At 38.8% G+C, this 121,339-nt stretch overlaps 1 protein-coding gene across 11 annotated transcripts; it reads left to right on the top strand.

Annotated features, from left to right (window-relative positions):
• Nucleotides 1-26,516: 26,516 nt before the first annotated feature.
• LOC127692350 (protection of telomeres protein 1-like) lies at nucleotides 26,517-99,809 on the top strand. Of its 11 annotated transcripts, none has more exons than XM_052192606.1 (18): nucleotides 26,517-26,669; nucleotides 28,601-28,688; nucleotides 37,330-37,399; nucleotides 41,692-41,738; nucleotides 44,863-44,977; nucleotides 48,529-48,659; nucleotides 54,544-54,834; nucleotides 58,532-58,687; nucleotides 63,148-63,317; nucleotides 65,889-65,977; nucleotides 67,144-67,206; nucleotides 73,768-73,924; nucleotides 77,666-77,871; nucleotides 78,504-78,639; nucleotides 83,705-83,793; nucleotides 85,473-85,564; nucleotides 97,362-97,467; nucleotides 98,690-99,809. In XM_052192606.1, exons 4-18 carry the CDS (start codon nucleotides 41,730-41,732, stop codon nucleotides 98,800-98,802), a joined length of 1,923 nt encoding a protein of 640 aa, XP_052048566.1. In that variant the 5' UTR covers nucleotides 26,517-26,669; nucleotides 28,601-28,688; nucleotides 37,330-37,399; nucleotides 41,692-41,729; the 3' UTR covers nucleotides 98,803-99,809. The 11 variants fall into 11 exon arrangements, with proteins under 11 accessions (XP_052048566.1, XP_052048568.1, XP_052048565.1 ...); XM_052192605.1 differs by lacking the exon at nucleotides 26,517-26,669 and adding an exon at nucleotides 26,756-26,816; XM_052192604.1 differs by lacking the exon at nucleotides 26,517-26,669 and adding an exon at nucleotides 27,306-27,470.
• Nucleotides 99,810-121,339: the final 21,530 nt, after the last annotated feature.

The following is a 121,339-nucleotide window of genomic DNA, read 5'->3' as shown; positions in this document are numbered from 1 at the left end:
TTTACCTGGACCCAGGCCCTGGGCAGCTTGGTGGGCCATCCGTGTGCCAACCCGGCCAGGAGGTCATTTGCCCTGTAGACTGCCCAGCACTTGCATGGACACGCGCCGCCATCTTGGCTACCGGACGCCAGAGAGATCTAACAGACAAAGCCAGCTAGCAGACATAGCCCGAGGCTAACATTGCTTGGGTCTAAGCCTGGCAGGTTTTTGCCTGCACCTAGGCCCTGGGCAGCTCAGTAGGCCATCTGTGTGCCAACCCGGCCAGGGGGTCATTTGCCCTGCAAACTGTCCAGCACTTGTGGAGGCGCACCTTGCCATTTTGGCTACCTGACAGAACCAGTTAGCAGACATAGCCTGAGGCAAACATCACTTGTGCCTAAGCCTGTCAGGCTTTTACCTGGACTCAGGGCCTAGGCAGCTAGGCAGGACATTTGTGCACTAACCTGGTTGGGGGATCTTTTGCCCTGTAGAGGGATCAGCACTCAGAAAAGGTCCCCGCAGCATCTGCCATCATCACTTCCTGAAGGAGCAAATGAGCAACACCAGGTTTACAGAGACAACTTGGGGCAGGTCACACTAGGACTCCAAGGGCACCCAAGAGGAGGGTAGCACATCAGCAATCTGTGCTAGGGGAAACCCAGTCATCCAGAGGTGCTTAAATAACCCTACAGGCTCACAGGAGGTTCAAACACCAGCCAGTGACAACAAGACCAACTAATGCCAGAGATAACAAGATGGCAAAAGGCAAACATAGGAACATTACTAACAGAAATCTAGGCAATATGGCAGCATCTGAACCCAATTCTCCAACAACAGCAAGGCCTGGATACCCCAACACACCAGAAAAATAAGATTTGGATTTAAAATCACTGGTCATGATGCTGCTAGAGGAACAAAAAAAGGACATAAATAAATCTCTTAAAGAAATACAGGGGAACATGAATAAATTAGAAGCCCTTACAATGGAAACACAAAAATCACTTAAAGAAATTCAGGAGAATATGGGGTCAACAGATAGCAGCCAATGAAGAGGAAACACAAAAATCACTTAATGGAACTCCATGACCCAGTTTTCCTTCATTGTGTCACTTAAATCACAAATTGGCAGTGTTGATGAGAATGTGGACAAAAAGAGATTCTAATTTAGTTTCATAGGGAGGGTAAGTATTGTGTCACTGAAACACAGAGATGGTTCCTCTTTCTCTTCTTCTGCTTCCTCCTTTTAAAGATGAGAATGTATTCCAGAGTCTATAGGGTACTCACTTGGCATTATAGCCAGGCTACATCAACTGTTTGAATTACTTATTACTGCTGATTTATCCCAGTTTTTTATTATTAGCGATGCATGTAAATCTGCAGCTTGTCATGAGGATTTGATTTCACATAAAATAATGAAAAAAAGAAAGGATAGGTTTTGTGATACATTCTTATAAATAAAACCTGACCTTTGGCTTGTTTCACAGGGTGGTTTCTTCTTCTGCTATAATTTTCTGCATGATCAGCATGGATGCAGAATGAAAGGTCATTCTTTAAACTCAAGAAGTCAATATTCCCCAGGGTTATGTAATGAGAGCCCTTCTCAAATAAAAGTGAGAAATTTCTGTATTCAGTTGACAAAGTTTGAAGTAGTGTGGTTAGCTTTAATTGTCATCTTGACACAATTCAAAATCACTATAGTAATAGCCTTTCCTCCTTATTCTATTCAAAATAAATCTCAAACAATATAGTCTGGTTATAGTTTCTCTTCTCATGGAACCTTCAAGATTATACCTACCTCTTCATTTATCCAACACTGATGCTATTTTCTTGAGAAAAGAGTCTTAATGTCTACATTGGGTTTGCCTGTGTGCTGTTGTTTTAATTAAGTTCGTTGATGTGCCAAAATTCAGGTCACTCTGTGAGCTACCATGTCCTAGACATGCTCCACTCCTTTTAAAATTCTTGGCCTCTCTAATCATGATTGTTAAACATATATACATATAGATACATACATGTTTATTTAATTACAACTTAGTAATTTAGACTTGCTTATATGTAAATGCCTTTATGGCTGATATCTTGGACCTGGATAACCTACCAGGAGCTTTGTCTCTAGAGAATATAGACTCATTCTCTCTCGGCAGACACTAATTATATGACATTTTTATCCAGGGGAGAACCTTATTTTTTCCATATATCTTAACATGTTACCTGAAATTGTTACTGTGATGTTTATTTCTAGGCAACCACATTTTTGAGGGTTTGGGTCATATACGGAAGCCACTATGGCTCAGCAAATGTTTCTGTCTTGTGTCTCTTAAATTAACTCTCCCTTTACTCATGTACTTTTCACTCAAACCTACATGACAGTGTGGTGTTACATACATATCAGTGGAGGATACGCACCTGAGGGCTTTCTGAAACTACACACTTCCCCAAAAAAGGTTATTTCATGAATGTTGAAAGGTGCACTAACTCTAAGAATAAGTACTTAGACTAGAGCTAGAAACTATTCTAATTGAGAAAAATGGCAGTAATTGTTTCTCCTTTACAATCCATGGTCTATTTACTAACAGGTACTTGGATAGGTTTACACTAATAAGCATGATTTACTTCCTGTTGAGTGGTATTTAAATCTATATAAATTTCTACTGTTTACTCCAGAGATTTAAGTTCCATTATTGCATCACTGGGGACACGTTGTCATGCTGAGCATTGTGGTGGCTTTAGAACTTGGAAGGACTGTTGATCGCTGTTCCTTCTGCTTGCTTTCTGAGCACCATTGGATACTGTGAGAATCAGTTCTCTTTGGCAATGCTTCTGAGTCAGCTTCAGCTTAATTTTCTCAAAATCCCACGCTGTTGCTCAATACGGGTCAGCTCTAGAGTCTATTTTAGATAGTTCTCACTTTCTTCTAGATATTTGAGTTGGCATTTTCTGGTGATGGTAAAACCCTTGTGGTATTAAATTTTCTATTTGCAGGTATGTGCTGTATCAATGTTGCCAGAGTGTTGGTTTGTGAACTGGGCTATAGTTTTAGTTAGTTTTCAGTCTCTAGGCTATATAGGATTGCCATTAATTCCTCTACGTGCTCAGTGAAGGCTAATACATTTAACCACAAGCTATAATTAATTTTCTGATTAAAACAGAGAAGTTAGTAGTTCATAGCTTAACGAGTTACAGAGGGAATTCAGTGTTCCTAATACTAATGTATAACACCCATATAGAAGAAAAAGCATAACATTTTCTTTCAAATTCATGGAGTGGCAGAGACATGATGTCTGCTCCTGCTGTCATTTTTCCTCCCCCAAACTCTGCTTTATGTTATAATACTTTTTAAAATTCGATATATTCTTTATTTACATTTCAAATGATTTCCCCATTGATGGATTTCCCCCTCCCCAAAAGGCCCATAAGCCCTCTTCCCTCCTCCTGTTCCCCAGTCAACCCCTTTCTGCTTCCCTGTCCTGGCAATCCTCTACACTGCTGCACTGAGCCTTTCCAGGACCAGGGGCCTCTCCTTCCTTCTTCTTGGACATCATTTGATATATGAATTGTGTCTTGGGTATTCTGAGCTTTTAGGCTAATATGGGCTTATCAGTGAGTGCATACCATGTGGGTTGTGGTTTTTTTTGTTGTTTGTTTTTGTTTTTGTGATTGGGTCACCTCACTCAGGATGACATTCTCCAGTTCCACACTTACTTAACTAAGAATTTCGTGAATTCATTGTTTTTAATAGCTGAGTAGTATTCCATAATGTAAATATACCACATTTTTTTTTTAAATCCATTCCTCTGTTGAGGGACATCTTGGTTCTTTCCAGCTTCTGCCTATTATAAATAGGGCTGCTATGAACATAGTGGAGCATGTGTCCTTATTACATGCTGGGGACTCGTCTGGGTATATGCCCAGGAGTGGTATAACAGGGTACTCTGGAAGTATTATGCCCAGTTTTCTGAGGAACTGCCAGACTGATTTCAAGAGTGGTTGTACCAGCTTGCAACCCCATCAGCAGTGGAGGAGTGTTCCTCTTTCTCCACATCCTCACCAGCACCTGTTTTCTCCTGAGTTTTTGATCTTAGCCATTCTGACTGGTGTGAGGTGAAATCTCAGGGTTGTTTTGATTTGCATTTCCCTGATGACTAAGGATGTTGAACATTTTTTTTTAGGTGCTTCTCAGCCATTTGAAATTCCTCAGGTGAAAAATCTTTGTTTAGTTCCGTACACCATTATTTAATGGGGTTATTTGGCTCTCTGGAGTCTAACTTCTTGAGTTGTTTGTATATCTTGGATATTAGCCCTCTGTCAGATGTAGGGTTGGTAAAGATCTTTTCCCAATTGGTTGGTTGTTGTTTTGTCCTCTTGTCAGTGTCTTGTCTTACAGAAACTTTGTAATTTTATGAAGTTCCATTTGTCAATTCTTGATCTTAGAGAATAAGCTATTAGTGTTCTCTTCAGGAAAATTTCCCCTGTGCCCATGTCCTCAAGGGTTTTCCCCAGTTTCTTTTCTATTAGTTTCAGTGTGTCTGGTTTTACATGGAGGTCCTTGATCCACTTGGAGTGTAGTGTAGTACATGGAGATAAAAATGGATCAATTTGTATTCTTCTGCATGCTGACCTCCAATTGATCCAGCACCATGCCAATACCATGCAGTTTTTAACACTATTGCTCTGTAGTATTGCTTGAAGTCAGGAATACTGATTCCCCCAGAATTTCTTTTGTTGTTGAGAGTAGTTTTAGCTAGCCTGGGTTTTTTGTTATTCCAGATGAATTTGAGAATTGCTTTTTCTAACTCTGTGAAGAACTGAGTTGGGATTTTGATGGGGATTGCATTGAATCTGTATATTGCTTTTGGCAAGATGGCCATTTTAACTATATTAATCCTGCCAATCCACGAGCATGGAAGATTTTTCCATTTTCTGAGGTCTTCTTCAATTTCCTTCTTCAGAGACCTGAAGTTCTTGTCGTATAGATCTTTCACTTATTTGGTTAGAGTCACACCAAGATACTTTATATTGTTTGTGGCTATTGTGAAGGGTGTCATTTCCCTAACTTCTTTCTTAGCCTGATTATCCTTTGAGTATAGGAAGGCAACTGATTTGCTTGAGTTGATTTTATAACCAGCCACTTTGCTGAAGTTGTTTATCAGCTGTAGGAGTTCTCTGGTGGAGGTTTTCGGGTCACGTAAGTAGACTATCATGTCATCTGCAAATAGTGATAATTTAACTTCTTCCTTTCCAATTTGTATCCCCTTGACCTCCTTATGTTGTCTAATTGCTCTAGCTAGAACTTCAAGTACTATATTGAAAAGATATGAAGAGAGAGGACAGCCTTGTCTAGCCCCTGATTTTAATGGGATTGCTTCAAGTTTCTCTCCGTTTAGATTGATGTTGGCTATAGGTTTGCTGTATATTGCTTTACCCAGTTTCTTTTCTATTAGTTTCAGTGTGTCTGGTTTTATGTGGAGGTCCCTGATCCACTTGAACTTGAGCTTAGTACAAGGAGATAAGAATGGATTGATTTCCATTCTTCTGCATGCTGACCTCCAGTTGAACCAGCACCATTTGTTGAAAAGGCTATCTTTTTTCCACTGGATGTTTGTAGCTCCTTTGTCAAAGATTAAGTGCCCATGGGTGTGTGGGCTCATTTCTGGGTCTTTAATTCTATTCCATTGATCTAGTAGCCTGTCACTGTACGAATACCACACAGTTTTTTAACACTATTGCTCTGTAGTACTGCTTGAGGTCGGGGATACTGATTCCCCAAGAAGTTCTTTTACTGTTGAGGATAGTTTTAGCTATTCTGTTCTTTTTTGTTATTCCAGATGAATTTGAGAATTGCTCTTTCTACCTCTATGAAGAATTGAATTGGGATTTTGACTGGGATTGCATTGAATCTGTAGATTGCTTTTGGCACGATGGGCATTTTTACTATATTAATCCTACCAATCCATGAGCATGGAAGATTTTTCCATCTTCTGAGGTCTTCTTCAATTTCTTTCTTCAAAGACTTGGAGTTCCTGTTATACAGATCTTTCACTTGTTTGATTAGGTTCACACCAAGATACTTTATATTGTTTGTGCGTTGTCAAGGGTGTTATTTCCCTAATTTCCTTCTCAGCCTGTTTATCCTTTGAGTATGGGAAGGCTACTGATTTGTTTGAGTTAATGCTATATCCAGCCACTTTGCTGAAGTTGTTTATCGGCTGTAGGAGTTCTCTGGTGGAATTTTTTGGGTTGCTTATGTATACCATCATATCATCTGCAAGTAGTGATAATCTGACTTCTTCTTTTCCAATTTGTATCCCTTTGACCTCCTTTTGTTGTCTAATTGCTCTAGCTAGAACATAAAGTACTATATTGACTAAATAAGGAGAGAGAGAGAGAAGCCTTGTTTAGTCCCTGATTTTAGTGAGATTGCTTCAAGATTCTCTCCATTCAATTTGATGTTGCCTACTGATTTGCTGTATATTGCTTGTACTATGTTTAGGTATGGGACTTGAATTCCTGTTCTTTCCAAGATATTTCACATGAAAGGATGCTGAATTTTGTCAAATGCTTTATCAGCATCTAATGAAATGACCATGTGGTTTTTTTTTTTTGAGTTTGTTTATGTAGTGGATTACATTGATGGATTTCTGTAGATTGAACCATCCCTGCATCCTTGGGTTGAAGCCTACTTGATCATGGTGAATGATCATTTTGATGTATTATTTGATTCAGGTGGCAAGAATTTTATTACGTATTTTTGCATCAATATTCATGAGGGAAATTGGTCTGAAGTTCTCTTTCTTTGTTGTATCTTTGTGTGGTTTTTGGTATCGGCGAAATTGTGGCTTCATAGAAGGAGTTGGGTAGTGTTCCTTCTGCTTCTATTTTGTGGAATAGTTTGAGGAGTATTGATGTTAGGTCTTCTTTGAAGGTCTGAGAGAATTCTGTGCTAAAACCATCTGGTCCTGTGCTTTTTTTGGTTGGGAGACTGTAAATGACCACTTCTATTTATTTAGGGGTTATGGGACCATTTATATGGTCTATCTGATCCTGATTAAACTTTGGTGGTTGGTATCTGTCTAGGAAATTGTCCATTTTGTCCAGATTTTCCAGTTGTGTTGAGTATAGGCTTTTGTAGTAGGATATGATAATTTTTCTGTTGTTATTTCTCCTTTTTATTTCTGATTTTGTTAATTTGGATACTGTCTCTGTGCCCTCTGGTTAGTCTGGCTAAAAGGTTTATCTATTTTGTTGATTTTCTCAAAGAACCAGATCCTGGTTTTGTTGATTCTTTGTATAGTTCTTTTTGTTTCAACTTGGTTGATTTCAGCCCTGAGTTTGATAATTTCCTGCCTTCTACTCCTCTTGGGTGTATTAGTTTCTTTCTGTTCTAAAGCTTTCAGATGTGCTGTTAAGCTGCTAGTATATGTTCTCTACAGTTCCTTTTTGTAGACGCTCAGAGATATGAGTTTTCCTCTTAGCACTGCTTTCATTGTGTCCCATAAATTTGGGTATGTTGTGCCTTCATTTTCATTAAATTCTAAAAATGTTTTGATTTCTTTCCTTATTTATTCCTTGACCAAGGTATCATTGAGTAGAGAATTGTTCAGCTTCCATGTGTATGTGGGCTTACTGTTTTTTTTCCATTGAAGACCACCCTTACTCCATAGTGATCTGATAGGAGGCATGGGATTAGTTCAATCGTCTTATATATTGGTCTGTTTTGTGACCAATTATATGGTCAATTTTGGAGAAGGTACCTTGAGGTTGCTAAGAAGAAGGTATATTCTTTTGATTTAGGGTGAAACGTTTTATAGATATCTATTAAATACATTTGGTCCAAAACTTCTCTTAGTTTCACTGTGTCTCTGTTTAGTTTGTGTTTCCCTGATCATTGAGGAGAGTGGGATGTTGAAATCACCCACAATTATTGTTTGGGGTGCGATGTGTGCTTTAAGCTTTAGTAAAGTTTCATTTACAAATGAGGGTGCCCTTGCATTTGGAGCATAGATGTTCAGAATTGAGAATTATTCTTGGTAGATTTTTTTCTTAGATGAGTATGAAGTGTCCTTCCTTATCCTTTTTGATAACTTTTGTTTGAACGTTGCTTTATTAGATATTAGAATGGCTACTCCAGCTTGTTCCTTGTGAGCATTTGCTTAGAAAATTGTTTTTCAGCCCCGTACTCTGAGGTAGTGACTTTCTTTGACACTGAGGTGCATTTCCTATGGTGCAAAATTTTGTGTACTTTTCATGGATCCAGTTTGTTATTCTAAGTCTTTTTATTTAAAAATTGAGTCCGTTGATGTTAAGAAATATTAAGGAATGGTGATTATTACTTTGTGCTATTTTTGGTGTTATTTTTATATTTATGTGGCTATCTTCTTTTGGGGTTGTTGAAAGAAGATTACTTTCTTGTTTTTTCTAGGGTGTAGTTTCTCTCCTTTTGTTGGAGTTTTCCATCTATTATCCTTTTTAGGGCTGAAATTGTGGAAAGATACTATGTAAATGTGCTTTTCCATGGAATATCTTGGCTTCTCCATCTATGGTAATTGAGAATTTTGCTGGGTGTAGTATTGTAGGCTGGCATTTGTGTTCTGTTAGGGTCTCTATGACATCTGCCCAGGATCTTCTAGCTATCATATTCTCTGGTGAGAAGTTTGATATAATTCTGATAGGTCTGCCTTTATATGTTACTTGACATTTTTCCCTTACTTTTTTTTTTTTTTAACATTCTTTCTTTGTTTTGTGCATTTTGTATTTTGGCTATCATGTGACAGTAGGAATACCTTTTCTGGTCCAATATATTTAGAGTTCAGTAGGCTTCATGTGTGTTCATGAAAAATTTAGGCTAGAGAATTTTTCTTCTATAATTTTGTTGGAGATATTTCCTGGCATTTTATGTTAGGAATCTTCACTCTCTTCTATACCTATAATCCTTAGGTTTGTTCTTCTCATTATGTCCTGGATTTCCTGGTTTTGGAGTAGGAGATTTTTGCATTTTGCATTTTCTTTGTTGTGTCATTGTTTTCTATGGCATCTTCTTTCTCTGAGGTTCTCTTTTCTGTCTCTTGTCTTCTGTTGGTGTTGCTGGCTTCTATCACTCCTGTTCTCTTTCCTAGGTTTTCTATTTAAGGTTGTCTCCCTTGGTGATTTCTTTATTGTTTCTATTTCCATGTTTAGATCCTGGATGAGTTTGTTCAATTCCTTCACCTGCTTGGTTGTGTTTCTTTAAGGGATTTAGGTGTTTCCTCTTTAAGGACTTCTACCTGTTTATCTGTGTTCTTCTGTGTTTCTTTAGGGGAATTATTTATGTCTTCTTAAAGTCCTCTATCATCATCATGAGATGTGATTTTAAAACTGAGTCTTGCTTTTCTGGTGTCCTAGGGTATCCATGGCTTACTGTGGTGGGAAAACTAGGTTCAGATCATGTCAAGTAGCCTTGGTTTCTGTAGTTTATGTTTTTGTCCTTGCCTTTTGCCATCTGGTTATCTCTGGTGTTAGCTGGTCTTGCTGTCTCTGACTGTGGCTTTCCCCTCCTACAACCCTGTGAGTCAGTACTCCTGGGTGACCAGTTTTCTCTCTGTGAGGAATTTGGGTATGGAGAGTTGTGGCACAGGGATAGCTCCAGGGTGCAGACAGAAACTGGAAGGATCCTGTCCCCTTTGTTCCTGTGTTCTGATGGATTTGGCCATGTACCCTCTTGTACAAGGAATTGAGAAGTGGTGGTCTTACCTGGGCTCACAGGTGTGTCAGCACTCCTGGTAGAACAACTCTTTCCAGGTGGTATTTGAGTATGGACAGCTGAGATAAAGGGTCAATTCCAGGGGCATTTTTTTCTTAATGTACTTTTAAATAATCAAAGTATTAGGTTTATTTATGGCATTTTTCAAAGGAAAAATTGTCTTTTTTCTGACTTCTTTCCCTCTCTCCCTCCCAACTTTTATAACTTTCCTTACCAATGAGCTTCTTCTCAATGCTCATGCCTATTTTTCTTGCAGTCTATTGTTTTTATATTTATTTTCATAGCTATTATAAATTATACACACCTTATAAATATATACACATACAAATATTAATACATATACACACAAAATATATACCAATGGACTTTAATGGAATTTTTTTTTACAAGAACAGGTATGAATGGAGTATGTATACAAACAAAAAATATATACACATATAATACATAAACATTAAAATTATGTTCTACAAGTGAGACAAAATTCCCTTTCTGTATTTTTCTGTGTCTGACTTACTGCATTGAATACTTTAAAACCTATTCAAATTTTTCTTCTTTGGATCTAAGAAAAGTTTCATTCCGTGCATCAGCCAGATTTTTATTATTCATTCATCTGTATATATGCGTGTGTGTGTGTGTGTATACACACACACACACACACACACACACACAGATGTCAAGTAGCCTTGGTTTCTGTCGCTTATGTTCTTGTCCTTTGCCATCTGGTTATCTCTGGTGTTAGCTGGTCTTGCTGTCTCTGACAAGCTTGTGGCTTTCCCCTCCTACAACCCTGTGAATCAGTACTCCTGGGTGACCAGTTTTCTGGTTTTCTGATAATCAGGAAGCCTAGATCATGAAGATAATAGAGACCTTTATGGAGGATATAAATAACTCACTGAAAGAAATACAGGAAAACACAGGTAAAACAGGTAAAAGCACTTAAAGAGGAAACAAATAAATTCCTTAAAGAAACAGAGGAAAACACAATCAAGTCAGCGAAGGAACTGAATAAAGAGGTCCAAGACCTAAATGTGGAAGTAGAACCAATGAAAAGCATATGGAGTGAGTGGGGCTGATCTGAGCAGGCAGTGCTGACAAGAGTAAGCAAGGCAGAGCAGAGCAAGTGGGCAGACTGGAGTGAGTGGGGCCGGAGTGAGCAGACATCCTGAATTCAAATCCCAGCAACCACATGATGGTTCATAACCATCTATCTGTACAGCTACCGTGTACTCATATACATAAAAAATAAAAATAAATAAAAAATAAATAAATAAAACCCCACAGATGTAGACAAACCAGGAATTGGAAATCCTAGGAAAGAGGTCAATAATTACTGATGTAAGTAAGCATCACCAACAGAATACTTATGATATAAGAGAGAGTCTCAGGTGTAGAAGATACCATCAAAGAGATTGCCACAACTGTCAAAGAAATTTCAAAGCATAAAAACCTAAACCAAAGGATCCAGGAAGTCCAGGACACAAAGGAAAGACCAAATCTAAGAATAATTGGAATAGAAGAGAATAAAGATTCCTAGCTAAAAGGGCCTGAAAATGTCTTCAACAAAATCATAGAAGAAAACTTCCCCAACCTAAAGAATGAGATGTCCATAAGGTTACAGGGAGCCTATAGAACAACAAATAAATGGTACCAGAAAACAAAATCCTCTCTTCACATAATAATCAAAACACTAGACACACAGAACAAAGAAAGAATATTTAAATCTGCAAGGGAAAAGGGCCAAGTAACATACAAAGGTAGACCTATCAGAACTACACCAGACTTCTCAACAGAGACTATGAAAGCCAGCAGAGCCTGGTCAGAGGTCATGCAGAGCTAAGAGAACACCAATGCCAGCCTAGGCTCCTATACCCAGCAAAACTCTCAATCAACATAGATGGAGAAACCAAAATATTCCAGGACAAAACCAAATTCAAACAGTATCTATCCTAAAGAAGATCCTAGAAGGAAAACTCTAACAGAAGGAAGGCACCTACACCAAAGAAAAGACAAGATTTTAAGCATCTCTCAAAAAAGCCAAAAGGAGAGAACCACAAGCACATAAAGCCATCTACAAAAACAAACAAACAAAACAAACAACCCCCCCAAACCATAACATGACCCAATAGTAATCTGTCTTTATTATCACTCAATATTAATAGACTCAACTCACCTACAAAAAGACATAAGCTAAGAGACTGGATATGCAAACAAGATCCAGCATTTGGGTGCATACAAGAAACACTCTCAATAACAAAGACAGACACTATCTCAGAGTAAAAGGACGGAAAAAGTTCTTCCAGTCAAATGGTCCCAGGAAACAGGCAGGAGTTGCCATCCTAATATACAATAAAATAGACTTTCAACTAAAAGTTAAGCATGATGAAGAAGGACACTTCATATTTATCAATGGCAAATCCGCCAAGAGAAAGTCTCAATTCTGAATATCTATGCACCACATGCAAGAGCACCCACACTCATAAAAGAAACTTTACTAATGCTTGACACAGGATTTCTGAGATTGTCAGTGTAGTATGATAAAATTTGTATCCTATAAATAGTCTTATACAGTAAGCGGAAAGGAATTTAAGTTTACATTATATAAGTAATTTAGGCCTTGATATCATGAAGGCTACTTTGGGGACAGTAAAAGCACTGTCTCATCAGTTAAAACTTGTTTGGATTTATTTGCTTTGAACTGTTTTATTTATCAAAATGTGATTATTAGTTTTTTGGTTATATTAAAATTGCTCTGGGAGAGAGGTCAAGCTAAGCATTCAATGAATTCCATTTATTGAACCCAGGACATACTATTTGGGAGAAAGGATCTGTATTTCTGTTAACAGGAAAGGAGAACAGATTCTAGATATCTTCCAGAGTAACATGGATCGATTATGACAGGGAAAGACATCTGGAAGATCTCAAAATTTCAAGAAAATCAACAAGACAGATGAAGATTCATCATGTCATCCTTCACAAGGCATGAATGAAGACTTATTACAAATGGTTAATTAAACAATTAACTCATAAAAAGACATGTTTTAGCTGCTCAGATAAGAAGAAAAGTTTCATTATTAACTGATCTGTACACCCTGCACAATCCATATATCAAATATCTTAATGATATTAAAACGTTGGTTGTAAGATTCATATAATGCAGAATGTACGACTCTGACAAGATTCATCTGCTGGGACACTGAACTGACCTGCTCTTCAGCTCCCTGCTTCCTGATGCTACCCAGAGACTTGCTTCCAGAATAGCTTTAGGATCGCTGGTGATTCCACATAATCTGACCTCATCCAGCCTTTTAGAAGGATCCAGTCAGAGCTTCAGTCAGGTACTGAATCTGTCAAATATACAGAGATGGATAATGTGCTAAAGCTAGCTTTCTTAAGTCTAACCAGCTTTTTGAATTTTCTACCGCATTAGGGAATTTCTCATTGCCCATATTCAGCAGGAAGGAGGTAGGGAGATTCATCAGCCCAGATCTCTGGGTTTGGATGTCTGGTATTGTTTATTTTACAAATTATAGACAGGTAGTCATTTTAAGGGATAATTAAGGAAATGGTCATATTTTGAGCAGGGAGGAAATAGAAGGGATGGTTTACTAAATTTTATTCTTGAACAAAGGATTATGTAGTCATAGTCTAACATTGATAAAATCTTTGTAATTGATGCAAAATTGAAGTTATAATTTCTTAACATTCGTATAGGCATTATATATTGATATAAAATTAAGGTTTCCATTAATACAAATCTGTGCATTGATACAAAATTTGAAATGAACAGTTTTATGCTTAGATAGATAGGTATTGTGCCTACTCAACTTATTTAAGAATAAGCTGGGATTTGACTCAGGCCTTCTAATAGCTGCTTTACACACTGGTAAGGGGCAGAGAGCAAATTCATGGCTATGTTAGAATCAGATTTAATCAATAATAGTGTCTTAGTCTACTCAAATAGAAATGACTAAGAGCAGTTAAGATTTAACAGTTCGAGATACTTTACTCAGATTTTCTTTTCCTTTTTATTTTAACTTTATTTTGGATGTTTTATTTATTTACATTTCAAATGTTATCCCCTTTCCTGGTTTCCCCTCTGGAAACCGCCTATCCGAATCTTCCTCCCCCTATCCCAACCACTACTCACACCTCACCACCCTGGCATTCCCGTACACTGGGGCATCAAGCCTTCACAGGACCAATGGTCTCTCCTCCCATTGATGTCCCACAAGGCCATCCTCTGCTACGTATGCAGCTGGTGCCATGCATCCCTCCATGTGTACTCTTTGGTGGGTGGTTTAGTCCTTGGAAGCTCTGGGGATCTGATTGATTGATATTGTTGCAAACCCCTTCAGCTCCTTCAGTCCTTTCTCTAACTCCTCCATTGGGGACCCTGTGCACAGTCCAATGGCTGGCTGTGAGCATCCACTTCTGCATTTATCAAGCTCTGGCAGAGTCTCTCAAGAGACAGCTATATCAAGCTCCTGTCAACAAGCACTTCTTGGCATCCATAATAGTGTCTGGGTTTGGTGTCTGTATGTGGAATGAATCCCCTGGTGGGGCAGTCTCTGAATAGTCTTTCCCTCAGTCTCTGCTCCACATTTTATCTCTATATTTCCTCCCTTGAATATTTTGTTCCCTCATTCTAAGAAGGACTAAATCATCCATACTTTGGTCCTCCTACTTCTTGAGCTTCATTTGGACTGTGAATTGTATCTTGGGTATTCCAAGCTTTGGGGCTAAGATCCACATATCAGTGAGTGCGTACCATGTGTGTTCTTTGGTGACTGGGTTACCTCACTCAAGATAATATTTTCTAATTCCAACCATTTGCCTGTGATTTTCATGAAGTCATTTTTTAGTAGCAGAGTAGTACTCCATTGGATAAATATACCACATTTTCTGTATCCATTCCTCTGTTGAAGGACATCTGTGTTATTTCCAGCTTCTGGCTATTATAAATAAGGCTGCTATGAACCTAGTGGAGCATTTGACCTTGTTCTATGATGGAGTATCTTTTGGATATATGCCCAGGAGTGGAATATATGGATCCTCGGGTACAACTATGTCCAATTTTTTGAGGAACTGCCATACTGATTTCCAGAGTGGTTGTACCAGTTTGCAATTCCACTAACAATGGAGGAGTGCTCTTCTTTCTTGACATCCTTACTGGCATCTCCTGTTACCTGATTTTTTTTTAATCTTAGTCATCTGACTGGTGTGAGGTGGAATCACAGGGTTGTTTTGATTTGCAATTCCCTGATGACTAAGGATGTTAAACATTTCTTAAGGTGCTTCTCAGCCATTCAGTTTTCCACAGTTGAGAATTTTTTGTTTAGTACCATACCCCATTTTTAAGAGGGTTATTTGGTTCTCTGGAGTTTTACTTCTTGAGTTCTTTGTATATATTACATATTAGCCCTCTATCAGATGTAGGGTTGGTAAAGATCTTTTCCCAATCTGTTGGTTCTCATTTTGTCATATTGACAACGTCCTTTACCTTACAGAAGTTTTGCAATTTTATGAGGTCCCATTTGTCTATTGCTGAACTTAGAGTATAAAACATTGTTTTTCTATTAAGGAAAATTTCCCCTGTGCTCATGTGTTCAAGGCTCTTTCCCACTTTCTCTTCTGTTAGTTTCAGTGTATCTGGTATTGTGTGGAGATCCTTGATGCGCTTGGACTTGAGCTTTGTACAAGGAGATAAGAATGGATCAATTTGCATTCTCCAAATGAAATAGCATCATGAATTGAAAATGCTGTCTTTTTTTCCACTGGATAGTTTTAGCTCCCTTGTCAAAGATCAAGTTACCATAGGCATGTGGGTTCATTTCTGGGTCTTCAATGCTAGTTCGTTGATCAATGTGTCTGTATATACACAAATAGCATGCAGTTTTTATCACTATTGCTCTTAATCCAGCTTGAGGTCAGGGATGGTGATTTCTCCAGAAGTTCTTTTCTTGTTGAGAATAGTTTTCGGTTTCTTGAGTGTTTGGTTGTTCCAAATAAATTTGCAAATTGTTCTTTCTAACTTTATGAAGAACTGAGTGGGGATTTTGATGGGAAATTTGATTGAATCTGTAGATTGCTTCAAGTTTCTCTACATTTAGTTTGATGTTGGCTACTGGTTTGCTGTTCTATTGCTTTTAGTACATTTAGGTATAGGCCTTGAATTCCTGATCTTCCAAAACTTTTTTTCATCAAGAGATGTTGAAGTTTGTTAAAGGCTTTTTCAGCATCTAATGAAATATCCATGTGTTTTTTTTAAACATAGTGGATTATAGTGACAGATTTCCATATATCAAAACATCCCTGCATCCCTATGATGAAGCCTACTTGATCATGATGGATGACAGTTTTGCAAGAATTTTATTGAGTATTTTTGCATCAATATTCATAAGTGAATTTGGTCTGGTTTTTTTTCTTTGTTGGGTCTTTGTGTGGTTTAGGTATGAGCATAATTTTGGCATCATAGAATGAATTGGGTAGTGTTACTTTTGTTTCTATCTTGTGGAATAGTTTGAAGAGTATGGGCCTACAAACATGGATTAGCAGTTTAGAAAATTTACTGATCTTGAAGATGAGCTAATTTCAGTTTGCATCACTAATGGTTGGCTTAAAGTTTCCTGTAACCTCATTTTTAGGAGAACTGATAAACCTCTATCCTCTGTAGACATCTACATTCATATGCATATATGCAGATATAACACACATACAAACAAAAATTTAAATTATAGATAATATACACAATGATAAAATCAATATTAAGCATGAGTCATTAAAATAGTAAACTAAGTTTAATTTATTTTTAATTTTATTTTTAATTTTGTTTTGTGGTGGAGGTTGTAAGGGTGGAGGGCAGATATCAAGTGATGGGAAGATATTTGAGATTGGGGTGCATAATGTGAAATTCACATAGAATCTATAAAATAGTTAAAAATTAAATTAAATAGAAAGAAGAAAATTGGTGAGAAAGACATGTTGGAAAGTTATCTGTGGATAGATCTTGACAAATGATCATGTGTTTGCATTTGGAACAAGTTGTACAGGTTGATTATCTGCTAACAGCTACATTTGGAGGAACCTGGAAAGGAAGAGAAGACACAGCATCCCTTCATTTCTTTAGATCATTATTTAAGTAATAATATCAGAACTATGGATCATGGAAATAAAAATCACTCTATTTCTGTTTGCCTGACATTATGATGGTATGGATAGTATGCTTTCCAGATAAGCTTTTAAAAAGACAAATGCCCGTATAAGTCTACAAAAAAAATCCACTTGGATTAATGTTGAGCCAATAAACAAGTTCAGTTGAAAGTATGAGTCATCCACATCCTTGTCATACCAGCAACAACTTTGCATACTGACAAAGAGTAAACATTCAGAGATTTTGTCTGATTAAATACGTTTCATGGCTTCAGAAGATACGTTATAGGATGAAGTGCTTGTCCTGAAAGAATTAGGACAATATTATAACTTCCCCAGAACCTCTATAAGTAAAGATCTGTTCACCTTTAAATATATTATGCCTGTTAAAAGATGTAGACAGGTAAACACCCCAACCCTTGCACTCCAACTACTGACATATGTAGTGGGAAACAACATTAGTCCTTGCCAGAAAGAGTGTAAGATGAGGATAAACAACATATTGTGTTTTCTGAACTCAGCAAACTCAATACAGAAATATAAGTATAGTCAGTTACATAAAGAATCACTCATACATGCACACATATATACATGTATGCACACTAAACAAAGACACATATAAATAAGTATAAATGAATACATATTTCTGTGTTGTTCAGCACACCATTGGTAAGTCATTTGGATTTTCTGTTCTCAAATGAGCAAGTAACTAGCGAATACAGCAAATGCAGATATGAGTTCCGGAATGTTCACATACCAGACTGTTAGGAATGTACCCAGTGAAATAAATACATGGCGTGTCTTCCTAAAAATTCATGTAAATTATAAAGCTAACAGAACTAAACCAAAGAGCATATTGCTGCACTGAAGACTGCAGCTTTATTAATATTGCATGAAGAGAAAGTATTTCTGTGAGGGATCCTTATGTTTTTGTGCCTATGTAAGGGAGACAGTCAAAAGGCACAATCCTTGAGGCAGATAAACTTCACAGTGTGTGAGATCAGTTAAATGTGTGAACTTAATGTGTACATATCACAGAACTGTTAGTGAAAGTTTAAGCCTTAAAAATTAACTAATGTGTACTCTTTTTATATTATCATTTATAATACACTCAACAACCATGTATTTTGCTTTTTTCATATTAACACAAAATCTCACTGATAAGAAACAGCCTCTTCTCTCATCAAAGAGCCACGGAGAGAGGGAACCTGCTTGATTTCAGTGTCCTCTTCAGTGATTGATTGGCTCCTACTGGGATGGGGCCTCTGCCCAGCTGGTCCTCTTCATTCATCCCGGCTGCATAGCCTGTCTCTTCACATGAGTCAGACATGTAGGGTAGCATCAGAAGGAGATATTCTAGGGTTTGTGTGCTGCCTGACCAGTCCTGCTCAGACTCTGCCCTTGGGAAAGATAGCTACCATCTGCTCTAATCATGTAGATGTAATGCTGCCTGATTTCTCTGTTACAAGAAAATTACTATAGACTCAGAAAAAAATTACGTATATGTTCTGTTCCATTCACCATAAAGGTGGTCTGCTCCATCATGAGGGAAGGATTGCCACAGAGTAGCTAGTCATCACTGGTCCCTAGACCAATAAGGAAGACAATCGTTTGTCAAAGCCTAAATAAGTATTCAGATTTTCACTAAAGTATGTAACAACTTAATTCCATAATTCAGATAACTTTTGAGTTTCCTTTCCTTTTGCAGCCGATATGTAAAAGAGTTTAAAGTGTCCAGATGACCAGCGTGATGGCTTATGTATGCTTGGGCCAGGGAGAGGTGCTATTTGAAGGTGTGGCCTTGTTGGAGTAGGTGTGTCACTGTGTGTACACACTTTATGGAAGTCAGTATTCTGCTAGCAGCCTTCAGATGAACATGTAGAACTCTCAGCTCCTCCTGTACCATACCTGCCTGATGACAATGGACTGAACCTCTGAACCTGTAAGCCAGCCTCAATTAAATGTTTTTCTTATAAGAGTTGCCTATATCTGTTCTGTGTCTGTTCACAACAGTAAAACCCTAAGACAAAAGTTGGTACCAGGGACTGGGGTATTGCTGTGATAGGCTTGATCATGCTTTTGTTTGGAAGAATGTTGGGGACTTCAGATTTAGAAAGCATTGGAGTGCTTTAAATGGGGCTTAATGGAATATCCTTGTAAGATTATGGAAGACTTTGTTTCTGAGAGTGAATTGAGTTGTACAGAACCAGCCCAAGAAGTTTCAGTGGAGAATTTCAATATGTAGACTAGAGACTGATTTTGTGTTATTTTGGTGAAGAATGTGGCTCCTTTTTGCCCTTGTCTAAAGAGTCTGCCTGAGGCTAAGGTGAAGAGACTCAGATTAATTGCATTGACAAAAGAAGTTTCAGAAACACCCCTCAAAGACTTTGTTCTCAGGTTAAGTCTTATGAAGAACATTTTAAACAAGTGTAGCATGCTTAGAAAGGAAAAATATAAAATATGTGGTTTGAGTATTAAAGGAGTACCAGGAAGTGAAATGGAGCTGAATCCTCTGTTCAAGGAGATAACAAATTAAAAGAGTGGGACTTTGGGGCAATATCCTACCCAACTGAGTTTAGATCTAGACATGGTGGTGCACACCTTTAATCCCAGGAGACAAAGCCAAACAGATCTCTGAGTTCAAGGTCAGCCTGGGACAGAGCAAGTTCTAGGTAAAGAAAAGTTTAAATTCAGTCATGGTGTTACACACTTTTAACCCCAGGAGACAGGCATGCAGATCAATGAGTTCAAGGTCAGGATACAGAGCAAGATCAGGACAGTCAGGCTTAGGCAGTGAAGGAGTTAGGAAACAGAAAGTGATAATGCAATAGAACAGGGGCCATGGTCACTCCCCAGCCAGCAGCAGTACACAGCAGCTTCAGCCATGTGGCTCTGGCTTTTAAGTAAAGAGGAGAGGGAGACTCTGACTGATGCTGTTTACCAGGAACTAAGAAATTAGTGGTGATTAAGAGAGACCACATCACTGAGGTGAAATCTTCTGGGAAGTGTTTTCTGAGAGCACAAAGAAGCTGTGTTCAAGAGATAGCCAAGGTTGTACCTCGTGCTGCTGCTGTACTTGGTAATGTGTAAGAGTCACCCAGGTGGTACTGTTTTGGAAGGCTTAAAGGGGTCATGAAGAGCAGCTGAGGCTTGTCCTGGTAGTCAAAACAGGATAGTTTGGGGTATACCCAGGCCCATCCTCTGGCTCAAAGAAGAAGGGAAAGGAGAATGGGGAAGTGTTGTTCAAGGGGGTGACTAGAAGAGGGGCAGTAAGCAGGATGTAAAGTGAATAAGTAAAAAAAAAAATAAAATAAAAATAAAAAGTATTTACAACAACAAAAAAGTATTTGCGACCAAATTCAGGGAACATATTAAGAACATCAAAATCATGACTGAATGGGCTTCATCTTAGAGATGCTAGATATTAATAACAATTCAGAAAGTATAATATATCATGTAAATAAAATTTAAGCAGAAAAAAAATCACATAATAACCTGGATTCCTGTGGGTCTGTGTACTGGAGATGGAGATCTATGGCTGGCTGGTGCGAGGGCTCAGGCAAAGGAGAGAGAGAGTGACCAGGAAGGGGAAACCTCTGCTGCTACAGATGGCTCCCCCTCAGTTACCTGCCATCTCAGCTGCTCCATGTCACCCTGTGCTGAGTCAGGCTGGGCAGGGCTGACGAGAGGTCACCTAGCCAGTGCGGAGTGCAGGGGAGGTTCTGGTGGCATTTCAGGAGAGCAGACCTCTTCCCAAGCTGTGGTGTTACAGCTCTATGACAGAAGCTCTCAGGTGACGGAGTGGTTCTCGCATACTTTATTCCTTCTGGATAGGATTCTTATATACAGTTTTGGGGTGGGTCAGGGTCTGACAACAGGTACTTCTTATTGGCTTGCTCTGAGAGCTTAGAGATACCTTATCTGGATGCAGTAGGGCTTGTTGCTGCTCCTATGTGACTGATGGTCACAAACCTCTCAGCAGAGGGTTGTGGGAGGCTGTAGCTATGTGATAGGAGCCAATGGGATGGGCAAAGGGCATGGCCAAACACCTGCTGTTGCTTGTCCCCTGCAGGTGACAGTCGCCTGCTAGGTCTCTGGAGTTTAAAGCCTGTGCTCAACCAGGGAGCAGGCTGCCTATCACAGCTCACCACCCCACAGATACCTATCAAAAAAAGGCATTTAATAAAACTCAAGATGCCTTCATGATTAAAAACCCAGAGTCATTAGGAATAGATGGAGCATATTTCAAAACAGTAAAGGTGATAGCCAATGAACCTATAGCCAACATTAAGCTAAACAGAAGGAAAGCGCTCAAAAGCAAACCGAGAGCTTTCCATTAAATCCAGAAATTAAATAATGATGCTGTCTCAACATCCCTCACTCTTTTTACAATATTTTTAGCCTTACCATCATTTGGATGTAGATGCATTCAAAGCAAGGGACAGAGTTTAACTCCTATATCAGAGCTCTTATATTGTGTGTTCATCAAATCCTTTCAATTGTTAAATGTGTATGTACTTACCTTATCTAGAAATGCTTGGATTGTGATTGTTTCTAAACGTCAGGATGGCTATTGTTTGCCACTCAGGATAGTACCAAAAGAGTGCCTGCAATTCTTAAACTGAGGATTAGTATTAGTATTATAATCAAAACATTTATGGAATCAACTTCTATGGGATACAGGTCTTCCCAAGTTATAAACATAAAAACTCTGTCCTAATAAATCTCAGTTCTAGTCATAGTTTTAAACAGCATAAATAAAAAGAACATAAGCCACCTCCTCTAATTAATATAACATACAGGAGATGTCACCTTAGTCACTATTTGTTGCTGATACACACAAGTCAAAAATTACCTTCAGTTTTCATCAATGGATTTTATGTTTTATTTCCTACTTTAACTCTGCACTAGTCAGTCAGCTACTTTCCCTAAAACACATTCAAGATACTCAATGGATAAAGAGTAGATCATTGTCAAATATGCTCTGATTATGTGACTCCACAACAATGAATTTAAAGAGAGGAAGTGATTTACGGTAGTATGTGGGGAGAGAATTTAAGTAAATATGTGTATAATGTTTCAAAAATAAACAATGAGTACTATTTAGCGAAGAAATTGGGGATGCTGGAACATAAATCTACAATCTGGTTAGAGGCCATATTGATTTTTGTTTTCGTTTATTGGAAAATACTGAAAAATATCACAAGGAAAGTGATATTTGATGATTATATTTTAAAAGAGTCATTCTGCTTTTAAGTGGATAATTAGATGTAAATGGCTAAGCAGGGATGAAGGAAGTTGTTTCAGGATGTCATTGCTTTGGTGCCGGTGAATGATGAAAGGGTTGTAATGAGCTAATAAATGTCTGGTTCCAAAACAGCACTGCTTCTGAAAGGACGTACTTTATTTGTGGATATGCACAGGCATTTCAAGAAGACACTGACATGTCTTGGTCTGTATCTTCACCAGTACAACCTGCTGTAGTGAACAGCAAAGACACAGTGACTTATACAGCACGTCTCAACTCCTCTTACTTAGGAAGCTGGGGAGTCCAGGTCCAGGCATTGTCATGCTTGGTGTTTGGAGTCTGGCTTGCTTTCTAACGCATACATGGCTTTTTATTTTGTATTTCTGTATGGCAGAGAGGGGGCTCACTCTTTTCTTGTTCTAAGGAGTACACTGTTGCCATGGCATCGGGAAGGCTGTACGCTCACGTCCCGTCATGTCCACTCCGCTATGCCTTTCACTTGCTTCACACTAGAACTTCAATCTGTGACTATGGACAAGCACTCGATCTTCGGTAGTCGAAGTGATTCTATGAAGAAGATTCAGGACTGAGACGGTGAACACTTAAAAAGAGAATTGTTAGGTGTCTGTTAATCAATATTTACAGTTTAGATTGTTATGATTAGAGAGATGGAAAGATATTGTAGATATCTAATTTGAAATATCTAATATGCATCTGAAATAGAAAGGCTGAATTTATGACAAATATAAGTTGAGGATGCAAATATCTAAAATGGAAGATACAAACCTAGTAAGGAAACTAGGGAAGGCAGGTGCCACACCGACCCCAGTAGAATCTGTGTGATAAGTTCCACAGACTGAGGCATTAGACTTCAAAAGAAGGAGGGCTCCTGGAACTGGTTGTGGAACTCTCGGCTGGAGAAAACATATTGAGCCATATTTCTCATGGCAATTTTTCTGTTGTGCTTTCTTTCATTCCTTTTCTTACCGACAGGTTCTTGGTAGCCTAGACAATGATCTTAAGCAAGAATAATGGGTACGAGACCACTCCTTGAGACGGGTCACTAACATGACCTTATCTCCAGGGAAACCAATGCTTTACTTTTCAAATCATTTACAAAATTATGACAGACAAAAATTTTCTCAGCAATAAAATTTCATATGGCTACACGTGTGTCATCAGAAGTGGGTTTTGGTATATGGTAAAGAAAGCCTTAATTAGGAAGAATTAAAAGTTTAAATTTATGCTTTGAAGAGTTATAAAAAATCAGGCACTTGATGTTAAGCAATAATTAACAATAGGGGCTGGAAAGTTAGTTCAGTGGTTAAGAGCAATGACCACAAAGATTAACCTGTTCTTGGGAATAAGCCACTACCCTTGGATGATCGCCCTATTGTACATATTCTTTTAGAATTGTTATATTTTTGATGATGACGTTACCTGTTCTGTTTGTGATTAACTGAACATGGAGTTCAGAGTCGTAATGCTTAGATGATTTTTGTATTTTACTGTGCCAAGTGATTGTTGGTATTCATGATTGTTTCGCTGGATATGGTTTCTAAAAGTTGTGTCATGTTTGGTTTAATGTATAAAATCCCCTGCTTGAGAACTACAAAATACATTCAGATTCAAACTGCCTGTGTTTGTTTGTTACCCCAGAATCCTTACCCACCTGGACTTTGAGAACCCTCATCCCAGAGACCCCTATACCTGGCTGGGGTGGTCTGTGGCAGGCAGGTAAAACATTAGGCGTTGCTAGAGTATAAATGCACAGCATGTATACATCTTTTGAAACAACATTGGGTTTTATTGTATTGTCTCACATGCTATCAACTTCATGTGCAGACTACTAGTAAGTTAAAAGCTTTTATTGATGACAATGGTTCCTAACTTTTCCAATTCTAATTCTGAGACCCTTAAATAGAGTTCCTCATATTGTGGTGACTCCAACCATATACTTATTTTGTTGCTACTTCATAACTGTAATTTTGTTAGCTATGAATCCTGATGTAAATGTCTGATGTGGAGGATATCTGATATGCAACTCCCGTGAGCCATTTATCCCCAAAGGTGTTGAGAACCACTGACCTATGATTTCCATGGAATTTGCCTAAAAATAAAACTACGTTTTGATGCTATCAATAGAAAACTGAAAGCAAACAAAACAAAACAAACAAACAAACCCATATATTATTATATATTACTAGAAATCATGAGGAAAATGAGATGTGGGAGACTTGACTTACGGGCTCAGTACTGACTTCAGGTGGTAGTGGTTTTGTCTTTGTTTTTCATTTTTATCTTGTTTACCACTCAGTCAACCACGGAATTGACTTCATCAAATACTCCCTCTGACTTTGTGATTTCTGCCAGAGGAAATGATGCACATATTTTCTTATGTGGTTCCAGGAAGAATTTCTGTATGCAGACAGAAAATCTTGATATATCTGCTACAGAAAATAATGCCCTGTATCTCTGAACAATTTGAAACACACTTATTCTTAAATCTAACTGCAACAATAGTGGGAGTTTTCTGCTGAAGAACCAAGGGACTGATACAAAGGCTATCTATCTTTGTAAATAAAAAGCAAAAGATTTCTAATATAAAAATAGGGAGGAGTTGATTAACATTCTTATCAGACCACTATGGGTAGTATTAGGAAGTTTAATATGGATGATTGTTTTAGGGTTTCTATTCCTGCACAAACATCATGACCAAGAAGCAAGTCTGGGAGGAAAGGGTTATTCAGGTTACACTTCCCTACTGCTGTTCATCACCAAAGGAGGTCAGGACTGGAACTCAAGCAGGTCAGGAACAGGAGCTGATGCAGAGGCCATGGAGGGATGTTTCTTACTGGCTTGCTTCCCCTGGCTTGCTCAGCCTGCTCTCTTATAGAACCCAAGAGCACCAGCCCAAAGGTGGAACCACCCACAAGGGACCCTCCCCCCCTTGATCACTAATTGAGAAAATGCCTCACAGCTGGATCTCATGGAGACACTTCCCCAGCTGAAGCTCCTTTCTCTGTTGTAACTCCAGCCTGTGTCAACTTGACACACAAAACCAGCCAGTACAATGACACTAGCATAGATGGGTAGACATAAACAACAAACCAAAGAAGTACATTTTGTCTTTAAGTCTCCTTTTAGTCGAATATACTCACTTCAAAATTGGTTCCATTTGCATCATTTTAATGGGAACATAAATAGCAATGTCAATTTATTTGATTTTCTCCACATATTCAATTGTGCCAAATTCTGACTTCATGTTATAGGTGGAATATGCCCCAACCACACTGAATTTCTTTAACTCAATTACATGGAAATCACATCTATTCTTCTCAGTCATGGGCAAGATACCTTTAACTGAGTTTTTTTTTTTCTTTCTATTGATAGAACAATGGAGATCAATTCCATTCTATTATAAATGCATACAATCCCATCATTTTTGTCAATGCACATAGTCTTTGATGAACAAATTATAGGCGAGAAAGGTTAACATTTACTATTAGGCAGTGTCATTACCTCTGCATGTAGTTTAAAAGAATGGACAAAAGACCTTTATTTTCATGAATGGGATTTCATAACTTTTCCCACTTCTTGAAAAGAATGGGTGGGCATAATGAATAGAAGTAGATTCAATTTAAAACAATAGGGGAACTTTTGAGAAAGATACAAAATGTTATTCTGTGTTTAAAAATGCCCTTTAACCTGATACAAATGGTTCCCAAATAACTCCAAATAATCATGATAAACTTTTAAAGCCTACACACTCTTGTTCATCTTTCTATATTCTGAAATTAATCATTACAAAGTTTCTAAACACATGGCAAGTTTTTTAAGTAACTGCGGATCAGGAATCAAGAGGGGAAGGCCCAGGCTGGGAAAAATAGTGGCCACCCTTCCCTCATAAAACAAGGGGAGGTGGTCCCCCTCCTCAGTCTCCTGTATCATTCACGGGGCGGGGCCCATCTTCTCAAGTGTGGGGTAGTTGGTAACTAGCCTACTGCGCCCAAGCACCCCCTTCCCCTAGAGTGTATTGTGGGGGTGGGGAGAATATAGGCAAAATGTGGAGGATGAACATCTGGCGCTGGTAGCAGAAGCAATGGTGGGTGTCTAAGAAAGTGCACTGAACAATAAAAGAATGCAACAGTTCAGAGGTACTTTGTGAACGGAGGAAAAGATGGAACCAGAACCTTGGGGGGGGGGGGGGTGGGGTTGGGCGGGGGCGGCAAGGCTACCTTCTTAGTGCCCTGCTGGAGGAAGGAACAGCCTAGGGTGTAGTGGCGTAAGCATGTTGGTGCCCCGTTCGCCTTAGGGGGAAGGGACAAAGGAACTTCACTCTGGAGATGGGTGGTTACCCCACCTGTCCCGTCCCAGGTGAGAACAGCAAAGTGGGTGGAGCCAACATCACCCTACTTCCTGTTGTCCAACCCAGGGGCTCAGCCAACCCACTGCACCATCTCGGTAGGATGGGGCTGAGAAACCCACCGGTGACACTCGGTGGGGGACGTGCTGGGATCTAAGCATCCCCTGCACTGACCACACTGCTGCTGCTAGGTTAGCCAATGGGGCTTGTCAGAATGAGAAGGGCCTGGGACCCCTTAGGGTCAGGGAATGCTCCCAGGACCCTCTACAGGGAAGCCAGAGCAACAGGGCAGAAGGGACCTGCAAAACAGTGCCCAGAGAGCGACGGCTCTAAAGGAGGTGCGCGGCAGGCCAGGCAGCGACTAAAAGGGAAGTTAGCCTTGTCAGGAGGGGGCGGTTGTGTTGCGGAGGAGAGCACAGGGACCGAGGCAAGTCCTGCTCCCGCAGGTGCCGCAGAGCAGAGCCTGCGGCTGGTGCCGGTGCGGTGTGCAGTGGGCGGGAGGAGCATGGGAGCGGGGCTTCCAGGCCTCGGAGAAAGCTGCTCCTCGGTGGCTAAGGAGCAGGCGGCACTGCGAGAGCTCATTGCCCCTCCTCGGACTCCTGGGCGATGCCCTCCTCTTCCTCCTCCTCCATTTCTTGCCCCTTGGTTTCCTCCCTGGAGCTGGGGTGGCTTTCCGCGTCTTGGCGGCGCCCTCATCCTTGCTTCCCTTTGGTCGGCCCTGAGGTCTCTTCGGAGTTGGCACTTTCCAGGGCTCCTACAGTCGCCTAACCAGCGCCGTCCCAGGACTCAGCGGAGGCTGCTCGCGCGGCTTGCCCGGGCCTCGCTTCTCAGCGGGCTTGTTACGTCACAGTGACGAACTGGGAGGAGGTCGCCTCTGCCCCGCCTCTGCCCCGCCCTTTAGTTTCAGGAAGCAGGAGCAAAACACAAACACCGAGCAAGCCGGAGTGCGCATGCGTGTGTTCCGACCGGTTCCGGAAGTCACGTCTGCGCAGGTTGAAATAGTTGCCAGGATTCCCCGTGTTTGTGTGTGAGTGAAAGCCATGGTTTTGGAGTTCTTGGTGTAATCACCGGTGGTCGGGCCCTGGGTGATATAATGAGGGGTTGTTAACAACCACATTTGGGGTAGTTGCGGACAAAGTGCGCTATGCGTTGGCGGCGGCGATAACCCGCTGTGTTCAGCATCTCTCTCTCTCTCTCTCTCTCTCTCTCTCTCTCTCTCTCTCTCTCTCTCTCTGTGTGTGTGTGTGTGTGTGTGTGTATGTGTGTGTTGCGGGGAGAGAGACTTTAGGCTTCCTGTACTTGTTGCGCGCGTGTCTGTGTGTTGGGGGCCTCAGAGGCTTCAGGTGTGTGTGTGTGTGTGTCTGTGTGTTGGGGGCCTCAGAGGCTTCAGGTACTTGCCCAGGTAATGATTATTGGTTTGGGAACCAAGTCCCCACTCCAGGTATTGAAGTAGCAGTGTTAGTGAGTTGACCCGACGAGTTTCGGAAAAAAAGCTTAAACGTGTTGCACCATTAAAGAGATCCCCGGCTTTTGCCACAGAGTGCCAGTATTAAAGGAACGAGCTACTCTGCCCTGCTACAGATCCCAAAATGAGCTTTTAGAAGTACTTGGATACAAAACTTACGTGAAGAAACGTTTCAGCCCGTTAGAAGTGTACTATAGGTTTATATTTGCAGTGAAGTTATAAAATCATATTCTCAAACCTCCACCCCAAACATTGAAACTAAAGAAAGAAAAAAAGCCAACAACAAATTATACTTTGGGCAAAACGTTGCTTTTTGTGTCTTCAGGAGCAAGTCTCAGCTAGAATTTTCTATTTCTATTGGAATTTTCTTTGGCCATCATTACGGAGCAGAATTGTTATGTCTCGAGTTAATAAAGTTAAATGGGTACCGGAGTTCAGCCACTGAGTAAATTACAGAAATTAGATTTCAGATCTCTACAGCCAGGATGTGATTATAGTAAGTTGCATATCCAGGTAAAAGTTTGTTAACTCAAATGCATTTCCCTCCTAAAAACTGCACATATTTTATGTTTAGTGTCTTTGTGAGAGCTCTTAGGATAGTTTTATTTCCCCCATTGCAACCGAGACTGAATATTTCAATATTATTTGTTTTTCCAGCTTTCACCTAACCAGCATTTATTGTTTTGTGATGCACTGAAATAAGCTTCTGAGGTACAAAGATAAAGATGTAGCCACCGTACTCAAGGTGAGCTCTAATTTTAATTAATAACAAACAGTAGTATTTTGATATGTGAACATAAGTACATTTTTGTTTGTTTGTTTGAGACAGGGTTTCTCTGTGTAGTCCTGGCTGTCCTGGAACTCACTCTGTAGACCAGGCTGGCCTTGAACTCAGGCTGCCTGCCTCCCAAGTGCTGGGATTAAAGGTGTGTGCCACCACCACCCGGCACATTTTTTGTTTCTTATATGTTACATTCTGAGAGATGAACTGGGACTCTCAGGGTAACTATTTTACTTACCTTTCTTTGGGGTGACAGCATTTATATGTTTATGCTGAGGAACTTGGATGTTAAGTAACAATGACAGATATGAGCAGGAGAAAGACATGACTTAGAGTTTAAACCATTCTGCCTCCTGCACAAAGAATATATGATAGATATGATAGAGATATGGTATAGTATGTGTCCTGGAAGAAAACCAATTAGGCAGTGATAACAACACAGGTAGGAGTAGTTGATAACTGATTGGCATTAGTGGTAGAAGGGATGAGGGGGTAGGTTGATAGAAAAAAATAGAGATCTAATGCTCATAGCAACTACAAAACAGCATTTATTGAGTATTTTCTTTATGGCTGGTGGCATTTTATGTGTTGTGTGTGTTAACTCATTTAATTATTACAAAAATGTATGACATAGATGGTTTATGCTTCACCTATGTGCTTGAAAATATTGCATTTCAGAGGGGTTGAATGATTTTTCTGACATCAGATAACTAGTAAGTGGTAGAGGTGACATTTAAATCTAGATAGTTTGTTTTTAGGCTTGAGACAAAATCAAGAGTTAGAAGGCCTTGGAGAACAGTTATACTAGAGGGCCATGCTCAGCAAGATGCGAGGAGTTACACATTTAAGGCATGAGTTCAAGTTGGGACTTGTAGGCGAGATCTTTGGTGTGGGGCCATCTTGACCTGCCCTAACTGTAGACTTGGGCCTTGCTTCTGTGTCCCTTTCTAAGTAGGAGTAGGATGGTGGGTTTTGTTTTGTTTGTTTCTGTTCTTTTCTAGCCACACTGGGTTTTCATCAAATTCTCAGGCTTGTTTCTCCTCTCCTCACACTGTGAGGCCTTTGTTCTGAATGAAAGGTAGAGGAGAAAGGTCCTCACAGGGTTCCTGCCTTTGCTCCAATAACTGCTGCTGCTTTCATCTCGTAATCTTACTGTTTTCAGGTCAGTGAAGAAGAATGTGTTAGCAGATCTTGGGTGCTCAGCGTGTTTATAAAGCCTGTTCTTGGCTCTAATCAATAAAAATCTTCCTTAAAGGAAGGTATATTAGTTACAGACACATTTTGTATTAGATGACAAGACTCTTTATTTTCACTGAAGAACCCCTTTCTTCAGTTCTGTTAGTTTATTACGCTGGACCTCCTCTGGTGGATCAAAGAAAAAATTGAAACTTCGTAGCTTGTCCAGCTGTTTGCTCTCTGATGTCTTGGATCATGTCTAGGATCTGTCTGCCACTGAATAAACTTGTCATGTTTTCTATTTTATCAGTGAACTTGAAGGCTTTCTGTTGACTATTTTAAAGTTTGCAATGTAATTTTGAAGAGTATTAAAGTAGGATCTACTTTTAATCTTTTTTTTTTTCAAAAAGTGGATAGTGATTTTATTGGTATGAGGTTCATATGAGTTTTAATCTGTTTTTTAATAACACATACCCATATGGTTGTTTACAAACAGTCAACGGTGTGTGTCAGAGAGAAAGGTTTTTTTTTTCTGTTTATATTCTTTTTTTAAATTCCATATATTTTTTATTTACATTTCAAATGATTTCCCCTTTTCTAGCCCCCCACTCCCCGAAAGTCCCATAAGCCCCCTTCTCTCCCCGTGTCCTCCCACCCACCCCTTCCCACTTCGCCGTTCTGGTTTTGCCAAATACTCCTTCACTGAGTCTTTCCAGAACAAGGGGCCACTCCTCCTTTCTTCTTGTACCTCATTTGATGTGTGGATTATGTTTTGGGTATTCCAGTTTTCTAGGTTAATATCCACTTATTAGTGAGTGCATACCATGATTCACCTTTTGAGTCTGGGTTACCTCACTTAGTATGATGTTCTCTAGCTCCATCCATTTGCCTAAGAATTTCATAAATTCATTGTTTCTAATGGCTGAATAGTACTCCATTGTGTAGATATACCACATTTTTTGCATCCACTCTTCTGTTGAGGGATACCTGGGTTCTTTCCAGCATCTGGCAATTATAAATAGGGCTGCTATGAACATAGTAGAGCATGTATCCTTATTACATGGTGGGGAATCCTCTGGGTATATGCCCAGGAGTGTTTTAGCAGGATCTTCTGGAAGTGAGGTGCCCAGTTTTTGGAGGAACCGCCAGACTGATTTCCATAGTGGTTGTACCAATTTGCAACCCCACCAGCAGTGGAGGAGTGTTCCTCTTTCTCCACATCCTCTCCAACACCTGCTGTCTCCTGAATTTTTAATCTTAGCCATTCTGACTGGTGTAAGGTGAAATCTCAGGGTTGTTTTGATTTGCATTTCCCTAATGACTAATGAAGTTGAGCATTTTTTAAGATGCTTCTCTGCCATCCGAAGTTCTTCAGGTGAGAATTCTTTGTTTAATCCTTTTTTTAATAAAGTTGTTTGGTTTTCTGGAGTCTAACTTCTTGAGTTCTTTATATATATATTGGATATTAGCCCTCTATCTGATGTAGGATTGGTGAAGGAAGATCTTTTCCCAATTTGTTGGTTGCCGGTTTGTCCTTTTGATGGTGTCCTTTGCCGTACAGAAACTTTGTAATTTTATGAGGTCCCATTTGTCAATTTTTGATCTTAGAGCATACGCTATTGGTGTTCTGTTCAGAAACTTTCTCCCTGTACCGATGTCCTCAAGGGTCTTCCCCAGTTTCTTTTCTATTAGCTTCAGAGTGTCTGGCTTTATGTGGAGGTCCTTGATCCATTTGGATTTGAGCTTAGTACAAGGAGACAAGGATGGATCAATTTGCATTCTTCTGCATGCTGACCTCCAGTTCAACCAGCACCATTTGTTGAAAAGGCTATCTTTTTTCCATTGGATGTTTTCAGCCCCTTTGTCGAGGATCAAGTGGCCATAGGTGTGTGGGCTCATTTCTGGATCTTCAATCCTGTTCCATTGATCTGCCTGCCTGTCACTGTACCAATACCATGCAGTTTTTAACAATATTGCTCTGTAGTATTGCTTGAGGTCAGGGATACTGATTCCTCCAGAATTTCTTTTGTTGCTGAGAATAGTTTTAGCTATCCTGGGTTTTTTGTTATTCCAGATGAATTTGATAATTGCTCTTTCTAACTCTGTGAAGAATTGAGTTGGGATTTTGATGGGTATTGTATTGAATCTGTATATTGCTTTTGGCAAAATGGCCATTTTAACTATATTGATTCTACCGATCCATGAGTATGGGAGGTTTTCCCATTTTTTGAGGTCTTCCATTTCCTTCTTCAGAGTCTTGTCATACAGATCTTTCACATGTTTGGTAAGAGTCACCCCAAGATACTTTATACTGTTTGTGGCTATTGTGAATGGGGTCATTTCCCTAATTTCTTTCTCAGCCTGCTTATCTTTTGAGTATAGGAAGGCCACTGATTTGCTTGAGTTGATTTTATAACCTGCCACTTTGCTGAAGTTGTTTATCAGCTGTAGGAGTTCTCTAGTGGAGTTTTTTGGTTCACTTAGGTAGACTATTATGTCATCTGCAAATAATGATAGTTTGACTTCTTCCTTTCCAATTTGTATCCCTTTGACCTCCTTATGTTGTCAAATTGCCCTAGCTACTACCTCAAGTACAATATTGAAAAGATTAGGAGAAAGGGGGCAGCCCTCTCTAGTCTCTGATTTTAGTGGGATTGCTTCAAGTTTTTCTCCATTTAGTTTGATGCTGGCTACCGGTTTGCTGTATGTTGCTTTTACTATGTTTAGGTATGGGCCTTGAATTCCTGTTCTTTCCAAGACTTTAAGCATGAAAGGATGCTGCATTTTGTCAAATGCTTTTTCAGCATCCAATGAAATGACCATGTGGTTTTTTTCTTTGAGTTAGTTTATGTAGTGGATTGCATTGATGGATTTCCGTATATTGAACCAACCCTGCATTCCTGGTATAAAGCCTACTTGATCATGGTGGATGATCGTTTTGATGTGTTCTTGGATTCGGTTGGCAAGAATTTTATTGAGTATTTTTGCATCAATGTTCATAAGGGAAATTGGCCTGAAGTTCTCTTTCTTTGTTGGATCTTTGTGTGGTTTTGGTATCAGCGTAATTGTGGCTTCGTAGAAGGAATTGGGTAGTGTTCCTTCTGTTTCTATTTTGTGGAATAGTTTGAAGAGTATTGGTGTTAAGTCTTCTTTGAAGGTCTGATAGAATTCTGCACTGAAACTATCTGGTCCTGTGCTTTTTTTTTGGTTGGAAGACTTTCTATGACTCCTTCTATTTCATTAGGCGTTATGGGACTGTTTAGATGAGCTATTTGGTCCTGATTTAATTTTGGTATTTGGTATCTGTCAAGGAAATTGTCCATTTCCTCCAGATTCTCCAGTTGTGTTGAGTATAGGCTCTTGTAGTAGCATCTGATGATTTTTTGGATTTCCTCAGTTTCTGTTGTTATATCCCCCTTTTCATTTCTAAGTTTGTTAATTTGGATACTTTCTCTGTGCCCTTTGGTCAGTCTGGTTTATCTATCTTGTTGATGTTCTCAAAGAACCAGCTCCTGGATTCGTTGATTCTTTGTACGGTTCTCTTTGTTTCCAATTGATTGATTTCAGCCCTGAGTTTGATGATTTCCTGTCTTCTACTCCTCCTGGGTGAATTGGCTTCTTTTTGTTCCTGGACTTTCAGGTGTGTCGTTAAGCTGCTAGTGTATGCTCTCTCCATTTTCTTTTTGGAGGCACTCAGGGCTGAGTTTTCCTCTTAGCACTGCTTTCATTGTGTCCCAAAGATTTGGGGTATGTTGTGCCTTCATTTTCATTAAATTCTAAAAAGTCTCTGATTTCTTTCTTTATTTCTTCTTTGGCCAAGGTGTCATTGAGTAGATTATTGTTCAGCCTCCGTGTGTATGTGGGCTTTCTGTTGTTTTTGTTGCTATTGAAAACCACTCTTACTCCATAGTGATCTGATAAGAGGCATGGGATTAGTTCGATCTTTTTATATTTGTTGAGGTCTGTCTTGTGACCAATTATATGGTCGATTTTGGAGAAGGAACCATGAGGTGCTGAGAAAAAGGTATATTCTTTTGCTTTAGGGTAAAATGTTCTATAAATATCAGTCAAATCCAATTGGTCCAAAGCTTCAATTAGTTTTACTGTGTCCCTGTTTAATTTCTGTTTTCCCGATTGTTCTGTTGAGGAAAGTGGAGTGTTGGAGTCCCCCACAATTATTGTGTTAGGTGCATTGTGTGCTTTGAGCTTTAGTAAAGTTTCTTTTACGAATGAGGGTGCCCTTGCATTTGGCGCATAGATATTCAGAATTGAAAGTTCTTCTTGGTGGATTTTTCCTTTGACCAGCAAGAAGTGTCCTTCTGTGTCTCTTTTGATGACTTTAGGTTGAATGTCAATTTTATCTGATATTAGAATGGCTACTCCTGCTCGTTTCCTGTGACCATTGGCTTGTAAGATTGTCTTCCAGCCTTTTACTCTAAGGTAGTTTTTATCTTTGACACTGAGGTGTGTCTCCTGTATACAGCAAATTGTAGGGTCCTGTTTCTTTATCCAGTCTGTTAGTCTGTGTCTTTTTATTGGGGAATTGAGACCATTGATGTTAAGAGATATTAAGGAATAGTGATTATTACTTCCTGTCATTTTTGATGTTCTTTTTATATTTGAGTGGTTATCTTCTTTTGGGTTTGATGAAGGAAGGTAACTATCTTGCTTTTTCCAGGGTGTAGTTTCCCTCCTTGTATTGGAGTTTTCCTCCTATTATTCTTTGCAGAGCTGGGTTTGTGGAAAGATATTGTGTAAATTTGGTTTTGTCATGGAATATCTTGGTTTCTCCATCTATGGTAAATGAGAGTTTTGCTGGTATAGTAGTCTTGGCTGACATTTGTGTTCTCTTAGAGTCTGCATGAGATCTGCCCAGGATCTTCTAGCTTTCATGGTCTCTGGTGAGAAGTCTGGTGTGATTCTGATAGGTCTTCCTTTATATGTTACTTGGCCTTTCTCTCTTACTGCCTTTAATATTCTTTCTTTGTTTAGTGCATTTGGGATTTTGATTATTATGTGACGGGAGGTATTTCTGCTCAGGTCCAGTCTGTTTGGAGTTCTGTAGGCTTCTTGTATATTCATAGGCATCTCTCTCTTTAAGCTAGGAAAGTTTTCTTCCATAATTTTGTTGAAGACATTTGCTGGCCCTTTCTGTTGTAAATCTTCACTCTCATCTATACCTATAATCCTTAGGTTTGGTCTTCTTATTGTATCCTGGACTTCCTGGATGTTCTGGGATACAAGCTTTTTGCATTTTGCATTTTCTTTGACAGTTGAGTCAATGGTTTCTATGGTATCTTCGGCATCTGAGATTCTTTCTTCCATGTCTTGTATTCTGTTGTTTATATTTGCATCTATGGCCCCTGATTTCTTCTCAAGGTTTTCTATCTCCAAAGTTGTCTCCCTTTGTGATTTCTTAGATATTTCTACATCTGTTTTTAGATCCAGGATGGTTTTGCTCAGTTCCATCATTTGTTTGTTTGTGTTTTCCTGTAATTCTTTAAGAGATTTTTGTGTTTCCTCTTTCATGACTTTGCCTGTTGACTCAAGTTCTCCTGCATTTCTTTAAGTTTTTTTTTTTTTGCCTTTCTTCTTTATTGGCTTCTATCTCTTGGGCCTTATTCTCCTGCATTTCTTTAAGAGATTTTTGTGTTTCCATTATACAGGTTTCTAGCTTATTCATGTTCCCCTGTATTTCTTTAAGAGATTCATTCATGTCCTTTTTGTGTTCTTCTAGCAGCGTCATGAACAGTGATTTTAAATCCAAATCTTGTTTCTCTGGTGTGTTGGCATAACCAGGACTTGCTGATGTTGGAGAGTTTGGTTCAGATGCTGCCATATTGCCTAGATTTCTGTTAGTAGCGTTCCTGCGTTTGCCCTTTGCCATCTTGTTCTCTGGAGCTAGTTGGTCTTGTCTCTGGCTGGTGTTTCAGCGTCCTGAGAGGTTCTAGGGCTATTTCTGCAACACTGGATGGCAGGGTTTCCCCTGTTGCAGATTGCTGAGGTGCTGTCCTCTTCTTGGGCGCTTTTGCAGCCCTAGTGTGTTTTGCCCCAGATTGTGACTGTGAACCAGATGGTGCCCATTTGCTCCTTCAGGGAGTGCTGGGGGTGTATGCTGCGGGGACCTTTTCTGCATGCTGATCACTCTGCTGGCCAGGGGAACTCCCAACTGGGTTGGTGCACACAAGGCTAGCCTTGCTGCTCAGGCCCTGAGTCTAGGCAAAAGCCTGGCAGGCCAAGGTCCGAGCAAAGTTCCCCTCACTCTGGGTCTGTCAGGTGGCCAGGATGGCGCGTGCTCCCTGAGAGTGCTGGGAGAGTCTGCTGGGCTAACAACCTCCTGGCTGGGTCTGCACACAGATGGGCCACCAAGCAGCCCAGGGTCTGGGGGCTGTCCTGAGACCCCTGCTATGTCCGCCTCGGGCTATGCCTGTTAGCTGGTTTGTTTTTGCCTGCTAGGACTTCCCGTAGGCAAAATGGCGGGAAGTGCATGAGCAGGCCCGGGCAAACAACCTCCTGGCTGGGTTTGCACACCGGTGCCTGGGTGCAGGCCAACGCCCGTCCGGCTTAGACTCCCCGCGACGTTGGTCTCAGGTTGTATTTGCGTACCTCAGTCTGTCTGATTCTCTGGCGTCTGAGAACCAATATTGAGGCCTTGTAACTGACTGGCGGGAGGCAGAGTTCTGATGTGGCTTCTGTGTGGTGAAAGGCGCCATAAATCCTCTGCTGCTCGCCGCCCGGCTGGCCAGCGATGGCCAGTGGTCGTGGGCACAGGGTCTGCCTGGACCCAGTCAGCTTGGTTCTACTGCTGATGGCCCTTTCTCTGGACCAGCCAGAGAGAAAGTTTTAATATGAGAGCCAAAAGAAAAGTTGAAAGGTATCGTGAAAAAATACTCTATTATGTTTGTACATTTGACTAGGTAATTATTTTTTGAAGCTGACACTCTGGGGCAGACACTAAATTGTACTTTTTGTTGTGTATTGACTTGACCTCATTGTCCTAGTTTATGAGCTTTTCATTTTTCATTCAGAATTTTTTCTTTCTTAAATTATAATTGGTTCCTAAAACAATCTTTATTTTATTTTGCTTAGAGATTGTATTACATGATGAAAAAAAAGCTTGGGAAATTAGTGAACTTCATTTTTTTCTGTATCTTTAATAAGGCTTAAATTAAGTTATGAATCCTACATATTTTTATTCCTCAGATTTTTCTCAGATGACTTACTATTTGCTAGAACATGGTATATTGAATTTTTAAAAGTATGGTCCAAGTGAAATTTGGGGAAAGGTTCTCTAAAGATTAATAAAGGGACTAGAATAGCCTCATTGCCTGTCACAGCCCATAGTGCAGTATGAGAGTATTAGGAGTTCTGTGCCAGTGCAAGGTTTTAAATACAAATGAGCATCTTTCTATTTTTCTCTCCATTTTAGGGAAAACGCTCAGTTGTTTCTTTAACATCTGGAAGTAAAGCAGCTGTTTAGAAGATTAGACCTTAATAAGGTATGAAGTGTATGTGTGTAACATTTCTGTTTTGCTTTTTACTTGCACTGTAGAAATAGGTAACTTTCTATATGTATATTTCACAGGGACACACACATATATGAGTGATTTTAATAGGTACTACATTTGTGGTAGATAATGCCTGTATAAGGAAAAGCTGCATTTTCATTGTCAAAGCTTTGCTGTAGTGTCTCCCTTGGCCTCCTCTCTTACTTAATAGGTGAGATACATTTTGACAGGATCTCAAAGTTGGCACATGATAATACCCAGAGACCAGGCTCTCAACACAAAGATTTATTTGCAACAGAGGGATCAAGTACAGGGAATAAGAGACACAAGATGGGGTATAGAGGACAAGGGATAAAAGGAAAGGTACAAGGGAGAAGGGGGAAGGGAAATTTGCCCCAAGGGACAAAGGGACTGCCTCTGGATAGGGAGGAGTCAGATATAGCCTCTTTGTAAATGGCAGTTTATAAAAGTAAAAGGGGAAATCTTCTGTTAAGATATGGTTGTCTGTTTTGATTGGACAGGTTAACTGGGGTAGCCAAAGTAGGGCTTTTGATCACTGTCTTCCTACACTTGGTACCTGGAACTCACTAGAGAGCCTCAGGGGGAGGAAGTGGCCAAATCTGGGAATCTGGTGATTTGCTTCAGGAATGTAATTTAACAGTTTAGCAAGGTCCTGGGAATGGGAGAGAAGGGGAAAAGGCAAAACTATTTTCTGACCTTCTTGGCAGTGTCTGAACTTGTGTTTCCCATGCTTTGGCGTGCTAGAGCCCATTTCCTCTCACATCCAGGCTGTCAGAGTAGCTAACCGTGTTTTCTGTTTGTACTTTCATTGACATGACTTAATCATCTCAGTAACTTTGTTAAAAGTTTACCCTCATTATATAACTTTTTACATAGATGTCCTCATGTAGGGAGAATTCTCTATTATTGGTCAAACAATCCTTGTAAACAAGGAAGAAGTACCTTGGACATTTAGATGCTGCTTGTCCATTTCATTTAAAGCTTGTAAATTGCTTTAGATGGTCTGGAGTAGTGGGTGGGAATCTGAATACGAACCACGGCTGTTATAACCAGCAGTGGAATAGACAGTTTCATTAGTACTAGGGAAGCAGTGGTGAACCAGACTTAATGATTTCTTCTTGGAGTTTGCACCATAAAGGAGAGAAGAAATGAAATAAATAAGCCTAAATAATAATGTAAGATACAAATATAGTCTTATTAAAAATAAATTCAGATAATGGACTGTAAAGACATATTCAAAATAAATTTTATAAGGAAATCTAATATATGTGTAATATTCATCAGGAATATTGATTGATAGAAAGTTGAAACTTGTCTCTGTTTGTTTTGGGATTTCTAGTAGTTAGGTTAGGTAAATAACTATTAAACAGATTATAAAGTTCAGGCAGGTTGTGAAAGCAAGTAAATAGAAGGTATAGTTGTGGACTTCAACTGTTTGGTCTTAAAGAAATCATTAATTAAGAAATCAAGAATATACAAACGAGTGTAATGTAGGGCAAGCACTGGTGTTCCTGGCCATCCAGGTTTATTTTGAATTGAATTTTATCAAACAGACAAACCTTGTCTATGAGGAAATAATCAAGTCACCATGAGAGTTTTTACAAACGAAACACAAACATGTAGTTTGTATCTAATCCAGAAAGATATTAAAACTTTTCAAGTTAATGGGATCCCAAGGATAATGAATGTCCTCATAATCCACAGACTAATCTATTTTTCTTTGAATTTTATAAGATGTCATGTCAGACAGTGCACATGTAACTTAGACTGCCACTTTCGCCTGAAAGTCTTCGTCACCAGTAGACACAGTTTAGGTGCAGAGGGGTGAGATGCCCCTTTGTGTGAAAAAATGCTAACCATAGTGAATAGCCAGTTGTGGAAATGGTCAGGGGGCCAGTGTGCAGAAGACTTCTACATGGTACACATTAAAGGCAGCAGGAGATCGAAGCCCAGAAATGTACATATATCTAAGAATTTGATGCTAAAATTAGATGAATAAGGTTGATAACTTAGTTCAACAGATAAAAGACTCAGTGTTTAAGTTCATGGAAGACAAGAATTAAAGATGAACAAAAATTAAAGGAGGATGACTTTATTATAGCTAAAAACAAACATGGAAGGCAGCTCTGTTTCTCCTGGTGTGAAACTAGTTGAGTTCTTACGTAGATGTCTTAGATTAATACCTTGATGTGCTGGATACTGACATATGTATTAGAGATTTCACACTACTCGTGAAGTGTACTATCTCTGCTCTAGCTTCAGTTTTAGTTAAGTTATATTTTTTATTACTGTGATGTCATCTGCTGCCTTGTTATATGCATTCACTCATGTATCTCATTTATGTAAGTGGAGGCAATGATTTTGGAAGTCACACTAAATACAGTTGTCCAAGCAATATTGTGAGTGTTTTTTTGATCATGGAAGGGGCATTACAGTTTAGCAGCTATACTATATCTCTAGGTGACTGAGACTCTTTAAGATGGTTGTAGTCTGAATCATGTATTCACTAAGTATTAAATAAGTTTAGGTGATCCAGGCCCTAGTTTATAGAGATGCATACTATTTATTTTAAAAATGAATATGCAACTCATATTATGTTCAGAGTTATACATACTTCTGGTTGATGAAAAATAACTTTCCCATGTGGGCAACCATTGAAGTGTCTTGTCAGTAGTAAGCAGAGGTAATAAGCATTGCATAGTTTGGGTGGCATTTAAAGGTTTTAAACTAACTGTATATATTTGTGCAACTTTATTATCTTGTCATGTTTTGGGTTTAATGGTGCAGTGTGGTTGGATAGAATACTGTTTCTGTAATTCTGTGGGTGAAATGCTTATTCTAACTGGGTTATTTGAGTTACATGTGAAATTGGAAGTGTTTTCAGTGAATTGAATTTGTCAAAATAAACCAACAGTATAGCAGCAAATACAAGTGTTAACCGCATACACGAGCTGTAGACATGACCAGGTGAAAGAAGGTGTAGAGTCTGAGGCTTGAATACGCCTCCCCTCTTCAGAATCATTTACTGCCCGATTGAAATTGTCCATAGCAAACAAAACAAACAACTCAGGAACAAACAACCAGGGAAGAAATCATCTAAGGGGTAGAGAGAGCACCAAGTTCCTGTGTGCTTGGGTGTACTGTTGGGTTGTTAAGTGTCTTCCTTTGTGCTGTAAGTCTGATTGTGTTTAATGAAGTAGCTAGGGGATAAACGGAGGCTTCTGCCTTTGGCCATCTTTCTCTAAGTAGGTTAGGGAACCTCAAACAAAACCCTCTGTATTTGCTGTTCCCTCAATTCTCTCCCTTTGATGTTCAAAGCTGCATGTATTAGAACAGCAGAATATATATAACAGTTGAATGCTTTAAATTAAACAAACAAACCAAAAGAGACAACAACCAGATTTCTGCCTTTAGAATGCCTCCATGTATAAACGAGGGTCTTTTCAACCTGCATTCGTGATCTATTATTCACAGAAATTCACTGTGAATGATGTGGGCACTGAATGAACCTTGTAGAGTGTGCTGAACAAACGATGCTCCTGAGTGCGGTGCAGCTGCGTCCTCTGTGAGGCTCCCTGTCTGAAACAGCCTTCCCTGGGATTTATTAATGGGCCTAGATAGGCACGCAGCCCTCATGTTACAGATTGCAGCACTTCTAGGTACTTAAGTTCATTTTAAATAATGAATTGACCCTTTTAGGGAAAATGGATTTTTCTCTTACCAGTCTTTCCTTCTTTTTTTACTTTCTTCTTCCCTACCAAACCTGTAAACTGCCTCTTCGGTAAAGGCTTTGATATAACTTAGTTGAACCCAGGACAGGGAAATGGGAGTGGGTGGGTTAGTGAGCAGGGGGAGGGAGGATGAGATAGGGGGTTTGGGGAGGGAAACGAGCAAAGGGGATAACATTTGAAATGTCAATAAAAGAGTATCTAATAAAAACAATGAATTAGACTGAAGATGGTCAAATTCATAGATGAAATGATTGCTACTTAGGGAAGTCTAGGATGGTTCCGTGCAAGTGAAAAAACATGAGTGCCAGCGCCAATGAGTGCCACCTGTATGAGCTTTCCAGTGCTGGGTGTGTGAGCTGGAGTTAGGGTGGGGCCCTGCAGCTGAGTATAGGTGCCTGTGGAAGCTGGAGGAGGGGGCAGGGGCAGAGCCTTCACAGGGAATTTGAATATTGATAAGTTAACAGTTAAGTATGATTCAGAATGTTTGGAGATAACATGCATGCAAGTTAACCTTTTCTGTTTTGTTTTTAGGATTTTCGTAAATCTGTAAAGGGATTTTCCACAGAGTAATGTCTTCGGTAAGGTGATATTTAATTTCATTTAGTATATACAGTGACATGAATTTATACACTTAACCCTTATGCTTCATAACTTGATCTACTTTTTAGTTCAGTTTCAAACTAGCCTACTTTTTATTTGAATTTTTCTATAATGACAATAAAATAGAAAGCTGATATTTTTACCTTTTTAATAAGATGATGTATCATAGTTATATATTTACCTAATATTTTATCTTCATTGTCTATAATCTGTTCATAAGCTCTACAGATATAAGAAAATGGAAGAAAAATGTCTTTATGAAGACATTGCAATTTTTATTAAACTACAGGCAAATTAATCTCTTTTGTTTTTTGCCAGCTTGTATTACAATCTGTTTTTATGCACTGATTTGTAATTTAACAGATTATATCCATAAAACCCTTTGTACTTGTGCTGCTTTCTTTTAGAACCAATGTTTGTTTTTTATAAACGTTTGGTGTCTAATGCAGCAGACAGCAGACTCCCATACTCACAGCTCAGTGCACCTGAGAAGAGAGCAATGCGTTGATGTCGGTGTAACGGTGCCCACACTGATTACTTATTTATTTGTATTTCTGTGTATGTGTGCATGCCTGTTCCAGTTTATGTGCAGGTGCTCACAGAGGCCAGAAAGCCTGGGATCTTACGGAACTAAAGTTGTAGATGTTTTGTGAGCCACTCAGTATGGGTGCTAGAAACTAAGTCTTGGTCCTCTGCGAGTGAGAGGCCTTTACCCACTGTGTGTGGATGCCAACAACTAATGGCCAGGCGTCTTCCTGTCTCTCTCCCCACCACATATTCTGAGGTATGCTGTCTCATCAGACTCAGAGCTTGCTAATTCTAGCTCAGCTACTGCGCTTGCTCCCAGGATCCTCTGTCTCTGTTTCCAGAGCATTGTAAGTTCAGGGGAGCTGCAGACCTGCCTAGCATTGACCCGGTCCTCGGACCTCACGCCATCATGGCCGGTGCCTCAGCTGCTCACCATCTCTCTAGCCCTGTAGATGGATTTTCACATATATTGTCTTTTTATCCATCTATTGACTCCTTATATCCTCTCCTGTAAATTATATTTCACTGAATATAATGTTTACTGATAGGGTTTTTATTTGTCTGTGAGCTCTGGTTGTGGTGCGTGTACTGTTTAATTGGTTCTGGGTATTAAGCGTAGGCTCTTGCAAATGGCAGCCCTGTCTGTGGGCTGCCTCTTTAGACCCTAGTCTTGCATACACATGTCCTCACTGTATAACAAGCTTCGTCTTCAGCCTTTAAGACATAATAAAAGCCTTTCATGTCTTTGCAAAATATAGATAGCGGACACTTATTCTGAGTGGTTTTTGGAGATGTTATCAGATTATCTTTAGTGTATTTTCTTAGTTTATGATGAAAAGTCTTATCTTAAGCCTTCAAGACATAATAAAAACATTTCATGTATTTGCAAAACATAGATAGGGTATGCATATACTGAGTGGTTTTTGAAGATGTTATAAGATTATCTTTAGTATATTATCATAGTTTATAATAAAAAGCCTGTAGCATTCTCATGAATATGTTTTAGTGTATCTAAAGGTGATTTTCTAGACATCTGTGATCTAATGCTGCAGAGGCTGGTCATGTGTGACAATTCTTAAAAAAACAAAAAAGGCTCCTAAAACCAAAAAGCTCTCAGCTTAACTGTGCTGGCACATTCTGTGGTCCTAGCATGCCATTACTCAAGAGAATTAGGCAGTAGGATCACATACTGGGTCTCTCAAGGAAACTCTGCCTCAAACTAGAAAACAAAATCTTTCATAGCTACATTGGTCATATTTAAGTTCTGTATTTGACATTCTGTTTGCAAGGTTCTCCTGGACAGGAATATTTTTGTTCTTTTACTATTAATCATAAAACAATAAAATGCCTCATAAGCACTGTCACAAAAGGGAATATGAGGTCATGTTATCAACATAGAACATAGTAAGCTGCTATAAAAAGTATGTGCTTTTTGTTATAGATACTAGACACAGCTTTCTGCATCACCCCGACAGAGTGCTGACGGATCCCGGATGTAAAGTTAGGTCCAAGTGCTCTTAAGTGCAGGTTGCTTTGTGGAGTTTGTTTTGTTTCCATGCCACCGCCTACCAGTGATGCACATTCGCATATCATCCCCCTCACCCAGCCCCGTTAGTTCTCCCCTAAATATGCTTGTCTCTTAAATTCAAAATGGTTTCAGTGCCTCCTACCCTCTCTAGACTACTCTTAGGGACATCACACAGTACTGTCATCAAGAAAAACAAATTGACTACTTGTTTACTTTGAATTATTGAGTGAACTTATGTATAATGTTTACAGTTAATTTCTATTGAAGAGTACATTAACCTAACTTGTAAGAGTATATATAGAAAAATCAATGTATTAATTTATATTGAAAATAGTAACTTATCTATTAAAAGGGTACTGACCAATTATTGTGGAATGACAAATTAATACTTTAAAAGTGTTTTCATTGTTTGTTTGCATTTGAGTAAGCAGTTAGGCAGATAGTGGTTCATATCCCATTCATTGTAGTATCAGGGACATGCTCGGTAAGTTAGAATACTGGGCCCATTTTCAGAGCTTAGGCCCAGATCTTTCTTTCTGTTTCTTTTTCTCAGCTCCATCATAACTGATGGGCTACAGGTCCTTGAGAGCACAGAACTCTGGCGGCCCCCTGGGCTTCCAGAGATGTCCTCACACTTACTCATCTCCATCAGGAGGATTCTCTTAGAGCTGTAACATTGATGGCACACATAGTTGAAAGAATTTCCTTCCAGTTTTGCCAGCTTCTGAATTTTAATGGATTTTTTTGTACTTTCTTATTAAAGAAGTATAATTATTGTTTAAGCTGTTATAGGCTGGTGCATTGATTTCAGTAGATGAATCAGTTCCACGAAACTAGTTCAAGAAAACTAGTTGCTGTCAATCTGGTGCTGTCTTCTGAAGCTGTACATTGTTGTCTACTGTCACTACCTCTTTCCCCATGACGTCATTTTTTTCAGGATAAATCCTTTAAAGTGAAATAGTACAAGCTTGGTAATTTACAGGTATTACCATAGTATTGAAAAAATGTAAAGCACCTGCTAAATCAGTTGTTCTTTCTTTCTTTAGGCCCCAATAGCACCTTATACATACACACCCCTAAATCTACTTAAGGAAGGCACTGTTGTCAATGTCTGTGGTGTTGTGAAGTTCTTTAAGCCTCCATACTTAAGCAAAGGAACAGGTAAGTATTGAGATGTGGGGTGTTTTATGGCCATGAGCTCTGTTACTGGACTCAGGACCACAACTCCTTTTGTGACCTGGGTCTCAGAACATTTTCAGTCCTAAGTTTCAGATGCCAAGCAATACCTATGTGTGTATTCTTTGGTCATTTTAATTTATGGAGTGAATGTAGTCATTAGATTTTTGAGTTTTGTTTAACACAATACAAATAAAATTTTTGGAAAGATGTTAAGTGACATGAAAACATAAGTATTAAGTTTGTTTACGAAGGTAAATATGTTACCAAATACTAAACATTCCAATACTGTAACAGTCACACATCAGTCACTCTCAAGTCTGGCACAAAAATGAAAAACAGAAAAAAAAATCAGATAACTATAGCATGTATTAACGTATATACTGTGTAGACTGTCTTTTTTTTTTTTTTTTTTTTTTTTGGTTTCATGTGTTTACATTGGTAGTAAGCAGCTAGGTAACACACATAGAATGAGTCTGGTAGAATTCCATGTATGCAGCCCTGGGGGTGGGTGAGAAAAACATGGGTTTGAGCAATGATAAAGTTGGTAAGTGAGGTCGGAAACACACAAAGCACAACCATTTAGAAAAAATACATTAGAGAAAAATTGGGTGGCCGACGTTACCAGTAAAGACGAATATAAACATGAGTGTCACCACAAATAGAAAAACACTTCACGTTGACTCTGCAAATGGAGACCAGATGGACCAGTTGGTTTCTAAAAGAGGTGCCTATTGCACATTTTTTGTGTGTGACATCTCAGGAATCTAGAGGGGAGGAAACCAGCTTCATAATGTTGACAGGAGCAAAGAAGAAAGAATTTAATATGATTTAGGGAAACAGCTGAAATTTATTGAGGATTTACCTAACTTACCATTTTGGTTAACACATACATGGAAAAATAATATTTACTCTCATGCCAAGTACTTTGCATAATATTGCATTTAAGTCTCAGATCATCTAATTTACACAAACTGTTGTGCTGCTACTATTTCCATTTTTCAGATAGAGCAATTGAAGCCAATAGAAGTTAACCTGCTGTGTCTGTGGAGACAGCTTGCTGGGTAATATACTTGTGAATCAAGCACAGGGACCTGAGTTCAGATGCAAGAATCCATGTAAAAATTGAATATAAAAACACACATCTTTAACTTTCCTGCTGTGAGGCTGAGACAGGAAGAACTCAGGAGCTTACCGACCACAGTCTGGCTCAAAAAAGGTCTACACTCCCCAAAGACAATGGATCAAAAGCATAAACCAGACAAGGGATTGGAAAAAAGACATCAGCCTCTGGCCTGATACCCATACAAACAAGCACATCTTCATACACATTTGCATATACATCTTCACACACACACACACACACACACACACACACACACAGCACAGAGATAAAAATTATTTTAAAAAATGTTATGTGTAGGGTTAGAGATCTAGTGAGTTGTATAGCCAGGAGCTAAATCCATGTTCTCTAAATTCTTAGAAGTGGAAATGTATGGGGTTATCTGTGTCATAGATGTAGAAGGCTCCTGCATGTGCATAATAGTATACTCCTGAGCTTTTCTTAACTACTCATCATATGTGCTCAATAACTTCGTGCCCTCATCCTAAGGAAGATCTGGTATCAGCTTTGCCATATATTGGCAATTGACAGCTTTGGGCCGTTGGGGAGACATGAATTCGTTTGTGATAGTGCAAGTTACTTCAAGACAGTTTGCTACTTGGAAGTGTGGGTTGAGTTTATATTTTGCAGGAGCTGAAGACTCTTCACTGTGAAGGTAATTACCTTCCATGTGTGAAGCAAGGCATTTCTGTAAGCCTTGCTTAGTTGGTGCACTGTGAGTGTCAAGGTTTCACCATATGATAAGAGCCATTAATATCACTAGTCTTCTAAGAAGCTCCCTCTGCCTTCAGGTAATTTGCACAGACACACAAAGAGAGAGGAGAGGAAGAGAGGAGGGAGAGACTCATTGGTCCCCCATTTAGTGCTAGAGGGAACCCTGTACAGGTCAATTTTCTATTCTCATTTTTCTAGCAACCTTAACAGCCTTTCTATCCCCTAAGGTTTTTCTGAACTCTCAGCTCCTAACCTTCTTGTATCAAACAAGCTCTGCCTGGTTCTTGTCTTGCCTCATATCTCTCTCAGGGCACTAATCTAGAACAGTTCAAAGCATCTCTTCATCGTCTCATTCTATTCTTCTGAAAATTCCTGTTTGACTATATTATTCTCAGCTTTAAAATGCATTAATTTTTGGTTAATAACTCCAGTTGATGTTACTCTATCCTGATATAAACAATAAGACTAAAGGCCAAAATGAATTCATGTAGACTGTCTTAAGATGGCTGGGAGAGGAAGTGAAAGAGTATTTTTGTGTGATGAAATACTTCACCTGCTGACCATCTATTTCCTCAGCCCCTGCATTATCTCCTCCCTCCACTTCCTGCCCTGACTTCCATCAGTGAGACTAGAAGCTATGTGGTGAAATAAACTCTTTCTTCCCCAAGTTGCTTTTGGACAAGGTGTTTCATCACAGCAATAGATCCCCAATTCAAACATTCCCTACCCTGTTTCTTTAATTTTTCGGTTTTCTTCTGTAGGAGGGCATATGTTCTGATGCATTTTTCTTTGATAAGTATGTTTTAAGTGCCAACATCCCTTTATTCCTTCAAACTTCAGAATCTGTACATCATTACAAAGCATTGAACAAAATAGAAGACAAGGAAAATCAAATGGTTTTGAATTTCTCTGACTGTATTGGTACTATTCTGCCACAAATGGGCCTATTAATTTTTTTTCTCATTTATTACAAAACTGCTGGACTGTCTCCTGCTAATTTCCTCTTTTAGCAGAGGCATTTTGGCCCCGGCCATCTGGTCAGATGACTGGCTCATGCTATCTCTCACTTTCTTCTCTCATTGTATAGATATCCTAGAAGCAGCTTCCTTTCTCAGGCTTCACCTGTAAATTCTGAAGCCCAGATTCTGGGTAAGGACGTTGAGAGCTCTTACCCTGCCTCCTGCTTCCTGCTCGGGCCGATTTCCTGCCTCACTTGTTTCTGCATTTGATTTCCTGCCAGCTGACAGGTGGATCTTAGGAATGACAGCAGAGGTGCACTGCATCTGTCTATCAGTATTTTCAGAAAGGGAATATTTTAGATCAGATCTTTTCTTACTATGGAAAATATTATTTCTTTAGAACTTCATTGCTTTGTTTTCCTTATTGACTGTTATGCATTCATTTAAAAATGCCTACATTAATTTATTTTGGGGGATATTTGATGTGGATGGATTTCTTTCTACCTTCCTTGACTTTAAAGTGATTAAAAAGTTACTACTTCTCCACAAATTCAGTGTAGAATACTTATATTTATTTCCTTTTTATATTTTAAGGTTGATATTTGCAGTTTGTAAGTTATATCTTTTTATTAAAAGACAATAGGGGAGAGTAATATTTCTTTGACATTCTTAAGTAAGCATATTCTTATTTTATAAGCACTTCCAATTACCTTAATTTGTGTTGAACTTTTTTTCCCTAGATTATTGTTCTGTTGTCACAATTGTGGACCAGACAAATGTGAAGTTAACGTGCATGCTCTTTAGTAGAGACTACGATGCCCTTCCCAGCATTTATAAAGTTGGAGACATTGTTTGCTTCCGTGGACTGAAGGTGTGCTTTGTACTTTCTATAGTCAGCATTTACTGGAGAAGAAGTCTGCTAGTAGTAATTATACGCCTTGTCAGAGAGAGATACTAAACATTCCAAGAGACAAATGTAAATGGTATCAGGCATCAATTATTTAAATGAATCACCTGTCCTCTTTCCCAAGACATGCTTTAGAAACTGTGATGGGGACTAGTTCCTGTTTGTCCTCTCCCTTCCAAATATAATTGATTTTATCAAGTTTCCATGTAGAATTTGTCAAGGATGAAAGCATAGATCTTTGTCTCTCTTTAATTTTATCTAAGTTTGGGTCTTACTGTTGCTGAGGTTGACTTCCGACACTTGAAATGTGAGCTGTGTAGTCCTGATAAGCTGAGGAGGGGAAGATTAAAATTCAGTTCAGCTAAAAGAACACAATTCTTCAGGACAAGGCACTAAAGAGAAAAGGCCGGAAGTCTGTTTTTTACCCATGGTTACTTGCCTGGATGCTGTGGTGTATAGGCAGGTCAAGATCACTCAAGGATTATAAAACAGGCAGCTGGAGACACGCAAGAGGAGGGTGCCGCAGGGCCAGCTGAGTGAGGCTTAAATAACTTTAGACCTTGTTAACAATTACTATTTTCTTCTTATTTTGTGACAAATTATTATCAAATGCCACTAAAAAAAGAAAAGTTCAGTTTGGCTCAGTCTCACGCTAGAGATGTTGTTGGCATTGTTCCTCAGGTGGCTGCCAGAGCAGGAAGCAGAGAAAACAAGACTAGAAGTAGACGTGGTGGATACCTAGTTCCAGCACCTAGCTAGGTCATGTTCCGTAGCAGCCACAAGCACTACTGCCACATGCACGTGTGGCAGGCCTTGCACACAGACAGTGACAAGTGTCTTGTCCAGTTCAGGTAAGACAGCACCAAGCCTTGCCTTATCTCACAGAGGCCCTTTTTCCTGCACATATGTCAAAACCTACAGGTTCCACAAAGAAAGCTGTTTGCAGGATCAGTCCCACTGGAAAGAAAGGGCTTCGTGAAATCCCTGAGTGTCATACAGATTCACCCTAAGAAGGTGTAACTTAACTTTTGTCCATTTCAGCTAGTGACTTGCCCAAATGAACAAAACTCTGCGCATCATGGGAAGGTAACAATTCAGAACCATTTCAGTGAAATACTACAGTGACTAAGAAGCAAAGAAAATACTGAACATAAGTAGGCGTAGAAGATAGTTTTTAAAAGCAAGTGGACTTTGCAAACAGATTTTATAAGGGCCCAGATATGAGTCTATTAAACAATAATTTCCTAATAGATAATGTAATATTTTTCTAAAATATTAAGCAAAGTACTTTCAGCAAATTAAAAAAAATAGTTAAATGAATAAAAAGTAACTGATAGAAAAAGAGAAATATAAGCTGTAAAGGAAGCAAATATAAATTCAATATGTAATAGGAACAGCAAATAAAAAGTATATTGGATTGGCCAGTAAGGATTAGACATTGAAGATAGAGCCAAAGACATTACCAGGTATGAAGAACAAGTACTAAATAAAAATAAGTAGGCTGCAATGGACCTTTGGGACAGTATCTAGCAATGTAATCTGTAATCTAAGATACCCAGAGAAGAGAGGTGAATGGGGGGATACACAGGTGAGACAACATGCACGCACACATACCCACACACACCCATACACACGTGGTACACATGTATCCACATGTGTACATATATCCGTATCCACATGTGTACATATATCCAGTCTTGAAAAGTAGAAGAATTGGGGAATCATATTCCATGTGGAGAACAGTAGCAGTGATTTAGGATAATTAATTTACATATATTTTTATGTCTTTTTTTTTTAAAGAGTACAATCTTTATCCAGTTTTATTTTCAAACAGTTTCACATTTGATTTGCCAATAGTCAAATTTTAAATTCTAGAGACATTCTAGAAATAGAAATCCATCAACTAAAATGAATATCCCAGGTCAAGGGATCTGCAAAACTACCAACGGGACATCATAGGACATACACTAAGTAATATCTTGCTTTATGTATTACAAGGACCAAGAGGGAAGCAGTGGAATGTGGCCTGGGGCCAAGTCATACAGAGCCTCAGCTTTGGGTTTTTAGTCCTCTCAGGACCAAGATGCATTGAATATTTATGAAAGGGAGTATGAGTGTCATTCTTAATCATTACTGAGCTTTAGTGTACCAAGCATTGTTTTAGATATCAGAAGCCCACAATCAGTCACAAAAGAATATCTATCCCTATACAGTTCATATTATAGTGGGTTGAAGAAGATAGGAAACAGTTGGGCCTGTAACTGAATGGAAGAGTGATTGCTTAACATGTACTGAGCCCTGGGTTATATCTCCAGCACTAGAGAGAAAAAAGCAAAGGTAACAGATATTGAATAACATTAGCGTATAGATTGTTATATTAAATATTATTTGAAGAAAAACAAGGGAATGCGTGAATTAGGCCTATGTTATTACTATAATAGTAGTATCAGAGTAAGCCTCACGTACAAAAAAACATTGGTAGGAGGATGAAGGGGCGAGTTGTACAGATAACAGAAATGAACAATGCAGGTGGGGGAAGAGCGAATTCGTGATTATATTAAATAGATATGGAGAGAGGGGGCAGCCTTGTCTAGTCTCTGATTTTGGTGGGAATGCTTCAAGTTTCTCTCCATTTAGTCTGAGGTTGGCTTCCGGTTTGCTGTATGTTGCTTTTACTATGTTTAGGTATGGGCCTTTAATTCTGATCTTTCCAAGACTTTTAGCATGATAGGATGCTGAATTTTGTCAAATGCCTTTTCGGCATCTAATGAAATGACCATGTGGTTTTTTTCTTTGAGATTGTTTATGTAATGGATTACATTGATGGATTTCCATATATATTGAACCATCCCTGCATTCCTTGGATGAAGCCTACTTGATCATGGTGAATGATTGTCTTGATGTATTCTTGGATTTGGTTGGCAAGAATTTTATTGAGTATTTTTGCATCGATATTCATAAGGGAAATTGGTCTGAAGTTCTCTTTCTTTGTTGGATCTTTGTGTGTTTTGGTATCAGTGTAATTATGACCTCATAGAACGAGTTGGGTAGTGTTCCTTCTGTTTCTGTTTTGTGGAATAGTTTGGAGAATATTGGTGTTAGGTGAAGGTCTGATACAATTCTGCACTAGAACTATCTGGTCCTGTGCCTTTTTTGGTTGGGAAACTTTCAATGACTGCTTCTGTTTCCTTAAGGGTTATAGGACTGTAGAGATGGTCTATCTGATCCTGATTTCACTTTGGTATTTGGTATCAGGAAATTGTCATTTCATTCAGATTTTCCAGTTGTGTTGAGTATAGGCTTTTGTAGTAGGATCTGATGATTTATTGAATTCCCTCAGTTTCTGTTGTTACATCTCCCTTTTATTTTCAGATTTTGTTAATTTGAATACTGTCTCTGTGCCCTCTGGTTAGTCTGGCTAAGAGTTTATGTATCTTGTTGATTTTCTCAAAGAACCAGCTCCTGGTTTTGCTGTTTTTTTGTATAGTTCTTTTTGTTTGTGCTTGGTTGATTTCAGCCCTGAATTTGATTATTTCCTGCTGCCTACTCTTGGGTGTTTTAGCTTCTTTCTGTTCTAGAGCTTTCAGGTGTGCTATTAAGCTGTTATCTTCTCTTCCTATACTCCTTAGGTTTGGCCTTCTCATTGTGTCCTGGATTTCCTGGATGTTTTGGGTTAGGAGCTTTTTGTAATTTGCATTTTCTTTGACTGTTGAGTCAATGTTTTCTATGGTATCTTCAGTACCTGAGATTCTCTTTTCTGTCTCTTGTATTCTGTTGTTGATGCTTGTATCTATGAGTTCTGATTTCTTTCCTAGGTTTTCTATCTCTAGAGTTGTCTCCCTTTGTGATTTCTTTGTTTTTACTTCCATTTTTAGATCCTGAATGGTGTTGTTCAGTTCCTTCACTTGTTTGTATTTTCCTGTAATTCTTTAAGGGATTTTTGTGTTTCCTCTTTAAGCACCTCTACCTGTTTACCCATGTTCTCCTGTATTTCTTTAAGGTAGTTATTTATGTCCTTCTTGAAGTCCTCTATCATGAGATGTGATTTTATATCCAAATCTTGCTTAACCAGGGCTCACTGTCGTGGGAGAACTGGGTTTGGATGATGCCATGTTGCCTTGGTTTCTGTTGGTAATGTTCTTGCACTTGCCTTTTGCCATCTGGTTATCTCTGGTGTTAGCTGGTCTTGGTGTCTCAGACTGTGGCTCATCTGTCCTGTAAGCCTGTGTGTTTGTACTCCTGGGAGACCCTTTCTCTCTGGGGGTAATTTAGATATATAGAGCTGTGATACAGGGCCAGCTCAGGTATGCAGACAGAAACCAGAAGGATCCTGTCCCCAGCTGATCCTTGATTCCTGTGACCTCATAGCTTTGGGCAGGTCACTCTTGGGCTAGGCATTTGAAGAGAGGTGGTGGTCTTACCTGTGCACACAGGTATGTAGGCACTACTGGGAGACCAGCTCTCTTGTAGTGGTAGAATTTGTGATGTTACTCTGTCTCACAGGATCAGCTCTGGCTGCAGATGGAAATCGAAGACTCCTGTCCCAGGCTGCTCCTGGTCTCTTGTGTTGGCAGGGTTTGGGCTGGTTCCTCTGAACAGCAGGGGTGGTCCTACCAGTGCTCTCAGGGCTCTCCACACTCCTGGGTGGTTAGCTTCCTCCCTGTGCCACCTGGATGGTGCTCTGTGGCAGAGGCTGGTCCGTTTTTATGTCTTAATAAAATATTCTTTAGTATAGTGGGGCCTTTTCATCTAGAAAGTTGTTTAGGGTTGACAACATATTTGAGAGTGAATAATTGTAATTTTTTTGTATTCTAGAATTTCACTAAGATACATTATTATTTTAAGAATGAATAATCATGTACGATGATAGGGGCAACAAGTGCTATTATATAGGAGAGTATACAAAGGGCAGGGGGTTGGAAAGCAGGAAGTTTCTTGTCAAAACAAAGTGCTTCAGTGCAGACTGAGACACAAGGAGCCATTTTTACCCAGTGGAGTAAATGAAATGTTATGAATTCCAAAGTAAGGAAAAACAAAGGGCAAATAAGAAGCCCTTGTTGGAAAGCAGAGTCAAGGAAATAAGGGAAACTGCTCTGTACAGTGCTCCTGTACCAATGATGATTTTATAGTGACTGTGGCCTGACTACCAGAAAAGCATAAAAATAAAAACCTAGAATCCTGTGCTGCCTCTAAAGAGCACTTTGAACATGGAGACACAAACTAGAACTGGAACAGTGGGAAGTAAATGAGCAGGCAATAAGTAAATGAAATAATATCTTATTATCAGACATAAGTGCTACCAGAGGTTTGTGAAGAGAAAGGGGGCAGTTTATTTGAACAAGAACTAGTTCATAAAAAAAATTGCTAACAGTACATACTTGATAGTTGTTCATTTGATAAAGGAGTCTTTGGACTCAAGGCAGCAAACATTGTTTGGCCATGGTCCGGCATGCTCAGTCAGAGGACACGTTAGCCTCTGCGCATGTGCTTGCCTTCCACGCTAGTGGACGCTAGATTTAACTATGCCAAATAAATAACTGTCATGACATACTTTATTTAAAATCACACTTTAATAAATTAAACACATAAATGTGAGAGTGCACGTTTGGTACAATCACGGTAACTATTACCTCCTGTTTAAAAAGTAAATTTTAGTGTTTTAAAATTTGCAGCCCTGTGTAACCTGACACATATCAGTTGTTTGTATTCTTTCCCGAGTTAGTTCAATAAGGAATAACAATGATCCCCTCTGCTTTTCACACTGAAAAGCCTTTCACATCTGAAGTTTTGGGTTTCTGAATTTTGTATCAGCTGTTGTTTTGATTTCTACTTTGTCTCACATTCTTAGATCCAAGCATATAAAAATGAACTTCAGGGAATCAGCAAGTTTGGCTTTGCATCTCTGACAGTTGATGGCGCCTTAGGGGCTCCTGTCGTACTGCGCACTGTAAGCAAGAGCTTTAACTTCACTGCTCAGGACCACAGTATGGTAGAAGCCCTGCGGACTTGGGCATCTACACACGTTCCAGCTTCTTGTAACACGCTGCGGCTTTCTGATGCTCAACCCATGCAGTATTACGACCTGACTTGTCAGCTCCTGGGCAAGGCAGAAGTGGATGGCGTGTCCTTTCTCCTCAAGGTATCTTGTAAACACTTGAACCATACCTTTGTGCCACCTGTCCTTCAACAGGAGCCTGCAGCAATCCGACAGAGTATTTCCGGACTATTTTATTCAGAGTTAAAATTCTTCACACTGTTTTTGAGAAACCTCCTATTCATGCACCTCTACGCGTTTTCTGTTCTTTTCCTCCAGAGAAAACAGTATTGTCAGATGCGTATTTTACAAACTTTGTGACATGCTGAATTTATTTCTTATTTTAATAATAAAATCCACATCATTCTCTTTACTAAAACTCCTGTTTATTTCTGCTGCTTTATGAAAGTCATCAGTGTTGCCACCAACTTACATGCGGGGTCTATTGTCACTGTGTTCTGTGTACAGTCATCACAGCATGGCCCAACTTACGTGCGGGGTCTATTGTCATTGTGTTCTGTGTGCAGTCATCACTGCATGGCTTGTGGAGAAGCATAAAACGCTGAGATATTTCTTGTCATTCTTTTTTTAAATCAGTCAGAAAACAATAACATTCTTGCCAATGAGTGGCCTTCAGAAAGTAGTTAATTAATCATATTCCTTGTTTGGCTGTAATTCTGTGTCACCTATAATAATCAAACAAGCAATGGAGTATCATGGTGCTTACATAAGACTCATGACACTGACACCATGTACTGCTGGCACATTCTAAAGGAACATTGAATAATAGAAATCGCTGGATAAAATACCTGGAAATCACTATGTGCACTAGGCTGGCTTCAAACTCACCAAGATCTGCCTACATCTCTCTCCTCGGTGGTAGGAATTACGATGTGTGCTAATATTCCTGACCTCAGACAAGATTTTTTTTTCTTAATCAGGAAACATTTATTTTGCCAAAAATCACATTAAGAATTCGTATCTTCCATAGTCAATATTTAATGTGTGTATACCCTACCTAAACATGAGATTATTGGGCTGGCAAGAGGGCTCAGTGGGTAAAGGCAGTTGCAGCTGAGCTTAATGACTTGAATTCAAGCCCTCGGACTCACTGGGTTGGAAGAATGTACTAGCCACCTTCTCCAAGTTGTTCTCTGATCGTCACATGAATGAATACAGTAGCATGCGTACTTTCATATTGATACACACACATATAAAGATGAGATTATTTTCTGAAAACATGTAAATCCTTCAACTCTCATAAATGAACTAAGTCAGTGTTCAGGAAATTCAAGTTATCTGTCCATAAATATTGTCTCAAATAATAAGGTATGAAATCTTCTGAAGTCCATTTCACCCAAGTCACAATGTTCTTTTCTAAACATCACCGCGTTTTGGAGCTGTCTCGGAGAATAAATATGTACATCTTTTTAAAGGACATTTTAACCATTTTAACCTCTCTGAGCCTGAACTGTGTTCTTATGACAATGTCATCTTAAAGCTGCTGTCAATCAAATGCCAGCAGTGATTTGGCTCCCATGGCCCATGTTTGAAAAAAAACATCAATTGTAACATCAGAAATGGGAAAAAAAAAACTTCCATAAACAAAGTGTGGAGTGTTCTCTGTCCTGGATGTGAAGATGAGAGTGTCAGAGAATGGATGAGAGAAGTGACCAGCTGGTGCGGTATGCAACAAGCCAAGGGCGAGGCAACACAACAACTTGACAGTTCTTGTACTTCATAAATGATTCTGCAGTGGCCATCCATACCGGCACCTCTGGAGCACAGAGCATTACATGGATAATATACAATATTGACAAATCTGCATTGAAAACTGCTCAAAAGATACAAATTTCAATACTAAGCCTTTAAGAATCATTTCATCTATTTATACTGTTTTCCTTCTGTGAACAAATGGAACCATTTGTTTTTACTTTACATTCATTCTCCGTCGTACGTCCGTTGGAATAATCTTGGGAACGTTTTAAACAGCACCACATATTTATTAGTCAAGCTCTTATTTTAAATATTTTCAATACTTTTTCAATACCTAGTAAGGAACATGGAAACACCTAAGATCTTGTTGTGTGGTGGTCATATGATGACCGCATTCACTGGGTCTGAAGCATTGTTGATTACAGGTATGTGAGTAAAAGTCTAAGTGACAGCCACTGCCATTGTGGCCCATCATTGTTCTTTTTGATATCATTCTTAATGTAAGGTTTTTTTAAATTAAATATTACAAGAAGAGGAATGCAGACATTCCTTCTAAATTATACTTGGTTAGTATGCAAAACAATGTTTCCTTTTTTGAATCTTAGCACAGTGCTAACTTAGACCCCTCCTTTAGTTGTCATGATGTAGCCATTCCGTTTTTCTCAGCAGCCACGTGTTCTAGTCTCCTGCTGTTAAAAGATGCTGATCATAAGCAGCCTAGGGATGGAAGGGCTTATCTGGTTTAAACTTCTAGATTACAATCCTGAGGGAAGTCAGGGCAGATACCGAAGCAGGTTCTTCAAGCTTGCTCTTCCACACTGAATTACCTCTAAACTTTAAATGGAGAATTTATGCACAACCGAGGAAATACAGCAGAAACCATGAAGAAACTCTGCTATTTCTTGTTTGTTGGCTTAAAGACTGGCTTATGCTCAGCCAGCTTTCTTACTTGGTTCAGGAATGGCTGCCTAAGCGTGAGGTTGCCCACCTTGGACTTGCCCCTCTTTTGTCCATCAACAATCAAAACCCTCCTGCAGAGAGCATAGTGTTCCCCACAGAGAGGAACATGGAGCAATTTGATCCTTGTAGATCAGACTGAGGCTCTCTTCTCCGATGAATCTGGGCTGTGTCAAGTTGACAGTTAATGTTAATAAGAAGAACATGTTTTACTAATGGTTTAAGAATTATCTTTTTGCCAGGCAGTGGTGGCACACGCCTTTAATCCCAGCACTTAGGAGGCAGAGGCAGGTGGATTTCTGAGTTCGAGGCCAGCCTGGTCTATAGAGTAAGTTCCAGGACAACCAGGGCTACACAGAGAAACAGTGTTTCAAACCCCCCCCCCCCAAAAAAAAAGAAAGAAAGAAAAAGAAAAAAAAATTATCTTTTTAACTACACATGTGTACATGGGAGTGGCCACATTTATGCGGGTGCCTGGAGAAACCAGGAGAATGTGTCTAATCCCCTACTGGTGGGGTTGCAGGCAATTGTAAGATGCTTGACATGCAGCAGAAACCACATTTTTGGCTTCTGAAAGAGGAGTATGCGTTGTCAACTACTGAGTCACCTCTCCAACCTTCAGTCATCTTTAAATAAAACATCAGTGCACTTCTTGTCTGTTAATTCATTTATACAGACAGTGTAGGTATCGAATAAATGCTTTTTAGTTTTAATCTGTTCAGACATTGTGTCTTATTATTCAGTTTGAATCAGATGCAGTCTCATGGCTTTAGTGTTTTTGCTTGGGTTCATATCTTTGTTTTCGGTAGTAGCCATAAGTTGTTGTACATATGTGGAGTTGAGTGTACTTGTGTAATAGAAGGACATGTTTGAGCACAGAATAGAGACCTTGTCTACTCCAGGTTAATGTTTTGCTTGGTATTTTACAGTGTTTTGTTTGTTTTGTATATCTTCACTTCTTTCTACATTTTTACAAAAGCAACAGTTTATATTTAGTCCTTTCATAATCACAGAGTGATGGAATTCAAGGTTTAACGTATTAAAGATAGCAGTGCACATCTATTAATTTTTAACCCGACTTTGTTTTTGCCTGAAGATTTTTAAGCTCCGTTTTCCCACTCTGTGGCAGGTATGGGACGGCACCAGGACGGCGATTCCCTCTTGGAGAGTCTGTGTACAAGACGTAGCTTTTGAAGGTGACTTAAGGCACATTCTGCAGCTAAAGAATCTGGTGGTAGACATTGTTGTTTATGACAATCACGTCCAAGTGGCAAAGTCCCTAAAGGTGATGTTTACTAGAAAGTTACATGCTGATTTCTTCCTATGTCCTTTTTAGTTGTACTTTTTGTTCATATAATTATGTTTGTGGCTATTACTTAGGATCTGGTAATCAACTGCAAATTTACTTGTTTTCTACTTTTAAGTTATAAAGTGTGTGTCAGAGTTAAAGCTCTGAACCCTTCTCAGTCATTCATAAATTTTTCATTATAGTTTTTATTTGAGAATATGATTGTTATTTACCTTTGGCTTCTACCCCTCTAAGTCCTCTCATGTGCCCCTCTGCCCCTTGCTTTCTTTCAGATTCTTGCCTTCTTTTTCTTTGTAGTTGTTGATGGTAGTGATGGTGGTAGTTGTGGTACTAGTGGTATGTGTGTGTGTTTAATTCCTAAATATATATGCCTGTCTGTTCATTCCCTTTAATGTTACTGTTATGTATGTTTCTAGGGATGATCATTTGGTATTGAATAAGCAACTTGTGTTCTCTTCCCTGGAGACTTTTTCTTCCAGGACCAGTAACCCTTATTTGCCTATAGATCATTGTCTGGAGTTGAAGCATTGTGAGCTTTCTCCCTTGCATGTTAGCATGTCTGTTGGTATCATATTGTTCAGGTCATGTCTAAGCCGCCTTGTTGGTGGGATGTAATGGGTTTAGTTTCTCTTGCATTTCTAGAAGACAAATTCTTACCACAAACTTTATGTTTTTCTGGCTTAACATACAGTAATAGAGCCATTCTTATAAAAATGAAACCAGTTATATTCAAACAAACTGCTCCTTGATGCCTGTCCGCATGCAGTGTCATATCTGGAACTTAATGCTCTTATCAGCTGTTTAACACAAGTACATATTGATTATCTCTGTGTACCCAGGCAAAAATACAAGTGTAAAAAAGTCAAACCAACCGTCAGTGTACTGCGAAATATTTATTGCCTGCCCTCTGAAATGTAGTACAGGACTTGTGCTGTAGATGAGTTTATCAGGACTAGACTCTACAATCCTGCAGTTTGCTTGTGATTTTCTGTAATGGTTTTTGTCCATTTTAAAAACAGTTTCCTCAATGAATGGTAAGAACTATACTTGCCTATGAGTATAAGGACAAGTATAAAGTGTATAGATAGGGCTGGGCGGTGGTGGCGCACGCTTTTAATCCCAGCACTTGGGATGCAGAGGCAGGCGGATTTCTGAGTTTGAGGCCAGCCTGGTCTACATAGTGAGTTCCATGACAGCCAGGGCTACACAGAGAAACCCTGTCTCAAGAAAACCAAAAAAAAAAAAAAAAAAAAAAAAAAAAAAAAAGGAGTGTAGATAGGGATTATAGGGATTATACTGGTTTACTTTAGTAGTTGTATGTTGTCTTCCAAGACCCATAATTTCGCTAGCCTGGGGTGTTTGGCTAGGTTTCTAGTACTAGGCATGGACTCTCCCTTGTTTAGCTGGCATTAAGTCCAGTTAGAGAGGGTATGCATAGTACTGCTGCATCCCTACCTAGGGTTATTATGCCATGCTGTTCATTGTAATTCAGAGGCCTCAGAGCTGTTGGTTGCTTCTCTTGTTGGGAAGCCCCCATAGTTTCTTCTGGTATTATGACATCATGCATTCAGGGAGGTGGCCTTCAGGTCAGTTTCAGCTCAGCTTCTCTTTGAAATTCTTTTCAAATTAAGCTGTTCTTCCAATATTTTCCTCAGATAAGCAGATACAGAATGACATTTTAAACTTTTTGCATATAAGTTAAAATCAAACTTTTTAAATACATACTCTTATTCTGATGCAGTTCTTATAATAGTATAAAACATACATGGTCATTATTACATTTTGGCCTTTGGCGGATCAATAACTAGTTTGTCTACAGAGGAAAATTAAGATATTGTACTGTTTTGGTGGAAATACTCTTATTGTTAATGTTTATGTGTTGGTTAGACTTTTGTAAGAGATTAAAGTACACTTTTGCGTCTATGTTATTTTTCTGTTTGTAGAAACTTGCCTTATGCAACAGTAAGCAGCATCTTTTTCAACGGTAGCGCATCAGACAACTTTCATAATAACATTACTCAAGCTTTAACAAAGCGCAGTGTCGCCTCCAGAAGGCATTTCCGGCAATAGCAGCTTGTCATCTTTACTCCGTGGTTTGCTGAGGACGGGCCGTTTTCTGTGGCCGGGACATGTTGTTAATAGTTCAGTAAGGTGAGGGATGATAAACAGCCATGCGTTCAGCATTTACACTTCCTGCTGAAGATTTACCACAGTTATGTCAGATTCCTCTATAATAAAATTATATGCATGACCTTCTGGTGCCTGCGCCCTTCTGGTGCCCCACTATCTCACCATTTTGTTCCTCTGAATGATCCTGCCTCTTACACACAGACTTCATAGAAAAGTTTTTTCAAAAGTCATGAAAGACACTGATATTTCTGGCTATAATTTCCTTAAATTTAAAAACTCAAGTGAAAAAATTATGTTATTGATGATTGCTAAGCCTTTTTTATTAATGTAATTCTTTCCTCTCTGAGTTTCTGTCTTCTTTCTGGTTCTTCAAAGGTTATAAAAGTCTGCTGTGCTGGTAAAAAAAGAAATAAATAGTCCAAAAATCTTGCAGAAATTGAAGTAGTTTTATTTACTATACTATTCTAGTAACCTACATTGGATCCCTTTTAGAAAATACATTTTTTCCCCATTTGTTGCTGCAACCATGGTATAAGAATCGGCAAAGCAGGTTGGAGGACAGTAGATGGGACCTTACCTCCTTTAATCTTCTCAGAAGACCCAAAGGCCTGGAAAGACAGAGAAGTGAAGGGGGTGTTGTGAAAATGGGTCTTCCTGATTTGTTCTTGACTCTTTGTGTTCCACTGGAGATAAGTTTAAATGGGAGAGTTCAAGGCGGAAGAGCGAAATTGGTTTACGTGTCTTTGCCTCTCCATAGCCCCATGCTTCTCCCATCATTTGTTGTCGTCTTCCTACTGTATTATGTCACCACAATGATGCATCATTTGGAGGAAAAAAAAGGAAGATGGGTTCTCACTCATCTACTCCAGTCAGGAATGTTATTTTTATACAAGAGGAAGTATCTATGTTTGCCTTTTGCTCATAAGTCTGTCTTGTGTGGCTTGTGACATCTAATGTCTTTGTTTTATTTTGTTATAATAGGGTTGCCCAGGCTGGGTTTGAACCCATGGACATAGTCTTCCCTATAATAGAGGCTTGTATCACAGCACTGGCTCCAAATGTCAGGAATTTTTCATAGCGTATTATACTTTCCTATTTCAAATCTTCATTGAAAAAGCTTAAGTTCTCTAGTTAAAATTGTATTTTATCACAAGTTTAGCAAAATGGATACGACTGACTGTAGGAGTATGTTATGCTTTGTCTATGCTCAGCCCAGGGAGTGGCACAATTAGAAGATGTAGCCCTTTTGGAGTAAATGTGGCCTTGTTTGAGTATGTGTGTCATTGTAGGTGTGGGCTTTTCAGACTCTCATCCTAGCTGCCTAGTTGGTACCAGGAGTGGGGTACTGATGTGATAGGCCTGACCATGTTTTTGTTTGGAAGAATTTGGATTTGGGGACTGGATTTGGAAAGCATTGGAATGTTTTAATTGGAGCTTAATGGGCTATCATAAGGAATATGAAAGACTTTGTTGCTGAGTGATTTGAACTGGCCTGACCTGGCCCAAGGGGTTTCGGTGAAGAAGAATTTCAATGTGTAGCCTGTAGTGTTTTTGTGGCCTTTTGGAGAAGAATGTGGCTACTTTTTGCCCTTATGTGAAGAGTCTACCTGAAGTTAAGATAAAGAGATTATATTAATTGCATTGACAAAGGAAGTATCAGAAATGCCCATCTTATACTTTGCTCTCTGGTTAATTCTCATGAACACCATTTTGAATAAGAATAGTAAGTATAGAAAGGAAAAATATAAAATATATGGTTTGAGTATTAAAGGTGCACCAGGAAGTGAAATGTAGTTGAATCTTGTGTTCAGACATATTAAATTGAATTAAGGGAGTGGTGACCTTGGGACAAGATCCCACCGACCTTAGTTTTGGTCCAGGCATGGTAGAATAAGTCTTTAATCCCAGGAGGCAAAGACAAGCAGATCTCTGAGTTCAAGGGTAGCCTAGAACAGAACAAGTTCTAGGTGAAGAAAAGCTTAAATCCAGGCGTGGTGAACCACACTTTTAATCCCAGTGCTCAGGTATGCAGCGTATCCCTGAGTTCCAAGTCAGTCTACAGAGCAAGTTCCAGGACAGCCAAGCTTAGGCAGTGGAGGAGCTGGAAAACAGAAAGCTGATGATAATGTCATAGAGCAGAGGGCTGTGTTCCAGCTCCTGGAGCAGCTCAACTTGGCAACTTTGTCCACGTGACTCTGGCTTGTTGAGGTTACTACTTCCTGTTGGTTATAAAACTTTCAATTATCAGAAATTGTTTTTATTAGATCTCTTTTCTGAAAGTGTCTTTTTAATTAAATACATTTCAGATTGGAAGCTTCCTTAGAATCTACAGTCTCCATACCAAACTCCAGCCAGTCAATTCAGAGTCCACAGCTTCCTTGGTAAGACTGGAATTTCATCTTCATGGAGGAACCAGCTATGGCCGGGGGATCAGGGTCTTACCAGAAAGTAACTCTGATGTGGATCAGCTAAAAAAGTGAGTATTTTATATCCCTGCTTAGATAAATACAAATATGATAATCATTAGGTTAATATTTAAGGTAGGTTAATATTTAAGGTAGGTTAATATTTAACTTTCTGTGATGTGTGAGGCATTTGTCATGTTTTACCTCTTTGCTTTGCTGAGAATCTAACTGGGACTCTAGTACCTGCTAGGCCTACTGGACCCTGAATCCACTCCCGAGCCCAGTCTAGGCAGACAAGACCACAGGAATATATCTCCCTAAACTTGTCTTCATGTTGTGTTCTCTCTCTCTCTCTCTCTCTCTCTCTCTCTCTCTCTCTCTCTAATATGTAAGACAAAGGGAAAGTGAAGTGTAGTAGAGTCAGTATTGTAACTTAAGATTTTCAACAGTTATTTCTTTTTTCACTGTGTTCTTTTATCATGTGCTACACCAAGTACAGCAGCAAACAATGGAAGCAGCTTTCAGTCAGTTTGTAAAACTTAGTTGAGTGCATATCAGAATTGAGGAACTTGTTTACTCTTACTACGAAAAGTCATGAATCTTCTAAAGCGAGTCCGATTAAATGCATCCCAAAGCATGGTAGTATGCCACATGTTTTAAACTTTTAAGGAATATGACTTGTGTTTAGAAAATAGCTTTAGAAATACTGTTGGATTTCAGTTCTCTTCCCTGTTTGCAGTGAGTACCATGCATAGAGAAAGGTACACCATGTGGATTCTAGAGGAAAAATATACCATGGATCTTCAAAGAGAAAACATGTCATTCTATAAACTAAAATAAAATCACTCTCATATGAGACTCAAGTTACTTCAATTGCTTTAACATTAAGGTTCTATTCACTAGCTCAATATAATTATAACTCACAATGTATCAGCATATTATTTCCCTTTTCCAGTCTTCATTCTTAATTAAAATTTTTTTCTGTAAAGTTAATTTTGATAGTATCCTTTACTCAGACCCCTCCTATCTTCTTACCCACCCAACTTCATGTCCTTTCTTTTAAAAAAAATACCAATTAAAAGACACGAAACAAAATAAGAAATCAAAACAAACAAAAGAATACAAGAAGAAGAAAATCAGTGTTACAGAAATTAACAAAACAAAGTGCACCAAAATAAATAATTAAAAAAAGAAAGTAGATGGAGTCCTTTTTGCACAGAGCAGCCACTCCTGGGCCGGGTCCTGCTCTAGAGTGCCGTTGGCATACCCAGTGACACTCCTTTGTAGAAAACAGTTTTCCTTCCTCAGCAGGCATCAGTGGTAAATAGCTTCTTGGTTCCATTTGAGACTTTCTGTCAACTTTCCCTTCTCAGTGCTGAGATTTTGTCTAGTTTGAACATGTGCAGGTCTTATATGTGCACAGTCTGTGAGGTCATGTGTGTACCAGTCCTGTTGTTTCTGTTTCCTTGGAGTCACTCACTACCACCACTGGCTCTTACCGTCTCCCTGCTTCCTCTCCTGCTTGTATTCTGAGCCTTGACAGGAGGGGTTTGATTTAGGCCTGACTGCTCCAAAGTTTGTTAGTTAACTCTCTGCACATTGTCAAGTTGTGTTCATTTTATGAATAACCATCTACAGCAAGAAGGTTCCCTGATGGGGCTGTGTGATACTCTGCTCTGGGTATAGATATAGGTTATTAGAAGTCACTTTATTTTAACAGAATCATCATAGTTTTTTCCCATAGGGCCCCTAACCTATCTAGTCTTTGGTTCTTAGCCACTTTAGTGGTGTCATAGATGGGCATTAAATATAATTTTTAAAAATAAAGTTATCCCTATAACATTTGTGCCAAAAATGCACCAATTTATATTGCTGGCAGGTGTCTGTTGTATGTTGTTTTGACCCCATATTAAGTTGTTTAGTTTTGATAAATTTATAAGCAGTCTATTGTGTCTGTTCTTTATATTCAACTTTCATCCATACTGGTCAGATAAGATACAGAGTGTTATTTCAGTTTTTTGTATATGCTGAGACTTGGTTTTTGTTTTAACTTGTGGTCATTTTGGAGAAGGTTTCATGGGCTGCTTAGCATTCTTCAGTGTTGGAATGCACTGTTCTGTAAGTCCATTCGTTTTATCAAATTATTTAACTCCAGCATTTCTTTATTTCTTTATTATTATTATTTTTTTTTACAAAAATTACTTGTCTATTGTGAAGAATCAGGTACTGAAGTCACCTATTAGTGTGTGAAGGGCAATGAGGAGGGGTTTAGTGGAGAGGCTAAAAGGGGTTGCCAGTTGGAACTGTGATGGTTGTGTCCACACTAAAAAGATGTGAGTCTAGGAGATGGAACTTTTACAATCTCGTGTGATAATATTCTAACAGCAAATATTAGCATTATAGCCCCAGGCTTTTTGTTTGATGGTCTTTGAAGTATTCCATTGACTGACAGTTCCACTCATACTTTTCTGAACTCTGCTATTTATTTTGAGGGCATTAGAGTTCTCAGACAATCTAGTAAAAGCTACAGACCACTGGACTGTAATGTAACAATTTTACAATTTCATTAACTGTATTTAGAGGGCTCAGCTGAACTATTATATTGATTTTGTTATGCAATTTGACTTATCTTTCCATTTTAGAGCTTTAGACTCTGTAGATTTGGAAGCTATTCAGACCTCAGATGATACCTATCAATCAGACAATGTGGAGAATTATTTAACATCTTCAAGTAAGGATAATTTACACTGACATTTTACTTCGTCATAATTTCATGAGCAAAATTTGAATGGTTTCTTCTGTGTGTTGTTTTTAAATTCATACGTGTGTATAGGTTGTGCATGTGCATTTGCATTAAAGTACCACTGTAAACTTGTGTCTTGCCCTATTCAAAACTAAGATAGCTTGTCTTTTAAATATATAGTCACATTTTCAAATTAGAGTGACAATGAAGTTGCTTATGAAGTTGTGTAATGTTTTGTATTCATTGAAAAATGAATTTTTGAATGTTTGACTTTTCTAGGCCACTACTTTGCTTATCCGTTTCTAAAAGGGCCAAATGTTTCTTCATCTTGAGCAGCCTGTAGTTTCTACTCATGCACTTCGTGTACTGATAAGTCATCCCAGTCTCTCAAAGGTGTTCTTGTAGAACTTAATGGAATTGTGTGCATGGATTTGTATGTACTGTGTTCTGATGTTCATATGCGGTAGGGTGTCAGTAGCTCATCACAGGAGGCCGAGTGATACTGAGGGATGAAGGAATTTCTGGTTAGATCACCATGTTTCCTTTTAATTGCTTAGAAGGCTTCAGTGTCTATCAACACATCAAGTGGCTTTAAATCGGAGCTTACTTCTAGCCTTTCCATGTGCCACTTATTAGTGTACTGTGACCTACACACCCTCCGTTACTCATTTTTAGTAGTGGCAAAACCATTTCATAAAAACAAACAAAGAAAAAACCATATTGTATTATTTATTAATTACCTCCTGGTTTTTGTCAACAGTCTAAACGTGGTCTGATTTTAAGCTCGCTATGCTGTTAGTTTTTCAGTATTTAATCAGTGCCATAGTTTCCTGATTACTATATCATGAAGCCATTTAGTGTAAATACACTAATGTTCTTGTCTTTCATGATCCTATTCAATATGCTCAATTCCTTACATTTCCCCTTAAAGAAAGGAGAAATGTTGCCTATCAAACTTAGTGACTAACCCTGTGTAACTGGTTTGGCTTATGTTGAAACTGCAAATTAATTGGGAGAAAAGGCCATTGGAGCATTTATTTAGCCTTTGTTCGGTATCTCTGGATAGAGTTCTATAGTTTCAGTTTTATATTAAGTTTCTGAATCATATTTTACAGAGCTACATGTGTTATGTGATTCCTTTTCTCTTCCTATAGGCTCCGAATCAGACTCAGTTTCCCTATATGAAGTGGAAAGATGTCAACAATTATGTGCTACAAGTAAGTAAGACCTTTTTCAGTGTAGTCACCAGCATATAGATACCTGTCTGTGCATTTCTGAGCCAATCCTGTCTTGCCTGTCAGAGGCAGTAGATCCTTCTGGGAACATTCAATGTTTGTATTTAGTTTTTTATTTCCGTGACTTATCCTACAGTGGTTTCAATAGAATTCATACATGTGTATTTTTGTATAACTTATTTGTATTTTAAGTTACATACTATTTTTTTAACTCCTTTGCCAAATATCAAGTGACTATACGTGTGTGGGTTCTTTTCTGGGTCTTCAATTCTATTCCATTGATCTTCCTGCCTGTCTGCATACCAATACCAAACAGTTTTTATCACTATCGCTCTGTAGTAGAGCTTCGGGTCAGGGATGGCGATTCCTCCAGAATATCTTTTGTTGTGGACAATAGTTTTTGCTATCTTGGGTTTTTTTGTTATTCCAAATGAATTTGAGAATTGCTCTTTCTAGATCTATGAAGAATTGATTTGGAATTTTAATAGGGATTGCATTGAATCTGTAGATTGCTTTCGGTAAGAAGGCCATTTTTACTATATTGATCCTGCCAATCCATGAACATGGGAGATCTTTCCATCTTCTGAGACTTTCTTCGATTTCTTTCTTCAGAGGATTAAAGTTCTTGTCATATAGACCCTTCACGTGCTTTGTCAGGGTCACACCTAGGTATGAAATATTATTTGGCACTATTGTGAAGGGTGTCATTTCCCTAATTTCTTTCTCATCTTGTTTATCCTTTGAGTAGAGGAAGGCTACTGATTTGCTTGAGTTAATTTTATATACAGCTACTTTGCTGAAGTTGTTTATCAGCTTTAGGAGTTCTTTGGTGGAAATCTTGGGGTCGTTTAAGTATACTATCATATCATCTGCAAATAGTGATAGTTTGACTTCTTCCTTTCCAATTTGTATTCCTTTGACCTCTTTTTGCTGCCTGATTGCTCTGGCTAGGACTTCAAGTACTATATTGAATAGATAGGGAGAGAGTGGGCAGTCTTGTCTGGTCCCCAATTTTAGTGGGATTGCCTCATGTTTTTCTCCATTTAGTTTGATGTTCCTACCAGTTTGTAGTATATTGCTTTCCCTATGTTTAGGTATGGGCCTTGGATTCCCGATCTCTCCAAGACTTTTATCATGAAGGGATGCTTAATTTTGTCAAAAGCCTTTTCAGCATCTAATGAAATGACCATGTGTTTTTTTTTCCTTTAGTTTGTTTGGGTAGTGCATTACATTGACGAATTTCTGTATATTGAACCTTCCTTGCATCCCTGGGATGAAGCCTACCTGATCGTGGTGAATTATAATTCTGGTGCATTCTTGGATTCGGTTGGCCAGGATTTTGTTCAGTTTTTGCATCAATGTTCATGAGGGAGATTGGTCTGAAGTTCTCCTTCCTTGTTTGGTCTTTGTTTGGTTTAGGTATAAGCTTGATTGTTGCTTCATAGAATGAGTTGGGTAGTGTTCCTTGAGTTTCTATTTCATGGAAAAGTTTGAAGAGTATCAGTATTAACTCTTCTTTGAAGATCTGATAGAATTCCCCCGCTAGACCCATCTGGTCCTGGGCTTTTTTTTTTTTTTTTTTGAAGGGAGACTGTTAATGGCTGCTTCTATTTCCTCAGGGCTTATGGGACTATTTAGATGGTTTATCTGATCCTGTTTTAACATTGGCACCTGGTATGTATCTAGAAAGTTATCCATTTCATCCAGGTTTTCAAACTTTGTTGAGTATAAGCTCTTGTAGTAGGATCTGATGATTTTTTTGAATTTCCACAGTTTCTGTTGTTATGTCTCTTTTTTCATTTCTGTAGGGAGCTGCTTGCCAGTTAACTGTCATTAACTGTAGTTAACTGTCCTTAACAGTTAACAAGTCCTTATTTGGTTGGAGCCTGTTGAGTCTTGCGCCTTCCGCGTGGATACAACCTATCAGCAATGCCCACGTGGCTAAGCCTGATTGGCTGGCTATTAGTAGTATTTAAGGGCTGGGCTGATTCTCTCGGGGTCAGAAGAAGAAGTAGTACAGGAGGGAGAAGAGGGAGAAGAAGGAGAAGAAGTACAAGGGTCCTGAGTAAACTGCTTGAAGAAGATCTTCCTGTGTTGCGTCATTCCTTGCCGGCGAGGGTGGATGCGACACATTTCTGATTTTATTAATTTGGATACTGTCTCTGTGCCCCCTGGTTAGTCTGGCTAAGGGTTTATCAATCTCATTGATTTTTTCAAAGAACCAGCTCCTTGTTTTGTTGATTCTTTGTATAGTTCTTTTTGTTTCTGCTTGGTTGATTTCGGCCCTAAGTTTATTTCCTGCCGTCTACTCCTCTGGGGCGTATTTGCTTCCTTTTGTTCTAGAGCTTTCAAGTGCACTGTCAAGCTGTTAGTGTAAGCTCTCAATTCTCTTTTTGGAGGTACACAGAGCTATGAGTTTTCCTCTTAGCACTGCTTTCATTGTGTCCCATAAATTTTGGTGTATGATGTGCCTTTATTTTCATTGAATTCTAAAAAGTCTTTAATTTCTTTATTTCTTCCTTGACCAAGTTATCATTGAGAAGAACATTGTTTAAAGTCCATGTGTGTTTTCCATTGCTTTTGTTTGAGCTTAAGACCAGCTTTAGGCCGTGGTGTTCTGATAAGATACATGGAATAATTTCAATATTTCTATATCTGTCGAGGCCTGTTTTGTGACCAATTATATGGTCAATTTTGGAGAAGGTACCATGAGGTGCTGAGAAGAAGGTATATTCTTTTGCTTTAGGGTGGAATGTTCTATAAATATCTGTTAGATCCAGTTGGTACATAACTTCAGTTAGTTTCACTGTGTCTCAGTTTAGTTTCTGGTTCCATGACTTGTCCATTTTTGACAGTGGGGTGTTGAAGTCTCCCACTATTATTGTGTGGGGTGCAATGTGTGCTTTGAGCTTTAGTAAAGTTTCTTTTATGAATGTGGGTGCCCTTGCGTTCAGAGCATAGATGTTCAGAATTGAGAGTTCATCTTGGTAGACTTTTCAAAACTTTGACCAGTATGAAGTGTCCCTCCTTATCTTTTTTGACAACTTTTGGTTGAAAGTCAGTTTTATCTGATATAAGAATGGCCACTCCAGCTTGTTTCTTGAGACCATTTGCTTGGAAAATTGTTTTCCATCCTTTGACTCTTAAATAGTGCCTGTCTTTGTCACTGAGGTGGGTTTCTTGTATGCAGCAAAACGTTGGGTCCTGTTTACGTATCCAGTCCATTAGTCTATGTCTTTTTATAGGGGAATTGAGACCATTGATATTAAGAGATATTAAGGAAAAGTGATTGTTGCTTACTGTTATCTTCTTAGTTAAAGGTGACATTCTGGTTATGTAGCTATCTTCTGTTGGGTTAGATGAAAGATTACCTTATTGATTTTTCTACAATGTGGTTCACTGTCTTTTGTTGGTATTTTCCACCTATTATCCTTTGCAGAGCTGGATTTGTGGAAAGATACTGTATAAATTTGCTTTTGTCATAGGATGTCTTGTTTTCACCATTTATGGTAATTAAAAGTTTTGCTGGGTATAGTAGTCTGGACTGACATTTATGTTCTCTTAGGGTCTGAATGATATCTGCCCAGGCTCTTCTGGCTTTCATAGTCTCTGGTGAGAAGTCTGGTGTAATTCTGATAGGTCTGCCTTTATATGTTACTTGATCTTTTTCTCTCACTGCTTTTAACATTCTATTTTGTTTAGTGCATTTGGTGTTTTGATTATCATGTGACAGGAGGAGTTTCTGCTCTGGTCCAATCTGTTTGGAGTTCTGTAGGCTTCCTGTATGTTCATGGGCATCTCTTTCTTTGTGTTAGGGAAGTTTTCTTCTATAATTTTGTTGAAGATATTTATTGGGTCTTTAAGATGTAAATCCTTGCTTTCTTCTATTTCTATAATCCTTAGGTTTGGTCTTCTCATTGTGTCCTGGAGTGCCTGGATGTTTTGGGTTACAAGGTTTTTGCATTTTGCATTTTCTTTGACTGTTGAGTCAATGATTTCTATGGAACTTCAGCATCTGATATTTTTTCTTCTATCTCTTGTATTCTGTTGTTGATGCTTGCATCTATGACTCCTGAATTCTTTCCAAGGTTTTCTATTTTCAGAGATGTCTCACTTTGTGATGTGTTTTTTGTTTTATTTATTTTCTTTTACACACACACACACACACACACACACACACACACACACACACACATACACACACACATTGGTGTGGAGCAGCCAGAAGAGGGCACTGATTCCTCTGGAGCTGTGTTATAGGTGGTGATAAAACCACCTAACATGGGTGCTGAGAACCGAACCTAGGTCCTCTGTAAGAACCATATTCATTCTTGGCTGCTGGGCCATCTCTTTAGCCTGCAACCCACATTTTTTTTTTTTTTTAATAAGAACTCACAGACTTCTGAGTTTTAATTTGACAAGTGATGACATGGTTGGTACTGTGCTTGGGGACTTCTGAAGGATGGGTTGAAGGGAAAAGAAAATAATAAGAAGATAAAATAAAAAGGGCTGTGGGGACAAGCAAAGGAAGAGGAGGAATGCAACACCATCCATTCTCTCTCATGACTTCATTCAACAAACACTAGGAAGCTATGTTAAACATAGCACAGTGAGGATGGTGAAGGTTTGAAGGTGGAGGCGGAGCTGAGATAAAGAACTAAGCTGCTCTAGCTTTGGGTTCTAATGTAATACAAAGGACATAGCATCATTATTCAAGAAAGGAAACACAAGAGAAGGAAGACATCTCAAAAGCCAAGGCGTCATTTTTTAGTTGGCTCTAGCTCTTCCGAGTACAGTGCCAGCTTTCATCACACCATACCTTCTTTCTTGTACAACCATGTTGTTTACTTTGGAGTTGGCCTTCAAGGCTCAGCCTCTAACTCGCCTTTTGTATGCTAGTAATTTTTGTCTATTTACCTACTGTAGATGGAGGACTTTAAGAAGGACATAAATAACTTCCTTAAAGAAATACAAGAGAACATGGGTCAACAGGTAGAAGCACAAAAATCCCTTAAAGAAAGACAAGAGAATATGGATCAAAAGGTAGAAGCCCTTAACGAGGAAACACAAAATCTCTTAAATACGGGAGAATATGGGTCAACAGGTTGAAGCCCTTAAAGAGGCAATACAAAAATCCCATAGGGAATTACGGGAGAACATGGGTCAACATGCAGAAACCCATAAAGAGGAATCATAAAAATCCCTAAAAGAAACACAGGAGAACATGAATCAACAGGTAGAAGCCCTTAAAGAGGTAACACAAAAATTCCTTAAAGAATTTCAGGAAAAAACAATCAATTCAGTGAAGGAACTGAACAAAACTATCCAGGATCTAAACCTGGAAATAGAAGTGTAAAACTTCTAACATATTACCCTAGAATGAGAAGTTGAGCAAGTGTTTCATTTATTTTAGATTTGTCAGGTGTGCCCAGCAGGGGGAGTATTTCACAGTAAGTGCTCAGCCATTTACAACTCAAAGGAGATGTCTGTGAGGGGTTTGTTGCATTAAAGCTGTGACTAGAACTTACTTGCTTGGATGTCTGAACCTTGCTTGGCTATGCTTAAATTCTGTTTTCTAAAAGAGGGGAGTGTCACCCTAGAATATCCAAAAGGCTGCCTAAGACCTGCATTACTCAGCTATTTAGAATAACTCGTTCCACCCACTCGAAACCTTCCTGTTCTCTGATTCCCAGTTATTTGTTCTGTCTTATGCGTCTCTGCTCTTGTGATTCTAAGTTCTTTCCCCTTCACATCCCCAATCATCTCTCCTTTCTGCCTACAAAATAAATTTCCTTCTCTTTCATACTCCCTGCCTCACTGTGATAATTGGGTTCCCCTAGTAACCCTTTTCCATTCTGAGGTTCTAACTTCTGAAAAAAGGAAAGTTCAATACAGTCTGGAGTTTGAAATAGCCAGGTAGGTCAGGAGCCCATGTGACAGCTGAAGTTTAACAAATGTGTTTTGTTAACATTTCTTAATCAAATTCCAGTTAGAAAGTAAGCTGTTGTCTGGCACAGGTTGTCTAAGATTGGCATTTTTTATACAGGTGTCATTCATTTTCTTACTGAAGTAAACCCCCCTGTTTTCCCTAAGTTAGAATTTCCTGAGAATTTCTACTAGTCCCATATAATACCCATTATATAATTAAAATATCTTTCCGGGTGGTGGTGGCACATGCCTGTAATCCCAGCACTCTGGGAGGCAGAGGCAGGCAGATTTCTGAGTTCGAGGCCAGCCTGGTCTACAGAGTGAGTTCCAGGACAGCCAGGACTATACAGAGAAACCCTGTCTTGAAAAAAATCAAAATCCAACCCCCCCCCCCCCCAAAAAAAATTCCTTGCAGCAGTAGTTCAGCACTAGGGTACCTGTTCTGTGCTTGGCTCTGCATTCACGGGCCTAGATGCACATCTGGAAATATTGTGACCATAGCTGAGGTAAATTTGATTTTATGGTATATATTTGCTTTATGGAAATTCGTGCTGAACATACCTAAGAACTCATACTTTATTTACTCTGACTTAATGTAACAATTTTTTTTTACAGCACTTACAAATTGCCATTATTTAGAGAAGACATCATTGTGTGAAATATTGAAGCAAAGAGCTCCTCGACAATATCGAATCAAAGCAAAAGTAAGATCATACAAGCCCAGAAGACTTTTACAGTCTGTTAAACTTCTTTGTCCTAAATGCCATTTATTGTAAGTATTTTCTAACATTTAAAAAAAGTATTTTCATGTCATATTGTTTGTATATATGTATGCCCATATGTATGTTTGTGTATGTGTGGTTTTAAGTCCTGAGAAATGAATAAATTATGATTTAATTTATAGTATTTTAAAATAATGCTAATGAAAGGGAAATACTTAAATCCTTTGCGTTGTTCTTGGTAATAATAAGTAAAAATAAGTACTTTCAAGTTTTAGATCTAATGTTTAGTAGGTATGATAGACACCAGTCAAAAGTTGTTTCACACTTAACAACTATAATGACTTCATTCCAAACACCGATTATTATTATGTAAGTACATAAATATATAGAACTCTTTTATTCTTATTAATATATATTCATCTCCAAGCATGTTTACATAGTGAGTTTTAAGTCCTGATTTTTGTTTCAATACAATGTACCATAGTCCCTCAAAATATAGAGTGGCATTTTGGAAATTACTGGAAGTGCACAATCATCCACATTAGTATAGCATTCGTCAGGCTTTTACTCTGTTGTGCTGTGGCATAAATATCTACATATTTGTGCATTTGCATATTATTTATTAATATCTCTCTAGGGTAATTTAATTTTTTTTTTTTTGCCTCACAAAAATTGAAACTATAGTGATTGAGATGAAAGTTAATCTTTAAATCCTTTTAATAAAAACTGAGATATCCAAAGAATAAAACCATATGGTCATCTCATTAGATGCTGAGAAAGCATTTGACAAAATCCAACGCCCCTTTATGGTAACAGTGTAACCCAGTCACAAAAGAACACGCATGGTATACACTCAATGATAAGTGCATATTAGCCCAAAAGCTCTGAATACCCAAGATACAACTCACAGACCACATCAAACTCAAAAGGAAGGAAAACTAAGGTGCAAATGGTTTGGTTCTTTTTAGAAGGGGGAACAAATACTCATGGGAGGAAATATGGAGACAAAGTGTGGAGCAGAGACTTAAGGAAAGGCCATCTGGAGACTGCCCCACCTGGGGATCCATCTCCTGTTCAGTTACCAGACACTGTTGCTGATGCCAAGAAGTTCTTACTGACAGAAACCTGAAAAGGCTGTCTCCTGAGAGTCTCTGCCAGAGCCTGACAAACAGAGGCGGATGCTCGCAACCAACCATTGGACAGGGTCCCCAATGGAGGAGTTAGAGAAAGGACCGAAGGGGCTGAAGAAGTTTTTAATCCCTTAGGAAGAACAACAATATGAACCAACCAGACACCCCAGAGCTCCCAGGGACTAAACCACTAACTAAAGAATGTACCTGGAGCTGACCCATGGCTCCAGCCGCATATGTAGCAGAGGATGGCCTTGTTGGGCATCAGTGGGAGGACAGGCCCTTGGTTCTGTGAAGTCTTAAAGCCTCAGTGTAGGGGAATGCCAGGGTGGGGAGGTGGGAGTAGATGGGTGGGTGGAGGAAGCAGGTGGACTGGGGATGGGTTTTGTGGTTTCGGGGCAGAGGAAGTGGGAAAGGGAATAACATTTAAAATGTAAATAAGGAAAATATCCAATTTAAAAAAACAAACAAACAACTGAGATATCTGGGCCACAGCAGGAATCTTTCAGTAACTCAACAAAATCTCAGATACAGAGGGAAAGAGGAGTTGCATTCACTATGTGTTCTCTACGCCTTTTAGGAAACCTGCTCATGTACAAGAAGAGTGATATTAAAGACATGTAGGGGATGGGTACTGTTAATAAAGGAACGCCCCATAAATGTTACCATGGCAAAACTGGAAGAATGATGTTATTCTGCATGCTGTAGGTGGGCATCATTGTAAGCAAACAGGTTAATGTTAGATTCTGGCCAACAGGATCAATGTGGGCATTGAACACATCAAGCACTCCAAGAGTGGAGACAGCTTCCTGAAGCAGGTGGAGGAGAACGGTCAGAAGAAGCCACCCATGGGGCTGCAAGCCCCTTCAGCTCCTTAGGTCCTTTCTCTAGCTCTTCCATTGTGGACCCTGTGCTCAGTCCAGTGGTTGACTGAGAGCATGCCCCTCTGTATTTGTCAGACACTGGCAGAGTCTCTCAGGAGACAGCCATATCAGGCTCCTGTAAGCAAGCATTTGCTTTCATCTCTAATAGTGTTTGGGTATTGTAACTGTAACTGTATATGGGATGGATCCCCAGGTGGGGCAGTTTCTGGATGGCCTTTCCTCCAGTCTCTGCTCCATCCCCTTAGCTCTCAGGGGCTAAACCACCAATCAAAGAGTACACATGGCTCCAGCTGCGTATGTAGCAGAGGAGATGGCCTTGTTGGACATCAGTGAGAGGAGAGGCCCTTGGTCTTGTAAAGGCTTGTTGCCCCAGTGTAGGGTAACAGGACAGGGAAGTGGGAGTGGATGGGTTAGTAAGCAGGTGGAGAATGGGATAGGGGTTTTTTGATGGGAAAAGAAGAAAGGGGATAACATTTGAAATGTAAATAAAATATCTATCTAAAAGAAAAGAAAAAGTCCAGTCTGTTCTACAAAGCCAGTTTCAGGCCATATAGGGCTACATAGTGAGATCCTGTCTCAAAATAAGTAACTAAATGTGTAAACAAATAAATGGAGAATTTTATGGTTTAAAAAAAAATAAAAGGAAACTAGAGAGAAGGTTATCTGGGTTCAGCTGAAGTGCCAACCTGCGCTACCCAGAGAAGTACACTTCATCAGGACTAATGAAAGGGCCTGAGCTGCTGGAGCTCACTCCATGATTTCATGGCTTAATGCGTAAAAAAGAAGTAAAGGGTCTAGATTGCAAAAGAAAAATCAATACATTAAAGAATCTGTTTTCTACACATGTGATTATAAACTCAGAGTGTTATGAAGATTTTAAGTAAAACAATACCAGATTATAGTTCGTTTACTGCCACAGAATCATATTATTCTTCAAGAATAAAGCTGTGCTATAATTTCTTTCTAGACACATACATATCTTAGGAAATATAAGTGATTACCTAAATTTGCAAGCCCAGTTGGTGACAGAATCAGGATAATCACTTGAACCTTTTAATTTTAAGCCATGGTGTTTTTTATTGTGCAATAGTTTATCTAACTAGTGTGAATTACTAATTATTAGAGATAAATGAAGCTAATAATGCTTTAAAGCAGTGTCCCTGTGACAGTGAGATCAATTGGGTTGAAGACACAGCTACTTGTAAAGGACAACGGATTGGGACTGGGGATAAGTGTAGGCCATCTTGGACTCTACACTTGGCATGGGTCACAGGGGTGGTCAACACCTGCTGCCAAGCCTGATGACCTGTGTAAAGGAGACTGTCTTTCTCCTCTACACATGCACTATGGCAAGTATGAACCCACACAGATACAATCTCTATGATTATGGTATGTATTAAAATGTTAAACACCTACTGAATGACATGTATTAAATCTGGAAAATTAATTATCTCCTTACTTTAGGAAAGTTTAGCTGGTGTAATCTGCATATAAAATAGTGTTTGAATCCATTCTAGATTATTTGTGTTTATTATGTGTGAGTCTTTTGCTTACATGTATGTAAATGTACCATGTGTTTATCTGGTACCCACAGAGCTCAGAACTAGACTTACAAATGGTTTTAAGTCACCATGTGGGTGCTGGGAAATGCACTTCAGTTCTCTGCAGGAGAAGCAAATGCTTTTAACTGCTGGGTCATCTCTTTAGCCCCTAAGCTAGTTTTTCTTTTTGAATAATTTATTAAATTGGAATTGTTGTGAATATACCTACATTTTAGGAAAGGAATTCCGTATGAGGAAAATGTGGATAAAATTTTGCAAGATGCTGCAGTTACAGCCCCAGACAGCAGGCTGCAAGATACACCGTTATATGACTCAGAAGTCTGGACCACTGAAGGCCAAGGGGGACGGCAGGTCGCTGTCCATTTTGTGAAAAATGATGGCATCCTTCCTCACTCAAGTGAATGTCTAGTTCTGATAGAAGGTAAGACACTTGGTGTTGGGTGTTTTAAGTATTATTTTGCACTTGTTCCCCTATTATTGTTAACTTATGTACACCTACTGCTTACGAAGTAAATGTACTGTTAAATTTCTCGAGACAATACCAGATTCAAATATATATGAGCACACACACACCTATTCGAGTTGCATTTTCAAATTATGCATTAAACTCACGTTTGTTTATTTTAGTACTTTGTTGAATTCCTGTCTATAATAAAATCAACTCAGTGGATTTATTATGTTGACCAATTGTTTATATGAAGCTGTCAGTATCGTAGCCTCTGTGTTTCACTGTTGGGTCATAATACAGAGATAAAAATTCTTAACTATATATCTTAAAGATAACTGAGTCAGAGAAAGAGCCATGGAAAGGCATGTTAACAGGACAACTCTGAGATTGGATCGTGCTATTTATCCTGTGCTTTTTGCATCTAATTATGTAGCTTCATAGTTTTCTTTGTCATGCAAAGTTCAAATTTTCTTTGAAATTTGTAACTCTCTGTTCTCCTCATTTCTTTGTAGCACTTGCTGGGTCCCACATGTTGTATCTTGTATCTTGTTCTGATTCTCTGTGTGCTGCTAAAGAATTTCATTTTTTTTTCCTTTTTTTAACAGGAGGACGGCTTTGTGAAATCTCTAAACTGTCAAGCATGTTTCACAGTGTGATCCCTGTGAGGTCTGGCCCTGAGGACCTGGAGCTCCTAGATCTTGAAGCACCATTCCTTATCCAAGGAATGGTGTGTCACTATGGGTGTGTTCCTTTGGGGTATCTGGACAGTTCCGCCCTGTCTCTCTTCCTTACCCTCCATTGCTCAGCTGCTATTGCTTACCTTCTTCTGTGCTCAGCTGATACTTAATTGTGCCAGTTTCTACTTATACAGAGTCCTCAAGCTATAGTGATTGTGGTGCAAATTTTTATAGGTTTAGCAAATTGCTCTTTGTGTTTTGAGAATCTTGAGTTTTGATCTTTTCTATTGTGGGGTGCATCATTCACATGCTAGGGAGAGACAAACTAGAGTTCTCTGGATTACTGGATTATGAGGGTCAACCTCTGTGTATATACTAATCAGTAAGTTAGATGAATTCGTGCACCCTGTCGTAAGTTCTAGAGTATCTATACTCATTTTTTCTTGTACATTTCTAGAGATCTAAATATTCTGGGTGCAACATAGAAGGCTTACAATGTTTTCTCATTCACAAGCTAAATTTGTTTCTTCCACAAGAATTTCAGTGTTAGTAGCTAAGGGAACATTATAGAGGTAAAAATAAGTGAGTTCAATTGCTGAGCCAGCACCTTGCAGTTTCTGCCACTGAAAACTGACAGAGAGTATGGAGTCCATGATTCTGACCTAGAAGGGAGAGGTAAAGCACCCTGTCGTTCTGATGAACATTCACCTTGGAGGCTTTGAGCTTTGAGGGAAGCTTCACACTCCAGCATCAGCCGGTTTGCACTCCCTCGTCCTTACCTTCTCCACATGTAGGATTTGTTAGCTGTTGTCATAGTGAACCTAAATTTTGATTTTCACCAAACACTGTTTCCTGTTCACCTGCCACAGGTGATGGGGGCTTGATGGGGGCAGCTTTCCTGTTCGTCCAACCATATGGCAGGGCAGAGAAGTGGCAGTGCCAGCTCTCCAGTGCTCATGCTCTCAGGACTAGGTCACCTGTGCACCCACCAGCTCTACTGCCCCCCTCCCGCTGTAGGTGATGTGGATCCATTAGGGGAGGCATCTGGAGAGCTGGCCTGGGATCATGGGAGCGGGAAAGCTGTCCCTGTCCCTCCTTGCTGACTACAGTAGTACAGCACTGCTGCTGAGAGTGGGCCTAGCACCTTTCTTAGGCAGCACAGCAGAGCTGGCCATGCTGGCATGGTTGTGGGTGAGGAGGATGAGATAAGGCCATGGGAGCTGGGGAGCTGGGGAGCTGGAGAGCTGGCTCTGCTCCTTGCTGTCTGTGCCACCGGGTGAGCTAGCCAGGGAAGTGATGAAGAGCTGTGTTAGAGAAAAAGTTAACTCGATCCAGGGTTTCTATCCCACCTGATCATCCAATTCCTCAGATAAAACACACACACACAACCTTTGTATTTGCAATAATTCTTAATCGGCACTAGAGCTGAGCAGATGTGCATCTGTTATACTGTTAGAATCTTTTCCTGTTAACCCTGAGTTATTACTACGTTTCGTCTGGCTTGCTCCTAACTCCAATTGGCCAGCCCTCATGGCCATGTTTCCATAGCTCAGATAACCCATAATGGCTTCACCTTCCTCCTCACCTTTTCCTCCCCTCATTCTCCTTCAACCCCCTAATCCTGGGAACCCTAAACCTGCCTTTGTCTCTTCTGCCCAGCTATTGGCTGTCACCATCTTTATTCACCAATGAGAAATAACCTGGGCGCAAGGTCATATAGTTCCCTTGGGTCTACCTGCAAACTCTCTCACATTTCTGGCAATGTCTTAGGGGCTCGCACTTAGCATTACAGCACACAGCAAAGACCAAGCCTTAACAGAGTTCACCTTGCTTGTGCGGATGCTGGAGAGCGGGTCAGCTGACCAACTCAGCTAACACCCAAGCCTAACATCTGATCTTTGATTCAGCCCACCCCAACGTCTACCCCATGTATGAAATGCTAGAGCACATGAAGGGGCCAGCCCTACAGAGCCAAAGATACAGAATCATTATGACACAGGGCAACAACTGCGTATCTGTGAGGAGTCCTGGTGAGGATACAGAACTCCTGTTGTAGCAGAAGCCAGAGGCCTTGAGCCAGCAATGACACATTACAGTGAACATTTGAAAGTAAAGAATTGTGAAATACTGTGTGACACACAACAGCTTCCACAATGAGATTTTTCTTTCCTTTTGCGGTGGTTGCAAGGGTAGGTAGAGTTGGGGTACATGATGTGAACATCACCAAGAATCAAGTAAAAAGTTAAATATTAAAATATTTTAAATTCAAGGCTTTAGTAAGCTTTCTTTAAGAAGTGACATCTTTGCATATGAATAAAATAGTACTTTGAAGTATTTTAACTTTTTAAAGTATAATTAGTTATTTTAAGTTATAGTTACATTATCAGTATTTAGTTAAGAATTTAGAGAAAGATTTATTGAAGGCGCCTTAGTAGTTTCCTAGTTCAATAAGATATCTCTTGTAGTGTTGATAAATTGTATTTTAGCTTTACTGTGCAAGTGGGCAATTGGAGGTAAAAGAAATAATGTCCATTCAGTTGCTTTTATTTGAGTCAATAAAAATGAGCTATTTAAATGACAAAAAAAATTCCTGTCATCATAGTTACTGATTGTAGGTTTTGCCTTTGGTTTTGTTTTATATAGAATGGGTGAAAAACTTTAGCCATAAAATAAAAACAAATGTTTCTAGCTAGTTTCACTGAACATGCACTGTCTTTTATCTTTAAATGGCCTACAAGGTATATAGACCACTTAATTGAAATGTCTAGCATTGTTTTGTATTCTCTTATGAAAAAGTCCATACATCAAGGTTTTACTTTTGATATAATTATCCCGTTTTTTAATTTCCCTTCTTTTCCTATCTTCCTAGTACAGAGTACTTAAGTCTAAATCAGGACACCAAAAGCTATATGAGTACTTGGTCTATCAGTGTCTAACATTATCTTTTCATTACTGGTGTTAGTGAAGAAATACCTGTATATTTGTTAAATGATGAACTCGACAGCAGTCACCTGTTTTTCCCAGTTCATAAATTACAAGGACTCTTGAATTCCAAGTTTCTTTGAAATATATTTTCTTACTACATCTTATGAACATTAGATCATGCACAATAAAGATAAATTTACTCATGCTTAAATATATTGATATATCAGAAGGATAAGGATAAGTGTTAATAAGTGACGTCCAGTTTTAGGGATTGTCTTGTTTCAGATATTCTTATATTTTGAATCATAACTGACTTACAGGCATGATGCTTCTGAGTATGTAGTCACTCAAAATATTATTTTACTGGAAATCTTCCTTGTCCTCACAATTCACTCTGAATTATTTTTTCTTATTGACTAGGTTTTTTGCAAGAGTATGACAATTAGAAATTGTTCATAGAGCAATAAATTCCGAGTTCCACTTACTTCTCTACTGTTTCTTTTTTGTTTTGACAGATAAGAAAATTAGTAGTCAAATTATCTAATGATTTGGACACACAGTCCAGTTCTGCTTCTCAACTTTGAGTTATTTATTCTGAAGCTCTTTCTTTTCTTTTCTTTTCTTTTCTTTTCTTTTCTTTTCTTTCTTTTCTTTTCTTTTCTTTCTTTTCTCCTTTCCTTTTCCTTTTCCTTTTCCTTTTTCTTTTTCTTTTTCTTTTTCTTTGTCTTTGTCTCTGTTCTAAGAAAGCATTTAATTGCTGGCTTCACTATAGATTCAGAGTATTAGTCCATAGTCACTATGGTAGGAATCAAGGTGCCAAATATGCAGACATGAAACTTGAGCAGTAGCTTCTAGTTCTTATCTTGGTCTACAAGAAAGAGGCAGATAATCTTTAAAACCCACGCCCAGTGACACATCTCTGCCAATAAGGCCACACCTCACAATCATTCCCAAATAGTTTGCCCAACTGGAGAGCAAACATTCAAATATATGAGCCTATGAAGACCATTCTTACAAACCACATCACCCATTATATCTTTTATTGCTTTTATGTAGTAAGTTAATCATAATTCTTTTGAAACAAGCACATTTGAGTATAGACAGTGAAGTTCCCTTCTATTTAATAGCTGACTTTGTAAAACTATCCATACTTGAATAAGGTGTAATAACTAACTGAATTTTTTTTTATAATTGGATATTTTGTTTACATTTCAAATGTTATCCCCTTTCCGGGTTTCCCCTCTGCAACCCCACTATCCAATCCCCCCTTACCCTGCTTTTATGAGGGTGTTCCCCCACCTACCCACCCTCTCCTGCCTCATTGCCCTAGCATTCCTCTATACTGGGGCATCAAGCCTTCATGGACCAAGGGTTTCCCCTCCTATTGATGCCAGATAAGGCCCATTCAGCTCCTTCAGTCCTTCCCCCTAACTCCTCCATTGAGGTCTCTGTGCTCAGTCTGATGGTTAGCTGCAAGCCTCCTCATCTGTATTGGTCAGAATCTGGCAGAGTCTCTCAGGCTCCTGTCAGCAAGCACTTCTTGGCATCAGCAATAGTGTCTGGGTTCGTTGTCTGCATGTGGGATGAATCCCCAGGTGGTGCACTGTCTGGATGGCTTTTCCTTCAGTCTGTGCTCCACTCTTTGTCCCTTTATTTCCTTTAGACAAGATCAATTATGGGTTAAAATTTTGGAGATGGGTGGGTGGCCCCATCCCTCAACCAGGGGGGCCATGCCTAACCTCTGGTATGGTCTTGAGAGGTTCTCCCTCCCCTTTGTGGGTATTTCAGCTACTGTCATTCCGCTGGGGTCCTTGGAGGCTCTTGCTTTCCTGGCATCTGGGACTTTGGTTGCTACCCCCAGTTCCCCATCCACGCTTGCTACACACCTCTGTTCAATTTCTTGACTCTGTGTATATCTCCTCCAACTCCTTCCATACCCGATTCTTACCCTCTTTTCCCCCCCCCCCTCCTGTCTTCCTCCCAGGTTCCTCCTACCCTTTACTTCCTTTGATTATTTTGTTCTCCCTTCTAAGTAGGACTGAAGCATCTACTCTTTGTTCTGCCTTTCTCTTGAGCTTCCTGTGGTCCATGAGTTGTATCAAGGGTATTCCATGCTCTCTGCCTAATATTCACTTATCAGTGAGTACTAACTGAATTTTATTGTATTTAAATACTTACCAGATTTTTCTTCTTATTCTCTTTAGATGTAAACAGTGCTCAAACTTGAAACCCATACAAAACCTAAGTACCATTACTAATAAAAGACTATGGATTCCTTCCTCTGTGGCAGAAGGTAAGCTGATTTTTTTTTTTGTATTTTTAATTCTGTCATCTCACTGATTTGTATGTCAATATTTTTGAATACTTATGGCAAAATTAGCTTAGCTTTTCTTAAGTGACATCTATTTGCAACAATTGTAATACAAAATAAGGACTATTTAAAATATTTGCTATCATTTCCAAGCATTTTAATTATAATTTCAATACTTGACCACTTGCTTTCCATTTAATTATTGATTGTATTACAGATCCTGAGAAAATCTTTGAGATCCATATTTAGTGTTAGAGCAGTTGTTGAGATGGTTGTTACTGTCTTCCAAGTCTTTGTTGTGCATAGCCTTTCTTTTTTAGCTTCCATGTTTGTAAGGCACGTACTTAAAGGTTTTCCTCTTAACTTTTAGATTGTCCTTAATTGTGAAGCTAGGTCTTCCTACTAGTGTGGGCCTACTAGTAGTGTTCTGTCTACTTGATTTATACTGCATTTGTATATCCATTTCCTGTTCCACAAGAACAACCACTCTTTATAGATCTCACAATATTGTGCCTCCATTGAGTCTATATTTTTAAGCCAAGTACTCTACCATCTTTTGTTATTTTCCCACACTTACAATTTTTTTTTTTTGTCTCCCCAGTATATGGTCATTTTGCCAACATTCTTTTCAGAGTTTGCCCTTCATAGCCATTGACAGGTAGTAGGTTTAGTTTGGACAACTCAAAGTACATTGAGAATTCTTAGTTTCATGGAATAGTATACTCAGCTTATTTCCTCTAGACTGAAGTTTTGTTTTCTAAACATGTACATATGTGCTTCTGATATTTTGTTTCTTTCATGGTTTGTACCATGTATCATGGTCTGTACCTCCTTTGGCCAGCAGGATGCCATATTACTTGGCGCGAGCTTCTCCTGTTGAGTTGGCAGTGCCATTTCGTGTGCTCCATTGCTTTGAATGTCAGCCTCCTTAGGGTTGCTTCAGTGTAACTCCTGACGTCTTCTGAAACTACATTCCTGTCTTCCTGCTTTTGCTTACTGCAATTGTTTCTGTGATCCAACTTACTGTTTTGACTTGGCTCCTTAATTAATCTTCCTAGAGGAATATGGATATACGTACAGAAGGAAACAGAATGTTCGATGCATCCATGCAGGGTTCCCTGCTAATTCTCATGTTTGGTATCTCCAGCTTATTCTTTATTACTCATCTTAGCAAATTATGGAACCCCAGATTTTGTCCTGGTTTTTCTTTCAACCAGATTACATCTCTGATGATGATAAGGATACTAATATTAGTAATAATAGTAATAAGAAATACTTTACTCATAATACAAAGGGGGATAAACTTAACAGTAGTAAACTTTGTATTGCTTTCAATAATATTCTATGATTTTCATTTTTTTAAATAAAGTAACTTGCAGTGAGTTACATTGTATTAATGGTTTTTTGTAGTTTCTACCAAGTATTAGGATACAATTCCTTATGTCGTGAGACTACTCCTGCATAAATATGGTGGAGTGTTCCAAAGTGATTCTGTTATTTGGCAGCTTTCATAAAGTGATCCTGGAGAAGAAAGCTTTCCTTTTCTTATAAATACCGTCAGTGAACATTATCCTCTCCTATGCACTATAATAAACCACCTTTGCTTTTACCTTGTAGAAAGTCTAGCAACCTGGAATGATGTGCTCTTTTTTCCTCACTAGTTCTGGGCATTGTACCTCTACAGTATGTGTTTGTTATGACTTTCATGTTTGATGATGGAACCGGAGTACTGGATGTCTACCTCAAGGATTCTGTAAGTAACAGACCTGGATAAAACAAAACAAAACAAACAAAAACAACAGAAAACATTTAATTGAAATTCACATTTAAAATCTTTAATATTCATCTTAGCTTTACTTCATCATAAGTTATCCAGAACTTTTTAGCCTAAAACTCAGTTTATCTTTATTGTATTCTTAAATGGATTTAAATAACTTAAAATATAAGAATGAAATACAGCCCATAAAGCTGAAATTATGTTTTTGTCTAAAGCATTTGAGTTTTCTATTATAAATCAATTTTTTAAAAATACAAAATTGAGATACCAAAATCTGAAGAGCCATTCTCCCTGACATTCAGAATTTCCACTACTGGGCGAATGAGCAGAAATAGAGCCACAGTGTCACAACCTTACTGTGTCCTGTAAGCCACCATAGTTTGATCTAAAAGAAAATGGAGAATACACATAAGTGTTACTCCATATATTGTGGAGCAGTCCAGAAGACCTCTGTCATTTCTGACACTAGTAGTTGTAAGTTGACAAGTTCTTGAAGCTGCCATTAGCTCTCACCTCCTCCCCTGTGAAGCCGAGAGTGTTACTTTTCCTGCACTTTGTGTAACAGTATAGATGGCATACTAGCAGCTAGGGAAGGTTGACCTAGGACAGTGGGTCTCAACTGTCTAATACTGCTGTTGTGGTTATAGTGACCCCAACGATAAAATTATTTTGTTGCTACTTTGTTAACTGGATTTTTAGGGTTTTTGTTGATTCCATTTTCGTCATGAATTTGCATGTCATCCTTGGGTAGGAACCTTCCTAACTCCTCTGTGTCATTCCAATCTTAGTTAGCACTTGCTTTGTTATTTTGGTTTGTTTGGGTTTTTTTCTGTTGTTGTTTGGATTTTGTTTTTTTACTTTTTAACTTACATAAATTGGAAAACAATACAAGATGAGATTAAGTGATTTCTTTTTTGTTGTTATTTCATACTGGACAGTTTGTCTAATCACTTATTTTTTTCCATTGGATATTTTATATATTTATATTTCAAATGTTATCCCCTTTCCAGGTTTCCCCTCTGTAAACCCCCTGTCCCATCCCCCCTTACCCTGCTTTTATGAGGATGCTTCCCCACCTACCCACAGACTTCTGCCTCACTGCCCTACCATTCCTCTGTACTGGGGAATCAAGCCTTCATGGACCAAGAGCCTCCCCTCCTCTTGATGCCAGATAAGGCCCATTCAGCTCCTTCAGTCCTTCCCCTAACTCCTCCATTGAGGTCTCTGTGCTCAGTCTGATGGTTAGCTGCAAGCCTCCTCATCTGTATTGGTCAGAATCTGGCAGAGTCTCTCAGGCTCCTGTCAGCAAGCACTTCTTGGCATCAGCAATAGTGTCTGGGTTCGTTGTCTGCATGTGGGATGAATCCCCAGGTGGTGCACTGTCTGGATGGCCTTTCCTTCAGTCTGTGCTCCACTCTTTGTCCCTTTATTTCCTTTAGACAGGATCAATTATGGGTTAAAATTTTGGAGATGGGTGGGTGGCCCCATCCCTCAACCAGGGGGGCCATGCCTAACCTCTGGTATGGTCTTGAGAGGTTCTCCCTCTCCTTTGTGGGTATTTCAGCTACTGTCATTCCTCTGGGGTCCTTGGAGGCTCTTGCTTTCTGGGCATCTGGGACTTTCTGGTTGCTACCCCCAGTTCCCCATCCACGATTGCTACACACTATTCAATTTCTTGACCAGTGTATATCTCCTCCATCTCTTCCCATACCTGATTCTTACTCTTTTTCCCCTCCCCCTCTTCTCTTCCTCCCAAGTCCCTCCCATCCTTTACTTGATTGTTCCCCCTTCTAGGTAGGACTGAAGCATCTACTCTTTGTTCTGCCTTTCTCTTGAGCTTCCTGTGGTCCATGAGTTGTATCGAGCGTATTCTATGCTCTTTATCTAATATCCACTTATTAGTGAATACATACCATGTATGGTCTGTTGTTACAGAGTTAACTCACTCAAAATGATATTTTCTAGATCCATCCATTTTCCTGCAAATTTCATGAAGTCATCGGTTTTAATAGCTGATTAGTCTTCCATTGTATAAATGTACCACATTTTCTGTATCCATTCCTCTGTTAAAGGACATCTGGGTTGTTTCTAGCTGCTGGCTATTATAAATATGGCTGCTATGAACATAGTGGAGCATGTGTTCGTATTACATGTTGGAGCATCTTCTGGGTATATGCCAGGAGTGGTGTAGCTGAGTCCTCCGGTAGTTCTGTTTTCTGAGGAACCGCCAGACTGATTTCCACAGTGTTTGTACCAGCTTACAATCCCTCCAGCCGTGGAGGAGTGTTCCTCTTTCTCCACATCGTTGACAGCATCTGCTGTCACCTGAGTATTTTATCTTAGCCATTCTGACTGTTGTCAAGTGGAATCTGAGGACTGTTTCGATTTACATTTCACTGATGACAAAGGATGTTGGACATTTCTTTAGGTGCTTCTTGGCCATTCCAGTTTCTTCAGTTGAGAATTCTTTGTTTAGCTCTGTAACACATTTTTTAATAGGGATATTTGGTTCTCTGGAGTCTAACTTCTTGAGTTATTTGTATATATTAGATACTTGCCCTGTATAGGATGTAGGATTGGTAAAGATCTTTTTCTAATCTGTTGGTTGCCATTTTGTCCTATTGGCAATGTCCTTTGCCTTATAGAAGCTTTGCAATGTTATGAGGTCCCATTTGTCTATTGTTGATCTTAGATTATAAGCCATTGGTATTCTGTTTAGGAAATTTTGCCCTGTGCCCATGTGTTTGAGGCTTTTCCCTACTTTCTCTTCTGTTAGTTTCAGTGTATCTGGTTTTATGTGTAAGTCCTTGATCCACTTGGACTTAAGCTTTGTATAAGGAGGTAAGAATGGATCGATTTGCATTCTTCTACATGCTGACTGCCAGCTGAACCAGCACCACTTGTTAAAAATGCTGTCTTTTTCTACTGGGTAGTTTTTACTCCTTTGTCAAAGATCAACTGACCATAGGTGCATGGGTTCATTTCTGCGTCTTCAATTCTATTCCACTGATTTTCCTGCCTGTCACTGTACCAGTACCATACAGGTTTTATCACTGTTGCTCTGTAGTAGAGCTTGAGCTCAGGGATGGTGATTCCCCCAGAAGTTCTTTTGTTGAGAAGATTTATTGTTGAGAATAGTTTTCGATATACTGGGTTTTTTGTAATTCCAAATGAATTTGAGAATTGGTCTTTTTATCTCTGTGAAGAATTGAGTTGGAATTTTGATGGGGTATTGCAATGAATCTGTAGATTGCTTTTGGCAAGATGCCATTTTTACTATATTAATGCTGCCAATCCATGAACATGGGAGATCTTCCCATTTTCTGAGATCTTCGATTTCTTTCTTCAGAGACTTGAAGTTCTTGTCATATAAATCTTTCACTTGCTTACTTAGAGTCACACCAAGGTATTTTATATTTTTTATGACTATTGTGAAGAGTGCCCTTTTCCTAATTTCTTTCTCAGCCTGTTTATCTTTTGAGTATAGGAAAGCTACTGATTTGTTTGAGTTAATTTTATATCCAGCCACTTTGCTGAAGTTGTTTATCAGGTTTAGTAGTTCCTTAATGGAATTTTTGGTGTCACTTAAGTATGCTATCATATCATCTGCAAATAGTGATATTTTGACTTCTTTCTTTTCAAGTTTTACCCCTTTGACCTCCTTTTGTTGTCTAATTGCTCTAGCTAGAACTTCAAGTACTATATTGAATAGAGACGGAGAGATTTAGCAGCCTTGTCTAGTCCCTGATTTTAATCAGATTGCTTCTGGTTTCTCTCTATTTAGTTTGGTGTTAACTACTCGTTTGCTATATATTGTTTTTACTATGTTTAGGTATGGATCTTGAATGCCTGATCTTTCCAAGACTTTTAACATGAATGGATGTTGGATTTTGTCAAATGCTCTTTCGCATCTAATGCAATGATCAAGTGTTTAATTTTCTTTGAGTTTCTTTATGTAGTGGATTACATTGATGGGTTTTCATATATTTAATCATCCCTGCATCCCTGGTATGAATGAAGCTATAATAAGCCTTAGCTTATTATAATAGCCAGAAGCTAAAAACAACCCAGATATCCCTCAACAGAAGAATGAATACAGAAAATATGGAACATTTACACAATGGAGTACTACTAGGCTATTAAAAACAATGACTTGGGCGGCGGCGGCGGCGGCGGCAGCGGCAGCAGTGGCTGCTCCAGCTGAAGGGCCATCAGCAGTGGAACCAAGGCGTCACAGGGACCAGTTAGGCCCTGCACCTACGACCACTGACCTTCGATGACCAGCCGGGCAGCAAGGCAGCATTACATCTCCAAGTCCTGCAAGTGGCTAGCTGGGCTTCCGAGCGGCCAGCTGGGAGAAGTCAGTGTGCTCCAGTGAATCCAGCGGGCCCCAGCGGGAGCCTTCGGGTGCCTGCTTTGGGATCGGAACAGCCTGGGCAGCAGCACACTGTCTACAAGCAGTGCAGGAGGTAAGCTGTGCACCAGAGGCCAACTGGGAAGGGGCAGCTTGCACTGGTGAGTCTAGCACTGACAAGATAAACTAACACCAGTGAGAACTAGATGGCAAAAGGCAAACGCAGGAACGTCACTAACAGAAATCAAGGCAATATGGCAACATCTGAACCCAATTCTCCTCTACCAACATGTCCTGGATACCCCATCACACCAGTAAAACAAGATTTGGATTTAAAATCACTGGTCATGATGCTGGTACAGGAACACATGAAGGACATACATAAAGAAATTCAGGAGAAAATGGATCAAAAGTTAGAAGCCCTTGCAAGGGAAACACAAAAATCATTGAAAGAAATCCAGGAGAATACAAAAGCCAACAAGGAGGAAATGCAAAAAACACTTAAAGAAATACAGGAGAACTTTGGTCAACAGGCTGAGGTCATGAAAGAGGAAACACAAAAATCTCTTAAAGAAATACAGGAGAACTTTGGTCAACAGGCTGAGGTCATGAAGGACGAAACACAAAAATCTCTTAAAGAATTACAGGAAAACACAAACATGCAAGTGAAGGAGCTAAGCAAAACCATCCAGGATCTAAAATCAGAAGTAGAAACAACTAAGAAAACTCAAAGGGAGACAACTTTGGAGATAGAAAGCCTTGGGAAGAAATCAGGGGACAGAGATGCAAATATCAACAACAGAATACAAGAGATAGAAGAAAGAATCTCAGATGCTGAAGATTCCATAGAAACCATGGACTCAACAGTTAAAGAAAATGCAAAATGCAAAAACTTATAACCCAAAATATCCAGGAAATCCAGGACACAATGAGAAGACCAAACCTAAGGATTATAGGCATAGATGAGAGTGAAGATTTACAACTTAAAGGGCCAGCAAGCATCTTCAATAAAATTATGGAAGAAAACTTCCCTAACCTAAAGAGAGAGATGCCCATGAATATACAAGAAGCCTACAGAACTCCAAACAGACTGGACCAGAACAGAAATACTTCCCGTCACATAATAATCAAAACACCAAATGTTCTAAACAAAGAAAGAATACTAAAGGCAGTAAGAGAAAAAGGCCAAGTAACATATAAAGGAAGACCTATCAGAATCACAGCAGACTTTTCACCTGAGACTATGAAGGCTAGAAGGTCCTGGGCAGATCTCATGCAGACTCTAAGAGAACACAAATGCCAACCAAAACTACTATATCCAGCAAAACTCTCAATCACCATAGATGGAGAAACTAAGATATTTCATGACAAAACCAAGTTTACCCAATATCTATCCACAAACCCGGCCCTAAAAAGGATAATAGGAGGACAACACCAATACAAGGAGGGAAACTTCACCCTGGAAAAAGCAAGATAGTAACCTTTCAACAAACCCAAAAGAAGTTAAGCATTCAAATTTAAAAAATAACGTCAAAAATGATAGGAAGTAACAATCACTATTCCTTAATATCTCTTAACATCAATGGACTTAATGCCCCAATAAAAAGACACAGACTAACTGAATGGATACGTAAACAGGACCCTACATTTTGCTGCTTACAGGAAACACACCTCAGGGTCAAAGACAAACACTACCTTAGAGTAAAAGGCTGGAAGACAATTTTACAAGCAAATGGTCTCAGGAAACAAGCTGGAGTAGCCATTTTAATATCAGATAAAATTGACTTTCAACCCAAAGTCATCAAAAGAGACCCTGAGGGACACTTCTTGCTGGTCAAAGGAAAAATACAAAAAGAAGAACTGTCAATCCTGAACATCTATGCCCCAAATGCAAGGGCACCCTCTTTCGTAAAAGAAACTTTATTAAAACAAAAAGCACACATTGCACCTAACACAATAATTGTGGATGACTTCAACACTGCACTTTCCTCAATGGACCGATCAGGAAAACAGAAACTAAACAGGGACACAATGAAACTAATTGAAGCTTTGGACCAATTAGATTTAACAGATATATATAGAACATTCTATCCTAAAACAAAAGAATATACCTTTTTCTCAGCACCTCATGGTACCTTCTCCAAAATCGACCATATAATTGGTCACAAGACAGACCTCAACAAATATAAGAAGATCGAACTAATCCCATGCCTCCTATCTGATCACTATGGAGTAAAAGTGGTCTTCAATAGCAACAGAAACATCAGAAAGCCCACATACACGTGGAAACTGAACAATACTCTACTCAATGATACCTTGGTCAAGGAAGAAATAAAGAAAGAAATTAAAGACTTTTTAGAACACAATGAAAATGAAAACACAACATACCCAAATCTATGGGACACAATGAAAGCAGTGCTAAGAGGAAAACTCATAGCCCTGAGTGCCTCCAAAAAGAAAATGGAGAGAGCATACATTACCAGCTTAATGACACACCTGAAAGCCCTAGAACAAAAAGAAGCTATTTCGCCCAGGAGGAGTAGAAGGCAGGAAATCATCAAACTCAGGGCCGAAATTAATCAAGTAGAAGCAAAGAGAACCATACAAAAAATCAACAATACCAGGAGCTGGTTCTTTGAGAAAATCAACAAGATAGATAAACCCTTAGCCAGACTGACCAAAGGGCAACAGAGAAAGTATCCAAATTAACAAACTTAGAAATGAAAAGGGAGATATAACAACGGAAACTGAGGAAATCCAAAAAATCATCAGATCCTACTACAAGAGCCTATACTCAACACAACTGGAGAATCTGGAGGAAATGGACAATTTCCTTGACAGATACCAAATACCAAAATTAAATCAGGACCAACTAGACCATCTAAACAGTCCCATAATGCCTAAAGAAATAGAAGGAGTCATAGAAAGTCTTCCAACCAAAAAAAGCACAGGACCAGATGGCTTCAGTGCAGAATTCTACCAGACCTTCAAAGAAGAGTTAACACCAATACTCTTCAAACTATTCCACAAAATAGAAACAGAAGGAACACTACCCAATTCCTTCTACGAAGCCACAATTACGCTGATACCAAAGCCACACAAAGATCCAACAAAGAAAGAGAACTTCAGACCAATTTCCCTTATGAACATCGATGCAAAAATACTCAATAAAATTCTTGCCAACCGAATCCAAGAACACATCAAAACGATCATCCACCATGATCAAGTAGGCTTTATCCCGGGAATGCAGGGTTGGTTCAATATACGGAAATCCATCAATACAATCCACTACATAAACAAACTCAAAGAACAAAACCACATGGTCATTTCATTGGATGCTGAAAAAGCATTTGACAAAATTCAGCATCCCTTCATGCTTAAAGTCTTGGAGAGAACAGGAATTCAAGGCCCATACCTAAACATAGTAAAAGCAATATACAGCAAACCGGTAGCCAGCATCAAACTAAATGGAGAGAAACTTGAAGCAATCCCACTGAAATCAGGGACCAGACAAGGCTGCCCCCTTTCTCCTTATCTTTTCAATATTGTACTTGAGGTACTAGCTCGGGCAATTCGACAACATAAGGAGGTCAAAGTGATACAAATTGGAAAGGAAGAAGTCAAACTATCATTATTTGCAGACGACATGATAGTCTACCTAAGTGACCCAAAGAACTCCACTAGAGAGCTCCTACAGCTGATAAACAACTTCAGCAAAGTGGCAGGTTATAAAATCAACTCAAGCAAATCAGTGGCCTTCCTATACTCAAAGGATAAGCAGGCTGAGAAAGAAATTAGGGAAATGACCCCCTTCACAATAGCCACAAACAGTATAAAGTATCTTGGGGTGACTCTTACCAAACATGTGAAAGATCTGTATGACAAGAACTTCAAGACTCTGAAGAAGGAAATGGAAGAAGACCTCAAAAAAATGGGAAAACCTCCCAGGCTCATGGATCGGTAGAATCAATATAGTTAAAATGGCCATTTTGCCTAAAGCACTATACAGATTCAATGCAATACCCATCAAAATCCCAACTCAATTCTTCACAGAGCTAGAAAGAGCAATTATCAAATTCATCTGGAACAACAAAAAACCCAGGATAGCTAAAACTATTCTCAGCAACAAAAGGAAATCTGGGGGAATCAGTATCCCTGACCTCAAGCAATACTACAGAGCAATAGTGTTAAAAACTGCATGGTGGGCTGGAGAGATGGCTCAGTGGGTAAGAGCACTGACTGCTCTTCCGAAGGTCATGAGTTCAAATCCCAGCACCCACATGGTGGCTCACAACAAGATATGACGCCCTCTTCTGGTGTCTGAAGACAGCTACAGTGTACTTACATATAATAAAAACTGCATGGTATTGGTACAGTGACAGGCAGGAGGATCAATGGAACAGGATTGAAGATCCAGAAATGAACCCACACACCTATGGCCACTTGATCCTTGACAAAGAGGCTGAAAACATCCAATGGAAAAAAGATAGCCTTTTCAACAAATGGTGCTGGTTCAACTGGAGGTCAGCATGCAGAAGAATGCGAATTGATCCATCCTTGTCTCCTTGTACTAAGCTCAAATCCAAATGGATCAAGGACCTCCACATAAAGCCAGACACTCTGAAGCTAATAGAAAAGAAACTGGGGAAGACCCTTGAGGACATCGGTACAGGGAGAAAGTTTCTGAACAGAACACCAATAGCGTATGCTCTAAGAGCAAGAATTGACAAATGGGACCTCATAAAATTACAAAGTTTCTGTAAGGCAAAGGACACCATCAAGAGGACAGATCGGCAACCAACAAATTGGGAAAAGATCTTCACCAATCCTACATCAGATAGAGGGCTAATATCCAATATATATAAAGAACTCAAGAAGTTAGACTCCAGAAAACCAAACAACCCTATTAAAAAATGGGGTACAGAGTTAAACAAAGAATTCTCACCTGAAGAACTTCGGATGGCGGAGAAGCATCTTAAAAAATGCTCAACTTCATTAGCCATTAGGGAAATGCAAATCAAAACAACCCTAAGATTTCATCTTACACCAGTCAGAATGGCTAAGATTAAAAATTCAGGAGACAGCAAGTGTTGGAGAGGGTGTGGAGAAAGAGGAACACTCCTCCACTGCTGGTGGGGTTGCAAATTGGTACAACCACTCTGGAAATCAGTCTGGCGGTTCCTCCGAAAACTGGGCACCTCACTTCCAGAAGATCCTGCTATACCACTCCTGGGCATATACCCAGAAGACTCCCCACCATGTAATAAGGATACATGTTCTACTATGTTCATAGCAGCCCTATTTGTAATTGCCAGATGCTGGAAAGAACCCAGGTATCCCTCAACAGAAGAGTGGATGCAAAAAATGTGGTATATCTACACAATGGAGTACTATTCAGCCATTAGAAACAATGAATTCATGAAATTCTTAGGCAAATGGATGGAGCTAGAGAATATCATACTAAGTGAGGTAACCCAGACTCAAAAGGTGAATCATGGTATGCACTCACTAATAAGTGGATATTAACCTAGAAAACTGGAATACCCAAAACATAATCCACACATCAAATGAGGTACAAGAAGAAAGGAGGAGTGGCCCCTGGTTCTGGAAAGACTCAGTGAAACAGTGTTCAGCAAAACCAGAACAGGGAAGTGGGAAGGGGTGGGTGGGAGGACAGGGGAAGAGAAGGGGGCTTGCGGAACTTTCGGGGAGTGGGGGGGGGCTAGAAAAGGGGAAATCATTTGAAATGTAAATAAATAATATCGAATAAAAAAAAAAACAATGACTTCATAAAATTTGCAGGCAAATGGATGGAACTAGAAAATATCCCAACTGAAGTAACCCAGATACAAAAGAACCATGGCATGTGCTAACTGATAAGTGGATATTAGCACAAAAGCTCAGAATACCTATTATACAACCCACAAACCATATGGAGCTTAAGAAGAAGGAAGACCAAAGAGTGGATGCTTCAGTGGTACATAGAAGGGAGAACAAAGTTATCACAGAAGGCAGAGAGATGGAGGGACCTGGGAGGGAGGGAGGAGGGGAGAGAAGAAAGTGGGGTCAGGATCAGGTAGTGGATGGGACAGTAGAGAAATACAGAGAGTCAGGAAATGGAATAAAAATATACAGCAATGGGTGATTAGGAACTGGGGGTAGCTTCTAGAAAGTCCCAGATGCTAGGGCATCAAGAGGCTCCCATGACCCAATAGGGATAACTTTAGCCAAAACATACAAAAAAGGGGAGATAGAACCTGTAGAGCCCCCCTACAGTAGATAGGTATGGCTCCCAATTGAGTGATGGTGCAACCCACCCATCTCAATATTTTAACCTAAAAATGTTCCTGTCCAAACGAAAGACAGGGACAAAACATGGGACAGAGAATGAAGGGAAGGCTATCCAGAGACCTCTCCACATTGGGATCCATCCCATCCTCAGACACCAACTCCCGACACTATTACTGATACCCAGAAGGAATTGCTGACAGGAGCCTGGCATGGCTGTTCTGTGAGAATTCTACCAGGACCTGACCAACACAAATGCAGACATTCACAGCCAACGAACAGACTGATCCCAGGGACCCCAATGGAAGAGCTAGGGGAAGGACTGAAGGAGCTGAAGGGGATTGCAACCCCATAGGAAAAACAATATCAACTAACTAGACCACCCAGAGCTCACAGGGATTAAACTACCAACCAAATAGTACACATGGAGGGACCCATGGCTCCAGATACATAGGTAGCAGAGGATGGCTTTATGTTACATTAATGGGAAGGAAGTCCCTTGGTCCTATGGAGGTTTGAAGACCCAGCATAGGGGGATGCTAGAGCGGAGAGTGTGAATGGGTGAGTGGTTTTGGGAGCACCCTCATAGAGGCAAAAGAGAGGGGGAATGGGGCATGGGATAGGGAGGTTTGTGGAGGAGTAACTGGGAAGGGGGATATCATTTGAAACAAAATGATTAAGGTAAATGAATAAAATTGAGAGTCAAATTAAAATAATTGAGAGAGAGAGAGAGAGAGAGAAATTCTTTTTTTCTTTCTTTTCTTTTCTTTTTGTTTTGTTTTTTTTTGTTTGTTTGTTTTGGTTTTTTTTTGTTGTTGTTGTTTTTTTGAGAAAGGGTTTCTCTGTATAGCCCTGGCTGTCCTGGAACTAACTCTGTAGACCAGGCTGGCCTCGAACTCAGAAATCCGCCTGCCTCTGCCTCCCAAGTGCTGGGATTAAAGGCATGTGCCACCACCGCACGGAGAGAGAAACTCTTAAAGAAGAGTATTGGGATTTAGCTTAGGCCAGTATTCTAGTCTACAACCTTAAGAGACTGAAGTCTATATAGGTCACTTTAGCAAATTGGTTACTGAAATTCTATGCATGGAAGCTTCTCAAATAATGAATATTCCTTTTTTTGGTCATTTTTAGGAGAAGTTTTTCCAGATCCCAGCATCAGAAGTCCTCACTGATGATGACCTTCAGAGAAATCTGGAAAGAATAATGAATGTCATTTGTCCTCCAGGAATAAAAATAGGTAGGCAGTATTTCAAAGGTGCTTCTTTCTCTTCCTTGAAAATGCACCTAGTGTGTATCTAGTCCACAGACTGTGTGGAAGGAAGCCAACTGAGTCCTTGGAAATTACTAAGTGTGAACAATATCTATCAATATCTTGATGAGATAGCGACAGAAATAAATATGAGTAACAAGGTTTGAAATATTTTGAAATATTTGTAAAGCATAGCACTTTTAGTCACAACATATTTGACTCTGAATTCGCATATATAGCATAGAAACATTGAAGCTGCAATTATGACAAATTGATGCTCTGTTTACTAGACACATGCCCTCAAATAAACTGCCTTTTTCAGTGGACTTCCTCTGGTACTAATGAGCTTCAAATTTTTCTATATTTAGTCTTCAAAGTTTATGAACTTTAGCCATTTTTGCACAAATACTGCTTCATCCACTGACTCCTGCCCTGGTAAAAATTGTACACATTGTAGCCACTGCCACTAAGTCCTTTTGTGGCCAGCATTTCTTTTCTGTTAGAATTTGGAGAAGTAATTATGTTGAGAAGTTTGATTGTTCTAGTAATTGTTCACAGGGACAGATCTCCCCTCTGTCACTATTGCTGATGGGACTGTTAGAGTTTGCTCCTGATTAGGGTTTCTTCCTCCCCAGCAGGTCTCTACAATGTAACATCAGTTCCCAAGAGATGGGAAATTTTGCTTTTCTGGAGCAAACTTTAATTGAGATTTGTTCCTTTTTTTCAATTTTAATTTGTCTTGCATATTGCACTTAGTATACATAGGTTTCCAAAAATAAGTCTGTGGACCTTGGAATCTTTTCAAATATACACATGCATGGCCAAGCTTGATTGCCATACTGGATGCCTTGCAGACCTACGGGGGCCTCTGTTGTTGTTAGAAAAGAGCGCGCCCTGCTCCTTGCCAGGTGCCATGGTTGGCATTATTGCTGCCAGTTGTGCAGGTCACAGGTAAGGCTTAAAGTGAGTTGATCTCAAGTTCAGGTTCCACCTCCTCCTAATTAGTCAGGGAAGAGAAAGAGGAGGCCCACACGCAGTCAGCTCAAGAAGAGGAGCAAAACATTTGTGAGACGATATGCTACCTCTGCTGTCAAGAGTTTTACAAACTCTTAATCACCTTCATCTGAGGATGGGAACAATTCTAATTAATCAGCATTACTAGTTCTGTGGTTCAGTGGCTGAATGACATGCCCTCCCTCTTGGTCTGTAGATGCGTACCCGTGGCTGGAGTGCCTCATCAAGTCCTACAATGTCACGAGTGGAACGGAGCATCGAATTTGTTACCAGATATTTGACACCATGGTCGCAGAAGACATCATCTAGTGCTGCTGTTCTGTGCAGTGGGTGGCGTGGGGGTTATAGTCCTACAAAACGGTATGACTGTGACTCTAGAAAGGCACTCTCTGTTGTTGAGTTATCCATTCTTATTTTCACCATAGTTTTAAGTTCTCTTATACAGAAAGATATTGTATTGTTATTTATACCTTCTTGTAAATATGCCGAAATGTCTTTTTTCTCACCATGCCCAGAGTGACAACTAGATTACAAAATAAGGCCATATTTTGTGTGGAGAAACCCAAGTTTTCATTTCCCCTTCAGGGAACCTCTGTTGTTACCAGACGTTGGAGGTCTGTTTTCTGCACAAGACACTTGGCTTTGTGCTGTTCACTGACCCTCTCTAGCTGGGTTTATAGTCTTGTCCTGAGTCTTATACAAGAGCTGATAGTAATTTGAGTGCAGCACATCCTGTTCTTGAGTCTCTTAGCTCAGAGGCGGGTACTGTTCTTTCATCCTCTCCCATTTTACTTCAGTTTTATACAGAGGAATTGCTTAGCCAGTCCTGGTGTAAGAAATCTTCCTGTGCATTCACATGAGTGTCTTGCTACCCGAGTTCCCCTTGAATGAAGTTTTGTCTGAGTTACTGATGTACTAAAAGGATCTTTACTGAGCCATGGCAGAATTGTTTTGTTTGATGCTGTGTCGTCCATCTTAGGATGAGTCTATCACTGCGAACCAGATGCTATATTTGATTTCTGCTTCTCTCTGTAAATACTATCTATTATTCCATCCCACATCAGCTAATGGAGGTTTACGATGGTGGAGAATGAAATGTTTAAAATAGTGACTGTTCAAATGAGTGCATTTGCTAAAGAGGGAGACTTAACACACTATGAATGAGAAAAAAATGTAAACAACAATTAGCAGCTGAAGGTGGGAACTCATAGGTGGTTCTAGGATGTATAGAATTTGTTTGGAAGGATAGGGAATCATATTCTCAATATTCCATAGTCCCACATAGTCTTCTTGATGCTGTCTTCCTTCCTTCTTTCTCTCTCTCTCTCTCTCTCTCTCTCTCTCTCTCTCTCTCTCTCTCTCTCTCTTTCTCTCTCTCTCTCTCTTTCTCTTTCTTTCTTTCTTTCTTTTTTTAAATAGTAGGTGGATCCTGGCTAACCCCAGTTCTCTATTCTTATCATCTCAAGAATTACCTGTTATACTACTTTTCTCTCTCTTATATTCCTGAAAATAACACAGCTGTAATTAAATAGATTTTCATTTTGATGTAAACATATTGTGATAGTTTCTATATGCTTGGTTCATGGAGTAGCACCATGAGATGTGGCCTTGTTGGCATATGTTTGGCCTTGTTAGAGGAAGTGTATCACTGTGGGTGTGGGCCTTAACACTCTATCCTAGCTGCCTTTGGAACAAGAGGTGGAACTCTTAGAAGCTCCTCTAGTCCCATATTTGCCTGGAAACTGCCATGCTCCTGCCTTCATGATAATGAACTGAACCTCTGAACCTGTAACCCAGCCCCATTTAAATGTCCTTAGTCATGGTGTCTGTTCCTCGCAATAAAACCCTAAGACTGAGGTTGATTCCAGGGACTAGGTTATTGCTGTGTTAGGCCTAACTATGCCTTTGGTTGGAAGAATGTGGATTTGGGGACTTTGGATTTGGAAAGAAGTGGAAAACTTTAGTGCTTAATGGGCCATCTTAGTAGGAATATAGATTTTTTGTTGTTGTTGTTGAGGTTGATTTAACTGTAGAAGCCTGGCTCTAGAAGTTTCAGAGGAAAGGGATTTTAATATGTTACTGAGAGACTGTTGTGATAAAGGCCGGCCTGTGACAGAGCAAGTTCTAGGTGAAGAAAGCTTTTTAAGTCCAGGTGTAGTAGCATCCACTTTAAATCCCAGGATTCAGGGAACAGAGCCATGCAGATCTCTTGAGTTCAAGGTCTGTCTGCAGAACAAGTTCTAGGACAATCAAGCTTAGGCATTGAGGGAGTTGGAAAACCCAAAGCTGGTAATAGAATAAGGGAGCCATGTTCCAGCCCCAACAAGCAGCAGAACTCAGCCATGTGGCTCTGCCTTTAGAGTCAAGAATAGAAGGGACTACTGGAACAATTGATCCTGGTTAGCTGGAGCTAAGAAATTAATAGTGATTAGGAAAAGACCAGCATCTGTGAAGTGAAGTCTTCTGGGAAGTGTTTTCTGAGAACAAAGAAGCTGTGTTGCAGAGATAGACAAGGTTATACCTCATGATGCAGAGATAGCCAAGGTTATACCTCATGATGCAGCCGGACTTGGCAATGTGTTAGAATTACCTAGAAGTGTTACTGGTTTTGAAGTTATGAAGGAGTCATGGAGAACAGCTGAGGCTTGGTACTGTGAGAGGCCAGGGAAGGCCACTGGTGAAGTTGCAGACCCAGTTGCAGTTGAGAGAAAAAACGGTGTGTGAAAAGGGAACTTAGGTTTGTATTGTGAACAGCATATAAGGACCTTATAGTTTTGGGAAAGGTGCTTCTAATAATTGAGAAGTTGACAGTGGGGTAGGGAAAAGAAAATTTTAGAAATTTAGTTATCTGGCAACACTAGCAGACATACTATTATGGGAGGGGGAAATATCACAGGGGAACTGCCCTTAGACAATAAACTACAGATAAGTAATAGCTGGTAAACAAAGCACTATAATGGATATCCCATCCCATACCACCCTTGGGCATATAAGCAAAGGACTCTATATCCCTGTTATACTGTGTATTTCAGGAACCTTTAGAGGAAGTTATTCTTGACATGATTGCTACTTGTTATAACAAAGTTATAGAAGCTGACAATGCTTATCAACTTGTTTAAAACAGTAACCAGTGGAATTCTGCTTGTAGAAAGGGGACAAAATAAAGAAAACAAAATCAGAAGGATTGGCGTTTGTTCAGGAATAGGCAACCTACTCATGTATGTTTTATGATTAAAATTCTTAGAGAGGAACTGAGGCTACCTTTCACGTGTAAATTTCTCCATCTCCACACTGTACCCTAGCTCTGGCCTCATTGGCCCTGCAACGATGAGCCCTTCCTAGAACATAGCCTTAACCATTTGTCTTCCTTTTCCGTCATTTCTGCTTCCTCCTCAGCCATGTTCCTTGGGCTTTGAGGGTGTGATATCTGTCTCACTGCGGGCTGAGCCTCCAACAGCCACTGGGTGTCTTGGGAAAGTCGTTTTCTCTATTTACTGTAATTCTGTGGGAAAAGCAGCTTCTCTGACCAAGGCTGATTAGCATTTATCTGTGGATTTACATGCAGCAATTTAGGAAGCAGTTTAATGCTCTGTTTGAGTTTTCAGTTTACAACTTTAAGGTTCAAAAAGCAGTTTGATCCACAGATACATTGTCTCTTTACTCTCTTTAGGGCTTGTTTTAACAACTGTTTTATCCAATATTGCAAAATAGGTAAAATGTAAATACAGATGATATTACTGGGTCTAAACATAGGTCCTCATTTGTCAAATGAATGGCACTCTCAGTTTCAACCCTGCAAAGTTACCACACCTGTCACTGAACACTGATGACGGCTGCTTTAGCAACCTATTGAAGGGACAGTTAATGTGGGGTTTATGGCTCGTTACAAGGATGGAAGATCTGATAGATGACCCAATCTATTTCTGGGCACGTTGTTAAATATGATCAGGCCGATTATTCAAGGCCGTAGCCAGTATCAAGCCTATTTTTCCTGTGCTGTGGAGGAAATGTCATAATACTTTTACATGAATATCCATATCCTGTACTCTTTACTAACCAGTGCCACCCTTGTGTCTACAATTTACATGGACCCAGTTGGCACCATCCTCAAATTCTATGGACAAACCACTCCCATATTCGTGAAGTCATCAATCAAACTAGAGATGTGGAGGAATAACCCTTAAAGGTACTAACATTATTGGGGAATTCTGGTGTCTTCACCAGAGGATGCTAGGGAAGTTGAGGTCTTTGGAGTTCTTAGTAACATTACTAAAATAATTTAAACCTGGACTCATAAATAGAAGCTCAAGGAAAATTTTATTACATATTAAAAGAATTATCAGGGGAGGCAAGCTGTATATCTCAGTAGCTGTGTGGAAGAGACGTGGAGAAATTTAAGCCATATGACAAGGGTAATAACCAGACATATGGCAGATAACAAGCAACATGTCACGAAGACAACATTAGAGAAAACATGAAGAAAAAAATCTTAGGGAAAAAAGCGAACTTAGAAAAAGAAGAAAAATATTTTTCTAAGTAATTCAGAAAAATTGGGCATTATTAGAATGCAACATCACTATATAACAGACTGTACTATAGAATGGGAATTTGGGGAAAGAAGTATATCATAAAAAATTAATTATTTTGGTTATCTTGTTAGCATAGCTCATGGTAGGCCCATGTTTCCTGGGTTAGGCCTAAAATCCTGAGGATGGTCCATCATCAAGAGGACTCCCTGTCAAAAGTAGAATGTTATATTTCCACTCACTCTAGAGATACTATTCTCTTAACCAGGAGTATTTTCCTTAATAAGTCTTTATTGCTACTGTAGCATAGGGATATATGTAGTGATATGGAGGAAAGTTTTAGATTAGTATCCATACACATATGGTTAACTTTCATTTATTTTCTCCTTTGACAATTTTATACATTTGTGGAATGTATTCTTCTTACTTTTTTGCTCACCCTTTTCTATCTTTCATTTCTGTCGACCCCATCCTCTTTCTAAGTTCCTTTAACACAATCATGTCTTCATATTACTCCTTGTCAACTAAATCACTTTAACCAGAGTTCCCAGAGTGTTGATGGTCTAAGGCTATCCATTGGCGCTAGGGCAGCTACCTGTTAATACACAATGACTGAAAGCCAATCCTCTGCAAGCTCAATTAACCCATTGATGAGCAGAGTAGAACATGGCCTCTGAACACCTCACTGATTCTTTGTTCTATGATAGACATAGGCACATACAACCTCTCAACACAAACATGGGTTGCCATATACAAATATTTTTTTCAAGACCTATGCAATCAATAAATAGACTATAAAAATCTCACACTAATGTAACTATTTGCTAGATGTTGTGGGGTTTCATTCATAGATATCTTTGACTGCATGTGCCAAGACCCATCTCTGTTACTATAATTTATATTGTTAGTCTGTTTAAAGGATTTCAGTCATGCTGTTGTAAAATTACACTATTGAGTTCATCTAATTAGATGATAGATTCAAACTCCATATTTCTATATTTGGTTATATTATCTGGTTCTGAATCTGAAAAGATAGAATATTTTCTAAGGTGACACGTTTCTACCCATACTATAATTCTCTTTGAGTTAAGGATGGAGGGCCTGAGCATGTGAGGTAATAATTTTATAGGCTCCAAGCAGAAGGGCAGAGCCTGTTTTCAGACATTCTGTCTGGCTTGCATATTGACATTTTCGTGAAATGATCAAGTCATAGACACATTTGCTTAGGTTTTAATATTTATCATTTAATACTTAGAAAGTTTTATATGTTTTTTTTACTTCTTTTTTTAACTAGCATGTCATGTGTTTGTATCACTTCGAACGCCGTTGCTCTAATTAGTAGACAAACACAGGCTTAGAAGCAGATCTGCCCAGAAGTATTAATTCCCTGTACTCTTATTATCTGTTTTCTTTCAGTGAATTATGACTTAATGAGACCTGGGTATGAAGGTGCTAGCTCTCAGTAATATTTTCTCACTTGTGTTTTTCACCTCAACTAAAGACCTCAGATGTATAGCCCCTGGATAAAAATGTTGTCCACATTCTTCAATTTGAGAGGAATAATATGGGCTGAAAAAACTTGTGTGAGTTTAGAGTGATCATTGAATCTTGAAAAATAGTACAAGCCTGCACATGCCCAGAGGAGTGGTGAAAGGACACGTGTGCTTGATAACTCAGGCTCTGCAGACGCTCATTCCCTTCCCAATTCTACTTTGATGATTGTTAACACTTTACACAAAGATAGGCATGGAATGGTTATTGCTTTTTCATACCTTTTCGTAGCTTTTAGTGTGCTAGCCATGGTGAATTTCTCTTATAACGTCAGGATTGATAGCTCCCAGTAAATCACACAGGGGTGTTCTTCATCTTGTTGTCCCTCATTATGTCTTCATAGATATGATTAGTGATTTATTTAGGAAGCCAGTACTGAATATTACCTCCATTAAATTAGGAAAATATGATTCTATTGACATTTACCTTGGTTCCGTATTTCAAGTCTGAATTTTTACTTCCTTGCATCTCTATTCCAGCCTGGTTTGTTATAGATTCCCACACACTGCCTGAAGATGATTGGATAGTGGTGGCTGGTGAAGGAGCCTCACATCCCAGGAATAGAGTTCAGTGATGATGGTTAGCATACTTTAATTTAAGAAGTATGTGATTCTAAGTAAATTTTCATTCCAGTGTCAAACAGCCAAATTGAAAAGGTTTAGACAGTAAGTTCAACTTTCTTGAAATATGATTATGCAACATTGGATTCTGTGCACCTTTTGGTCAGTGAGAGTGGACAATTGCACAGTATATTTTACTTGTGCAGTTAACTCTATTTACATTGTGGTTAGTTATTAAGTGTGATAAGACTATTGTATTTTAGTACTTGCTTCAATTCCCCCTATTTCTCTTAGTGTGCTTTTGATTTATTAAGTGTGCAATATTTGATATTTCATTATTTATGTTCATCTTTCCCTATTTTTATTATTTTAAATTCTTTCCTGAGTCCTTATGAGTGTCAGTTTCTGTCTCCTTAGTATAAGTGAGAGATTCCTTGAGATACTTTCTGCAAAAATGGCTTCATTTTTGAGAATTTCATTAGTATACGCTTAAATAATTTGTTTTTGTATTTGCTTGACAGCACGAGACATGATATAAAATACATCATTCCATATTTTTCTGGTGTGCAGTGCTTCTCCTCTGACAAATGTAACTCTAATCGTCTTCCTTGGTGTGCGGGCTGACATTCCCCCTTTGTTGTGCTCTTTGATAACTGAATGGGGCCTGAATAGGTTGTTTACATTTGTCACATTTCTTCGGGATTTTATACACCCCTTCCATGCTATTTCAAGATTTCAGGAGTCATTAGCTATAATTTCCTCAGATATTTTACCCGTGCATTTAATGTGTGTTTTAGCAGTGGCCTTAACCTCAAGAGTTTAAATGTTTGCTCTCATGGTCTTTTCTCAGAGTTTTTGAAAACCATTGTCATTGACAGACAAGTCTGTATTTATGATTAAAGAAATATAATAATTATTTAAATTTAACTTCTGCCTGGTCTATTTTATTTGGGATGTTTCATATTATGCTTTTATGTTATTTCAGATATTCTACTCTAAAAATTTCATCATGGTTTATTGAATATCAGTATTTTTAGTGGGTTTCCTTCAGCAGTCTTAATGTTTCTTAATGTTGTAATTCATCTGTTGTTATTATTATTATTATTTTGATTAAGGACTTAGAGTTCAGGTTTGGCTCACCATTTGGCAATCCAATCGCTTCACAAACATTTCTGAGGATGCACAAATAGTTGTGAGGGAGTCATGTTTCCTTGGTGCTATTTTATGGATTTTATGAATCTATATTCCAATTTGAATATCTGTTGCAGTGACTAAATCTTACAATTTTAGATGGTGCTCTGTCATTTGAAACCTGCTGTTGAGTTTAAGTCATTTCATCTCACCAGTTAGACGGGGAGATCAAACGACAGGGATCATAAAACTTTATAAAAAGTAATATCTGCTTAATTTTGAAAGCAAACACTGTACTTTGTATCATCAATAGAGATTTTGGTTTCATTTTGTTTTTTTTGTTGTTGTTTGTTTTGTAAAAAAAAAAAAAAAGAAAAGAAAGAGAAAAAAGAAAAAAAAAAAGGTGTTCAGGGATTCCAAGGGGAAGCAAGAAATTTGAAGAGTGTTAAATATAAAATTATGGACAATTTATTTTAAAAATCATGGTCAAGTGATTTAAAAAGCACAAAAGAAAAACAAAAATGTCACATGAAAGGGCATGAAATAATAAAGGGGTCGTAGATTGTGAACAAGCGTTTCCACCTTCCTGGGAGAAAAAGTAGGGACATCTCCCTTTTTTTTTTCCTTTCAGTTCATCATATTGTGGTTTACTTTTGTAAATCATATTCTCCTGAGGTATAAGTAAGTGACCAGAAAGGTCAGTTGATTACTCTCCAACCCAATTTTGATGTGTCTTGAAAGAAATATACTAAGATGATTATCTCCTTAACTCAGTGTGCATGATACCATTTCATGTAATAAGATCCTGGACTGAATTTTTAAAATCTATCTATTCATTTTACCTTCAGATGCTCATTCCAAAAAGATGAGCTTCCTCAAATAGAGGACCCAGCAGTCTTCAGTCCAAGCAACTGCTCAAGGTCCGTTTAATTGTTCTCTTTGTTTGTTTGTTTTCAAGTGGAAAAACCCAACCTATTAGTTGCACTTCTGTATAATCCATGACCCCAGATGATCCTAGAAGCATGCATTCCATGCCAGGATGGACTGCATTCCCCTCACTTTTATGCCAAAATAAATTCATTCTCTCTGCAGTTTGTCTATACCATGTGCACACAGTTATGGGAAAAACACGTGTTGCAGCTGACACATCATCATTTCACATCAATCCATTCTGTCTGATAGAGCTTCAGCCCAGCCCAGGAACAGATGAAGAGTTGTGTGTGGGGAATGTTCTTCACCACTTTGCTTCTGCTTTACTAGGATCCATATGAAACATCTTTTTAAAGATGATTACTCTTTCCATGATGCCCAGGGACTGGTCCATTTGGTGTTCTTCTTGATCCCCATCATAATTTAGAGGGAAACTTACACAAGGTCCAGAATTATCGAGTACTCTATGTCCTACAGATGGAGGAGGATGTCCTCAAATTCCTTGCTGCAGGAACCCACTTAGGTGGCACCAACCTTGACTTTCAGCTGGAGCAATACATCTACAGAAGGAAAAAATGATGTCTAGATCATCCATCTGAAGTGAGACTGGGAAAATCTGCTCCTGCTATTTTTGCCTTTGAGAACACTGCTGAATGTTAGTGTCATCTCCTCCAGAAACACTTCAGCTAGCAAACTTTGATGAAATTTGCTGCTGCTACTACTGCTGCTGAGAAGGCTGTAACCAAAGAGGAATTTCAGGGCGAGTGAATTCACTGTTGCTCAGCCAGAGGTGGCTGACTAGACTGAGGGTATACAGGTGCCCTCTGTACCCATCCAACAGTTCTGCAATGAAGACAACAGTGCCCAGACAGTTGCAAAGGATTGGTAAGCCCCTCCCCAAATGCAGGCCACTGAGTGCATTGGAGTCACCAATAAGTGGTCGTGAGTTTCTTTGTAGACACCCGAGCAAAAAGGAAAAGGTAAAAGGAAAAGAATTATCAATGCTAGGACTATCTATGGACAGGGGCCTATTTAATAAATTAATGAAGCAGAGCTTTAGCAAATTTTAGCAGACCTTCTTAGGCCTATAAGACTTGCAAGAAGCAGTGGTGGGAGTGGTTTTTCTTTTTAATTATACATAGAATATTTATACAGCATTAAATCTACTGAGAATATACCCCATTTAATGTATTTATTATGCATATGTATACATCTACATGTAACAATTAAAGGAAAGCAGTTCATAGATAGATAGATTGATAGATTGATAAGTAGAGAGAGTGATAGAGTGATAATTGATAAGTACATGATGATAGGTAGATGATAGATGATAGATTCAATAGATGATAGCTAGATATATAGATAGGTAGATAGATGATCGATTAGAATAGGGGTTATTACCATTAGCTAGAAAATCTAACAATGGCTATCTCAGAAAGGAAAGGCCCACACTTTGTTGGTTGTTCAGTCTAAGAAACTGGATGTCTCAGTGGACACCATCTGGTGTATATGAGACCTGGCAGATTCTTAGAGACCTGCAGGTTTTCGGTCTAAGTTGATGTCTAGGGATTTACTGTTATGAATAGACAACATGACCAAGGCAACTCTTATAAAGACAACATTTAATAGGGGCCGGCTTACAGGTTCATAGGTCCAGTCCATTATCATCAAGACAGGATCAGTGTCAGAAAGGCATGGTAAAGGAGGAGCTGAGAATTTTACATCTTCATCTGAAGGCCACTAGGAGAAGACTGGCTTACACATGGTTAAAAGGAGGTTCTCATTGCCTGTTCCCATAGTGCCACACTTCCTCTAACAAGGCCACCCCTTTTAAAGGTACCTCTCCCTGGGCCAAGCATATTCAAATCACCATAGTTGAAGTTTTCAGGTACATTCTGACACTGGTGGAGAAATGGCTTATATATGAACTTTACAGTGAGAGTGAGGGTAAGCAGTCAAGAATCAAGAGCTTCTTTCTAACAGGTCTTTTTATGTGGGCTGTCATGACAATGTATGGCCCAGATATAAGATGGGTGCTTGTGGCTTAAAAGATCCAGATTTATACCAAGTCTTTGCAGTTCAAATGATCTGGCCAAGAACCCTCTCATAGGCATCCCCAGTAGTTTAAATGAAGTTGAATTCGGATATAATCAAGAGTTCTTTTTCAGAAGAGGTAAACTAACATCTGTAACTAAATTTTTGGTTTTTAGCAATTTCTTCAGCTTCAGTCAGCATTTTCCCAGTGTGTTGGATGTTGACTATTGGTCTCTCTCCACATCTGCCTCCACCCTCACTTACTTTCTGTGACAAGGCCTTGAATGAGGCAGAGTTTATATCATACACTGTTCAGGCAGCTACACACCAACTCTTCAGGATCAATCTTGTACTTATTACTCATATGATTGCTGTGATCATACCTAATGAAAGTCAGTGATGAACTGACTTTAAGTTGACATTAATTTCAGGAGTAGACACGTAAGTAAACTGGTACTCAAAACCATTTCCACCATATATAGCACTACACAAAATTTGTATAATTCCTATATTAATAAATTCAAAACCAAAAATGTTTCTATTTTTTTTAGATCTCAACAAAATTATGAATTGTCATTGGTCTAGTAATAGATCTTATTTTCTGAACAAATTTATCCTCTTTGGTGTTAGTTTCTTGCTCATAAAAGGTACTTGTGACATATACAATCCGAATCCTATGATGCTTCATACCTTGTGCCTTTCTTATGAAGTTTCCAAATGATTCACCATCCTCAGTGTATATGAGGAATCTTGTACAAATTTCAGGGCTCTTTGACATCAGCCTACATTATATAATATTTCTACTATTTCACCACATCCTCCTCACAGACTCATAAATACAACTCTGTATTAATTTAATTTAATGTATTACCATTCCACTGTAATTCTTTCCCCAAAAGGTTTCTTTATTCCTTAGGTGAAAGGAAAATTTTAGAAGCCAAAGGTACTAAAAACATTAAGAGTTTCACAATGCTACTCAACCATCACAGGAAGAAAGGAGATTGGCTTGTACATAGAAACTCACCTATTATTATAACCTAGTATTTGATATAACGTGGTTGTGTGGTGTTTCTCAGATTATAAATAAATACCCAGACACCAAAACACTGAGTTCTCAACACAAAACAGGTTTCTCACTTGAGAGGGAGAAGGAAAAGTTGGCTATAGATTGGACAAATACAGACAGGAAATGCCACTGCAAAAATGATTTTAAAGAGAGAAAAGGGAGTGTGTGTTAGGATAAGTTGGTAAAACATGATTAGACAGGTTAGCCAGGATAGGCAAGTAATTCATTTTGATTATTGGATCTTGGTTGTTTTGATATTTAGACTTTAGTAATCAGTCTCAGGAATGTATCAGTGATGAAATAAGGGAATAGATTTTAGGGACTATATTTGGGAAGGTAATTTAATGTTCAGGAAGGGAGAGGAAATAGAAAGTACAAACCTACTGGAGACATGTTTGTTTTGTTCAGAACTGTAAGAGTTTGTCATCATACTATGAAGACAAACATGTAAGACATTTATAGATGCTGATTAAAAATTTAAAACATTTAATAAAGTAATTTGTTTCTGTATGTTTTAATTATAACTGGCATCTGGTTTCATCAAAATAATATAGAACTTTTGGAAAAAGATGTACCGAAGCAGACCTCCACTGGAGGCAGAAGCCTTCACAGTCACCCTGAGGTTTCCATGGTGTTGTGATAGACAGAGAGGGAGGTAACAAAGACTGAAGAACACTAACATGTTAAATGCTTGTGATTTTACTTTATTGAAGATGCCAGCTATATTTGGAGCCAAGGGAAACATGATGAAGCTTTCCAGTAGTAGGGCCCTGGGTATCACAAGACATAGGAAAATCACACAATGATGATACCATGTTCAGAGTGTAAATCTGTGTTAGAAAAATGATGGGTAGGTTCTGTGCTAAATTCCTCATAGAATTATTTACATGAAGGTACAAAGGGGAAACACAGTCTCAGTCTCAGTCACCAGCTGCCTTCACATTCTTTTTTCTGGATTAGTAAGTTTGAAGACCAAGGCCATAGAAATTGTTTGGCCAATATTGTAGAAAGAGCCAAATCTCCAAATATGTGTGCTCCTGGATGCAGGTGGCATGGTATAGTGTACAAAGAAGAGCAAGGGGCAGAAAAAAATAATGTGACCCAGATGAAGAGGATGTATGTGACCCTCACTCTTGGGGCCCTGCACAGTGAAGTCCTAAGGTGGAGCACAGTGCAGATAAAAGCTGATGACTTTTGAAGTTTAAACTCTCTCTCTCTTTTTTTTCTTTTTATAATGTATTTTCTGTCTGATTTCAGCATCAGTCCATTTTGTGAAGTATAACTCGCATGTACTGTATCTTTCTCCACAAATGGTCTTTTCACGTCCATTTTTCCTTCCTGTGTTCAGAATTTTAAAAATTTATTCACCTTCACTTTTGTGTTCTGTGTTTTGATGTCCGAGCAAAGAGCGATGTCTCATATCAGGAAATCTAAATAAAAAAGTGTTTCTAAATAAAAAAATGTACACATAGAGGCTGGAGAGATGGCTCAGTGGTTAAGAGCACTGAGTGCGCTTCCAGAGGTCCTGAGTTCAATCCCCATTACAACAATCTGTAATGGGATCCTATGCCTTCTTCTTGTGTATCTGAAGACAGCTACAGTGCACTCATATAAAACAAATAAATAAATCATTAAAAAAATAAATTCCATGGCTTGTTGCCAGGTGATAGAATTTAAAAAATAAAATGTATGCATACAGTTTTTTTTAGATGTTTTAAAGCTTGAGGTATTATGTTCAAGACTTTAGTCTGTTTTGAGATGACTTTTATCTATGCTATGCAAGTTTCTGATTTTGTTCCATGGCATGTATATGTGAAGATTTCTTGGTACTGTTTATTCAAGAAATTGTACCCTAAGTATTAGTTTTGTTCCCAGCTCCCACACTGGGCAGATCATAAACCATTTGTAACCTCTGTTTCAGAGGATCCAAATGCCCCTGTTAAAATTGGAATTCACAGCCTGGTGATGGTGGCACACGCCTTTAATCCCAGCACTTGGGAGGCAGAGGCAGGCAGATTTCTGAGTTCAAGGCCAGCCTGGTCTACAGAGTGAGTTTCAGGACAGCCAGGGCTACACAGAGAAACCCTGTCTCGAAAAAAACCAAATCCAAAAAAAAAAAAAAAAAGTAAGTCACAAAGACTAAAATTGGAATTCACATGCCTTTATCTGCACACAGACACACAGATATACATAATTTAAAAAGAATGACTAGTTTTAATACATATTTTGCCTCCATGAATATATATGTACCACATGTGTGCCATGCCCACAAATGAATAAAGAGGGTATTAGATCCTCTGAAACTGGACTTACCAGCAATTATGAACCACTATGTGGGTGCTGGGAACCGAACCCTGGTCCTCTATAAGAACAACAAATGATTTTGATCACTGACCTGCAATCTCATATCCTTAGAAACAACATTTTAAAAATTAAGGAAATTGCCCTCAGACCTCATAGTGATTTCAGTCATGTTTCCATAACACTGGAGTTTACATGCAAGGTGTTTCTAGGGACTCTGATGTGCCCAGTAGCTTTTCTATCTGCTTTTGGACCTCTGTTACACTAACTTGAATACCCTAAATATTTGAAGTCATGAGTGTGATGTCTAGCTTTGTTCTTTTGGGAGGTTGTTTTTGGCTGATTGATGCCGTTCATGGTTCAACAGGAAGTTTAGGCAAACAGGATCCACAGAAGTAGGCAAGACCTATGAGCTCTTCGGGCTGGAGTGCTTATATCTGGATGGAAGTGTTTAGATAGGTGTTTGTAAAGGTGGCAACTGGGGCCCAGAGTGTTTGAGTGACTTCCCACAAGTGGCTGAGGTTATGATTACACAGAGCTCTCTTACTATTCTCGTGGCTTAAGGCGGTTAACTCTCTGTTGTTCTAAGGCCAAAGGCTGATGGCTTCTGGCCACTGACTCCTGCTGCAACCAGCAGGCGATTAAGAGAAGAAATTTAGTTACTGTGCTCTTTATTCAGGAGCCTCTTGCTTGCCAGGCAAGAGGGTCAGAATTTGAAATTTTTGATTCTTCCTGAGCCACAGAGAAAGGAAAAGAAACAAAATCAGACACACAGAGACATCCTTACTGGATGAAGCAGAAAAGGAATGCACCCAATATTTCTTTTTTGCTTTCAGCTTTTTACAGCTTTTTAGACAAGAAGTTCTCTATGTGAGAAAAACGTTACCTTATAGTTAAAATGCCACACAAAAGGAAACTAAAACAGAGTATAGGTAATAAATTCAAAGCAGGGCTTCATTCTGTAAGCTCACTGTAAGTCTTACAGTCATATGGACTTGCTTTGTCATAGGGCAAACCTGCAGCCTGATGTTGGACCTGACTTATAGTTTCCTTTATCACAAATCTGTACAAAGCCTATTTCTCCTCTCAGTTCAGTTTATAAAAGATCATCATACTCCTTATTATGCTATTATTAACTTGCTAGTCTATGAAAAGACATTTTCTATATTTGATTCTAACTTTATTTTTTTATTTTTCTGATAAAACTGGAGATTTTAATATAACATATGTATCACAAAATTGAGGATTACATAGAATAATTGATAATAGAAAATATTTTTGGATAATCACTCTGATACAAAGCTAGGCATACAAATGCATTTAGAATATAAATGAAAAGGATGTGGAGATATTTACTGAAAAAAAACTGAAGATTTTCCTAAAACATATGTATGATAAAATTGAAAATTACATAGGAAACCTGATAATATTGAAGATTTTTTCAAAAAAATCTCAGAAAATGTAACAGGCATATAAATATACACTTAGGATACAATTGAAAAATTAAGTGGAAACATTTTCTGATAAAACTGAAGATTTTCATATAACATATGTATCATAAAATTGAGGAGTACATAGGATAATTGATAATATAAACATTTTTTTTGGAAAAAACTCAGATATGCTAGGCATTCAAATGAATTGACAATATAAATGAAAAAGGAAGTAGAAACATTTTCTGATAAAACTGAAAACTTTCATATAACATGTATCATAAAGTCTACACACATATGGACACCTGCTTTTTGGTACAGAAGCCAAAATTTTACCATGGAAAAAAGATAGGATCTTCAATAAATTGTGCTCAACTAACTGGATGTCAGCATGTAGATGAATGCAAAATAAATCCATGTCTATCACCTTATGCAAAACACAATTCCCACTGGATTAAACATTGGAACATAAAATGAGATGCATTGAACCTGATAGAAGAGAAAACTGGGAATAGTTTTGAGCAAATTGGCACATTGGTTTAAGAGCATACCAATAGTACAGGCACTAAGATCAACAAAGAATAAGTGTGACCTTATGAAACTGAAACACTTCTATAAGGCAAAGATACCATCTGTATTAGTATATTTGCATCGGGAACCACTCAGTTTTGTCATGTAGTTAATTCCATTCCTCTTTTATCCAGAGATTCTAAGAGCAATGAGCCAGCAAAATCATTTTCCACAAGGAAAATTATTATTATTATTATTATTTTCCAAACTATGGAATCCTGACAAAATAGGTTACAACAAATGTCCTGGCAAGTAAGTACAAGCAGGTGAAGACTTTCCTTCATTGTCCATATTTTTGTATATTAGGCCACCGAATTCATTTCCAGTCACCGTTGAGGACATGGGCACAGGGGAAACGTTCTTGAATAGAATACCAATAGCTTATGCTCTAAGATCAAGAATTGACAAATGGGACCTCATAAAATTACAAAGTTTCTGAAAGGCAAAGGACACCATCATTTCCAGTCACAATTGGGTCAAGATAATCAAAGGCAGTTCTCCAGTTCTCTAATCACAGGCCATGCCAGGGCAGAGATGATCTCCAGAGAGTGCTCTGACTCCTGGACTTGGAGGTGAGATCACCATTTTTTTCCAGTGACTGTCTAAGGCAGGACTGGCCAGGAGCATACAAGGCACAGAAATGTTGGAGCACCTGATAGAGGGTCCTTCTGGTTGCTATCTGTATCTGGGAGCTGGAGCTGTTCCAAAAGCTCTCTGTGCACTGGTTCTGCCAGGGGAGAGCTGGTCTACCAGGAGTGCTGACAAAGACTTATGGGCCCACAGGAGGGACAAGCTCAGGACTGAGATAGCAAGACCAACTAACAGCAGAGATAACTGGATGGCGAAAGGCAGACATAGGAACATTACCATCAGAAATCAAGGCAAAGTGACACCATCCAAATCAAATTCTCCCACAACTGCAAGTCCTGGATGCCCCAACACACCAAAAAAGCAAGATTGGGATTTAAAATCACAGCTCATGGTGTTAATAGAGGACTTCAAGAAGGACATAAATAACTTAAAGAAATACAGGAGAACACAGGTAAACAGGTAGAAGCCCTTAAAATAATTATAGGAAAGCACAACAAAACAGGTGAAGGAATTGAACAAAACCATCTAGGATCTAAAAATAGAAACAATAACGAAATCACAAAGGGAAATAACTATGGACATAGAAAACCTAGGAAAGAAATCAGGAGTCAAGGATACAAATACCAACAACAGAAGAAAGAATCTCAGTTGCAGAAGATACCAGAAAGCACTGAAACAATGGTCAAAGAAAATGAAAAATGCAAAAAGCACCTAACTCAAAACATCCAGGAAATACTGGACAAAATGAGAAGACCAAACCTTAAGGATTATAGGTATAGAAGAGAGTGAACATTTCCAACTTAAAGGGCCAGTAAATGTCTTCAACAAAATTGTAGAAGAAAACTTCCCTAACCTAAAGAAAAGAGATGCCCATGAGTATACAAGAAGCCTACAGAACTCCAAATAGTTTGGACCAGAAAAGAAATTACTTCCATCACATAATAATTAAAACACCAAATGCACGAAAAGAAAGAAAGAATATTAAAAGCAGTAAGGGAAAAAGATCAAGTAACTTATAAAGACAGACCTATCAGAATTAAAACAGGTTTCTCGCCAGAGATTATAAAAGAAGATTCTGGGCAGATGTTCCTAAAGGAAAACAAATGCCAACCCAGGCTATTATACCCAGAAAAACTCTCAATTACCATAGATGGAGAAACAAAGGTATTCCATGACAAAAACAAATTTACAAAAAAGCTTACCACAAATCCAGCCCTTCAAAGGAAAGATATTTGCTTTATTTACTTTTCAAATGATATCCCCTTTCCTTGTTACCCCTCTGAAAATCCCCTTTTCCATCCCCCTCCCCCTGCTTATCCCCCTCCCCAATTTCCTGACTTGCATTCCTCTATCTGGGGAATCGAGCCTTCACAGGACCAACTGCCTCTCCTCTCATTGATTTCTGAAATGGTTATTTTCTGCTACATATGTTTATGTTTTGATTATCTTTTGCATTTCCACTTTCAGGTCTTGCACAGTTTTACTTATTTCTTTCACCTGTTTAATTGTATTTTCCTGTATATCTTTAAGGAATTTATTTGTTTTCTCTTTAAAGAACTCTACTTGTTTAATTGTATTTTCCAGTAATTTTTAAAGGGAGTTATTAATTTTCTCCTTAGATGTCTCTTTTATGTTTAGAAGATTGGATTTAAGGCCATGTTCTTTTGCTCTGGTTGTGTTAGGATATCCAGGGCTTGCTAAAATAGTATATTGTACTGTGCACTGGAGGTGTTATATTATCCTCACTATGATTATGTCCGATTGAGGGCCTTTGACCATTTCGATGGCTTTGGTCCCAGGATGTTCCTATTATAGTAGGTATTGGAAGGGCGTTAACCGCGATTGTCCCAGTGTGGAAGACCTCTGATGCTTATTGTTCAGCTCTGTGGTTCTCCAACTGCAGGTCTTTATGGGTCAGGAGCTGAAGGTCAGATGAAGGTGTGCAGAGAGTTGTCAGAAGAATAGAGGTCCACCTGGGCTAGCAAGCTGCTCATGGCAGCTTGGGTTGTCCTAGAGGACTCAGTGAGCAGTGAAGATGGGTGGGGGAAGAGAAGCTAACCTGTGTGTTTAGGGATCTGCATGTCTGATGAAGGAGGTCAGAGAGGTAGGGGAGAATTAGTGTGCAGAGGGGACAGTAGGCTTCTCAAATAAGCTTGATTTGTCCCTGAGGACTCAGTGAGCAAGGAAGATTGGTGAGGGGTTGGGAAGATTGGGTTTATGGTTCAGGTTCCTCAAGTCTGAGTATAGATTTTTGAAATATTCACTTATAATCTGATATTTCTTTGGTGCTTTTTGTAGTTCCTAGACATTCCCTTATTCTCCTGTTAATTTGGAACATATCTCTCTATATTTTCTTTATTGTTATTGTTATTATTTTTGTTGTTGTTGTTTTTCTTTGTTGTTGTTGATGATGATGATGCTGTTGTAGTTTTCTTTTTTTCTTTTTGTTATTTGGGTGTGTCAGTCCTGTCTCCTTTTAAAGACCTAGCAATTAGAATCATTTAGTATTTTGTAATGTCTTTCATTAATTTCAGCACTGCTTTTTATTATTTCTGAACATTCTCTGGATTTCAATTAATTTGTTATTATTTCTCCATCTTTTTGGAGAAAAAAATTTTTGACTTAGGTTATTAAGCCATTTTTGGTCTCTTTCTGATTTTTTGATTTAGGCAATTTTATCTCTAGATTTCCCTTGTAGTACTAAGATAGCCATACTTGTTGGGTTGATTTCATTTTCAGTCTGTTTATATAATTTTGATAATGTATTCATTATCATTGGTTGTTTTTATTTTTATATACTTTCAGGGTCTTTTTCTTTATTTCTTTTTTTGACAAATATATCATTCAGCAATAAGTTGTTTAATCTCCACAAATTTTTTTACTTAGACAATATTTGCTTGATGTCGTCTTAAAGTTTAGTTCATTATGATTGGGTAGGACACTTGGAGATGCTGGAATTTTTCTAAACTTTGTTTAATTTGTTTTGTGTGCCATATGTTGCTATGTAAGCTATGTAGAGCTTAATGTGTCATCTCTGAAGAAACCATGTACAAAATGAATGAAGACAGTTAAATGAAGTCCTTTCCATTTGAAATAGCTTGAAAATAACACTGTAGAATTCTTCAACATGTAGATTAACAATGACATTTGTGACAAGATTTCAAAAACTCAGGCAGAATTAGATAGATATGATAGATACTGTTAAATTAATTTAAATATTTTATACATTGCAATGGAAATGAATAGCAAAATCAATAGAAAGTCCCTAGAACAGGACAGAATAATTATAAGAGATTCGTTTAACAGGAGATTGATATTTTGATGATAAAGAAAAATTGAAAAATTAAACACTTTAATTCACAGGAAAGTTGTCAGATGATTTGAAAAGCTACTGTCTACACAATTCTATAAAGAAGTAATACAAATGGCCAATAAATATGTGAAAACATATTTAAGATCCTTAGCTAATTGAAAATATTAATGCTTTCTACACTGAGATTCTATATTACTACGTAGAACAGCTGATTTGATGGAGAGTACTGCAACGAATAATTTTAGTGATGCACAGAATGTAAAAAACCATAGATTTTTCTGGTGAGAATATAAAGTGTTTATATCACAGTGAAATCCACTTATATCTGAATGTACGACTACCAGCCAACTGGCCCATCCAATCTATAACTTGAAAACATATCAAAAATATTAAAATTAACATTCTATAGGCCTTCATGTATACTAGAGTATGTTCCAAATCATCCAAAAGACATGGAATCATCTTTAGTGATCATTATCAGATAATTGTATACATGAATATTTTATGCAGCCATAAAAATTAGTAAAACATGCCATTGTCAGGAAAGCTGATGACTCTAATTGTCTTTTATTTATTTATTTATTTATTTTTATTTTTTGATTTTTTTATTTGATATATTTTTTATTTACATTCCTTTTCTGGCCCCCCACTTCCTGAAAGTCACATAAGCCCACTTCCCTCCCCCTGTTCTCCCATCTACCCCTTCCCACTTCCCTGTTCTGGTTTTGCCCTATACTGCTACAGTAAGTCTTTCCAGAACCAGGGGCCACTCCTCCGTTCTTCTTGTACCTCATTTGATGTGTGGATTAGGTTTTGGGTATTCCAATTTTCTAGGCTAATATCCACTTATTAGTGAGTGCTTACCATGATTGATCTTTTGAGACTGGGTTACCTCACTTAGTATGATGTTCTCCAGCTCCATCCATTTGTCTAAGAATTTCATGAATTCATTGTTTCTAATGGCTGAATAGTACTCCATTGTGTAGATATACCACATTTTTTGCATCCACTCTTCGGTTGAGGGATACCTGGGTTCTTTCCAGCATCTGGCAATTATAAATAGGGCTGATATGAACATAGTGGAGCATGTATCCTTATTACATGGTGGGGAATCCTCTGGGTATATGCCCAGGAGTGGTATAGCAGGATCCTCTGGAAGTAAGGTACCCAGTTTTCTGAGGAACCGCCAGACTGATTTCCAGAGTGGTTGTACCAATTTGCAACCCCACCAGCAGTGGAGGAGTGTTCTTCTTTCTCTACATCCTTGCCAACACCTGCTTTCTCCTGAATTTTTAATCTCTTAGCCATAAAGCCAGACAGTCTGAAGCTAATAGAAAAGAAACTGAGAAAGACCCTTGAGGACATCAGTACACCTTACACCAGTCTAACTGTCTTTTAAAAAATAAGGAAGACTCATCAGAAAAATATTTACTACAATTTGCAGATTGTAACATTTTCCATTATATATACATGTCATTGACAAAAAGGAGGGTGTACTTGGGGAGGACTATTCTAAATAGGGCTTGGGAATAGAAAACATATGAAGAAATAAGATGGTAAAAGAACAACTACCACATTTTATCTTGTAGACAAACATATATGGACTGTACTTGTGTGTATTCATATGTGCCTGTGTATATGATTGTGTGTGTGTGTTCATATGTGTTTGTGTCTGTTAAGTCTGGAAATGGAAGTTAGAAAAGTGATTTTTTTTTGATAAGGATTTAAAATCAATGAGAAGAGGAATGAATATGGAAAACATAAGCTTGTACAATTGTGTCCAATAGGAAATATGCAAAGAAGCCATTAAAGTATATACTTTCTTTAAAAATGAAAAAGTTATATAATATTACTATCTCAAAAGTAAAGAGAAAACATTAAAGAAATATTAAAAATGAATGAAAATCTATATATTAAATATTTCTAAATATGTATACATGCAAGTAACATTACATAGAATGAGTATGTTGTCTGCATGTATTTAGGTATATATAGGGAAGAAAGGGAAATGCAATCATATTATAAATTCAAACAATAAAAAAGGACTTTTAATCCTTTTATATGGAACAATTTGAATAGTATTGTTGACAGTTCTCTCATCATCTAGTAGAATTTGGTCCAGTTAAGTGCATGTTTGTGTTATAAAAGTAGGGATGATGATAGTTGGTAAGAAATGTTAGCTGGATTATATAAAATATAAAATAATAGGAATTTTGATAAGGAAAATTAACGGTAGCATAGGCTTTTATTTATTTTTATTGACAGTGGGTTCTTTGGTCATACAGTACATCACAATCACAGTTTCCCCTCCCTACATTCCTTCTCATTCCCTTCAACTTCTCTTCTCCCTCAAATCCATACCCCTTCCCCTGTTTCCTCTTTAGATAAGAGCAACTCTATAAGAGACAAACTGAAGACAGGACTCAATAAGATACAAAAACCCATGGTAAAACCCTTATATTCATGTTGGACAACACAATCCAGGAGGAGACACAAGTAACAAAAGCATACAAAGGAGTCAGAACAAACCTGTTCTTACAGTTAGGAGTCCCAGAAAAAGGCGCCATGATGACAGGCATAACATAGGAAAAGGTCCTAGTTCAGACCCGTGTAGGCCCTGTACTTGTAATTTCCTTCTCTGTGAGGACTCCTTAGCTACATTTGTGGGCCTGTGTTCTTGGTGTGCTCTATCCCTCCTAAAACGTACAGTTTTGGCTCTCCCACATTCATTGGATTCCCTGTTCAGTGTCTTTGGTGAGAGTTTATACTTTCTTTGAAAAACAAATGCAGTTTCAGAAAGTACACACTATACTACACATTCTGCACATTAGAATTCCATA

This window comes from Apodemus sylvaticus, chromosome 9, assembly GCF_947179515.1.
Source record: "Apodemus sylvaticus chromosome 9, mApoSyl1.1, whole genome shotgun sequence".
Classification (NCBI taxonomy): Eukaryota; Metazoa; Chordata; class Mammalia; order Rodentia; family Muridae; genus Apodemus; species Apodemus sylvaticus.
Note: the sequence above shows the minus strand (reverse complement) of the source record. Positions and strands in the feature narration are given on the sequence as shown.

Bases quoted from the DNA above. Each gene is read 5' to 3' on its own strand.
- LOC127692350 (XM_052192608.1), top strand. The intron at 85,565-97,361 runs GTAAGTAACAGA...GGTCATTTTTAG, and splicing joins ATGTCTACCTCAAGGATTCT to GAGAAGTTTTTCCAGATCCC. The intron at 97,468-98,689 runs GTAGGCAGTATT...CTTGGTCTGTAG, and splicing joins TCCTCCAGGAATAAAAATAG to ATGCGTACCCGTGGCTGGAG.